At 43.6% G+C, this 111,978-nt stretch overlaps 2 protein-coding genes across 4 annotated transcripts; both read left to right on the top strand.

Annotated features, from left to right (window-relative positions):
- The first annotated feature begins 25,433 nt into the window (after positions 1-25,433).
- Positions 25,434-97,160, top strand: CD2AP (CD2 associated protein). 2 transcript variants are annotated; one of them, XM_069850794.1, is made up of 18 exons: positions 25,434-25,537; positions 49,458-49,618; positions 65,189-65,342; positions 68,634-68,734; positions 70,870-70,990; positions 72,124-72,308; positions 74,437-74,545; positions 76,776-76,867; positions 78,248-78,352; positions 79,281-79,317; positions 79,700-79,762; positions 81,027-81,186; positions 83,092-83,234; positions 90,087-90,202; positions 91,435-91,521; positions 92,188-92,372; positions 93,696-93,759; positions 94,048-97,160. In XM_069850794.1, the coding sequence occupies exons 1-18, from the start codon at positions 25,534-25,536 to the stop codon at positions 94,087-94,089; spliced, it is 1,929 nt and encodes a 642-aa protein (XP_069706895.1). In that variant the 5' UTR covers positions 25,434-25,533; the 3' UTR covers positions 94,090-97,160. The 2 variants fall into 2 exon arrangements, with proteins under 2 accessions (XP_069706895.1, XP_069706896.1); XM_069850795.1 differs by lacking the exon at positions 65,189-65,342.
- Positions 97,161-98,546: 1,386 nt separating this feature from the next.
- ADGRF4 (adhesion G protein-coupled receptor F4) lies at positions 98,547-108,310 on the top strand. 2 transcript variants are annotated; one of them, XM_069850775.1, is made up of 9 exons: positions 98,547-98,707; positions 100,497-100,598; positions 101,485-101,521; positions 101,655-101,815; positions 102,901-103,191; positions 103,938-105,302; positions 106,527-106,568; positions 106,662-106,721; positions 107,902-108,310. In XM_069850775.1, the coding sequence occupies exons 1-9, from the start codon at positions 98,624-98,626 to the stop codon at positions 107,905-107,907; spliced, it is 2,148 nt and encodes a 715-aa protein (XP_069706876.1). In that variant the 5' UTR covers positions 98,547-98,623; the 3' UTR covers positions 107,908-108,310. The 2 variants fall into 2 exon arrangements, with proteins under 2 accessions (XP_069706876.1, XP_069706877.1); XM_069850776.1 differs by lacking the exon at positions 100,497-100,598 and having other exon boundaries at positions 107,902-108,309.
- Positions 108,311-111,978: the final 3,668 nt, after the last annotated feature.

Below are 111,978 nucleotides of genomic sequence, written 5' to 3'. Positions count from 1 at the left end.
TATGGTGGTAATACACAAGACACCAAAGAGGCTTTTTGCTAGAGCACTGGGAGGAAAAGGGTTACAAGGTCCTTTCTCATCTGAGCCTTTGGGAAATCTGCTGGAGTTGCAGAGAAAGCCTCTGTGTCCTTGATGGCCAAGAGCTGAGCTGCCTTCGAGGGACAGGAGGGATTCAGAGAATTGTAGAACGGTTTGGGTTGGAAAAGACCTTTAAAGGTCATCTAATCCAGTCCCCTTGCAGTAAGCAGGGGCAGATTGCCCGTCCGACCTGACCTTGAATGTTTCCAGGGATGGTGCTTCTACCACCTCTCTGGGTAACCTGGTTCAGTGTTTCACCACCCTCATTGTAAAAATGTCTTCTCTATATCTCGTCTAAATCTACTCTCTTTTAGTTTAAAACCATTACTCCTTATGTTACTGCACCAGGCTCTGCTAAAAACTTTGTTCCCATCTTTCTTACAAGCCCCCTTTGAGTACTGGAACACCTTAGTAAGGTCTCCTCAGAGGCTTTTCAGGTACTTGTAAAAGTTGTAAATGGTAGAACCCATTGCACAGCAGAGTAAAACAGGCATTAATACAAACACAGAATCATAGAATCACTAGGTTGGAAGAGACCTCTTAGATCATTGAGTCCAACCATTCACATCTGCCACTAAACCATGTCCCTGGGCACCTTGTCTACCTGTCTTTTAAACACCTCCAGGAATAAGGACTCCACCACTTCCCTGGGCAGCCTCTGCCAGTGCCACATGACCCCTTCTATGAAAAATTTCTTCCTGACATCCAGTCTGAACCTCCTCTGGCACAGCTTGAGGCCATTCTTCCGTGTCCTATCACTTGTCAAACACTCCCCTCAGCTGTCTCTCATATGGCAGATTCATAAATGCAAGCAGTCAGACATAGGGAAAATAAATAGAAAAGTGAAACTAGTGGGAGGAAAGGAAACTTTTCTTTTTTAAAAATAGTGAAATATTGATGACAGCCTTGTAGAATCAGTTTAAAGTGAGGTTGCAGGTGTGGGAATGTTTTGCACAGGCAAAAGAAAGTGGGCAGCTCTGGGAGAGAAGGGCTCTGAAGGAGTTTGCCATGGGAAGGGTGTTATTTTCTGCCCAGATCTAGTGCCATGACCTTGCTCCCCCTTCAGAGACAACCTCCTTCAAGTCAGTTCTACACGTATCAACCCCCTGTGAAAAAACATTCTACACCTCTTCAGTCCATGGCAGGGTAGAAATGGTGCTATCCAATACCTGAGCAACTTAAAGACCTTTTTAAATCACACTCTGTGTGCTAAGGGAGGGGACACAAACCCCTGTTACAGGTGAATCATAGAATAGTTTGGGTTGGAAAGGAAGTTAAAGATCATCCAGTCCCACCCCTGCCATGGGCAGGGACACCTCCCACTGGATCAGGGGCTCCCAGCCCCATCCAGCCTGGCCTTGAACACCTCCAGGGATGGGGCAGCCACAGCTTCCCTGGGCAACTGGGGCCAGGGCCTCCCCACCCTCAGCGTGAAGAAATTCCTCCTTATGTCTAGTCTAAATCTGCCAGAATTTTAGGGAATAAGCCCATCTTTTGATATACCAGGGAAAGCTGCAATCTTTTTTACCCAGCCTGGATTTTACTGTGTAGGTTATGATCTGTTTACACAATTTAAGCTCCCCAGGCTCCCCAGGCTGGGCTCCCATGAGAAATCTTCCTGATATCTCCATAGGAAACTGCTGCCAAAGGCTCCAGCTGGAAGGGATGCACCTTTCCCCTGACTGTTCCAAGCCTGCGCTGTTCAGTTTTCCATAAGTGCTTTTTAAATTGGTTTGCATCCCCAATCTAAACGTATTAAGTATAAAATGCAATTTTTGACTGGGCATGCTCACAGGAGAGAACCCCAGAATCATAGAATCCCTAGGCTGGAAAAGCCCTTTGAGACCATCAAGCCCAACCGTACCTGTCCACTACTAAACCAGATGCCTGAACAACGTGAAAAGAAAGGCCAGTAAAACAGAGCTGCCAGATAGGAAAAAAAATCAAGCAGATTGGACCACTAGAGGCCTCCAGCATCACGAGTGGAGATGATAAAACATTCTGTTCTGCAATGTGTGGAATGGCAGCTGCTGGCTCAGCCTCTTTGGTACCTGACGTGCACCACAGCTGCATCTCCACTGCCCACAGAGATGCGATGGAGCATGTTTTAGTGCATGAGAGGTGGCTTGGGCACTGCAGGCAGGAGGGCAGAGCTGCAGCGTTGCCTACACCAGCTGCAGGAGCTGTCGGAATGAGATGCTCACCCAGCTACTGTCATCTAGCACGACATCGCCGGCCGGTCAAGGGAGGGGATTGTCCCACTCTGCTCCTCACCTGTGCGACCCCACAAGTGCTGGGTGCAGTTTTGGGCACCACAGTATAAAAAGGATCTAAAGCTACTGGAGAGTGTCCAGAGGAGAGCACAAAGTTGGTGAAGGGTCTACAAGAGAAGCTGAGTGAGGAGTGGCTGATGTCACTGGGTCTGTTCAGCCAGGAGAAGAGGAGACTGAGGGGAGACCTCATCCCAGGTCACTGCTTCCTCACAAGGGGAGGAGGAGGAGCAGGCGCTGAGCTCTCCTCTCTGGTGACCAGGGACAGGACCCGAGGGAATGGCAGCAAGATGCACCAGGGCAGGGTTAGGTTGGACATTAGGAGAAGGTTCTTCCCCCAGAGGGTGGTGGAGCCCTGGAGCAGCTCCCAGGGAAGCAGTCACGGTGCTGAGCCTGACAATATTCCAGAAGCGTTTGGCCAACACCCTCAGCCCCACGGTGTGAATGTTGGGGTGTCCTGTGCAGGGACAAGAGCTGGACTTAAATTTCCTCAGACAGGAACCTCACAAGGGCACCCAGCCAGGCTCCACTCACCTTAAGCCTCGGCTGTCTCCACAAGGCAATGGTTAACTGGAACATTTGCCTTACAGAGCCATCTACTGACAAAGAGGTGCAGGACAAGGAATTATGTTTTTCCTCTGATGTGTAGTTTTTATCCAAATCTGTCCCTGCAGCTGAGGGGTTTCTGGCCCCAGTTGCCCAGAGCAGTGGTGGCTGTCCCATCCCTGGAGGGGTTCAAGTCCAGGTTGGATTGGGCTTGGAGCCCCTGATCCAGTGGGAGGTGTCCCTGCCCATGGCAGGGGTGGAACTGGATGGGCTTTGAGGTTCTTTCCATCCCAAACCATTCCCTCCCTTCCATCTCAAACCATTCTATGATTCTATGATTCTATGATTCTATGATTCTATGATTCTATGATTCACGAGGTGAGCTTTATCTGTATTTAACAGCACTCAAAGCTTGGAAAGTGTTAAAATGTGAATGTTCGAGGTCATGTTTGATTCTGAAAAGCACAGGCATTTTATTTCCATCAAACGATGATAATCTGGCTGTTAAAGTGTTAGCATGGACACCTCTAAGATGTTTCATACCAAGCAGGAGGGAAATGATTGCTGGCCATCACTAAATCCTGAGACCAGAGAAGAGGAATGACTTTTCTTGGCTCAGCCCACGTGGAGGTGCTACAAACTCAAGAACTGAGCAGCTTGCCCAGAGCAGAGACAGACTACGCAGTGCTGCAAGTTATTACCAATTATTTTTTAGAAGGATTTTTATGGTGAAACATTAGAATACTTACACTTTTCCCCATATTTACTTTATACTAAGGCATCCAAATAAGAAAAGGAAATATCAGCTGGTGTTCTTTAGCTCAAACAATATACTCCTTGTAAAACTTCACAAGCAATTCATATCTGATTAAAGTTGGGCAAAACAATGTTTTAGCAGACTTCAGACCTGCCTTTCTATTATACTCCTCATAAAGGAAATATTTATTGCGAACAATAAAAGGAAAGTCCCACTTCCCTGTGAATAGCTGTAACATCAAACCTCAGCCTCTAATATAATGGATTCCTATTCCCTCCCTAGACTAAAGGGCAGTTGGAGTGAAACATTCCCAAGAGGAGGTGGGGAAAAAAAAATCTCCTAGAAACAATAAAAAAAAATTCCCAAACAACCAAACACTCAGCCTCTGTCCTGTGCCAAAGCTCTCTGCTTTGCTTTCTACCTGACTGTCTGCCAAGAAATCATCCAGCAGCAAGACACAGGATCCTTTCCCCTGGGTCAGAGCTTTCACAGGGAAAGAAGAGACCAAGCACATGGTCAAAAGAAACAGAATTTCTTTTATGAGAAGCAACAGGAGAAAGATGTGTAACATAGATGAGAAAACAAGAGAGAGATGGGTGACACATTGAGTGAAAGAGAAGATGGAGCCATTTTGACCCTCATGTAAAGATTAATTAAATCATGTTCTGAATGGGGGCACTGACGGTGACTCCCGCTGCGGCTCTTCAACTCTCTAATGCTTTGTCTCGGTTTATTGTCTGCAAGACAGGAGGAAAGAAATCTACCTGCATTGCTGGACTGTGAGAAATCAGTTAACAATCCAAGAACATTTTAAACATCGGAAGTGTGCAGCATTAAAATTGGTTGTGGATAAATATCAAGTGGCTCAAACTTTGCCCTCAGCTCACATAAGCACCAAGCATCTGGGCTTTTTATGTTTCTCTTCATTAGTAAAAATATTTTGGAACAGGTTCCCTTTGTGTTTTGAACCATGCTTAGAGAAATGCTACCAAAATTGCTGTTGAAACTCTCAATTCTGATTAAACATAAATGTTTTAAAAAATAGAAATGCAAAATAGCAGAGAAAAACATCATTAAGGAAACACTTCAGAACTGTCAAATACTGTTTCCTGGTCACTGTGGGAAATAAGCAAACATTTAGAAAAGACTTGGGTTTGGGTTTACTCAGCTTAGCCAGAGAAGCTTTTTGATTATACTGTCAGGTTTCAGGTACTCAAGTAGAGTAGAAGCATGCTTCAAAAGCTAAAATTTCCCTCTCTGGCATGCTTATTAATAATCCTGGAGCAAAATAGTACTTTTCTCATTGGCAATTAGTTTTGAGCTTTGTATTTTCTTTTAACAATAAAAGTTGCCATTGCACCACAGTAGAATCATAGGATGGTTTGAGTTGGAAGGGACCTCAAAGCCCATCCAGTTCCACCCCTGCCATGGGCAGGGACACCTCCCACTGGACCAGAGGCTCCAAGCCCCATCCAACCTGGCCTTGAACCCCTCCAGGGATGGGGCAGCCACAGCTTCCCTGGGCAGCCTGGGCCAGGGGCTCCCCACCATCATCATGCAGAATTTCTTCCTAATGTCTAATCTAAATCTTCCCACTTCCCATTTAAAGCCATTCTCCAAAGAGATGAAATTTGAAAGAGATAGTCCAACATGTGATGGGAAGAGAGAAATAATAATGAGTGACAGGTTTACTGCCTTTTTTCCTTCAATAGTCACTGGGGGCACAAGAGAAGAGCAAGCATGCTGAGTAGTTTCAAATGAGAAGGAAGGGAGGGACGTGGGAATTGTCATGAATCAGACTGCATTTGCTGAAAAGATATTGTAAAAGTGTTTGTAAAGTGCAGAAAGCATCTAATTAATAACAGTCAAGAATCAATTTGTTCAAGCAGTCTGTGTATGGCTTGTAAGACGCTGAAATCATCTTTCCTGTCTAGAAAGCGTTGCTAGGGCTGCAGATGGGATAAGTGTGCTCAGTTTGGGAAAAAGACTCCAGAAAAGAGTAACAATTCACCCATTTCTAGAAACTTCTAGACAATTCTAGAAGAAAAGAAGTGATGGAAAAGATTTTAACAACTGTATATACACAAAGACTTTTGAAAAGAGAAAAAGAACTGTTTTCCAAGTATTCTGCAAAGGGACATAAAATAATCAGCTTGAATTACAGAAATTACACTTGCACAACTGTTTCGAAGTCCCAAATGACCGAACCATTCTGGCTTGTGTTCCATGTAATAAATTCTGTTCTCTCTTTCACTGCCAACTTGACAAAGACCTGCTCTACAACAACTGATTTGTTTACGCTAAATGCTTTCCTCTGTTAAAAGTTGATCTGGCAAAAATCATTCTGTTATACCTCAAAGAGTGAGTCACTGAGCTTCCTCTTTAGGAGGACAAACGAGACACAGTTCACAATAAACTACAAATAATCCCCACAGATTATGAGCTTTGACTGTTGGAAATCTATGCAGACAATGATTTTAAAACTTGCTTCCTCTGTAGAGAGGCTCCTTCCGAATAATAAAAGTGGTACAGAACCAGGGTAACCGTACTGCATTGCTGGTAGAAGAATAGGTTCCTACAAGCATTCCACCATCTGTGGAAAAGCTCTTTTCTTCCAACCTGCACACCAGATTAGAAGATGGCAGAAACAGGGGTAAGATAGTAGTCTACCAGTATCCCAAGAGTCTGAGAAACTAAAGATCCTGGCTTGCTTTCCACAGCATGTTCCTAAGAGAGATCTGCAAACCTGGGTGGCAGCACCTGGCACCTCAGGAGCTGAATTACCAACACACAAATTCTCTGTATGCGAAATAGAGAAGTTTCCAGATCGGTGTTGGGACAGTTGGAGCACCTCTGCTACGAGGACAAGTTGAGAGAGTTGGGATTGTTCAGACTGGAGAAGAGAAGGCTCAGAGAGACCTTATAGCGGCCTTCCAGTACCTGAGTGGGCTCCAGAAAAGCTGAGGAGGGACCTTTTCCAAAGGCCTGGAGTCATAGGGTGAGAGGGAATGGCTTTAAATTGGAAGGGAGAAGATACAGAGTGGACATTGGGAAGAAACTCTTCATAGTGAGGGTGGATTGTGCCTCTGTGAACAGAAAAGTCCTGTTCTGGTGCGGCGTGTGTGCAGTGTAGGTTTGGGGCAGGTGACTGCGGTGGTTTGCTGCCGTATCACAACATTATTATCCCTTGGGAGAGAAACAATGTGGATTTATGACTTGCTTGAGTTCTTTGTTTTGGATATTTTTTCCTGCTAGGTTATTTTTAGCACAAAACTGTTCAAGGTTATGATGAGAACAGAAACGGAGCTGAAGCCGTGATTAGAAATGCTGCTGTGTTTGAGGGATGCTTCTGTAGACAAGAGCCAGCGATGTGTTGTACTGTATGACCCTAAAGAAATCTCTAGAAAGCAATGTGCTACCTCTATTATCTTCAGATGCTCCCCAACCCACCCTGATGTGAAGAAGCAGCTCCACTGGCTGGATCAGATGCTATGAAGTGAAATAAAAACTAAGCCTTGTTTAAGGACACAGGCTAGCTGACACAGTCCCTCCTCTTCCACTGCTTTTGAAGAATATGCAATATTCAAACCCTTAATTCACTTGCAGCTTTGTGTCCTCTGTTCAAGACACTTCACATCTCCCTAAGCCACTGCTTTGCAGAGACAGAACTGTGGTGTTCCAAAGAAATTAATTAACAAATTAAAGGTTATTAAAAATAAAATAAAAGGATGTTGAGGCTCTGGAGTGAGTTCAGAGAAGAGCGACAAAGCTGGTGAAGGGGCTGGAGAACAAGTCTTACGAGGAGCAGCTGAGAGAGCTGGGGGTGTTTAGCCTGGAAAAGAGGAGGCTGAGGGGAGACCTCATTGCTCTCTACAACTACCTGAAAGGAGGTTGTGGAGAGGAGGGAGCTGGGCTCTTCTCCCAAGTGACAGGGGACAGGATGAGAGGGAATGGCCTCAAGCTCCGCCAGGGGAGGTTTAGGCTGGACATTAGGAAAAACTTTTTCACAGAAAGGGTCATTGGGCACTGGCAGAGGCTGCCCAGAGAGGTGGTTGATTCACCTTCCCTGGAGGTGTTTAAGGCATGGGTGGACGAGGTGCTGAGGGACATGGTTTAGTGTTTGATAGGAATGGTTGGACTCGATGATCCCGTGGGTCTCTTCCAACCTGGTTATTCTATGATTCTATGAAATTCACAACCTCTTTCAGGTGGCTTGGAAAACAGCAGCATGGATGAATGCTCCACTGATACGGTTTAAATGTTGAGCTGTCAGAGCTACAGATACCTGACAGTTCCTGAAGCCTAATTATGGAGCACAGCCTTCTCTGTTGCCAACTACCTGCTCCAAAGAGACAGCTGTGTTTCCTTCCCTTTAATGAAAGTGTGCTGTAATAATAGCTTGCAAATATTTTGTCTCTGGAAGCAATTATTGTTTTGTTTTAAAAGCTGAGCTAACACTGGAGACATGTTTATTCTCCAAGCAGAAACCCTATATTTGAGCTATCAAAGTTCTTGTTACTATTTCTAAACCGATGTTGTGCATTGTGAATGCAAGTTGCTTCATCTGCTATAGAAAACACCCTACTTTGTAAACAAATTAAGAAAAGGATATGATTTAGTAGTAGACAGGTATGGCTGGAGTTGATGATCATAGAATCATAGAATGGTTTGGGTTGGAAGGGACCTTAAACATCATCCATTCCACCCCCTGCCATGGGCAGGGACACCTCCCACCGGATCGATCGGGGGCTCCAAGCCCCATCCAACCTGGCCCTGAACACCTCCAGGGATGGAGCAGCCACAGCTTCCCTGGCAACCTGGGCCAGAACCTTCCAACCCTCAGTGTGAAGAATTTCTTCCTAATGTCTAATCTAAATCTTCCCCCTTCCAATTTAAAGTGATTCCACCTTATCCTGTCACCCTGTGCCTTTGTAAAAAGCTCCTTCCCAGCTTTCTTGTAGACCCCTTCAAGTACTGGATGATCTCAAAGGTCTTGTCCAAGCTAACGATTCTATGATTCTATGAAAAGGGGAGAAATTTCATAAGCAAGAATTTGTACTCTAAGTCTTAACTAAAAATGAGCTGTACGGACTAGGGCCATCCTCACTTAGCTTTTGTGAGAAGGCTCAGAAGGATTTTGTCCTTGGTTAATGGTTGCCCCAGGCTCTTACAGCAGCGATTGCTCATTTGGTGGAGGTCACCCTTGCAAGTGGCTGCTGGCAGGAGTCTGAGTCAGAGCCAAATTCAAGGCAAGTTGTTCTTTTCTGAATATCAGAGAGATGAGGAACATATAAGCTGGACAAGGTAGTTCATTTACTTTTTTTTTTCCAGAATGCAGGTTTTTTCTTTTCCTTTCCTAATGTCAAATTCCTTCTCTAGCAATTATGAAATGTAGGTGGCCTGTCACACAATTTGTGTCCATGCCTCTCTGCACAAGAAGTGTTCCCACACCTTTGCAAAGCGGCAGGATCTGTCTGACATCCACAACGGGTGGCGAGTTTTGTTAAGTGATATTTCCTTCCCCAGCAAAAATATTGTGTCGTTACTGCATGCTGAGACACTGTTAAACCCGTGCATCAGTCTGACCTGGTCCTGCATGGGGTTTCTCTCCCTCTTTCACTAACTCTCTGCAGATGACCTTGTCCTATGAAAGGGATGCAGGACTGGACAGGCCAGCAGAGCTCTCATCTCCTTTAGCATTTTGGTAATGAGAGGAAAGACGATAGCAGATGGAAAGTGGGAGTGTAGCTCCCCTCCTGCCCCTGGGCCTGACTGGAGCAGAAAGCCACTGCAAGTAATACACCCTGGTTCTCATTTCTTCCTCCATTCTTGGATTGCAAAACTCCTTTGTTGCTCCAAAAAGCCATGTAAGAATATAAAAGCCAGTTTTTGCACAGTTAAAGTCAAGGAGAGGTCTTCCCACTGAATTCAAAGGCAGCAGGATCAAATCCATACGGATAAAATGGGAGCTCCAACATCAAAGACAGGCAAAGAAAGGGCACAGCATGAGCTCATGGGATTGTTTACTATGTAACATGCTCTCCACATTTTTTATACCTTTTCCTTGGATCTCATTTTCCTTTGAACTCCAGACAACGTGCACTGTTAAGCCCAAACCCATTCCCACTAAGATGAGTGGATGTTTTCTTACTAACTACAATGCAGGTTAGATCAATTCTTTAATTTCATGTTTTCCTCGTGAACACTATAATCAACTATTTTACACATGGCTGGATATAAAACTAACCCATACAAATTAGCTTTATTTCAGAACATTGCGTATTCTAAGTCAGCTAATTTTGCTGGGAATGCGACGGGGTCTTCTCATCCATAACGGTGAATGTAGCCCAGATCTCGATGGGAAAACTGCACAGCTGCTTTACCATGAAAATGGGCCACAAAGATGATGTGAGGGCTGTAGCACCTTTGACGTGAGGACAGGCTGAGAGAGTTGGGGTTGTTCAGCCTGGAAAAGAGAAGGCTACGAGAAAATCTTATAATGACCTTCCAGTACATAGAGGAGCTACACGAGAGCTGGGGAGGGGCTTTTTATAAGGGTCTGGAGTGACAGGATGAGGGGGAATGGCTTTAAATTGGAAAGGAGATGATATACATTGGACATTGGGAAGAAATTCTTCACGCTGAGGGTGGGGAGGCGCTGGCCCAGGTTGCCCAGGGAAGCTGTGGCTGCCCCATCCCTGGAGGGGTTCAAGGCCAGGTTGGATGGGGCTTGGAGCCCCTGATCCAGTGGGAGGTGCCCCTGCCCTTGGCAGGGGGTGGGACTGGATGGGCTTTGAGGTCCCTTCCAACCTGAACCATTCCATGTTTCTATGAAGATATTGGGTGAGGTGGGAGCGTGCACTGTTTTGACAGACACTGGGACCAATCACTGGCATAACACAGGGTGTGCTGGTGAATCTGATTTTCAGGAGAAATGATAGGTAAAAAAAAACCCCAAAATATCTTAAAGATCTGAAAAAAAACCCAATAAAATCACCCTTGACAATGTGAACCATCTACAGTCAGGACTGCGGTTACTCTCTGCCCATTACTCTCGGCCTCAGTCCTCTCCTACGGGCAGTGTTTTCTTTGAGCACATGCATCCCAGATGGTAACAGTCAGAGCTCTTCTGTCTTGTAAAAGAAAGGTCTCTAAAGCAATGGGAAGCTCTGAACAGGCCCTCGTGACACAGGGAGGGAGACGGACACATTATGTAATTTACAGGAAGCACTTTTGGCAGCTTGGAGACTGCATTTTCTATAAATATTTGTTGTAGACAAAAACCACAGGGACACAAAGGGAGCTTTGTCAGAAAAAACAATACACTCTGTCGTAGGGAAGTAATAGTGGTAGACTTTGCAAGAAGAACTACACTCTGAAGCTGTTGGCTTATGTTTTGAAGGAGCCTCCAGCTTCTACTGAGCTAAACTCTGCTTTTCTCATATGTGCCTGTGGCTGGATCTACCTTGCTTCGATAATTCCCTCTGGCTCTCTACCTGGGCTAAATTAGCACTGTTTACTCATTCTGCTGGGAATAAAGTTTGCTCCTGGGTGGAACTGTGGCCCTGTGTCATTTCCCCTAGTTTGGGGTCAAAGGGTTTTGGGGACAGGTGCACAGTGCTTAGCACAGCTGCAGCCTTTTGCCATCAGCCGAGTAAATCATACAAGTCCTATTGGCTTTGCTGCAATACTTCTGGAAGGCCCTGGTCGGAAGCCATAAGTGCTGGCTGTGATTATTTCTGCAGGTGAAGATTGGTTTGAGCCCCTGCCCAGACACGTGGGAAAACAGTCTTTCTCATCACACTAAGGAATCCTAGTGTTTAAAATGATAGCAGCTTATTAAAGGTGGAGAGGAAAAGATAAACTGAAGAGCACATGATGACCAGGTGCGCTTTCCCCAAAGTCAATAAACAATAAACACTGCTGCTGTCACATGCAGCCATGGCACATCCGACTACAGCTTTCTGCAAGGACCTTGTAGAGCAAAACTGCAGAGCTTCCTTCTAGTAGGCACGTCTGGTGTCTGTTTGCTGACTTTGGTGGAGGTGAAATTCAACCCTGTGCATATCGTAGTGCCTTGTAATAATACCCACTCATTCGTTGCCAAAGAGGCATTCTGTTCCCTTCGATGAAGCTTCTTTGGGATTGCAGCTGGGAGATGTGTCACTGGGACTTCCCTTTGTTTCCGCACCACGAACTAGACGCTAGCGACAGATGCTGGATTGGCGGCCCCTCAGAAACAGATACTCCAGGCCACCAACTTGCACAAACAGTGATAGTTCAAGTGTCGAGCTTCTGTACGGCATTTATCACTTTGCTGCTAGGCCACACAAGTTAATCAGCAGCTGTCAAATAGCACTGTTCAAGCATTTCTTCTGGGCTGGGGTGGCAACTCACCAGGTTAATGGCATGGGAGCACAGCCAAAGCCGATACAAGATTTCAGTTCTCTCTTTTGGTCTTTTTTTTCTCTCTCTTTGGGGAAGGAGAGGCAGCTGCGCTCCTCATTGCAGGTCTGTACCTCTCCCTGCCTCTTTAGGGATGCTCTTGTGACAGTCTGAAGACTCTTTCTTGAATAGGAGAGGAATAGAGTGAAACTGGGACCACAACAACCCTCGGGAGCCAGCACAGCTACCTGGGTCATCCTGATCTTCATACCCACTACTGACACCAGTGCTCAGACCTGGAAATGCTAAGCCACCTCTGTGCTATATTGCAATCACTCCTAAATGTTTGGGTGTCACAAGCAAAGTGGTAATAGTGAAGCCTACACTGAACAGAGCATTTTATCAGCCTATAAGTGTACACAGGTGCCTTGTGCCTTCTGTATCCCATGGAATCCAGTGGAAGGTGTCCCTGCTCATGGCAGGGGGTTGGAACTGGATGGGCTTTAAGGTCTCTTCCAACCCAAACCATTCTATGAGTCCATGAATAGTAAGAACTTGACCCTGGTGTACAGACTTCCTGAAAAATAGACATATACACATGCAGGACATGCATGCATACACACAAACACGCACTATGTATATGTATGTGTACATACATGAACATAGGAAATGATGTAACCAAGTCCTTTCCCTATTAGTAAAGCAAATCACATCATAATAATCCATTACATAAAATGTGCAAGCTTCATCCTAAGAACAATTCATGCCACCTCTCTCCAAACTCCTGTGTGAATGTTGTTCCAGAATACCACGGCTGTGCTCTGTGGTAATATTTCCTTTCCAATTTGGACTCTAAGCATACCCACTGCCACATTGTGTCCACTGATTGTGAGCAGAGCTGCTCATAACCTTTACTCACTTCCTCTCCCTCAGATCTGCCTAGGGGTGTATTTACAGAATGCCAATCCCTCCCTTTGCAGCCTTTGTTTTGTGAAACTAAACAACCTCTTTGAGACTGTTCACATCCAATATGGTTCCAACGACCCTTTTCTGTCCTTGATCCAAGCTGAATTTACTCTTCTTGAATGTGGTCTTTGCATTCATTTTTCAAGAGTAGGTTTTTTCTTTATATCATGGAAAAACCTCTCCTGATAAATTCGAGAACGATACTGCCATTGTTGTGGCTGCATCATGTTAGTGGGTTCAGCCAACTACTATGATGATTTTTCTTCTCAACATCTGCCCTTTTGAACAAGTAACTTCTCACTGTTAGCTTAAACACAGGCCCAGAGCAGGACCTCACACTGAACTTCTGTCTTTCACTCCACGAAGCTTAAAAATAGAAGGAACATAGTTGGTTTAGGCCACTATTTTATTACTTTCTTTCCACTCTAAGACTTCCTCTTTAAGCAGCTGTGTCTAGGTCTTGTCTCACTTTAGGGTAGATGAAGCAATCTCCAGAGAAACCTAACTCTAGATTCTCCAAATCACACTGTTGTTCTTGTTTGAAAGGAGATCTTTTTACCAGCAAAAGTTAAAAGCAAAAGTAATAGAGATGCTGCAAGAAGAACACGTATCCATCTACTCTAATGATGGCATGTGCTTCATCAAACTTGAGTCATCAAAGTCTATGTTGGTTGTGTGGCTTCCCTCCCCAACCACCCGGGAGATGCTGGCACCTCTCCAGGGTTTGTAACACTCATGTGCTTAGTTTAGGATCTGATGAATGGTTTCCTATCAATGCCTGCTTCTGCCTTTCCACAGATTGCCAAGTGAATCTGCACCAGGAGAGCAGCTGAAGCACGCAGTTGAAATCAGCTGGAATGAGCCTCTTCTTCACTGTTTATCGTAAAATTCAAAAGAATATTCCAGTCGGTGACTGAAATGGCTGGGTCCGTGAGATGTGCCATGCTGCACTTTGCTAAAAATTATAGGTGGGCATTAGCGCTTTTCTGAACATTGTAATAAGGGTGGATTTCATGCTTGGGTGCTCCTGTGTCCCTTTTGACCACTAGCTCTAAAATAACAAAATGTTCCAGTATTACAGAGGAGTAGGTCTTGCCAGCGAGAATGGAAGATGCTGAGGCTTTGGCACCTTGATGTTTCATGCACTGAGAAGAAAACGGATCACGGAGCAGTCAGCTGGGTTATCAGGGAACTGCTGAAAAGAACTAAACACTCCAAGTCTGGTCATTACTGTCGTGTTGTGAGACAAATATAAACACTGAAAGAAAAACATAGGATGATCGAAACAAGTGTTTTCATTGCAAGACTTGCTGTAATTTTAAACTGGAACAAGAATAAGTTTTAGAATTCTGATTTCCCATGAGAGAGCACTGATTAATTGGTGTGGAAAATGGCTAAGACGGGAAATTGCCTCTGACCAACCCTATGTTACCATCCGTCCTTATATCAGACTGATCCTGGTTTTTAAAGAGTTCACTCTGAAAAAAATACAGTCTTCTAAACAAAACTATTGTTTTCGCTCTTGTTTGTGACAGAAGGTCATGATGAGAGACTGGGAGTTCCCAAGTACAGCAGGAGCTCTGGAACAATTATAAACTGGAATTTCTAAAAAGGAAGGAATTTGATGTGAAGGGCCAAGTCGTAAGGATTAATTAGATTCATGAAGGGATGCTGACTTTCAAGTAGTCTGGGCTGGAAATAATGCAGATGGAGAAGTGAAAAAGAATAGAAAACGTCACATCTGCAAACTGGTCTCTCAGTGGGTCTTTTGGGAGGGTGTCAGCTAAAGCAGTCAGCATTTTGGTAGGAAAAGCAGGAATTATCCATGCCCATACCTAAGGTTAATCAACTCATTCATTAGTTAAATGCTGATTCCTTAGGAGAACACTCATGCTTATGAGTGTATTTGGTGACACATATTTACCGACTCAGACACCCTTTCTGGAGCAGGTTCCCCATCTCTGTCGCAAATCCCCCTCTGCACTTTCCAGTGGGCAAATGCAAGTCCAAACAAGGCAATAAACTATTCCATATGATTAATTTCTGTGTGTGGGGTTTTTTCTCTGACTGCATAGAAAAAATAACTACAATTCTTTGCACCTCAATCAGCAAAAGTAGAAATAATCTCAGTTCACTGCCCCACCTAAAATGGGAACTGAAAATTTGTCAAGACAAATCCAGCCTTCTGTTTGCCTAACTTCATTGTCTCTGAAAGGAGACTAGGAGCTGCTTTACCACTGTTGAAGTGGAAATAGAATGGCAAAATTTCCACTTGTAGCCAGTGACTGAAACAGAAAACTCATTTTCTGCTTTATTTTTTTTTTGTGGGAATATGCTCTGGTAAAATGAATAATCCCCAATATCTTAACTCTTCTTCACTGAAAGGGTTCTCAGGCCCTGGCAGAGGCTGTCCAGGGAGGTGGTGGAGTCCCCATCCCTGGGAGGGTTTAAAAGCTGAGTAGATGAGGTGCTCAGGGACCTGGTTTAGTAGTGGGCAGGTATAGTTGGTGTTCATGATCACAAAGGTCTTTTCCAACCAAGCGATTCTCTGATTCTGTGAAAACAGAAAGCAGCCAGGAGCTTCTGAAGTGCTGTCTGTTGCTAGGCTGAGCTTGAGAATCTCTCTAGAAAACCTGATGTGCATTGTTGGCAGCAGGCACCAGTGCCCCGAGGGAGAGGATATACAAGCCTGCAGGAATGTAGATAAATATCTGAGTTCTTACTCTGCATGACAACAACAAAAAATAATCAGTGAAAGCCTTCAAAGCTCTGCCAAGGGGCCCTCCTTCACAATCACAAGTACCTTATTAAGAGGAGAGCTAACCTTTCTTACTGAAAATATTTCATATTTATTAGATCCAACCACAAATCTGTTTACCAAATAGAACTGATAGGGTTTGATTTGTCTGAGGATGGGCAGGGAAACTGTGTGTCCTTTCTAGATCTGGGCAATGTTTTCTCTGTAGTAATGCCTAATGGTTTTGTCAGCTGTAATTTATTTGATAACTTTCAGAACTGTAAATGCAGGGAACCAACTCTTTTGTAAAATTCAGTAGCTTGCTGAAGATAGTTCTACACCTTACAGGAGGATTTATTGATTATAGCAACACATCCTAGAGCTTAGTTAGCAAAACTTAAGGTGAGGGTGTGTAATAAAATATATTAAAGAATATATTTTATTATAGAATTTTCTAAACAGTGGGTATTTGGTCAACTCTGGCAATTCCACAGCCGTACAGGCTGCCCCTGGGGAATACTATTTATAAACTCAAAAGCAGCTGAACAGCATTCCCCAAAAGGCTGCTGCTTTCAAGAAAATTAGTGACAAGCTTACATTGTTTGAGAATGAAGAGAGAAAAGGCATTGTGATAAGCTTAAAGCACGAACTGATAGACGAGAATGTTTGCGCTCCTTTGTCTTGAACTCTCTATCGAAGACGGTGTTATTGATGAAAACACACTCCCCATTGCATTGCCAGCTTCAAAAAATCAACACAGGAGAACGAAAACACACAAGTAACCTCACATCCCTTTCTCCAAAAGGCATATCACTACAGAGAAAATTCTGTCTTCACAACCTCAAGCTTCCATTAAAAACAGAAAAACACACCAAAACCTAAAAAGACCCAACCACAACAAAACCACAAAGAAAACCCCCAAGCTAATCATACTCAAACCAGTTCCCTGAGTGCCAGTAATACGTGCAAAGTTTCTGCACCTGATCAGTCTTTAATTTAGTGAGTGACTGACTGGTTTTGTTTGGAATTCTAAAGATTGCAGTTGAACATATTTTAATTGCAAGCGCAAACTGCTCTAAGCAATTAACAATTCCCTGCTTTAAGTTTCCTGCTGGATTTGGAAGCTGAACTAAGTAAAAACTTTAGATGAGCACTAAAACTAATACAAGAATGAGAGAGCTGGAACCAGTTCTGTGTCAGAGAGCCACAGTTTCCAGTTGTGGGGGCAGCGACTCAGGTGCTTTTGGCACAAAAGGGCTGTACAGGTATCGATGACTGATGTTTAAATATAAGAGCACTTTCAGTTCACACTATCATCTTACCTGTGACACAGAAATGCACCGCGATACACAATGTGTGCATTTCCAGTGATATGAGTATTTGTGATGATATATCAAATAATTTAATAAAACATTACATTTTCAGCAACCTCCTTCTATTTAGATCGCTGCGATTAGTACATTGATGGAGTGAGGGAAAAGAAGTTGCCTCTGCAGAGAAAAGGCTTCTTATCTCTCTCTCCAAGCATGTGTGAGAACTGTTAAAATAACAAGGAGGTTTTCAGTTACTTTTATTTTGGTAAGACAGAGTGGCTGAAGGCCACAGCTGTTGATTTATTCAGCTGCCGAAGGAAACTGTTAGCCCATTGGACCCTGAAGATGAGATTTCTTTGTGCTAGATGTTAAAAAAAAGGAAATCCCAAACAGTGGCTGCCAAAGGAACTGAATACAAATGCAAAATGCCAAATGTACCTAGAAGGGAAGGAGGAAAGTGGTTATTAGAGAAAAAATACATACACCAGTGAAAAACAGTTCACTTTATTCCTATTTCTTCTTGTTTTAAGCACAGCGTGGTGTACTACAACCAAACTGTGGGGATGAAAACTCTCCAAACAGAATCTCTTTGACACTACAGGTATGGTTACACATATGGTTATACCATTTAGGACTACATGTCCATGTGAAATGCTATTTTATCAGCGTGATTGAGGGAGAGCTACCCCACAAACTCCCTGCTGTTTGCAGCTTTGGATTAATTAGCTGTACTAGCCCAGTATAAACGAATTGAATCCTCTGAAGAGATGTCAAAGAAAACAATGTAATAGCTGCCATCAGCATAGGGAACTACTCTTTCACATTACTGTTATAAGGGCCTCAAGGCAGACACATTATTAATTGTAGCCTATACTTAGCCAGAATTTCAGATGCACCACCCTCTCCCCTAGTTATTTTCTTTCAAGATTTAACAGTTTTGAGTACTTTATTTCATACCTGTGCAACATAAGTGACATTTCTAATGCTTCATCCAGGACTTATTTAGCATTTAGTATTTAGTATTCAGCACTGGGCAAGCTGCCATCTGCAATGATGTTTTAATCGACATTGGGTCATATTTGAAGTACATGTTTCTGTAGAACTCAATGAAGCCACAGAATCGAAACTTGCCCTCGCTGCCTGTTTTCTGCTCAGCTGAGGAAAATGGAGTGAGGCACATGAGCTTTTGGTATGAGGCAAAGGAACAAGGGGAAAAAAAAGCACTTGCTGGTCAACTTATGACAGAAGAGAATGGGACTGACGAAAGACACATTGATAACAACGAAGGAAACAACAGATTAAGAGCAGGTAGACTTGAAACAAAGGACAGAGGTATTTGTTTCCACTGATTGATATTCCACAGCATTTTCGACCAAGAACTTAACCAATAAACAAGAAACCATTTTTTGTGGTGCTGCCACAATAATTTCCAGTTAAAGACAAATAATATTAGGATTAACTTCCAGGATTCATGTGATTTCCCTCATTTTGGTTGCTTGCTTGTTCTATGTATGAGAATGCAAGCGCAGTTGGTTTACAAAGCTATTTTCAGATATCTTGCAGACCAGCTCTTGAGTTCTCATAGATCATCTGTGATCCACATACCACAGTTAGAAAAATATGGCACTAATACACTAGTCTTTCCATAGCCTGAAAAGTGGCACCCCAAATTCCTTAGTGTTACCTAATGACACAGTGTCCTTAGTGTCTGTAATGACACAGGATTTCATAGAATCATAGAATCGCTTGATTGGAAAAGACCTTTGAGATCACTGAGTCCAACCGGACCTGTCCACTATTAAACCAGATCCCTGAGCACCTCACTTACCTCTTTGAAAATCTGCATTTTGATAGTCTTTATTTACAAAACAACTGCTCTGTGGTTTTATGTTTTATCTCGGTTTTTGTTTGTCTTTAGAACATCCTACCTCCTTCTGTGCAATAAACAGATTTACTCTCCACTGAATATGCAGTGATGGAGAAAATACCGTGCGTGCTGAATGGATATTTTCCTCACAGTTTGTACTTTTCAAATGAACTATATCTGCTGCTTCTTCACACCAGCAGGGGGAGGTTTCTCATCTACAAAATTTTTTGACTTCTGAAACACAAACCTGTCGTTTTTAGCAATATTATGTTGCCTAGGAGGAACTGCTACTGAAAGCAAAAGGTGGAATTTTACAATCAAGGCTGCTTAACTCCTTAGTGCTAGAAGCACTATACATCCAGTCAATTTATATGAGTGTTATTGTGAAAAAAGTTACTGTCATGAAAAATGCAATAGAGTACCAAAAGCATGAAAAATTGACTCAGCTGGAATGTTAGGAAACAAACTATCTGGTTAAAGGGGAATGTAAAATTATTGCAGCACACAGACACTCAAATGTGCATGAAACTATAACCTGGTAACAGCTGACACATTTTTATTTGAAAAAACAGTCAGCTCCTTTATTTTTTTTGTACTCAAGGGAGAAGTTTTGAATGTTCTGGGTTTAGGTTTCTTTATTTGGAAGCAGCAGAGTAATTTTAAGAGTGGCAAAAAAAGCTGAAGTGTAGCACTGCTAGGAAAGGAGGCTATCATTATTTCTATTTTTTCTCTTGAGAGAAAAAAAAAAAAAGCATCTCCAGTGGTGACAAATTATCTCATTCTTACTTTATGTTATAAGCCTGCATACCAGGCTCTGCAAAATGATCTCTCTTGTAAAATAAAATGATGGCAGTTGCTGACATTAACAGTGAATACTGTCTTGATTTGTGAACACGCCACAACTCTTCCTCTCTCAAAAGCAAGCAATAAATCCCGATATTCTGTGAAGCTCGGTCATAAAGCATTTAAAACGCTAATCTTTCTTTTTTAAAAATTTTGTTGAACAAATTCCACCTGAGGAAAAATTAATCACAGTAGTTATTTTGGGGAAACGAATTGGATTTGAAAATACACTGAAATAAATAAGCACTCTTATAATCCCATAGAGTCACGATACTGGTGCTCTACATTCTACTTGAACTGAAAGAAATGACTGACAAAAAGCAAGATTCAGTGTTCCCTGTGCATCCATCAGTACAATAGCAAGTCTGTATTTTCAAAGGACTGCATGTGTACCAATCACTGCATAATATCCTAGAGAAAATGGCTAATTAAATGTTTTCAGCTTTTACTAAAGTGGAAATTGAGGTAGGAACTTATTCTAGGTGATGTAGTAGGTAATTATTAGTGATGTAGAAGGTAATTATTAGTAAGTAGCATTTAGAAGACATCAGCCATAAAGCATATAGATAAGAAATGAAGTAGTCACAAGGTTAACAGTTGACCCATAATAGTTAACAGTTAATAGCCTGGCACAGATGTAGTTTCCTTATATGCATTATAATTGCCAACTCCTATAAGAACAGTAAATACAGGTCCCTCTGCTGCTTTCAGTTACACATGAGCAGACTCTTGCATTTTGCAGGACTCGCTGGAGTGAAGCCTTGTCAAACTCAGCAAAGCATGAGGCAGACGCCCCTGTTCAGTTTCACATCATCCACGGACCAAAGCCCCAAAGAAGGACCAGCTCTAGACATGGGCGAACCAGAAACCTGTACTGGGCTGTAGATGATGGACTCAGCAGCATCGCTGCCAGTTGCTCAGAGACAAGAAGACTTTGGGGTCAGCTGCCATGGGTGCTCCCTCAGCCACCATCCCATTTCTGTTTCACAGGTAGTGAAAAGGAGATCATAGAATCATAGAATCACCAGGTAGGAAAAGACCTCTGAGATCATCAAGTCCAACCATACCTATCTGCCACTAAACCATATCCTTAAGTACCTCATCTACCAATCTCTTAAACACCTCAAGGGATGAAGGTCAAAGCAGAGGACTGGCTGGATGTCAGTGCACTATCACCAGAGCAGATGGGTGCTGAGTTTAATCCACTTTTTGTAGTGAGGGTGCTAAGGAGTTTTGAGCCAGTCCTGGGTCCGTTTATAAAGACATGTGAAAATAAAAGAGAAGTTCAAGTCCCCAGTGTCTTGCTAGTCCATGGGGTAAGAACTGAGAATCATGCTTTGCTTTCCAACATGTTCTAGACTGAAATAGAGGGCAAAAGTAGCTTTATGACAGCATGAGTATTCCGAGCTCATCCAAGTAGTAGTGAGGACACTTAAATAAAGTAGAATGAGCTTTTGTCCTCACTGAGACCAGCTTCCTGGAAGAAGGCTACACAGAGCCTCTCCAACTCTCTGTAAAGGTGTACACTATGAATACTTGATTTCTCGCCTCTCAGCCATGCATACTTAGCCTTGTGGCAGGGCTTAAAAAGGTAAAAATTGCTACATTAGATCACATTTATAATTCCTCTTGCCCTTTGTCCTTTTTTTTTTTTTAGCATGTAAGTCTTCAGAGGAAGTGGAAAAAAACAGCATGAAAGACAGATGAGGATAATTCATCCCTGTGGAAGTTATTTGCTGAATTTTTGTTGGGAGTGTCTTTAAACCCTAAGGATGATACTCCCTTTCTGTCCCAAATTTCCTCTTGCTGTCAACTATTGTAAATCTGGGGCAGGGAGAGGTTCTACTTTTATAGAAACAGATCCTTCTGTTAAGGTGAGTTAGATGGGACCATTTATTAGAGCTAAACGCTGTATCTGCTTCAAGGAAATTCTCCCTATCACTTTTACGTTTCCAGTTCTGCTGCCAGGAGAACTGGAAGCACAATCTTCCTCCAAGTACTGTGAAGGAGATGAAATATCATACTACGCTATGCTCATATACACTCTTAAACTTCACCTTTTGCCTTCAGCATTCATTATCTGACTCATTTTCTGTTTATATTCCATGAGAAAGATGCTAAGCAAAAGCTGACTCCTGGAAATACTTGACATTCTTTTTAGGCTAATTTTGTCCTGAGCTTGGCTGAAATGGCTCATTCTGAACTGCTCATAAAAGGATGTCTGCAGCAGGGAAGACAGAATATTTTCATTTCATAGAGCCCTGCTGTGTTATATTGCCTGATTTTCATCAAAACCAGACCATGTTTACTTGTCCTTTTCGTCTCAGGGGTCACTGTTTTTTTCTTTAAGTTGGTTTTGCTCTAAGTAGTTGTTTTCGCTCATTCCTGAGTTTCCCACAAAAAACTAAACAGTGGCAGCCTGATATAGCTTTGACCACTTTTTGAAGTACATCCCTCAGGACAAGAAAGACATTGAGGTGCTGGAGCACGTCCAGAGGAGGGCAATCAGCTGGTGAGGAGGCTGGAAAACAAATCTTAAAAGAGGAGCAGCTGAGGGAACTGGTGTTATTTAGCGTGGAGAAGAGGAGGCTGAGGGGAGACTTCATCACTTTCTACAACTTCCTGAAAGGAGGTGGTAGTGAGGTGGGTGTTGGTTATTTCAAACAAGTAACAAGTGAAAGGGTGAGAGGAAATTGCCTCAAGTTGTGCTGGGGAGGTTTAGATTGGATATTAGGAAAAAATCTTTAGTGAAAGAGTGGTGAAGCACTGAAACAGGCTTCCTAGGGAAGTGGTAAAATCTCCATGCCTGGAGGTGTTCAAACAACATGTAGATGTGGCACTTTGGGACACGGTTTAGTAGGCATAGTGGGGTTGGGCTGGTGGTTGGACTGGACAAGCTGAGAGCTTTTCTCCGATCTTAATGATTCTGTGCGTCTGAAAAGAAAACCAACAAAAAATACTCTGATCCTATAAAATCCCCAAAACCAATGCACAAGCCCACAAAGACACATATGAGATTAGCAGCTTTAAAGGCTAACGGGCCATGCCAGCTGTCCTCCCAAGGCCTCCCTGCACCCACCCGAGCCAGGAGGAACGATATGGCCCCTGCAGCCACAACTGACCCCGAACCTCAGGACTCCCAGTTCTCTGCCAAAAAACGGGTTTCCCAAAACAATCCCACGGCAAGTGGTTTTGGATGAGTGCTAGAGCCAGGATGCTGGGGAAGTCCCTGAGCACTGGGGGCAGCCTGAGGGCAGGGATTTTGCTGTGGGGCTGCAGAGCCACGAGGCAGCTCCATCCCGTGAGGAAGATGTGGGTGCCCAACCCATGTGGGAAGGGGGCACCGCTTCTGGGATGTAGGGTGGGAAGGGAGCATCACTTCTTTGTGGAGAGCTGGAAGGGGAAATTGCTTCTGTCAGGTAGGGTGGGAAAGGGAAAATCGCTTATGTGAGGTGGGATGGGAAGGGGACATTGACTCTATGGGGTGGGGTGAGAAGGGGATATCATTTCTGTGATCTGAGGTGGATCAGGGAAGGGGGCATTGCTTCTGTGAGGAGGGGTGGGAAAGGGAGCATCAATTATTTGAGGAGGGGTGGGAGGGGGGCATTGCTTCTGTAACCTGGGGTGGATTATCATAGAATCCTAGAATGGCTTGGGTTGGAAGGGGCCTTAACGATTATCTAGTTCCAACCTCCCTGCCATGGGCAGGGACACCTCCCTCTGGACCAGGCTGCTCAAGGCCCCATCCAACCTGGCCTTGAACACCTCCAGGGATGGGGCAGCCACAGCTTTTCTCTGGGCAGCCTGGGCCAGGGCCTCCCCACTCTCATTGTGAAGAAATTCTTCCTTATGCCTAGTGTATATCTGCCCCTCTCCAGTTTATACCCATTGCCCCTCGTCCTATCAATATACAAGCCTATGTGAATACTCCCTCCTCAGCTTTCTTGTAGCCCCTTCAGGGACTGGAAGCTCCAGTAAGGTCTCCGTGGAGCCTTCTCTTCTCCAGGCTGAACAACCCCAACTCTCTCAGCCTGTTCTTGTATGAGAGGTGCTCCAGCCCTCTGATCATCTTTATAGCCTCCTCTGGACCCGTTCTAACAGTTCCATCTCCTTCTTACGTTGAGGATTCCAGAACTGGGCACAACACCCCAGATGAGGTCTCACAAGAGAAGTAAAGGAGGAGAATCCCTTCCCTCACCTTGCTGGCCACGCTTCTTTTGATGCAGCCCAGAACACGGTTGGTTTCTGGGCTGTGAGCACACACCACACTGCTGGCTCATGTAGAGCTTCTCATTGACCAGCACCCCCGAGTCCTTCTCCTCAGGGCTGCTCTCAATCACATCATCCCCCATCAACTGTGTTCAGTTCTGGGCCCCTCACCACAAGAAGGATGTTGAGGCTCTGGAACGAGCCCAGAGAAGAGCAACGAAGCTGGTGACGGGGCTGGAGAACAAGTCTTACGAGGAGCGGCTGAGAGAGCTGGGGGTGTTTAGCCTGGAGAAGAGGAGGCTGAGGGGAGACCTCATTGCTCTCTACAACTACCTGAAAGGAGGTTGTGGAGAGGAGGGAGCTGGGCTCTTCTCCCAAGTGACAGGGGACAGGATGAGAGGGAATGGCCTCAAGCTCCGCCAGGGGAGGTTTAGGCTGGACATTAGGAAAAAATTCTTCACAGAAAGGGTCATTGGGCACTGGAACAGGCTGCCCAGGGAGGGGGTTGATTCACCTTCCCTGGAGGGGTTTAAGGCATGGGTGGCCGAGGTGCTAAGGGGCATGGTTTGGTGTTTGATAGGAACGGTTGGACTCGATGATCCGGTGGGTCTCTTCCAACCTGGTTATTCTATGATTCTATGATTCTATGTACTGAAAATGGGGATTGCCCCAACCCAGGTGCAGGACCTTGCACTTGGCCCTGTTGAACCTCATGAGGTTCTCACAGCCCCACTTCTCTAGCCTGTCCTGATCCCTCTGGGTGACATCCCGTCCTTCTGGTGTGACAACTACACCACTCAGCTTGGTGTCATCTGCAGACTGGCTAAGGGTGCACTCGATCTTGCTGTCAGTATCATTGATGAAGATATTAAACATCATCAGTCCCCGTAAAGAACCCTGAGGGACACCACAAGTCACTGATCTCCATCTAGACATCAAGCCATCACCCACCACCCTCTCAATGCGACCCATCCATCAATTCTAATTCAGAGAGGAGGATGCTATGGGGGACTGCATCAAAGGCTTTAGGGAAGAAGAAATGGGGCATCGCTTCTGTGAAGCGCGGTGGGGAGGGGACGCTGCTTCTTTGAGCTGATGTGGGGAGGAGGCCATCAATTCTTTGAGGATGGGGGCGAGGAGGTCTGAACTCTCGCGAGATTTGGCGCTCCGCGGGCTCTGTGGGCGCGAAATCTCGCGAGAGCCGAGAGGGCCAGCGCAGGCCACGCCCCCTCCGACCGCGCCCCCGGATGGGGGCGCGGTCGGAGGGGGCGTGGCCTGCGCTGGCCCCCTCGGCTCTCGCGAGATTTGGCGGCGCCGGTGAGGGGGCGTGGCCGGGGCGTGGCTATAAAGGGGCGTGGCCGTAGGGGGCGTGTCCGCGGGAACCGGAGCGCGCGCCGGCGGGAGGAGGAGGCGGAGGCTGTGGCGGCGCGACCGCGGGTAACTCCGCTCCCGGGGCTGCCGGTGCCTCGGAGCTCAGCCCTTTCTCCTCCTTCCCGCAGCCTCGGGGGACCCCGATGGAGCCGCCGTGCCCGGTTTGAGCGGCGGGACCGGGCGGGCGCAGCATGGGTGAGCGCGGCGGCGGGACCGGTGCCTCTTCCCCCCACCTCACCCCAACCCCGGGGCCGCCCCCGCCGCCCTTTGTCTGAGCGGAGGGAAGGGTCCGGGAGGAGCGGGGAGGCTGCGGTGAGCCCTTACCGGGGCTGCCTGGAGGGAGCCTGGCCGGAGGGGCTCGGGGCGGAGAGAGAGTCCGGAGAAATCCCAGCCTTTCCGAGCCTTTTCCCCCCCAAAGCCAGCCTTTCCGAGCCTTTTTCCCCCCAAAGCCAGCCTTTCCGAGCCTTTTCCCCCCCAAAGCCAGCCTTTCCGAGCCTTTTTCCCCCCAAAGCCAGCCTTTCCGTGCCTTTTTCCCCCCAAAGCCAGCCTTTCCGTGCCTTTTTCCCCCCAAAGCCAGCCTTTCCGAGCCTTTTTCCCCCGCAAAGCCAGCCTTTCCGAGCCTTTTTCCCCCCAAAGCCAGCCTTTCCGAGCCTTTTTCCCCCCCAAAGCCAGCCTTTCCGAGCCTTTTTCCCCCCAAAGCCAGCCTTTCCGAGCCTTTTTCCCCCCAAAGCCAGCCTTTCCGAGCCTTTTTCCCCCCAAAGCCAGCCTTTCCGAGCCTTTCCCCCCCAAAGCCAGCCTTTCCGTGCTGTTTTTCCCCCCAAACCCAGCCTCTTTGCCTTTTTTCCTACCCCAAACCCAGCCTTCTCACCTTTTTTCTACCCTGAAGCCAGCCTTTCCTACCCCAAAATATAACCTTTTTGTCTTTTTCCCCCCAAATCCCATCTTTTTCCCCTTCCACCAAATCCTTTTCATCTTCTTGTCCTACCCCAAGTCCAGCCTCTTTACCTTTTAGTCCTACCCCAAGTCCAGCCTCTTTGCCTTTTTTTCCTACCCCAAGTCCAGCCTCTTTGCCTTTTTTTCCTACCCCAAGTCCAGCCTCTTTGCCTTTTTTTCCTACCCCAAGTCCAGCCTCTTTGCCTTTTTCACCCCAAGTCCAGCCTTTTCACCTTTATTTCATTGGCTTCAGTTTGAGGAGCACCCATTTCTCCACTAAGGTATCGGCTTTAAAAGAACAAGCACGGAGCAGCTCAAAACATTCCCGTTTTCATCATGCGTCAGTTCAGGTTTGCACTTGAAATGATCAGATTTGCTGGGTCTAATTTTTAATGTAAGAGTGCCTGCATAGGGAAGTATGAAAGAGTGATTTAAACACTGCTCTTTGGAGCTCTCTTTCCTCATTCAGCATCACTTCTCTTAGCCTGGAGAAGAGGAGGCTGAGGGGTGACCTCATTGCTCTCTACAACTACCTGAAAGGAGGTTGTGGAGAGGAGGGAGCTGGGCTCTTCTCCCAAGAGACAGGGGACAGGACGAGAGGGAATGACCTCAAGCTCCGCCAGGGGAGGTTTAGGCTGGACATTAGGAAAAAGTATTTCACAGAAGGGGTCATTGCACACTGGGACAGGCTGCTCAGGGAGGTGGTTGAGTCACCTTCCTTGGAGGGGTTTAAGGCACAGGTGGACGAGGTGCTGAGGGACATGGCTTAGTGATTGATGGGAATGATTGGACTCGATGATCCCGTGGGTCTCTTCCAACCTGGTTATTCTATGATTCTATCACCCACTAGTGGTGCTGAGTGGTCCGTTGACCAATTTATCAGTCTGTGTTCTCGCCACTCACATCCCTTTGCTCTGCTCTCCTGCGTAGCATCAGCTCCTTAATTCACGTCTAATGCATGTGGCAGCGGTTTTTATGTGTTGTGGGAGGAGGCAGGTGTGTGGTTTCGCTGCTGTCTGCAACGTGCTGCGTTTCATGAGTGCGATCCAAGCTTTGGGATGCTGATTGTTGAGAAGCTCGGTATGAGCTGGCAACATGCGCTTGCAGCCCAGAAACCAACTGTGTCCTGGGCTGCATCAAAACAGTGCGGCCAGCAGGGCGAGGGAGGGGATTCTGCCCCTCTATTTCTCTCTTGCGAGACCTCATCTGGAGTCCTGGGTCCAGTTCTGGAGTCCTCAACATAAGAAGGAGATGGAGCTGTTGGAACGGGTCCAGAGGAGGCTGCAGGGATGATCAGAGGGCTGGAGAACCTCACATACAAGGACAGGCTGAGAGAGTTGGGGTTGTTCAGCCTGGAGAAGTCTCTGAGGAGACCTTATAGTGACCTTCCAGTACCTGAAGGGGCTACAGGAAAGCTGGGGAGGGACTGTTTACAAAGGGCTGCACTGATAGGACGAGGGGCCATTGGTATAAACTGGGGAGGGGCAGATTTAGACCAGGCACAAGGAGGAATTCCTTCATGCTGAGGGTGGGGAGGCACTGGAGCGCGTTGCCCAGGGAAGTGGTGGATGCCTCCTACCTGGGGGTGTTCAAGGCCAGGTTGGATGGGGCTTTGGGGAGCCTGGTCCAGTGAGAAGTGTCTCTGCCTGTCGCAGGGGAGTTGGAACTCGATGGGCTTAAAGTCCGTTCCAACCCAAACCATTCTATGGTTCTATGGTTTCAGTGTCTTCATCCCAATAAAAGTTTTTAAAGCACACTTAAAATGATGTCTGAAAATATAAAGTGAAATTAGTGTTTTAGTAACCTGCTTGGTGATGCTTTTTGTGATTGTTCACAATAGAGGAGAATTCCTGTCTCTTTTATTGGGCTGCATCATCTTACTTTCAAGTGAAAAAGTGTGTGCCCAAGTCATCACTGTGGTGAGCAATAGTAGTTCCTGTAGCACAAAAGTTTAATGTGCTAATTAAGCACTTTGGACTTGGACTGTGTTGTGCTGAAATGTAAGATATTTGAGGATTTAGATATGACAAGTCTCATAAAATTATTAGCATGCAGTTAGGGATACCGCATCAGACTGTTAGGGGACCGAGTCTAGTTTATGACCAACAATTGCTATATAATGTCATTTTATATATTTTTGTGTGGCTTCTTTTTCTGCCCCAGCTGATTACAGTAGCGAGCATGTTGCTGCTGCTCCAGAGGCAGCTGAATTGAATGGGTGCACACACTCCGTGTCAAGTATTGTTATTGCAGGAGTTGTTATAACCATAACAATTAGTGTGCATGTGCAATTATAGAACTGTTCCTGCCAGAATGCTGGCAAACATCTATAAATGATTGCAGGATGATCCCAGAGCCCTTTTAAAGAGAATTTCTGTGAAGGTGTTGTCTTTAAATCAGAATTTCTGTCCTTAAAACCGGTTTTCAGTTACTCTCCTGTCACCAAAAGTGGAGAGGAGTGTACAGTAAAGCATCTTTAAAAATAAGAGTGAAAAATTGAACTAACTGTAGTTTGCACTGCGCTTGCTATATTTAGTGATGGCCTCACATTTACCTTGAAATCATTGTTTGATTGTTTTATTAATAACGTCATGGTAGAGCTGACTCTTGATAAGAGATTGTTTGTCTTTTATGCCAGCTTATGAAAGGGATTTTGCCTGTAGAAGGTGGCTTTGAGGGGACCGTTGAGGTTTGGCTTTGACAAGCTCAGTGTTTCTAGATGTGTGGAGACAGGGACAGTGACGGATTGGTTCATTGTTCACTGGTATTACCAGAACCAATTAAAACATTACTTCAAGGTTTGTTCTCTGATTTAAGAAAAGCCTGCACCTCAAAATCTGTTTTCAGTTTTTGGGTCCCTCACTCCAAGGAGGACATTGAGGGGCTGGAGTGTGTCTAGAATGGAGCAGGGGAAGGGACTGGAGAACAAAGGTTCTGAGGAGCGGCTGAGGGACCTGAGGGTGTTTAGCCTGGAGAAAAGGAGGCTGAGGGGAGACCTCATCACTGTCTACAACTGCCTGAAAGGAGGTTGTAGCGAGATTGGGGTTGGTATCTTCTCCCAAGTGACAGGTGATAACGTAATAAGAAATGACCTCAAGTTGCACTAGGGCAGGTTCAGATTCGACATCAAGAAAATGTCTTCACCAAAAGGGTGATGGAGGTGGTGGAGTCCCCATCCCTGTAGGGGTTTAAAAGACGGGTAGATGAGTTGCTCAGGGATCTGATTTAGTAGTGGACAGGTATGGTTGGATTCGATCATCTCAAAGGTCTTCTTCAACCTAGTGATTCTATGATTCTATTCTATGATGCTATAAGAAAAGGTCTGCAGAGGAGGAGCGGGAACTTCTGGAGCTCCTTCAAGGAAAGCAACAAAGGTGCAGAAGGGATGGGAAATAAATCTAACTGTAAGCACAGTCTTCTGTCTTATGTGGTCTTTCCCCATGTTCCCTGTCTCCTCAATCGGAAGGTGTCCCTGCCCATGGCAGGGGAGTTGGAACTAGGTGAGCTTTGAGATCCTTTCCAACCAAAACTGTTTGTTTGGTGGCATCATGGAATAGTTTGGGTTGGAAGGGACCTGTTGTCAGGCTGAGAGGTCCCTCTAGATCTCCTTCTCTAGTGTGCCAGCTGTTCTGTGTGCTCATCATCTCTAAAGGATGGTTATTTTAATTCTGATACCGCTTTCATCTTTTTTTGAGGAGTTCAGGACTCTGTGTTATTCAAGACTTAACTCCGTGTAGGGGTATAATTACATTTGCAGTCTTGCTTTCTTTTGTTTTCCTAATGGTTCTTAGAGTTTTATTTCAGCTAGGCAGATCTTCCCTTTGAAGACTTCACCTTCACTGGCCTTCTTCACTCCATTGTCTGCCCGTGTTAGTACTTTTTTCCCCTTAGTGGATTTTTGTTGCGTAAACACAGGAAGCGTGTGGTCAGACACATTGTACTCTCTGGGACTCAGTGAAGCATCTGCCTCACTCTGGCTGTCATCGCTCTGCTCTTCCCATTCATTTGGCTTCCTTGGAGACGCTCTCACATGTCACTGTTGGTCCAGCGTCTCCCTAGCTTCATTTCATAAAAATGATTTGTTAGGGAAAAGGAAGCAATGACGGTGCTTTGAGTGACTTAGGTTGCCTTGATAGATGTGGGTAAATCGATCACATGAAATTCGTGGCTAGTGGTTCTGGAGTGTAGGAATTTCTAGCTGGTAGACCAACCTTTAAATACCACTTGGGCACTTAAAACATGTCTTTGATCCACTACAGGGGACTAGATTTTTCTTCCATGACGCTTTTCCTTTCTGTCAACACTGCTTTTCTCTTCTATTTTGCAGTGTGAATTGGCTGATGATCTAAAATATGCCCTGCTCACTGTGAAGGTGGCACCTGTGCCTTTACACTCCCTTATGTTCCTGAACACGCAGTGATGAGAAGTAGTTTTACATAACTTTGTCACTTTGATGTGAGCATAATCCTGCTTGTGCATCACCCTTGACTGTCCTGTTGCACTGGTTGGTGCCGGGACTGAAGTAGTAAAACTGCCTGTTCAGTGGCCTCTTTCTTTGACTGGTCACTTGTGTTCAATAAAAGCATTCCAAAGATTTAATTTTGATGCTAGCCTTCCTCAGAGCAGGATGTTCACTTGCATGTCTCTGTAGGTTCTCTCGCTCTAAATTGATATAGATTAATATATTGCATAAACTTCGGTTCATATAGGATCATAGAATGGTTTGGGTTGGAAGGGACCTTAAAACCCATCCAGTTCCACCCCCTTACATGAGCAGGGACACCTTCCACTGGACCAGGCTGCTCCAAGCCCCATCCAACCTGGCCTTGAACCCCTCCAGGGATGGGGCAGCTACAACTTTCAGGGCAACCTGGGCCAGGGCCTCCCCACCCTCAATGTGAAGAATTTCTTCCTAATGTCTAATCTAAATCTTCCTCCTTCCAATTTAAAGCCATTCCCCCTTGTCCTGTCACTCCATACCCTTGGAAAAAGTCCCTCCCCAGCTATCTTGGAGCCCCTTCAGATACTGGAAGGCCACTCTAAGGTTTCCTTGGAGTCTTCTCCTCTTCAGGCTGCGAATGATGTTGTGATGCCAACCCTGGTATTTACTTTCTCTGACTAATGCTGAATTTCTAGGCGGGATTATGTTTTATTGCTCTAGCTGTCCGCAGAATTGCCTTTCTTTATATAAAATCAATATGAAATGTTGCTTTTTCAGAAATCTCAAATGAAGAACATGAAGCATTGTAGATGTTTTTGATCAGTGTATCTGCTTCTCCTGAAGGATTTAAGCCCTGACACTGCTAGAATCCTAAATCAGCCTGAAGGCAAACTCACAGCATATCTGTCTGCCAAATGAGTTCAGTCTTTCCACTTCTGGGGTGATAGACACCGGAGAGAATATAACATGAGGTCATTTAGAATATTAAGCTAACTTTTCTTAAAGGAATACATATCGCCTATAACACGCTCAAGGTATTAGGCAGAATTGCTTTCAGTAGAATGAATTAGCATGTAATATTTTCAATTATTAAAGGAAATGACCCATTTTCCTTTAATTTCATCAATTTGGATGGTGCTGACTTGTGATGTTACAGGAGAGGGGGTCACGGAGCTCTTCACTGAGAAGGAAGAGGGGATCTGTGCACCTTAGTGCCAGAGACCTCTGTGATTGTAAACTGTGACTTGAAATTTGACATTATTGTTTAAGATACTCAAATGGAATGTTATGACCTCTGTTGCTTCAACCAGATGAAGTATTATTTTAAATTATATAAATATCTTAAGGTCATGCTTTTTTTTAGTGGTACCTAAATCACCATAAACGTGATGATTTTTGACAGCAGAGGAATATGTAAATGGGTTTGGAATTAAGCAATACTAGGTAATCTCACTGTTTTGCTTCTGCAGCAGCTGAGTCTTGGCTGCTGTGAATAGATTTTTTGCAGGCTGGAGTTAATAATGATCTTTATTTTAGTTTTAAAGAAGGCAGTTTTGCCCGAGTTCCTGGAAACTTGCCTGACTCGCCATTTGAAGAAGACTCTTAGGTCATCAATTTCTACCTCTTGGATAAAATTGCTAAATAGTCAGATGTTTTTGACTGTGTGTGTAGGTTGATCTTTCTAAGCTGGATGCCCCATCCCTGGAGGTGTTCAAAGCCAGATTGGATGGGGCTTCAAGCACCCTGATCCAGTGGGAAACGTCCCTGCCCATAGCAGGGGGTTGGAACTAGATGATGCTTACAGTCCCTTCCAACCCAAACCATTCTATGAATCTCAGCTGACACTGAAATAAATTCTCACCCTTCACTTACCTCTGGCTGATGAGTGTTGCTCACTCATACGAGCTGAATCTTCCAGAACTTCTCTGTGTTCCTGGATTAGCTTTCAGCCAGGCTGGCTGGTTGGGTTTTTTTTTTTTCTTTCTTTCTAGGCTGCTTTGTTTCTTCATTTTTCAGGAGAAATGCAAAAGCAGAACCATAAGCAAACTTCTCAGAATGATTCATGTCATTTCCACTCAGTGCATCTTTGGGACTAGGGGCAGAAAAGTCTCAGTCTTTGCTGCTTGATGAAATGAAACCACAGGTTTTATGAAGTGTTCACTCTCTAGGAAAGGAGAATCACATCGCTCGACTCTGAACTCGTATTTTTAGATTTGAAAGGATTCATTTTAAGGTTGTTCTGCATGTAATCTCGCTTGTCCTGAAGTCATCCTTTGGGTGCAGTTTCCTGCTGTGCTTCTGCATAGATAACTTCAAGCTGCTGACTAGAAGGGGCAGAGCTTTGCGATGCCCTTTCCTGGCTTGCCATGGTTGTGAGTCTGCAGTGTGAGCTGATAAGCTGGCTGGTTTGGAAGAAACTCTTGTGCCAGGTTTGCCAGGGCTTGCTCTGATTCTTGAGTTGCTTCTGAGTGTCCCCATTAATTGCTCTCCCTAATTGTTCACCTTAAAGATTATCTAGTTCCAACCCCTGTGCCTTGGGCAGGGACACCTCCCACTGGACCAGGGGCTCCAAGCCCCATCCAACCTGGCCTTGAACCCCTCCAGGGATGGGGCAGCCACAGCCTCCCTGGGCAACCTGGGCCAGGGCCTCCCCACCCTCATCGTGAAGAATTTCTTCCTAATATCTTGATCTAAATCTTCCTCTTCACAATTTAAAGCCATTATATAACTAACAGCGTATAAGAAATATGCTTCTGTTCTTCTGTATCCTGATTTTCCGCCGTCAGGCTGGACTTTAATGTTCCCATCATTTAAATGCTTTTATGGAGTTTGGCTGATTTAGTGCAGTTATAAATCAGTAGGTGCGAGATGAACTAGAATAAGCCTGTCTGAAACTTAAGGTAAATTATACATCTGCTTGCACTTATTTTAACAACTGAGTGTTTCTGTTGGGGAAGTCATTAACTACAAGAACAAACTGGCAAGGGAAACGGTAGATCCATCATTTTTTCATATAGTCAATCCCTTGGATGATGACCATATCAACGCATTCTTTAATCTTCCCTTTTGGCAGATGTAGGGATCATGTGTCCATGGGATGCTCTAGTTCAAGACACTGACCAGAGCTGAATCCAACTGGAAGAGAACCAGCTGGCTCATTTGGCAGCAAACTGAACCGGCACACCCTGGAGCAGCATAACTGCAAGGCAAGGGAAGAGGCAGCACTATGGGAATGAGTAGGGAGAGAGCAAGCAGGGTCACTCCTTCATCCTCAGGTTGTTGTAAGAATTAGGTGTAAGAAGCTGTATGCTCTGTGAATGACTAAAGCAACTGTTCCTGAAAAACAGAGGCCATCTGTTTGGTTTCTTGAATCTTGAGTTCAGTTTTGGGCCCCTCTCTACAAGAAGAACATCGAGGGGCTGGAACGCATCCAGAGAAGGGAGCAAAGCTGGGGAAGGGGTTGGAGACCTGTGGTTGTTTAGCATGGAAAAACAGAGGCTGAGGAGAGGCCTTATTGCTGTCTACAACTGCCTGAAAGGAGGTTGTGGTGAGGTGGGTGTTGGTCTCTTCTCCCAAGTGACAAGCGATGGGACGAGAGGAAATGGCCTCAAGTTGCACCAGGGCAGGTTCAGATTGGACATCAGGAAAAATGTCTTCATGGAAAGGGTTCTCAGGCCCTGGCAGAGGCTGCCCAGGGAGATGATGGAGTCCCCATCTCTGGAGAGGTTTAAAAGGCAGGCAGATGAGGTGCTCAGGGATGAATTTAATACTGGAACGGTACGGTTGGGTTCAATGATCTCAAAGGTCTTTTCCAATCAAGTGATTCTATGATTCTAAGTGGTTAAGTGGGTAATATTCTTTTGGTCAGTTTTTAGTGCAGGACTTTGCATATTTATCTAGATTTGCCACCTGCCTGGCAGCGTCGGCAGTTTCAGATGACTCTGTAGAATGGGCTACAGGCTGTTTGAAACATCAGCATCCTGAACAACACTTCTTTTTGTGTTCATCTGAGTTAGTGCTGTTCTGAAGGCAGGTAAAAGGAGATGACATTCCAAAATTGGGGCATTAGAAGTGCTGAGGCAGTAAGTCTTTTATGGATGTGAAGATGAAAGCAAATATGTTAATCCCATAATGTCATGCTATGGTAGATAAGGAAACAGCAGAATATATTCCTTTTATTAAGCATAAAGTGTTTTAGACTGCTGTTATGCTCTTGAGAATCAAATATGCTGCTTCCTTTGCCTGACTCAAATATACCTTGTGCTTCAGCACAGGGCATAGAGTTTCAGCAAAGTGGAAGACAGTAGGTAATGTGAAAATGTTAATGTAATGCTTTTATGAGAAGCATGAGTAGAACAGGATCCGCTTTTACTGCGTACCAGTATCTATGTAGGGATGGGATGCAGGGAAACAAGGGCATGGAGCAATAGGACCAGGGGCAATGGCTTTAAATTGGAGGGGGGCAGATTTAGACTAGACACAAGGAGGAATTTCTTCATGCTGAGGGTGGGGAGCCCCCTGGCCCAGGTTGCCCAGGGAAGCTGTGGCTGCCCCATCCCTGGAGGTGTTCAAGGCCAGGTTGGATGGGGCTGGGAGCAGCCTGGTCCAGTGGCAGGTGTCCCTGCCTATGGCATGGGGTGGGACTGGATGGGCTTTGATGTCCCTTCCAACCCAAACAATTGTAGGATTTTATGGAATTGGAAACCATCTCAGATGAAACCATTTGCAGCATGAGGAGAGCTTGGGCTGTACGTGCTACAGGGCTGCTTGTGGGTTAACAGTGCAGTTGCTCTAGAGTAAAAGCACAACCGAGAGTGTGTAGAATTGTTTCCTCTCATTTTCTTATGTTTATCTTTTTACCAGATGCTTATTTTGTAGGAAGAGGATTTGCTCTTTGAACCTTAATCCTGCGTCCTTACTGAGGGAGAATCATAAAGAAAGATACGGATTGTAATGTAAGTGGTTTCTAGTGTGTAAGCAGTAGAAGAAAACCTGCCCTTGTAGAGGACCAGTAACAGGAAGCATCTGGCTTGAGGAATAGCAAATGAAATAAAGCTGTTTATGAAAGATGAGGTGGTGATGTCTCTAGAATAGGACACAGCCTGCCATCATGACGTAGCAAGACGACTGCACTGGTTTCTTCTCAAGACAGAGCTGTAGGGTCTCGCTGTGTGCTGCTGTATCCTGCTTTTGGAGTTCTGAGCAGAGATTGAAGTGCTAAATCCTGTTTTTCACAAAGATGAGTTTATATTTTGGGTTGTTCTCTCCTCTTGACTTCCCTCTTTTGTGTGTAGTTGGGTCACCAGGGTTGCACCTGGTAGTTGTGAAATCCGTGGGGACAGTCAAAAGGATTTCCTTTATGTTTCTGGAATATAAACCAACACATTCAAGCTAAATATGTTGAGATCAGCAGAGGGGTTAGCTTTCTATGAACTTGTGTTTGGGTGTGCTGTCTGCTCAACTGGTACCCCTTGCCCCAGATGGCTTTGCATAACCTCCTGTGATTCTTCTGCTCCCTCCCCAAATTCTTCAAATACCGATCGTTCTGTGTTGCTATCAATTAGCTGTGCAAGACACAGCACATGCTGTAGCAGCATCCAAGCTGCATACTTGGTAATTAGCCATCCATTAGGTTGAAAGAGCCGAGTGGTGGGGCAGTCCTGAAGTCTTGGTTCCTCCAAGAGGACTGGGATTTTGGGTCTTTCAGCGCTTACTCTGCAAAATACACATATAGCACTTCTTGGTTGTTTCAACCAAATGGGTGGAACGGGAAGAATTATTGGCAGTGAAGCAGGAGGGCAGGCCAATAAGGATGATCATGCAAGACTGGTTTCTTCAAGTGCTCAAGATCTCTTACCTAAAAAACTACCCAGGGAATGAGGAGGGAGTGGGTGAGCTGTTGCAGTAATACGGGGGGGAAGTGGGCCAGCAGGAATCTCCTCTGGTTCCAAAAAGACAGACGTATTGTCTAGCATCAATGAGGGGACAACCTCGCTGTCTGCTAGGTGGTATGAACAGAGTAGTAGCCAGCAGGTTCTGGGGAGTGATTGTTCCCACCTAGCTGGGAGTCACAGTGCTGTCTCTAAAATGCCGTGTCCAGTTTTCCTCCTTTTTCACCTCAAATGCATGTGGGATGCCAAAAAAAAAAGAGTTGAGGGTGGTTAGGAGGCTGGAGTGTATAGTGTGCAAGAAGTTTGCTTAAGAAGTTGGCTTTCTCTTTTCCAGGCCAGACCTCCTAGGAGGCACAGTGAAAAAGATGAAAATCAATGCCTGCAAGTTAGAACAAAGGTGATTCCTGTTGAATATAATAGGGAAAAACGACCGTGGCATCACAGAGTGTTTTGGATTGGAAGGGACCTTTAAAGCCCATCCAGTTCCAACCCCCTGCCATGAGGAGAGACACCTTCCAGAGGACCAGGCTGCTCAAGAATCCATCCAACCTAAATCCAAGCTGGAAATGAATGTTTAAAGGACTTTATCTCCTAGCTTTTAGAACGTAATTGAGCTAATGAAGCAATTTTGCCTCCTTTAGAACTCTCTGAGACTCTAGGGTGCCCTCAAGCATTTGTGGGTTTGACTGGCTTTTGTAAAAACCTGTTGGGTAAGGATTTCACTCTGTGCTTTTCAAGTAACAGTTCAATTTTTTTTTATATTGACTAAAATGTCCATACTAAGAAGGAAATTAACTTTATTAATGCTTTATTTACTCTTGACCATCCTGACGGCATGAAGTTGAATAGGAGCACTTGTCCCTGCTTTAATGCTAAGCATATTTTGTGGTTTTTGCAAGATCCCAATCTGGGACGATTCAGACTATTGCATCATGCCTGTTTTTAAAGATGAAGGGAACACTTTGTGCACACTCCGAAGGATGCTTTTAAATTTCCATAAATTTATTTCCAAGCTAGGTTCTTGCCATGTTTGCAGAAATACTAATTGTCAATCTGAGTTAAAGATGTGCCAAGTTTTAGACTATCTATCAAAGCATTTTTGAATTTTTTTAGAGCATGAAAGGGGTTTTCTTGGTTTAAACCCAAAAATGCTTTCAGACATTTTCTTGTTTTCATAACTCATGGGTTTGTAACCTGGAGCTATGATCATTCTTCCCTTTTTGTCTAGAAGAGTCCTGAAAACTGCAGGAGGAGCTGAAGCTTTTGTAGTAGCATGGGGTCCTGATATTGAAAGAGGGAAACATTTATAACTTTCAAATAGAAAGATTGTTGATGTTTTTGCAGGGAGAAGTGACTTTGTGAAAAGAATTCTAGCTAAGATGTGCAACAGTGTCTTCAGCTTCAAACCTATTTTTATGAGCTAATTACCTAATGGAGGCTTTAAGGGAAAAACTATAAATAAGCTGTTGAGTGCGTGGTACTTTTTACTACTTGTTTGCTGCTTTGGATTTGGACTAAATCTAAATGTGGTGTGATCTTTTTGTTCTTCAGAGCTTTTTGGTTTCATTTCAGCAGCTTTTGTAATTTGGTTTTGGACCTTGAATGGTTCAGCAAATAGATGTTATAAAATTAAGGGAAGAGACATAAAACTATATAAGGAACAGCATCTGAGTCATGTTTTAAGAAAACGTGGTGTGCTTTTTTTAAAGTACATTCCCCTGTGCCCTCCATGATCCCTTTTTTTTTGCTGCATATTAAATTAATAGCTGATCTTCACCTTTGCTTGTGAAGACATTTGCCACCTTTGCTAGAGGTGTCACCTCTCATTTCCAGGCTGGTTTTGTGCAGCGAGCTCTGCTCCAAATGAAGAAAATAGCAAGTAGCACAAAACATGACTTTCTGCTTAATGTAATTTCCCAGCATTTTGACCAATTCTGTCCTTACAAAGTGGCATCAATACCTGTAGATAGTACAGATTTTACTCTAAAACTTTCTGCTTCATGTCTTCTCCTGCTGTGACCAGAGGAGTCTGGCAACTCCTGCTCATAGAAGTGAGGGGGTAAATAAAATCCATGACTTCAGCATTTATTAAGCTTGCGACTGAGTTTTAGACAAGTATTTCTGGTGATATTGGAGAGTACATGATTAGATGCTTGAGGGACTTGGCGTTGTTTAGGCTGGAGGAGGAGGCTGAGTGGAGACCTTATCACTCTCTACAACTACCTGAAAGGAGGTTGTGGTGAGGTGGGTGTTGGTCTCTTCTCCCAAGTGACAGGCTGGGGCAAGAGGGAATGGCACCAAGCTGTGTCAGCGGAGGTTCAGTTTGGACATTAGGAAAAATTTCTTCACAGAAGGGGTTTGTGGGCATTGGCAGGGGCTGCCCGGGGAGCTGGTTGTTACCATCCCTGGAGGTGTTTGAAAGGCACGTAGATGAGGTGCTTAGTGATATGATTTAATAATAGACAGGTATGGTTGGAGTCAATGATCTCTGAGATCTTTTCCAACCTAATGACTCTGTGATTCTAGAGCTGGTTTAATGTACCTGCTGTGAGGAATGTATTGCTGAAAGCTTTTTTTTTTTTCCTTTCCCACCTGGCTGGTAATGATGACTTATCTGCAGGATAACCTTGCAGAATTATGAGGGTAAGTGCCTTTTAATGGCTTTAAATTTGAAGGAGGAAGGTTTAAATGAGACATTAAGAAGGAATTCTTCACGCTGAGGGAGGGGAGACCCTGTCCCAGGTTGCCCAGGGAAGCTGTGGCTGCCCCATCCCTGGAGGGGTTCAAGGCCAGGCTGGATGGGGCTTGGAGCCCCTGATCCAGTGGGAGGTGTCCCTGCCCATGGCAGGGGTGGGACTGGGTGGGCTTTAAGGTCCCTTTCAACCCAAACCATTCTATGATTTTATGATTAAGTGTAGAAACAATTTGCTTTAGGGAAGTGAAAACTGGCAGACTTTTAATTTAAGTGTGTTCTGTCATTCACAGAGGGAAACTCCACAATGTGCTCCAGGACGTTATGAGGGCCTGGAGTAGGACAATGAAGCATGCACGGTTTGTTCTTTTAAAGCTTCAGGGCAGGCTGCTGGGCAGGATTTCTACTCTAGTGTTTACTTTTCTTCATAAAGTATCTCGCTAATTGTACCGGATCCTGCTTCAGAAGCTGCTGATTGAGATGATTGCTGTTAAACGGCAATGAGTTTCTCATTGCTTGAAAGAGTTTGGGAAGAAAAGTGTACAGTTTTTACACTTTTAGATAGTTTGTTTTCTTAATTCCTTCAACCATTCTTACTTGGCTGTAAAATTAGACATAATTTTCTACTAAGAATGTGCGGTGAGTCATTTCTTGGAGAGTGCCCCATTGCCTTGCCCTATCTAAAAATGCCAGGCAGATCCAGGGCAGCTTCCAGATGGACCAGTTCTGTGTGGACACAATGCAGGCTCCTGGCTTTCGAATGTCTCATGGGTCGACTGCTATTTTTGTTTGTATTTTCCTTTCTCTAGGCAAGCTATTGCTGTAGAGGGACTGTTGCTCTAAGCAGAAAACGCTTGTGCTAGAATCCCTTCTGCAATCCCCAACCTGAGAAGGATATGGAGCTGTTGGAATGGATCCAGAGGAGGCCATGAAGATGACCCAAGGGCGGGAGCACCTCTGCTCTGAGGACAGACTGAGAGAGTTGGGGTTGTTCAGCCTGCAGAAGGGAAGGCTCTGAAGGGAACTTAGAGCAGCTTCCAGTACCTGAAGGGCCTCCAGGAAAGCTGGGGAGGGACTTCTTCCAAGGGCCTGGAGGGATGGGATGAGGGGGAATGGTTCTATACTGGGTGGAGGAAGATTTGTATTAGATATTAGGAAGAAATTCTTAATGCTGTGGGTTCTGAGCCATGAGGTGTGTGGGAGTGGGTATGAAGGCTGTTGGAGCAAATCCTGTTGGGATGCAAACTGGGTCCCTTCTGGATTATAGCAGGGTGATCATGATAATCTCAGACTTTTGGAGGACACAGCTGAGCTGGTTTTGCTTAGAATCATAGAATCAGTAGGTTTGAAAAGACCTTAGATGTCACCGAGTCCAACCATACCAGCCTACTAGTAAGCTAGATCCATGAGCACCTCATCTGCTGATCCTTTAAGCCCCTCCAGGGATGGGGACTCCACCACCTCCCTGGGCAGCCTCTGCCAGGGCCTGAGAACCCTTTCTGTGAAGAAATATTTTATGATGTCTAATCCGAGCCTGCCCTGTCACAACTTGAGGCCATATCCTCTCCTCCCATCGCCTGTCATGAGGAGACCAGCACCCACCTCTCTACGACCTCCTTTTAGGCAGTTGCAGACAGTGATGAGGTCTCTGCTCAGCCTCTGTTTCTTCAGGCTGAACAACCCCAGGTCCCTCAGCCGCTCCCCATAACCCTTGTTCTTCAGCCCCTTCACTGGCTTTGTTGCCGTTCTCTGGATGTGCTCCAGCCCCTCCGTGTCCTTGTACTGAGGGGCCCAAAGCTGAACCCAGGATTTGAGATGTGGCCCCATCAATGCAGAGTACAGGGAAACAATCCCTTCCTGCTGGCCACGCTGTTTGTGGTGCAGGCCAAGATGCCATTGGCCTTCTTGGCCATCTGGGCCACTGTACAGGATCAGCTTGGGTACACCAGTAAGTTTTTATTCATGTTGAAGGTGTCTTTCTTGCTTGAAAACAGTATTAGTTTGGGCAGCACCTGAGCTAATAAATTCTACAGATTTAGGTTCTGTGTCTTTGAAATAACCCATTACTGTAATTATCAGTTTACAGCAAACTGGGAGTTAATTCTACATGCTTAAAAGAAAACATACATAGAATGGCAATGAAAATCTTTCAGTTCCACTGGCATTATATTATTTTATTATAAATTAATGGAAGAATCCTGCTGGCTCAGGGGGTTTTGCTTAAAGCAAGACCTTAAGTCAATATTTGAACATATGAGGTTAGCATTATCTTAAATTGCAGAGTGTCTCCTCTGCCTCGTGTCCCTTCCTTGTGGGAGTAGAAGTTTGCTTGGCTGGCATACAGGGGAACAAAGCTTGAGGAGCAGAAAGCAGTTTGACAGCTTCGGTACAGAGCTGTTTACTGGAGCTGGAGCTGCCACGAGTGGTATGGCTCACCTGGGAGTGGGCACAGGTAGAAATGGCTCTGCTATGTGTCACTGCTATTTCTCAGCCATACAGGTGTCTCCTGACCTGTTTTTGAGCTACTGTGAAGGTAGAACATCCTCCTTGTGACACTTAATGGTTTTGGTAGTCATAGTATCATAGAATAGTTTGGATTAGAAGGGACCATGAAGGTTTTCCAGTCCAATTGCCCTGCAGTGAGCAGGGATACCTTCATCCACGTCAGGTTTCTCAGCCCCATCCAACCTGGCCTTGAATATTTCCAGGAGCATTCACCATCTCTCTGGGCAACCTGGGCTAGTGCTTCACCACCCTCAGCAAAAGCAATTTCTTCCTAATATCTACTCTAAACCTCTCCTCTTTTAGTTTTTATCCCTTGTCCTATTGCTGCAGGCCCTGATAAAAAGTTTTTTCCCATCATTATCAGCCCTCTTTAAGTATTGAAAAGCCACAATAAGGTCTCCTTGGAGTCTTCTCTTCTCCAAGCTGAACAACCCCAAGTCTCTCAACCTCTCTTCAGAAAGGAGATGTTCCAGGCCTTTGATCATTTGAGTGGTCTCCTCAGGGCCCTCTCCAACAGGTCCGTGTCTTTCCTGTGCTCCAGAACTGGGTGCAGGGCTCCACGTAGGATCTCACCAGAGAAGTGTAGAGGGGTGGAGTCACCTCCCTTGCCCTGTTGGCCATGCTGCTTTTGATACAGCCCAGGACACGGTTGGCCTTCTGGACTGAAGATGCCCATTGCTGTCTCATGTCAAGCTTCTCATCCACCAGGACCCCCAGGTCCTTCTCCACATGCTCTCAGTTATAGTCCTAGTGATGCAAGTGTTTTTCATGTCCTCCATGTGGAGCATGAGCACGATGGCTCTGCATGGCTCAGCTGGGTTAAGTATCTGCTGTTGTGTAAATTGTGATTAAACCGATGGACTTACTGAAGGTTGTGGTGAACTGTACTGTAAAATACATGTAGGCAAGGTGAGTGGATCCATAGTGGGAAACTGCTTCTGTTAGTAACCTGACATCCATGTTGCATGTTTTGAACACTTCTGTGTTATCATAGTTCTAGCCTCATCCCATGGACTTAATGTCTATTAAAGACTAAGAGTGTTCCTGGGCTGCATATCTTCAATTTAGGTTCAGGAAAAGGAAATCCAGATTACTTGCTGTGAGGCTGCTCCAGAGTGTGAGCTGAGGCACAATAAATGAGAGCAGTTCGTGGCTTTGCTGAGAAGTTTCCTCCTGATCTTGGACTGCAGCAGTGATGTAAATGTTGATCTAAGTTGGGTTTGATGCAGTCCTGCCTCTCTGACCCTGCAGTGAGCCACCATCTGAGGGAGATAAACTTGCAGGAAGTTGGCACCGAATAGCTTTCCCTCGGGCTGTTTTCTTTCTCTGATTCACCCACAGTATAAATAATTACTGGTTCAAGTGCAGAGCAGGGGGAAGGGACCGTGTGAACACAGGCAGAAGAGAGGACACAGAAGACAGGATGGAATCGCAGCATCCCTGGGTTAAGATGTCTTTGAGGTACAACTTTGTGGGTTTCCAACTCCTGTTGGTGCTGTCTTGAGTGCTCTTGAGAAGGGAAGAAGGAAATGGGACTGTTTGAGCCTCATGATGTTCAACAAGACTAAGTGCAAGGTCCTACATCGGGGTTGGGGCAATCAATACAGGATGGGGGATGATGCAGGACACCTCCCACTGGACCAGGCTGCTCAAGGCTCCGTCCACCCTGGCCTTGAACACCTCCAGGGATGGGGCAGCCACAACTTCCCTGAGCAACCTGTGCCAGGGCCTCCCCTCCCTCAGTGTGAAGAATTTCTTCCTAAAGTCTATCTAAATCTTCCCCCTTCCAATTTAAAGCCATTGCCCCTTCTCCTATCACTCCGTACCCTTGGTAGAAGTCCCTCCCCAGCTTTCTTGCACACCTCCTACAGGTACTGGCATCTGCCTTAAGGTATGCCTGCAGCTGCCTTTTATCCAAGCTGAAGAATCCCAACTCTCTCAGCCTGTCCTCATAGCAGAGGTGCTCCAGACCTCAGATCATCTTCGTGACCTCCTCTGAACCTGTTCCAACAGTTCCATGTCCTTCTTATGTTGGAGATTCCAGAACTGGATAAAGGACTCCAGGTGGGGTCTCACGAGAGTGGAGTAGAAGGGCAGAATCCCCTCCCCACCGTGCTGGCTGCGCTGGTTTGGATGCAGCCCAGGACATGGTTGTTTTCTGGGCTGTGAGCACACGTTGCTGGCTCGTGTTGAGCTTCTCATCCACCAGCACCCCAAGTATTTCTCTTCATGGCTGCTCTCAATCACATCATCCACCTGACAATTATTTCTGTTGAAGACACAGGCATACTAGAATTTTGGTACATTTTCCACTCTTTTTCTTCATTCATTTATGACTTTTGTGTAGGGCTCCCAGAGGGCCTTAATTACCTGTAATGGAATCATCAAAGCTTCAGAATGAGTTTGAGTAGCTGAAGACTTCCTTTGTTTCAAATCAGGGAAGGTGGGTGTTGTCTGTGCTTACTGGGATGCTTGCCTTGTGTGTTGGCACTGGAATGTGCCTGGCTGAAGAGCAGGTTGTGTAAGTTTTGGAGAAGTGGAGAGTCCACCTGTGCCAGCAGTGACAGAATGCAGGCAGCATTGCTTTTCTTGCTCGCCACGTGAGGTGTTTTGTCAAAGAAGCGGTGTTGTTAGATAGGAGACTTCTCTCCTTGCCGTGGGGAGTAACGCAGTCTGAAGTTGTTGGTAGTGCTCAGTGGCTTTGCCATGTTAGGTCTGTTCTGTTGTTTCATTAGTCATGTTGTCATCTTACTCGAAACCAAGAACTGAACGCACCACTCCCATAAAGTCTGCTAGAACCACCTTTCCCTAAAAATGTCTGGTTGTCATCTTCTACTTTGTGCTGTTGATTTAATTGATCCTCCACCCCTGAAAATGGGTCAAAACCTTCAAAAAGCATCGTCTGGGAAGTTCTGCAAATATGTTGGAAAGCTATCATGGCTGGGGAACAGAAAGATGCCACCTAAGGTGTTTTTTATGTATTTGAGTTCTTGCCAAAACAAGGTTGCCACTTATTTGTTAGAGATCTAGGATAAAGACATCTTCTTTACACACAGAGTGGGAGGTGGTTTGTGATGGCTCGTGCTGTCTATGAAAGCTCAGGAGAATGTTCTCTCTCTCTCAGGTCAGCTTTGGTCTTACCGGATCTGCAATAAAAGCACAATAAAAGTGTTCATGCTTAAGCTTGAGAAAGTTTTTTTTCATCCAGGACTTGGCCATTATGGACTTCTAGGCTACAGATGAGAGAGAAATGGAGAAAGCTGCATAAGAAGCTGAGAGGAGGCAAGATAGGTGGTTTTGGTTGTTTGTGTTGCTGGAGTATTCCTCTGCACCTTCTACCAACTGAAACTTTGAGATTTTGAAAGTTCTGACCAGCTTATATTGCTGCGATCCAACTTACTGTTGACTGATTTTAGTATCACATCTATTCTTGAGAAAAGCTTTAAGGTGAGAGCTTGAAGCATTTAGAACTATAATTCAGAAGCATTCAGAACCACTTCAAGTGTTCAGAAGAATAATTTGTGGACTGATGTGATACCTAATGGCTGTTATTGTAAGGAGTTGTTGCAGGTTGCCCCCTCCACCAGTGCAGGTTAGGGGTTGACTGGCTGGAGAAACACCTGGGAGTCCTGGTAGACAACAATTTGACAATGAGCCAGCAGTGTGCCCTTGTGGCCAAGATGATCAATGGTATCCTAGGAGGCATTAAGGAAAACATGAGGAAAAACTGCTTTCCTGTGGTGATAGAGCATTGGAACAGGCTGCCCAGGGAGGCTGTGGAATCTCCTTTTCTGGACGTATTCAAAATCCACCTGGCCTGGATGTGTTCCTGTGTCACTTGCTGTAGGTGATGCCGCTTTAGTGGGGCGGGTGGACTAGGTGATATCCTGAGGTCCCTTCAACCCCCATCATTCTGTTATTTGGAGCTGTGATTCCTTAAAAACATTTTTGGTCATCACTGGTCATTTTTGCTCATCATTCCTTGGGTAAATATTACACTTGAAGACCTTTCAGAGGCTTATTAACCTGAAATGTTTTATTAGTATAACAGGATGTTTTCTTGCCCATCCGCAGTCCAAATTACCTGGAGGGTTCATACAGTGCTACTTGCTAATATTGAAAAGCAAGAATGGTAAGTGTTCCTCTTAAGGACCGTGTTGTAATGAGATATGTAGGTTCTAACTGTTTCTGTTGTGTCCCGTGAAAAAATGAGGGATGAAACTCTGTTCACATTGCTCGTGACTCCTCCCACGTTACACGTGAGATGATGCAATTTAGATCTGATTTGTATGTGTATCCATGAGTCAGTGATAGTGAACATCACTGACAAATACAAGAGAAAAGCCAGTACCTTAATTTCAAACAAAAAGCTGAAGTTAATTTACTGCTGTTTGCCTTTGGAACGCAGAGACACGTGGATGATGACTGGCAAGTTCTTGAGATCTTCCTTTGGTTGTGGGCATGACTGTGTCTGTTTTTACAGTCTGGAAAGGTGACCAAAATGAACGTGTTTTGTATTTCAAGAGCAAAGACAGAAAAGGTTCCCTAAGGAAATAAAAAAGCTTTCAAAATAATTAGTTCATGTTGACATAGTGTGGGTATGATTGCCTGCTGCTTCTGTGGAAAAAGGACCAAGTGTTTGGCAATGAGAGTTGTAGTCTGCAGTGCTGTAAGCATTTACCATGACTGACACTGTGTCTGATCCATTTTCCGTGTTTAACTTTGTAAAACTGTCCTGTAGCACATATATTGAAATATAATGTCTGCTAATGGGCCTAAAAGCAGAGTGTCATGTGAGAAATGTCTAATATGGATATTTCTTACATTTTTATGCATTGTAGGTTTCCAGAGTGATTGGAAGATGACGTTTTTCGTTTAAGACTGTAGGTGATCGTAGAATCACAGAATGTTTTGGGTTGGAAAGGACCTTAAAACCCATCTAGTTCCAACTGGACCAGGCTGACCAAGGCCCCGTCCACCCTGGCCTTGAACACTTCCAGGGATGGGGTAGCCACAGCTTCCCTGGACACCTGTGTCAGTGCCCCACCTCCCTCAGCTTGAAGGATTTCATCCTAATGTCTAATCTAAATCTTCCCGCTTCCGCTTTAAAGCCATTCTCCTTCCTCCTGTCACTCCATGCCCTTGGACAAAGTCCCTCCCCAGCTTTCTTTTAGCCCCTTCAGGTACTGGGAGCTGCTCTAAGGTCTCCCTGCAACCTTCTCTTCTCCAGGCTGAACAAGCCCAACTCTCTCAGCCTGTCCTCACAGCAGACGTTCTCCAGCTCTCACATCATCTTCATGGCCTCCTCTGGACCTGTCCAACAGTTCCACATGCTCCTTATTTTGGGGATTCCAGAACTGGACACAGGACTCGGAACTGGTCACACTTCTTATGATGCAGCCCAGGACACAGTTGGCCTTCTGGGCTGAGAGTGTATGTTGCTCGCTCATGTCGAGCTTCTCATGAATCAGCACCCCAAGTCCTTCTCCGCAGGGCTGACTGATGGCCATTGTCTTTATGATCTGTGGCTGCCAGAATTTCCTACCTGTCGGGCAATATATCATGTCAGCCACTCAAAAAACAATTCAGTGCAGAAGCAAGACAAAACTACTATGCTTGCTGCAGGCAATAATGGGGAAGTGCAATGCTTTGAAGCAAGCTTAGAGAATATATTTGGCAAAAATAGTTACGTACAGTGCAAAAAGTATGTTAGGAGTTCCCGAATTACCATGAGCAGGTAAGCACGGCATCGTCAGCCAGTCAAGGGAGAGGATTGTCCCACTGTGCTACACACTGGTGTAGCCACACCTTGAGTATTGTGTGCAGTTTTGGCCACCACAGTATAAAAAAGGATTTGAAGCTACTGGAGAGCATCCAGAGGAGACCACAAAAGTAGTGAATGATTTAGAGGAGAAATCGTATGAGGAGGGGCTGAAGTCACTTGGTCTGTTCAGCCTGGAGAAGAGGAGAACGAGGGGAGACCTCATCCCAGGTCACTGCTTCCTCACACGGGGAGGAGGAGGAGCAGGCGCTGAGCTCTTCTCTTTCCTGACCAAGGACAGGACCCAAAGGAATGGCAGGATGATGCCAGGGCAGGGTTAGGTTGAACATTAGGAGAAGGTTCTTCCCCCAGAGGGTGGTGGAGCCCTGGAACAGCTCCCAGGGGAGCAGTCACGGTGCTGAGCCTGACAATATTCCAGAAGCCTTTGGCCAACGCCCTCAGCCCCACGGTGTGAATGTTGGGGTGTCCTGTGCCGGGACAGGAGCTGGACTCAGTGGTCCTTGTGGGTCCATTTCTAGTAACTAAAGTCGTACTGTGATTGTGTGATAACTCTGGTGATAAATTCTGTTTGTAATGAAGAAAACAAATTGCCTTTCTTAAAGGAAAAAAGCAAAACTGTGCCTTCATGTTTGTGTTTGAGTGGCTCCTTTGTTAATGTGTGTATTCAGAAAATAGTTTGCTGGGGGGATCTGTCTGGCTTCTCTTGTGTTTGTGGCACCACCATATAGTTCAGTTTTTGACCAAGGGTTTTCTGACTTGCTCTCCAGGCAGCGGAGGGATAAAGGGATAAAGAATTATACATTGACTTAATGGAACTGAAATTTTCATACCAGGGAGAAATACTTTCTCTCATTTTATTCCTTGATCTGTGAATTAATTATTTGATATCATCATGCACTGATAATAACCTTGGACAAAACCCATTTGAGATTTTTGTCTTTTAACCCCATTGTACTCTCTATGTGCATGTTTCTTGTGAACAGAGGAGGGGGAGGTGTTGGTGAGAACAGCATTACATGTGGTCGTGCCTGGGTGTCCTGACTGGATTGGAGGGGAAGGGGAGATTAGTTGATTGCTGCAGATTTGTGGAACTGTCTGACATAAACAGAACTTGATGAACAAATAAGAACTTGTTATTGCTAAACAAGCCTTAAGCTGTCAGCAAGCAACTCTCATGGATCTTGTGCAAGAGATGGACAAGTATGTAAATACATTGCTGCACTCCTCTGAGTAAACTTAATTACATCCAAATTAAAGCTCACTTCTTCATACAAAGCCAGATGAGTCTGAAGGAGGATAACTTCTACATGCCTGTGCCAATTAAGTTGTATGATGTTGTCAGTTGTATCGCTTCCGGCTGTATTACAGTTTTTGGCTCAAACCTGCTAAAATATTGGGTGTACAGTCAGGTTTTTGCAGATAGAAATGCAGATGCAAGTATGTGAATTAGCAAAGCGCTCTGTGTACATACCATACACGTACAGTTTGAACCCTCCTCCCTCCTCAGCCTCAAAATACACTTTGAGTAACAAACGCTTCCCCTGTGGGCAGTGATTCATAGTTGGTAAATCTTGAACTGAGACTTGGCAGGCTGCGGAAACCTACTGCCCACAATCCCTTTCATCACACGTGCTCAAAATCCTCCTCACCACCACCAAAATGTGACCTAATGTCGGAGTCCTAGATTTACTTTCTTCCCCTAGGTGACTGTCCTGGTTTTTCCTCCCTCCAAAATGACTGGGAAAACTACAGCTCACAACTGAACGTTGCAACATGAGTCCTCAGAGACTGTTGTTCAATCTGCCCTTTTATACATATAGAGCTTTCACGTTGCAGTTCAACGTCTGAGCTCCATTCTCTTCTTTTCTTAGTGGACTATATCGTGGAATATGACTATGATGCAGTGCACGATGATGAATTAACGATCCGAGTTGGGGAAATCATCAGGAATGTGAAAAAGCTGGAAGAAGAAGGATGGTTGGAAGGGGAGCTGAATGGCAAACGGGGCATGTTCCCCGACAACTTTGTGAAGGTGAGTTTTCTGCATTGACTTGGTTTCACTTTGATTGTGCACCAGGGCAGTTATTACTGAAATAGTTTGAATACACCAGGTGTATTGGTAACAAGTTGATATTTTTAACTGGAAACCTTTTAGATAATTCTTAGATGATTCAGTGTTGTTTAGTCTTTTCATTGGTGACGTAGCATCATAGAATCATAGAATGGTTTGGGTTGGAAGGGATCTTAAAGCCCATCCAGTTCCAACATCGGGTGCACCAGCAGCAGATTTGCAGGTGACACCAAGCTGAGTGGTGTAGTTGTCACACCAGAAGGATGGGATGTCATCCAGAGGGACCTGGACAATCTGGAGAAGCAGCCCTGTTTGAAACTCATGAGGTTTGACAAGGCTAAGTACAAGGTTCTGCACCTGGGTTGGTTCAATCCTTGGTTTCAGTCAAGGCTGGGGGACGGTGTGATTGAAAGCAACCCTAAGGAGAAGGACTCAGGATGCTGATTGATGAGAAACTTAATGTGAGCCAGCAATGTGCACTTGCAGCCCAGACTGCCAACTGTATCCTGGGCTGCATCAAAAGAAACGTGGCCAGCAGGTCGAGGGAGGGATTCTCCCTTTCTCCTCCGCTATGCAGTGTTGAGATGGCAGGAAAGCATTAACTGTTCAGGAGGTGAAAGTCGTGGTTTTCTTTATGGCTAATATGATTATCGTTTCTTAAAAATACATTTACAGGTAGTGAAAGTTTGAGATACTATTTATGGCAAAGCTGTTTCAGAAATGTGGCAGGGACACCTCCCACTGGACCAGGCTGCTCCAAGCCCCATCCAACCTGGCCTTGAACCCCTCCAGCCATAGCTTCCCTGGGCAACCTGGGCCAGGGCCTCCCCACACTTACCATGAAGAATTTCTTCCTAAAGTCTAATCTAAATCTTACCCCTTCCAATTTAAACCCACCACCCTTGCCCTATCACTCCATGCCCTTTTAAAAAGTCCATCCTTGGCTTTTCTGTAGCCCCTTAAGGTACTGGAAGGACTCCAGAAGTTCTCCCTGGAGCCCTCTCCTCTCCAGGCTGAAGAACCCCAACTCTCTCAGCCTGTCCTCAGAGTAGAGGTGCTCCAGCTCTCGGGATCATCTTTGAGCCCTCCTCTGGACCTGTTCCAATGGAAATTGAATTTCCTTCAATTCACCTTTCAGCACTAGGCCTCTTGAGAGATTTTTCTGGCTGTATCACAATTTTGGAGGACATAAATTTCCAGTCTTATTAACAAAGCCTGGTTTGCAATTCCTGTGTGGACTGTGTGCATGTCCACTTCTAGTAGGGTTGAAATGTTTGAATTTGAGTCCCTGTTCCTGACATTGTTATTGCCATTTTCCTCCCTCTTCCTGTAGGGGCAGATTAAAATAAACAACTTCATAAATTCCTGAAACGATTTAGCTGTGGAAACCTAGCAGGCTTTTATGGTTTTCTTTGAATCACTTCTCCTTTCTAAAATCCACCAGTGTGAAATGTGCATGCAGATGTTACTCTCCAGTGTGGGTCAGAGCAGTGCAGTAACACTACTACATTGAATGTGAGAGGTGTTTATGGAGGTGTTGTGGTGTGTGGTATGTTTTGGGTCATTTCTGTTGTTTGTTTGTTTATTTATTTATTTGGAGTAGCTCTATTCAGTGTTTAGCCACCTTCTCTGTTGATAGGCTGAAAGTGATGATTTGGTGTTCATCCTTCTGCTCACTTCTGAAGGTTTTTATCCACGCATAGCTGAGAAGCACTGAAGTTAATTGTTTTATTTCATTTTATTGCTATTTTAATGTAACTAGCTGTGTTGTGAGCAGTGCACATTGCAAATTATGTGGCCAGCAGGAGCAGGGAAATGATTGTACCACTGGTGTGGCCGCACCTCGAATCCTGGGTTCAGTTTTGGGCCCTTCACTACGAGAAGGATATTGGGGGGCTGGAGCACGTCCAGAGAAGGGGAACGGAGCTGGGGAAGGGTCTGGAGAACAAGGGTTATGAGAGGCACCTGAGGGACCTGGGGCTATTTAGTCTGGAGAAAAGGAGGCTGATGGGAGACCTTATCACTGTCTACAATTGCTTGAAAGGAGATTGTGGTGAGGTAGGTGCTGGTCTCTTGTTGCAAGTGACAAGGGATAAGATTAGAGGAAATGGCCTCGAGTTGCACCAGGGGAGGTTTAGATGGCATACTGAGAAAATTTTTTCACTGAAAGGATTTTCAAGAACATGCAGAGGCTGCACAGAGAGGTGGTGGAGTCTCCATCCCTAGAGGGGTTTAAAAAATGTGTAAATGTGGCACTTGGGGATGTGGTTTATCAGCCACGGTGTTGTGGAGCTGATGGTTGGACCCAATGATCATAGAGGTCTTTTCCAACCTTTATGATTCTATGATATGATTCATTACGACTTTGCATGGTAGTAAAACCAGTTCGATCATAAGCTCAAGGCAGCAACTCGAATAAGGGAGGAGCAGCGAATAGATTAATTAGTAGCTTTCTTGAGTTAAGGTAGCAGAGTTTCCTGGTAGGTATTGGGGACATTGTGGTGAGCAAGCTGTGTGCTTCTTTAAGCGTGTTAGGGATACGTGGTGCTTCAGCTGCCCGCTCAGCAGAGGATGAGCCTGCGATAGAGCTAGTTCAGAGAAAACTTCTTGACTGCGCAGGTGTGTGCAGCTGCTCCTGCTCAGCTTAGAGCTGAGCTTGGATCCTTTTCAGGTTAACACGTGAACTTTGCTCACTGGGAGATTTTTCTTCCTCCCCCTAAATAAAAAAAAAAAACAAAACGCAATACTGGGTGTGTTTGAGCAAATATGTCCTTGGAAGAGGTAAGCTCACGTTATTTTCTTTCTGTTGTTAACATCAAGTAATGTAAGCAGACTTTGTGTTTTGGGGTAATGAATGTGACCAGCAGCACAAATCTAAAATTTGTGATTGCAGTGTAATTTGTAGATTTTAGTTAATCTGTAGTGTAACTTCTTGGCTTTAGAGTTGTTTGTGTAATAAGATTACAGGCGTTTGGTTTAGCTTATCAACCCTTCCGTAGTGTAAGAGATACTTGGGAACTGCAGGGAACTGTGGTGCTTGCGTGAAAAATTTCTTTCAGAAAGGGTCATTTGGTTTTGGGAGTTCAACTCATTCAGCTGGAGCACCTCTGCTATAAGGACAGGCTGACAGAGGTAGGGTTGTTTACCCTGGAGAAGGCTCCATAGAGACCTTCTAGTGGTCTTCCAGTACCTGAAAGGGCTCCAGGAAAGCTGGGGAGGGGCTTTTTCTAAGGGCTTGGAGGGATAGGAGGAAGGGGAAGATTTAGATTAGACATTAGGAAGAAATTCTTCGTGATGAAGCTTTGTGGTGAAGCACTGACCCAGGTTGCTGTGGCTGCCCCATCCCTGGAGGTGTTCAAGGCCAGGTTGGATGGGGCTTGGAGCAGCCTGGTCCAGAGGGAGGTGTCTCTGCCCATGGCAGGGGTGGGACTTTGATGGGCTTTGAGGTCCCTTTCCACCCAAACCATTCTATCATTCTATATGATTCAGCTTCATAGCTTATATATTTGTCCATGTAAACAAAACCAATCCCAAGCACTTTCACTTGTCTTAAAAGCCCCGCTGAGAGTTTTAGCACAGTTTATCTACCTTCTTGAGCCTTTGTCTTTGCTGCTTGCTTCCTGTGTTGTTGCTAGTTGATGCTGTTTAATACTGAGCATGCTGTGAACCAGTGAGAAAAGCTTGGTTGAAAACTCCTTCAAGCTTAGAGTTTTCCCTAATCCCTTTTCAAAAATAGAAAATTGACCTCACCCAGGAACATGAACTGTGGAGTTGGGAGGGATCACGGGTGAAAGTGTCTCTGTCTCCTGGGTCATTCCTAACTCTAACCTGGGCATAATTAAATAGTGCAGTAATATTAATTAAAAAACAGATTGATAACTGGATGTTGTATATTAATAACTTTGTATTTGGCATGATGGGTATAGGATAATTCGTGTGCGTCTGTTTTGAAGTAATCATGATGTTTTTATGGAATGTACTAAACTATGTATCTTTTTCCTGAATGTGAGGAGTTGCTTCTCTGTTCGATGTTATGCCAGACGCCTCTTCTGTCCAGGTTCTTTGCATCCAAATATGTTGTGGAGAAAATTAGATATGTGATACTTTACCAATCCTGTGATGAGATGAGGGGAACAGCTTTAAATTGGAAGGGCAGAAGAATCAGATTGGACATTAGGAAGAAATTCTTCATGCTGAGGGTGGGGAGGCCCTGGCCCAGGTTGCCCAGGGAAGCTGCGGCTGCCCCATCCCTGGAGGTGTTCAAGGCCAGGTTGGATGGGGCTTGGAGCCCCTGATCCAGTGGGAGGTGTCCCTGCCCATGGCAGGGGTGGAACTGGATGGGCTTTGAGGTACCTTCCAACCCAAACCGTTCTATGATTGTAGGACTTGATCAGTGAATTGCTATTTCTGTTTATACAACTTTTTTGCTTTGCTTTATTTTGTTTTGAGGAAACTGTCATTGCAGTGGGTTGTGTGGTGAGGTGAGACCAAGCATCTCGGAGGTGTTGGTAGCTTCCCAGGGAGAGGTAGGCAGCCCTGCTGGTAAGAAGGTGATGTTTGCTTTGAAGCTGGCAGTTCTTGTTTTTCAGAAACGAAGATAACATGCAAGATTGAAAGTCCTATTAAGTAATTTCAGTTTCAGTGCTGAGTATGTGAGAGAAATGATGGGTGTAAGCTGGCTTCATTCCTGGCAAAGATTGAAGCTGAGAGGTCAGGGCGGTGCTTATAAGACCTGTTGATGACACGATGGTACCATCCTTTGTTCCTGCTAATTTTTCTTCTTTTTTTTTTTTTTTTGGAGAAAATAGTGCCATTTGTGGGCACCTGTGTGCCAGGTTCTCTGTTCTCCAGTGCATCTGCACTGGGTGTTTAGTGTTTATTGCTGTCTTGGTGGTGGCTAGGGATGTGGGTATTGTTTCATATTCCAAGGCAGTACAGGTATGTTGATTTTAAAGATAAGCAATGAGATACAATGCCTGTATCTTGATGGTCTCCGAGATCTGAAATATCACAAATGTTTTCCTCAGAAGCTAACTATTTAAGTCCAGAAAATTAAGACCAGCAATGGCATCTTGGCCTCTATCAGGACCAGCATGACCAGTGGGAGCAGGGAGGTAATTGTGCCCCTGGACTCGGTATCAGTGAGACTGCATCTTGACTCCTGGATTCGCTTTTGGGTTCGTTACTCCAAGAAGGACACTGAGGGGCTCGAGTGTGTCCAGAGAAGGGAACGGAGCTGGGGAAGGGTCTGGAGAACAAGGTTTATGAGGAACAGCTGAGGGATCTGGGGTTGTTTAGCCTGGAGAAAAGGAGGCTGAGGGGAGACCTCATTGCTCTCTACAACTACCTGAAAGGAGGTTGTGGAGAGGTGGGTGTTTGTCTCTTCTCCCAAGTGACAGGTGATGGGACGAGAGGAAACGGCCTCAAGTTGCACCAGGGCAGGTTCAGATTGGACATCAGGAAAAGTATCTTCACTGAAAGGGTTCTCAGGCCCTGGCAGAGGCTGCCCAGGGAGGTGCTGGAGTCCTCGTCCCTGGAGGTGTTTAAAAGCCGGGCAGATAAGGTGCTCAAGGATCTGATTTAGTAGTGGACAGGTACGGTTGGACTCGATGATCTCAACAGTGTTTTCCAATCAAGTGATTCTGTGTTTATCTGTAAAGATGTGGCCCTTTCCCTGTTTTAGATAAGCCTCCATGCGTTAAAATGTTTTATAAAATCTTCTGTCAAGAAATTTTCAGTTTGCATTTGAAAATCAATTTCACTGTAAGAGTAAAATATCTGTAGGATCGTGGTATCTTCTGTGGTTGAATGTGAACAAAGAAAGAAGAAAACACTGGTGTGTCTTTTATATTTAGTAGTTTAAAATATATTTATATATTCTGTGTTTTAAAATATTTTGTTGCCAAGAGCTTAGAGAAATGAAAGGGGCTCCTAAATGTTGCCTCAAGTGGCAGTACTGGTATGGAGGGGAACTTGAGGTGCTGTTTCAAAAGATGAGTGGGGTAAAATACAGTTAATGACTGGTGTGAGTCCTGCTTAGTGTAGTAATTCTTCTCTCTCATTTGAGTTATCCAAGCATTTGGATTGTACACGTGCCTCTTGCTTTCCTAAATGACTTTGCTTGGTTCAAACCACACACTGCATTGCAGCTCAGTTTGGGTGCAGTGGTCTGCGGCACAAGCTAGTCTGGAAGGGGCAACAGGAGCATACAAGTAGTTATCATAGAATGGTTTGGGTTGGAAGGGACCTTAAAGCCCATCCAGTCCCACCCTCTGCCACGGGCAGGGACACTTCCCACTGGATCAGGGGCTCCAAGCCCCATCCAACCTGGCCTTGAACCCCTCCAGGGATGGGGCAGCCACAGCTTCCCTGGGCAACCTGGGTCAGTGCTTCACTGTCCTTATCACAAAGAATTTCTTCCTAATGTCTAATCTAACCCTTCCCCCTTCTAATTTAAAGCCATTCTTCCTCATCCTATCACTCCATGCCCCCATAAAAAGTCCCTCCCCAGCTTTCCTGGAGCCCCTTTCAGTACTGGAACCTGCTCTAAGGTCTTCTGACAACCTTCTGCTCTCCAGGCTGAACAAGCCCAACTCTCTCAGCCTGTCCACATAGCAGACATGCTCCAGCCCTTGGATCATCTTTGTGGCCTCTTCTGGACCCGTCCCAACAGTTCCTTATCCCTCTAGCGATAAGAATTCCAAAACTGGACACAGGGCTCCAGGTGGGGTCTCACAGGAGTGGAGCAGAGGGGCAGAATCCCCTCCCTCGCCCTGCTGGCCACTCTGCTTTTGATCGTACCTTTAAAACCTTTTTCAAGTTCTACCTTTAACCACATGAAAGTCTGCTCTTTTGCCCTTCCTTATTTAGTTTTTGCACTCGATTTGTGTGTGAGTTTAGAACTTCCTCCCCGAGCACCAGGGAAGGCTGCTGGAATCCTCTGGCTGGAAGCTTGCAAACGGGGTGTGTTCAGTCAGACGTCGTTTACAACTATCGTTAAGTAAACTCCGCAGAGCATTGCCAGCATCTTGGATCAGCAATAATTGACTGGACGTGTGCAGAAAACTTACATTTGCGTTGAAACCTTTCCTGTGTGCAGAAGTCTAACATGCAGAAATATGTATTCTCTAATTAGCATTTCTAATAACACTGAACGGGTCAGGTGTGCAGTGTTTGTAAAATGTAATGTTCGTTACGTCCTGGGAAGCCGTGGGCGTGCGTTCCAGCGCTGTATTTTTAGTACTCTGCTGTATGTCTCATCAGTCAACATGAGTGAACACCCGACACAGTTAATATTAAATCAGTTCTTTTGCTTTTTTTTTTTTTTATGAGAGTGAATGAAGTCATCTACTTGTGAACCTGAAACTTTAACTCACCTGAGGCTGGCTCGTCGGGGCTGTCATCTTGTAACGCTGGCACCGCTGGTGGAGTTTTAGTTTTTGAATGGGTCATTGTTATCACAGAATCTCGCTAGGTTGGGAAAGACCTTTGAGATCATTGAGAGCAACCAAACTTGCCCACTACTAGCCAGATCCCTGAGTACCTCATCTACTCAGCTTTTAAACCCCTCCAGGGATGGGGACTCCACCACCTCCCTGGGCAGCCTCTGCCAGAGCCTGAGAACCCTTTCAGTTAATGTCCAAGTCTATGATAAAAGTGTATTTTTAAACCTCTCCACTGAGATAGAGATGTGTATTTTTAGCCCTTATTTGGCAGATCTCAAGTATTAGTTTTTGTGTCTTAGTCTAAGAGTTGGGATGGGATGTAGATGTAGCAATGTCCTTACCTGCTTTAGCCTTTGTGCAGCGGTGGCCACGAGTGAAGTGCTGGAGGCTTTACAGGAGATGGAAAAAGCTGAGTGCTTGGTGTAAAGGGAGGCAGAGAAGATGATGCCTGAGTACGAAGGTGGAGACAGGAAGCCAGGGATGATGGCAAGAAGGAACAAGGGATGTTTGGAGTTAACCACTACAGGTCCACTGATGCTTAATGAATGCCACGTTTCTCTGGACCAGCAATAGAGGCATTTACCTGCGAGAGGGTAAGAAATGTGCCTTCCTGCTTTTCCTCGTGGGGCCGGCTTGATAAAACGCCACTTGTTGCAGGAGCTGGATCTCTACCTCACACCCTCTGCCACGTGTGATTCTTGATTTCATTGATCTAAAGCCCTTTTTTGTGTCTGGTGGTTGACAGGACATTAACTGTTGGTCTGTAGAACAATTACAAGAAATATAATCAGATTTTCATATGTATAAACAAGTAGAATAGAAAAGAAATGCAATTAATGTTTTAAGATATTTTTATCTGGCTGTGAATGTGGCAGCACCATAAAATATTGTTTAGGTATTATTTTTATAAGTATTTTAAGAATAACTTTTTTTTTATTAATTAAATGGTTGGGAAACATTGATTTGAACATCCATCTTTCTTTAGTTCCTTGTGTTTGTTTAGGATTCTTGGCTCTACTGAGAGACCTGGTGAACTGACTGCTGTGCTGCTCTGCGTCTGGGTTTTGGTCTTCGCTGAAAGCAGATGGAAAGAGTCTTTTTAGCAGTGGGAAAAGCTTCTTGGGATGTTGAGGCATTACATGGGTTTAGGTGTCTTGTATTTTGCAGATATTTGAATCCTAGAACCATACACAAGACCTTGGATCAGAATCTGGATTGACATTTGTTTAAAACAAGCTTCATAGGTATGCAGTTCTCCACCAAAAAATAATTATTTATATATATAATAAATATGTGTATAATACATGTATAATAATAATACATATATAATCTATATCAACATCTGAAATTCCAAGCCTGCGTCTACACTCGTCTGTAGACAAGAATTTTCCTTATTTGGGAAAGTCCATTTTTTTAACCTGTTCTTCACCTTCAAATATTACATTTATTTGGTGGCTCAAGTTTTAGTCTAAGTCTGAAGTGTCTCAGTAATATTTAATGCTTCCCAGAGATCCTGCTTATTTCACGTGTTATGAATTGTGAGAAAGGAGTGATACCTTGCCTGACTGATGATGCTTTTCTTCCCAAGAGGGAGGCATTATATCATCTATATTTAGCATAGTTTATAACACGTGAAAATACTGGTAAGTTGCTGATTGATGTGGGTGTGATTTAGGAAGGAAAGGCTGGGGTTCTGTCTGCAGACTGGAGAACTGTGAGCCTGGCTTGACTCACTTCTCTAGCTAATTATATTTTAGCCTTGGTGGTGGGGGAAGCTAGAAATTATGATTTGAATTGGCAGCAGGTGCAGATATTAATAAATCAACTTTCTGAAAGTATTTCTCCAGCCATTTATGAAACTCTGCTGTACGCAGAGGTTTTCTGACATAGCTTGATGGTGGAGAGGTTTATCTACCAAGACTTCGCGTCCTTGCTTTCTGTACTTTTGTTTGTACCATGTGAAAACTTTAGATGGAAAGGGATAGCTTTGCATAAAACTCTTATCAGAAACGCTGAGGGGAGTTTCCAAAACCAAGCTCAGCAGATAATGGCCTTTGAGCAAGTGCTCTGCTGTCTTAAGGAACTGGAGCAGCAGTCGCTGCCTTAGCAGAATGTGTCTGTAGCTTATCCAGTTCTGGAATCCCCAACAGAAGAATGATGTGGAACTGTTGGAACGGGTCCAGGGGAGGCCATGGAGATGGTCAGAGGGCTGGAGCACCTTTGCTATGAGGACAGGCTGAGAGAGTTGGGCTTGTTCAGCCTGGAGAAGAGAAGGCTCTGGGAAGACCTTAGAGCAGCTTCCAGAACCTGAAGGGGCTCCAGGAACCCTGGGGAGGGACTTTTTCCCAAGGGCATGGAGTGACAGGATGAGGAAGAATGGCTTTAAATTGGAAACGGGAAGGTTTAGATTGGACGTTAGGAAGAAATTCTTTGTGATAAGGATGGTGAGGCCCTGGCCCAGGTTGCCCAGGGAAGCTGTGGCTGCCCCATCCCTGGAGGTGTCCAAGGCCAGGTTGGATGGGGCTGGGAGCCCCTGGTCCAGTGGGAGGTGTCCCTGCACATGGCAGGGGTGTGGAACTGGATGGGCTTTAAAGTCCTTTCCAACCCAAACCATTCTAAGATTCTATGAAAACTGGAGATTAATGTCTACTGGAAACTCTTTCCTGTCCTTAGTCTTGAGCAGAATTTGCTTTGACTTGGATGTAGAGAAGTCAGAATATGAAGCAATTCCATCTTCGGAAGAGGTAAAGAGGACTGATAGTGCCTTACTGTTGGCTCAGCCTGATCACAGGTCAGCACTTTAAAAAACAAACCCTGCGATTCACTGTTAAACAGCTCCTACTTCGGCCATAAATTAGGCCAAAAAAATCAGTCTGTAACACATGCTTAATTGCCCAGGAGGTTATTTATCTTGCAAAGCAAAGGTTATCAAGTTTGTCTGTTCTTTAAATGGTGACTACTTTCATCTTTGAAGTGATTTGTTTCCAGTGTCAAGAGGAACGTTTAATCCTCTGGGGAGTCAGGGGCAGCTGTCTCCCAGCCAAGCTCCTCTGTCAAGCGGTGGAACCAGCTCTGACCTCCCAAATGCTCCAGGGAAGAGCTCTGGAGCCTCTTGGCTATTTTGGTCCATCAATTGTCTGTGACTGTCCCCTTACTTCTTGACAAGAGTGACAAAGCAGTGGTGCAGGTCAGGAAGCTGCAGATTGGAATTAGATGATCTTTAAGGTCCTTACCAAATCAAACCGTTCTATGATTCTGTGAAATTGTTAATCTTTGTTTCTTTGCTTCTATTAAATATTTCACCTCTGTGAGCACCAGCAATGAGGATGAGAAAAGTCTTGATATTTATGCTTGAAGAGTCTAACAAAAGATTTAATTTTGCTGGAAAATGAATTTCTCAGAGCCCCGTAATTCAGAAGTAGGCTCAATATTTACAGCCATCTGTTCCTTATGTCCTTTCAGATGATCTGACCTGCTTTCTCTCTTTCCAGTGCCCCAGTAATTTCAGTGCTCTTCGCTTCTGGCGAGGGAAGCGGGGAGGATCCTGCTGTCCCCGCTGGAGCCAAGCGTAGGCAAGCGGCTGATGGTGGGAAGGCTGCTTGCTCACTTGCTAAAAAGTAGGTCAGGACCGCCTGCTTATTTGTTTATTTTAGTAAGCATCGTGAAGCTATAGGTGAATTTTTGTCTGTGTATAAAGAAGAATAATTCTTGTTTCACTTATTGCTGAACCCGTGTGACTCGGAGATTTTATATATAGAATCATAGAATGGCTTGAATTGGAAGGGACCTCAAAGCCCATCCAGTTCCACCCTGGCCATGGGCAGGGACATCTCCCACTGGACCAGGCTGCTCAAGGCTCCATCCATTTCCCTAAGGAGTTCTTAAACTGTTATGGGTGCAATTAAAACAAAATCCTCTAAGAGCACCTCAATTTTTTTTTCACTATTGAGTTGGTTTTACACACATTTTTTACATACCAGCTTGTAGTGATTCTGGCGAATTTTTTAATTGTTGTGAAATACGCCTTTAGTGGAGATCATAGAAAACATAAACCCTTTATGACTAGTGCTGTAGGTCGCAACAGAAAGAGTGGGTGGTTTCTTCTGAGTTGAGTGTGTTTTATGCCAAGAGACAGTCAGTATTGACCTTCTCCTGCCAAGTCATAAATGCATAAAATCTGTGTTGCTAATGGAAATGCTGACAAGCCCTGTACTGCAGCAGACTGGCATCATAACAATATGAAAATTTCCAGCTGCAGTTTAATGTCAGATTTTCATTTTGGTTTTGCTGGCTGGCAGCTGGTGGGGGCCTCGTCTCAAAACAAGCTCAAGTGTCCAGGAGGTTCTTTGGCATTGTCACAGCACAGACACTCTCTGTTAGCCTGGATACAGGAGGCTGACTTAAGCAACAAAAACAGAGAAAGAAAAATGCGTTACTTGTTGTGAAACCCATAAATAGCTCATATCCTGGGCTGCGTCAAAAGCAGTGTGGCCGGCAGGGTGAGGGAGGGGATTCTGCCCCTCTGCTCTGCTTGTGTGGTATCCCACCTGGAGTCCTGCGCCCAGTTCTGGAATCCCCAACATAAGAAGGACATGGAACTGTTGGAATGGGTCCAGAGGAGGCCACAAAGGTGATGGTGAGTGCTGGAGCACCTCTGCTATGAGAACAGGCTGAGAGAGTTGGAGAAGAGAAGGCTCTGGGGGGAACTCCTAGTACCTGAAGGGCTCTGGGAGAGCTGGGGAGGTACTTTTTCCAAGGGCATGGAGTGATAGGATGAGGAAGAATGGCTTTAAGTTGGAAAGGAGAAGTATTTAGATTAGACATTAGGAAGAAATTCTTTGTGATGAAGCTCTGGCCCAGGCTGCCCAGGGAAGCGGTGGCTGCCCCATCCCTGGAGGGGTTCAAGACTGGGTTGGATGGGGCTTGGAGCAGCCTGGTCCAGTGGGAGGTGTCCCTGCCCATGGCAGAGGTGACACTGGATGGTCCCTTCCATCCCAAACCATTCCATGAATCTATGAAATGGGATTCTTGGGCATGTTCAGGTTGGATGTTGTGGTTCCTGGGGCATTTAATCTTTTGTTTGAATGCAGAGATGAGAGCTGTGGGCAATGTTGTTTTCCAATGACTGGAAGTCAGACCAGATGTTTGGGCAGACATATAAAAATTGCAGACTCTTATTAACTGGGCATTTATGAACGCTTGAATTGATCAGTGTCCGTTTTCAGAGATCCAAACAGTTGTGTCTTGTTTAGAAGTGACTGCTTTGGCAAAGCCTTAGCATATATGAAAGGTCAGAGAGTCATAGCAATGGTGCTTGGATGAAATTGCTGCTGACGGGTACGTATCTCGCAGCATCCTGACGTCTGCTTTTGAAAATGAACCTCAGGGCAGAACTGTGCTGTTAGAGAACTGATGTGAAATACAGGTTTGTGGTGTGGTGGACTGCGTGTGGGCATGAAGACCAAGGATTCCTGAATTTGCCGTAACTTGATTTGGTTTTAATGTGGTTTTTAATGCCCCGAGGAAGGATAGTTAATGCTGCAGCCTTTCTTTAACAAGAAGGGGAAAGAATAGGGCTTGTTTATGATGATCTAAAGGGTAGTAGGTTAAATATGGAAATAGCAGTTGCTGGCTCATTCATGCACTGCTTACTAATGCTTCTTCTGTAGTTTTGTTGAAGCTATGTTTATCACCGGCTGCTCTAGCAGTAGGCTTTTCATAGAATCATAGAATTGTTTGGTTGGAAAAGACCTTTGAGATCATCGAGTCCAGCTGTACCTGTCCACTACAAAACCAGATCCCTGAGCACCTCATCTCCCTGTCATTTTAATTCCTCCAGGGGCTGGGACTCCACCACCTCCCTGGGTAACCTCTGCCAGCACCCAAGAACCCTCTTTGTGAAGAAATATTTCCTGATGTCTAACCTGAACCTGCCCTGGTGCAGCTTTAGGCTACTTTCCCTGGGTCCCATTGCCTGTCACTTGGGAGAAGAGGGGTTATTGGTGTGGTTATTTCTCCTCTCCCTGTTGCAGAGCACTTTCATGAGATCACTGTGTGCTTCCTGATACACAAAGTAAAATGCCCCTGATGCTGCTTCAGGCGTGGCTGGTACCAGTCCTTTACCCACGTGTGTTCATTGCAAATCTTTTCTGGTTGACTTGCAGCTCTCTATTCCTGCTCTGTCCCATATTCATCTTAATTTCATGGCATCCTTTTTCCTTGTATACAGCTTAGATTAGGAAGGTTTCTTTTAACTGTGTGTTGATGTATTCAACTTTTCATATCTGAGCTGTGTTAGGAAGCTCTGATGGTACCGTTCTCTCCCAGGGACTGATGATTCTGTTTACTGCTGATGAAATTCTTCATCAATAAATCTTCAACTTTTTGAATCTGTCTGCAAAGTTTTCTTCTCTTAACTGTTGCTCATAGAATTATTTGTAGATCTCTTGGTTTTCAATCTAATTCCGCTGGTTTTTCATAGAAAATCATACTAGCACAGAATGCTTTCGGTTGGAAGGGCCCTCAAAGCCCATCCAGTTCCAATCCCTCTGCCCTGGGCAGGGACACCTCTCACTGGACCAGGCTGCACTTGTGCTTTTATAAAATCTTTGAAGTTTTCCATCCAGTTATTGAAGGAATAAAGATGCTCCAAGACTGGAGGAAAAGATCTTTTATGTATAGGAAGAATAAAAAGCAAAGGACTTAAATAATGAGTTGACAGGATAGAGAAGAGTGTGCTGTGGGATCCTCGAGTGCTGGTTGTGGTACCGGCTTTGTTCAGCATCTCTGGTTATCTAGAGAAGGCATTTAGCAGTGGATGCTCCCATTTTGTGATTGCTGTTAAACTCTTAACTAGTCTAATGCCAGGCTGATGGCCAGGGGCTGACAGATGAGCTGGAAGGTAGGTAAATGCCAAGTAATGCGTATAAGAAAATGTAATCCACGTCATGCCTACGTGGAACTGCCAGTTCAGTTGAGCATCAGCTCATGAATACCTGGTGTTGCACTTTCAGTTCTCCAAAATCCTTGGCTCCTGGCACAGTGATTCACTAGCTTAAAGCAGATGAGGGAGAGGAGCTTCTCAGTGTAACAGAGAGTGAATATCTGGTGTCTGTCTCCAAGGGAGCTGTGGAGGCAGACAGGATTATGGGTGCAAAAAGGGAGTAGACGGCTTCATCTGTGGATGTGAAAGGGAAAGGGGAGGGGATGCATCTCCCTAATGAAACCCTTATGGGTGCTCTGGGAATACAGGAGCCTCTGGGTTGCCAGAGTGAGCTGCCTTCTGCACTAGATGGGCCATTGATCTGACTTAATGGCTTTCTTCTTGTGCAAAGTGATAATTTCCTTCTTTCAGAGTATTTGTTCTCCAGTGGAGTCTCATTTAATGAGCTGGTGCAGTAGACTAACTGCTGAGTACATGGCTTTTTCTGTCAAGAACAGATGCTTGTTTATAGGCTTCTTGTCTTGTTTGGCGTGGTCAATAATTCCAGTCCTAACACTTTATTTTAGAAAGATAAGAACGTGGGAGACAATTATCAGAAAAATGTCTCTGTTGCTCGTCTCCTAAACCTTTCCTCTCGCTTCCTCCCACTCTTTCTTGTCTCTCACTTTCTTTTCCAGTTGTCTTTCAGCAGTGCGATTGCATCTTGCCTGTAACCAACCTTGGAGCTTTCTGAGGCAGAGACGATCACTAATACAGCTTTATACACTGAAATCTTTTGTTTAGTGCCCTGCCATATGGGGCTGTCATCGAAGTAATATTTGAAACTGTTTTAAAAGGACAAATAACGAGCTGTGACTTATGAGTTGTAAGTTGGGACTTGTGGGCTCAAAGCTGCTTTGCTTGGGTTTGGAGTAGATGGCTGAAATACTGCTCCTCTTTCTCAGCACATCAGCTTACCTGTTTACTACCATGATTGTATGGAAGGGTCAAGTTGCTCAAGACCTTTAGCATGTTTAGGTGCAGGATGCCATGGGTTTTGAGTGTCACTGTTACACACCAGGTGGTAAGTACCTGAAATCTGTTAGTCTATGGAGCTCCTGTTGAAAAAAATGGCCTCTCAGTCTTTTAAATCTCTTGTTTCAGGAAGTTAAGAAGGATGTAGAGCCCAAGGATGATGCCGTACCAGTCAGGAGGGAGAAATCTGGCAATGTAGCCAGCCTTGTGCAGCGTATGAGCAGCTATGGGCTTCCAGCAGGAGGATTTCAGCCTCATCCCCCATCCAAAAGCTTCAAGAAGAGTATGTAGTCTTTCCAATTCCTTCCATTGCATAAGCTGCTGATGTGCTTTTGTTTTAATAAACATGTATTATTTAATGTCTGACTTAGTTTCAAGGTTGTATGGAAAACTAGAGACCTAGGAAGAACTTTGATTCTAAGCCAAAGTTTGCTCCTGGATGCTTATGTTGTTCTTAACAGCAGCAACAGGGGTAAATTTTCCTGGGAACAGGTTTTAGACCCTTCCCAGATTGCAGAGAGTCACTCTGTAACCTCATGTGAGCTTTGCTTGTGTAGTCAGGGACCTGAACGAGAGCTGCAGGCCCATTCATAATAATCTTCCTGTGGTCATTTCTTCTAAACGTGAACCTTTTGCTCCAAATTCAGAGCTTTCTGGTGAGGAAAGGCTCTATTTCACATTCCTTTTGTTTGGTGGGCTTGCTTCTTACGCGAAACAAAGTGGAGTTGGTGGTGTCTAGGAAAAAGTAGTGGCCTTCCTTTGACTGTAACTGCAGCCCCGGGATGGTCAGGCATGCAGACTTGGTGCCTTCATATCTGTGGCTTTGTTGTTTTAATGCCAATGTTTAAATCAGGGTCACAAAACCCTAGAGCAGAAAACTCATCGTTCCTTGCCTCCAGAAAATGTCCTTGTGATTTGTAGTGGGACACCTCAGTCTTACAAGAGGTACTGCTGTAAATTGCTCTGGCTTCCTCTCTCTTATAAGACATTGCAGGCTTTTATGATTAAGGATTGCTTTTTTGAAAGAAAGAATTCAGAACTTACTGTTTCTAGGATGTTTATCCTTTGAGGTTTTGCCTATAAAAGGAGAAGAGCCACCTGTTGTCTTTTAAAGCCTTGAAACAGGACTATCAGACTTATAAATTTGTTGAAAGCTTCTAGGCAACTAAGGATGTTACCTTCAGAATTGCTTTTTAGTGAGTCTGATCCATTTGCGTATGTTGACAACAGCCCAGATGTGCAGCCTGAAAAACAAGTGCTGTTCCCAGATTAATGCAGCCAGGGTCTGAAAGGGAATCACAGCATCATAGAATGGTTTGGGTTGGAAGGGACCTGAAAAATCATCCATTTCCAACTCCAATGCTTCTATAAGGTCTTCCCAGAGCCTTCTTCAGGCTGAACAACCCCAGCTCTCAGCCTGTCCTCAGAGCAGAGGTGCTCCAGTCCTCGCATCATCTTCGTGGCCTTCTCTGGACCTGTTCCAACAGTTCCATATCCTTCTTCTGTTGGGGATTCCAAAACTGGACACAGGACTCCAGGTAGGGTCTCACTAGAGCGGAGTAGAGGGGCAGAATCCCCTCCCTTGCCCTGTTGGCTGTGCTGCTTTGGATGCAGCCCAGGATATGGTTGGTGATCTTGATGGGTACTTCCAACTCAAGATAATCTGGAGTTCTAGGAATGTGTTCTGATATAAGTTCTGGTGTTGGCTACTCATTCTGGTCTCCCTGACCCTGAGGTGATCCCACATTCAGCACATCTGATCCTCATGCTAGTGGCGGTGTGGCCATGGCAGTAGGTACAACTTGCTCTCAAACTCTGCAGTGCTCTGGCTGGTCTCATTCTCCTAGAAGAAAATGATGTTCAAGCACCTGCCTTTAGGCACGCAATTCCTTCACCACCTTTGTTGCCTCCTCTGGTCACTCTCCAGTTGCTTTAGATCCTTTTTACGCTGCGGTGCCCAAAACTGCATCCACTATTCGAGGTGGGGTTGTGCATGTGAAGAGCAGAGCGGGGCAATCCCCTCCCTTGCCCGGCTGTCGATGTTGTGCTGGATGCACCCCAGGACTCAGGTGCCCTCTTGACTGCCAGGGTGCTGCTGGCTCATGTTCAGCTTGCTGTTCTGGCTCCTAACCTGGTAAAATGAGGTTTACAACATTAAAAACAAAGTTAAGTTTCTTTAATTGCAGGTTTCAATGTGCGGTGAGGTAGGTTGTCTCTGCCTGGGAAGTCTTTTGTTGTTCACCTGTGCAGCTCTCTGATTTCAGGTATTTTATATAGTGGGAAGTGTCCCTCCTCGTGTCAGGGGGTTGGGAACTGGATGGGCTTTAAGGTCCCATCCAACCCAAACCATTCTATGCTTGTATATCAGGTCAGCAGTAAGTTGCAGGCATTATTCCTGTGGGTTAGATGGCTGCCTTTATTCAGGACAAGGAAAATACAGGAGGCATGCAAAGTTATGGCAACAGAGGGCTAAATTTGGTTTATCCTCTACAAAACAAATACAAGCTGAAGCCACACACTTTGTTTTGGAAACGGGCAGTATTGCCAGTCCAGCAGCACCAAATGAAGCTGGTGTGTTGTTTTCTAAGCAGATCGGTGTTAGCTTCCTGGGTTAATCTGGGGATTTTCCAGCTGGAATGCCATCCTTCCGAAACTGGGTGTCACTGAGAGCAGACCTCGAGTGAGAGAGGGGTCTGGATGTGAAACGCATCTGTGGGTTTGCTTTCTCCCCCTCTGTTCCCCATTTAGGTAGAATTGCAATATCAAAAGGAATGCTGGGATTAGATTTATACCAAATGGCCGTGACTCTTTAATTTGCCTTTTTTTTTTGGTATCAGTTAATCTTATACAAAGGAGGAGCCTTAAAAGCACTGTAGGAGGTAGTAAAGGCCAGTGAACCGTTTATTGTAATTACTGTTAACCTAACAATCCCTCTTGGCAGATGGATGCTTTTCAGTGGAGTTAAAAGAAGGGTGGGCAATTACACATTATTAAAATAACCCATAGAGCTTAACATTTTTGGTTTGTTTATTTCCTACCCCTTTTAAGCTCTTCAGGGCACAGGCAGTAGAGCAGCATGTAGGAAGTCCTTCGTTTGGTGAGCCTGCTCAGAAACTGTAGATGCTGAATGTGACTTGGCTGCCCAGTGTGTTCTGTGCTGAGGCTCCTGGGAGTGGCATCTTCTGAATATCTGACTTTGGGCTTTTGATGCTGCTCTAATAATATGAGGCTTAATCTTAGAGGTGATACCTGCTGCCAGTTGCAATGTTAGCACTTGCTTAAAAGAAAACATCCAAGTTTGAGCCTCCAGTTTCTAAGTAACCCAAAAAGATAAAAAACCAAAAAAGTTTTGTTCTGCACAACACTGAAGTATCAATAGCCTTGGAGAATTAGAACTGGATGGGCTTTAAGGTCCCTTCCAACCCAAGCCATTCTATGATTGTATGAAAAGCTGTGTAGCTTTTTGGGGTGGTTTATGGGTGTTGTGGTCAGATTTGATCCTCAGGAGCAGAGTGCATCGTAAACGAGTTTTCCTTTGTGAGCTTTCTTATTTTTGCCATTTCCCTTGAACCAGGGTCCAAGAAGCGGCAGTGCAAAGTGCTTTTCGAATACATTCCGCAGAATGAGGATGAGCTGGAACTCAAGCTGGGGGATGTGATCGACATCAATGAAGAGGTAAGCTCTAATACAGAGCTGCTCAGCTCTTTGTGGCTGGAAGCTGGTTTTTTTTTCATCTACTTACTTGAATTGCAGGGATGTTGGAAAAATTGCATGCGAAGTAGAGTTTCTGAAGCTAAAGCTAGCAGTTTAGGAGTTCTTTCTTTTGGCATCTAATCCTAAATCAGTGAATGCTAGATGTTGAGGGGAAATATTTAGTCATCCCAGCAATAAGTTGTGATTAGTTATATGGATTCCTTTTCAAAGTCGAAGACTTCTCAAAGTTCTGTCTCTAGTTCTGGCATCCCCAACAGGAGAAGTACACGGAACTGTGAGAACATGTCCAGAGGAGGCTACAAAGATGATTTGAGGGCTGGAGCACCTCTGCTATGAGGACAGGCCGAGAGAGTTGGGCTTGTTCAGCCTGGAAAAGTGAAGGCTGCAGGGAGATGTTAGAGCAGCTTCCAGTATCTGAAGAGGCTCCAGGAAAGATGGGGAGGAACGTTCTCTGAGGGTGTGTAGCGATGGGAGGAGGGGGAATGGCTTTAAATTGGAAGGGGGAAGACTTAGATTAGACATTAGGAAGAAATTCCTCATGCTGAGGGTGGGGAGGCTCTGGCCCAGGTTGCCCAGGGAAGCTGTGGCTGCCCCATATCTGGAGGTGTTCAAGGCCAGGCTGGATGGGGCTTGGAGCCCCTGATCCAGTGGGAGGTGTCCCTGCCCATGGCAGGGGTGGAACTGGATGGGCTTTAAAATCCCTTTCAACCCAAACCATTCTGTCGTTCATTAGTTGTTCTCATTGACTGGCTACAACTGACACGACTGATGGTGGAAATCCAAAGGGGAGGCAGAGAGGTTCAGAAGTTAAGTGTCTAATATTGAAGAGAGCAGACAACAAGGATCAGAAGTAGCTTTTAGAGAAGAGAGCCCTTGTGCTCCGTGCTGTCTGAATCTGCAGGGTTTTTTGTTTGCAGAACATGTGGGCTTTCCATGCAAGAATAGGCACAAAGTTCATGGGGTGACTGTATCATTGCTTTAGAACTTCTGTTCCCCTTTCATCTCTTCTCAGACACTGGACTAAGTGGCAGATTTATTTTTGTAGTGTTGTATTTGTCGTGTTTGCATGCTGTGTTATCAAGCATGGTGTAACGTCATGGTGCAAAGTCATAATCAGATGGGCTAAAATGCTTGCTTCAGCCTTTCCCCTTTCTCCCTTTTTTTAGAAGTCTGAGTTTTCATCATCTTTTAGGAATAAATTGATAGAGTTCCCACCCAAAAAAGCAGTGCTGAGGTGCCTAGCAGAGCTGTAACTCCCTCTTGTGGAAATTGTATCATGTTGTGAGAGTTTGAAATGGAACATCAAGTTATTAAATTGTTCATCTGTGTTGCTAGTGCCCAGAGATGCACAGATGTTCTTTACCAAAGCATGCAGAGCTTTTTTATCTCTCTTTTAATGTCAATTCAAGGTAGCTCTTCTGGTTATATAGTTTGTAAGTAGTCAGGGTTTTTAAAGACAGCGTGGTGAGGAGGCTCAGGCAAGTACCAGTGTGTTTAATATTTTCATCAATGATATTGACAGCGAGATCGAGGGCACCCTCAGCAAGTTTGCAGATGACACCAAGCTGAGTGGTGCAGTTGTCATGCCAGGAGGACAGGATGTCATCTGAAGGGACCAGGACAAACTGGTAAAGTGGGACTGTGAGAACCTCATGAGGTTCAACAGAGCCAAATGCAAAGTCATGCACCTGGGTCGAGGCAATCCTCGGTTTCAATACAGGCTGCCCTTCTACTCTGCTCTCATGAGACCCCACCTGGGGTCCTGTCTCCAGTTCTGGAATCCCCAGCACAAGAAGGATATGGAACTATTGAGAAAGCTGGTATGAACATTCTGCTGCTCTTCTGGATTAGCTGTTCTAGGGCAAGTCTTGATGTTTCAGAATCATCACTGTAGTGATAGAAGTGACAGTAAATTATTTTCTTGCTGCTCTTTTTGCCTAATCTTTCTGTGCCTTTCATAGATTTCTTTAAGGAAAAATCATGGTCATGTGAACTTCCCCAAAGCCGTTTGTAGAGTTTTATAAGTGATGTGTGGATGGAATTGATAGGGATTTCATTTTGCCTTATTGGTAATGTTTCAAAATATTTCACTACAGGTAGAAGAAGGCTGGTGGAGTGGAACCCTGAATGGCAAGGCAGGATTGTTTCCTTCAAACTTTGTGAAAGAATTGGAATTGACAGATGATGGAGAAGCACAGGACTCTCTGGATGACACAGGTGGTTATTCTGTTTTTTGTAAACCCTTAGCAAAGTCAGTGTGGCCTTTCAAGACCAGGTTGGATGGAGCTTTGAGCAGCCCTGTTCAGTGGGAGGTGTCCCTGCCCATGGCAGGGGGTTGGGACTAGATGGGCTTTGAGGTCCCTTCCAACCCACTGGAAAGACCTTAACTGGAAGGCTAAAAATTGACGAGACTATTTGTTTATAAAGCTTTCTGGTGCTCACATGACTATATCCTGGAATTGTGCACATGGAAATAGTTGGTAAGTTTTGACAGGTTTGACTGTAACTTAAAAAGTACAAAGGAAAGAAAGTAGGAGGGAGTAAGGGAGGAGGGGAGGGAGGGAGGAAGGAAGGAAGAGAGAAAGACTGACTTATAAAAGTTCCTAGCACCTAACTGAAGCTTTTTCTCTGAACTGCACTTTTTTTGTGTGAATAAGTGTTGTCCCTTAAAACTCAAAGTTTAAAAGTTACCTAAACACTTGTGTTATCTGACAGTGCTTAATCTCAAGCCACTGTATCTGATTTGAATGCTTAACTCATTTAAAATAGGTTTGAAGTGTTATAAAGTTAAAAATCTATTTAAATAAATTTGCAAGAAGCTCTTTTCAGGTATGTTTGCTTCTGAGCAATAGGAAAATGTCACTTTGGTGCTTTGAGAGACATCATTCTACTACTGAAACAATATTTTTTCCTGTGGTTGTTGAAACTTGGTAAGACTTCTTAAGGACCTTAATTGCTTCTCCCTTTCAGCAGTGCAAATGATGGGCTTTTAAATTTTGAGCTACAACCACGGCTTCAGAGAACGCATCAGAGATGTTTCATAAAACTAATGGAACATATTGACGTTAACAGACTGTGGAGCCTGAGCAATAATTGAAATAGCAAGAAGTATTAGTGATCTTGTGACTTAGTTGCCAGAGTATTCTGTGTGGCATGGGTGTCGTTCCGAGTGGTCTCATGTTAAAAATACAGCTGGAACAAATGTGAGGTGTTACAGCTATTGTAGCATTCCTAGAAAAGCTGTTTAACAAAAGCAGTGCACGTGCAGCCATGTTATTTCCACTTTTTCCGCCCCCCCCAAGAAGAGCAAATAAATAACTTCTGGTATTCAAACATTTTCCTTCTTTCAGAGTCTGTTTTCAGTGGTCCTACCTCACCTGTGGCCTCTCCAGGAAATGGGAGTGAACCTGGCTCTGGACCAGCACAGCCAAAGAAAATCCGAGGTGTTGGGTTTGGAGATATCTTTAAAGAAGGCTCAGTGAAACTTAAGACAAGGTTATCCAGTAATGAATCAGAAGATAAAAAGCAAGATAAGGTTTGTAGCGGTTCACATTGTTATTTTTATTTTTCTTTAAAAATAGACATGGAATCATAGGATAGTTTGGGTTGGAAAGGACCTTAAAGATCATCCAGTTCCAACCTCCTGCCATGGGCAGGGACACCTCCCACTGGACCAGGCTTAAGGACAATGAAATAAACAGTTGAGTTTAGCACTTAATATTCCAATTACGCTTGTTGCCAACGTTATCCCAAAGGCAGAGGGGACAACAGAGAGCCCTAAGGAGATCATTCTCATGAAGATCTTGCAGAAATGGATGGCTGCTTTGTATTTGTGCTTAACTCATTTCTGAGTTGGAGGGATGATGGAAGGATGTTCTCAGTCTTGAATCCAGTCTGAAAAAAAGCTGTCATTGGGAAGCTGGTGTAGAAGGGGCTTTTTTTCCTTGGGGTATTCAGAGACTGTTCAACACAGGAAGGCTGATCACTGATGTATCTGAAGTGCTCAAGAGCATACGTGATGTGACACAAAAAAAATGGGACTGTGCCTGTAATTCTTCTTATTTAACAAATGAAGAATATCAGCCACAATCACCTTCAAAACAGTTCCCTTGTGAGCTGGCACACAGCTTGTTTAAAGCAATTCCATAGGTCATTTTCTGAAGGGCTATTGAGGATCTCCATCGTTTTTGCTTTCCCATCTTCCACCAACAAAAAATGGGTTCCTTTGAGCATTGACTTGATCTTTAGGAAGAAGTAGAAATGTCTGGGAGCCGGGTCTGGTGAGTAGGGTGGGTGCTCAAGCACAGGGATGTTATTGACTAAAATCTGCTTCACAAAGCATTTTGGGCTGGCACGTGGACTTAACGTTAACTGGCTGTTTACTCTGACACATAAACATTTTCTGACCATGGGTGAGAAAATGTCTCTGTGTGAACACGCGTCCACTCGTCCTGAGTGAAGTGATCGAGATGAGCCTTGTCTTACTGTGACAGGTTAGAATGTGGTCTATAAGCATCTCTGTCTCTCCTCTCCCACCCTTGGTTCCTGAGAATGAGATAGGAGATGATGTTCCAGGAGACAATGAGATAGGTTTCAGCTGGTCCTAGCATCCTGCCTGCCTGCAGGCTATTTATTCCCTGTCTACTTAAACTTCCTCTCGGTCTTATAATTGTGTCTCGTTTTGGAAGGGGGAAATGTAGAGAACTATTTTCATGTTGGACTTGTTTAATCTCATAGGTGGGTTATTTTAGTGCTTCCTTCGTATAACGTTCTGAAGGGAGTTAAATTGCATATGTACTCCAAGAACTTCCCAAGTGACTGTGGCTTCCCCTGTGGTGTGTGTTGGACGTACTGAACACCAGCCCACAGGCATCACTTGGTTTTAAGGAGAGTAAATCTGGTTTCCTTGACAGTAGAGAGTCTGCAGAGTTTAACTGTAAATGAAAACGAACGGAGTAACTAAAGGCAATGGGATGTTTCACATCATTGTTAGGGCTGCTAAGGTGAGTACTGACTGAGAGATCATATTCTGTGCTTGTGGCTTCTAGGACTGTGAAGAAGTAGATGCAGCTGAAGCTGTCTGAGTCTTCCTGGCAGCACAGTAAATCTCCTGGGGGGTAGAAAAACATCGGAACAATTGTTTCTGTTAGATATTAACTCTGAAACTTGTTACCGGTTGCAATGCCTTTGTGGTTTTTTTGGTTCAGGAGAAATCTCTAGTGACATTTACCTGTTCTGGTTCTGTTCTGTACAAATCGCTAAGGGTGGAAACCTGATTGCCTCTTCTGCCGAGGTGGTACATGGCTACTGAATATTCCGGTGCACTGTAAGTGCGGTCAGTGAGTTCTTTCAGCGGAGCTGGAGGAGGCAATTTTCAGGATAATGGAACAGTAGCACTTAGAACTGCTGGAATATGATTGCAGAAGTGTAGCTGTCAGCGTCCTGGGACTGGCTTCAGTTTAAAAGCTGTGCTGTCTTTAGTTGGTAGACAAACTTCTAATTGCAGTGGCTGGAATGGGGAAATACAATAATTTAAGTACTTAATGGGAAAGCTCGTTGAATCTCTTGGAGACGGTTGTTCTCATCATCTCAACCATGTTCTGTAGCCTGAGCAAAAGGAAAACTCACTTTTGTTAACAAAGGGGGTTTTTTCATTCCTACAGCCATCACCCACCCATCTCCCTGGGACAAAGCTCATTCATTTCCCCACTACAGCAAAAACTGAAAACTCAGCAGAAGTAATAAAATCAGAAGCTGAAAGTAAACCAAAAGGTAAGGCTGGTGAAAGTCTACGTGTATAATTTGATAGTTCTCTGTAGTGAAGTATTTGCTCGTCAAATTATGTTGTGTGTACTGTGGTTTTGTGCAGTGTTCTGTATCTTTGAGGAGTTCTGCAAAGTCAAAAGGGTCTGAAGGAGTTTTTGCTTGCATTTCTGTGGAAAATTAATCAAAATCATTTGTAGGGAACAAAATAAGGCTAGGGTACGAAGTTTTTATTGCACCGGCCCCCTTCTAATAATTTACTATGTTGAAATTCTCAACCCGACTGTCTTGCTGCCTAGAGTGTAGTGTTCAGCTGTGATGCTGGAGATCTGCACCCGTGGAACAAACCCCTAACTCCATTTTTGTCCCCTAACTCTAAAAGTAACTGTCCGGGCCGAGGATTTCCAGTGCTGATGCAACTGTGCTGTCATGACTACATGCTAAGTTTCTTGGATCAGAAAGTTGGTGCTTGTGTTCTGTTCCCTGGATAACATTGTGTAGCCATGTGGAGTCAGAGACGAGCGCATCAGAAAGGAACTTAAATCTAGCACTGATAGATGTTTTAAGATAACATCGGTAGATAATACCCATAGACACCGCTGAAGAGCATCTTCTAACCTTTAGAAGAAGGCTCAGTTTTCTTCCTCTGTGCTTGTATTTTAATATAGACCATATTATGGTTCATGTTCGTCGTCCTCAGTTTTGAGAGGATGAGTTTAAAATAAACTGTACTCAATACGTTAGCAAATAAACTGAGATCTCTCCAATGTTTAGACTAGCGTGGCTTATTTTGTGGTGCAACTCTGCTATTTCTGGAAGCTTGTTCTGGCTTCTGGAGCAAGAATGTAAAAATATTTTGTTTCAAAAATAAAATAATCACAATCTGACTCTTCTTTACCCCTGTTACCTTTGAATACATCATCTGTGAATGCTGCTACTGTATTGTTTGTCCTGAGTCTGTGGCAAAGTTTCAATTTTAAATAACTTCTATTAAAAATATTCACTAATTCTCAAATTGAATGTTTTGTAAATACCATTTTAGGCTTAAATACTGGGAAGCTAAACTAGACTCTTTCTTCATCTTAACTGAATATCTGGCTTGCAAAATAAGATGCTGAAGTGGCAAATTGAGCATACTCTTTCTGTCCGTGGTTGGTTTCTCGGGCGGTGCTGATGGCTGGGGCTGGCAGCCTGGCACACACAAGGACCTTGGGGGTGTAGGATGCAGAACTCCCTGTCTCCAGCCTTCCTGGCAGCTGGAGCAGAGGGAAAAGTTCCCTTTCTGGCACAGTTTTCTGGCTGTTGTGGGATTTGGTGTAGTGAGAAGGGGAGAAATGCTTGGAGAAGAAGAGGAGCAGCAGTTCAGCTGTACTGGCCAAGTCCCCAGGCAGTAAGGAGATGTGTGTGTGTTGACAGTATTAGGACATAAAATCCTAGAATGGTTTGGGTTGAAAGGGACCTGAAGCCCATCCAGCTCCCCTCCCTTGCCATGGGCAGGGACACCTCCCACTGGACCAGGCTGCTCCCAGCCCCATCCAACCTGGCCTTGAACCCCTCCAGGGATGGGGCAGCCACAGCTTCCCTGGGCAACCTGGGCCAGAGCCTCCCCACCCTCAGTGTGAAGAATTTCTTCCTAATGTCTAATCTAAATCTTCTCACTTCCAGTTTAAAGCCATTCTCCCTCATCCTCACTCCGTGCCCTTGGACAAAGTCCCACCCCAGCTTTCCTAGAGCCCCTATAGGTACTGGAAGGCTGTGATAAGGTCTCCCTTGAGCCTTCTCTTCTCCAGGCTGAACAAGCCCAACTCTTTCAGCCTGTTCTCACAGGAGAGTTGCTCCACCCTGTAACCAACCTAACCCTCCCCTGACATCTTCCTGCCATTCCCTCGGGTCCTGTCCCTGGTCACCAGAGAGAAGGGCTCAGTGCCTGCTCCTTCTCCTCCCCTTGTGAGGATGCAGTGACCTGCAATGAGGTCCCTCCTCAGTCTGCTCCAGGCTGAAAAGAGGGCAAGTGACTTCAGCTGCTTCTCATACAGCTTCCCCTCTACTCCCTTCACCAACTTTGTGGCCCTCCTCCTAGTGTCATGCGAGCATCTGTAAAGCCATCTCAGAGGGCTGGTCCAGAAGGGCAGTATGATAATCTCGGGGTTCTCATTTCAAGACATCACAAGTGAGCTGGTGTTGCGTATGTTACTGCCCCTCATATGCAAATGTAGTTAATTGTGCTGCTTTGTTTCAGCCAAGGAATATTGCAGGACGATATTTTCCTATGAAGGCTCAAATGATGAACTTAGCTTTAAAGAAGGCGAGATCATTCAAATACTCAGTAAGGTAAGATGTTCAGTCTGCTTTAACCATTTATAGAGCTTTTGTGGACTTTGTAGAGGTAGGTGATTTGTGAAATGTGAAAGCAGGAGAGTCTGTTGGAGCAGATGTTCCTGCAGACAGACTGATTTATCTCATGTAAGGGCCAACTCTTTGCTTCAGCACTCACTGGGAATATAGAAATCCATAGAGATCATGCCAGAGTGGGATGTTATCTTGCATTCTGTGATTCCTTGAAGGCCAGTCAGATCAATATACACCTAATACAAAAAGCCTTTTCAGTGAGGAGATGGAAAAGCTTTCTAAACAGCCCTTTAACCTTCAGAACTGCTTTTTCTCTGGGGATGTATCATGCAGGCCTAAGAAGAAGTGGTTGGAAAGTGCTGTTGTGTCAAAAGATGACAAATTAATGTCTGTCCTTACTGATTTTGACCTAGGTACTTTGAAAAAAAACCTGAGGAGATATTTTCAATAGGAGAATGAAGTCCAGGTGTTGGAGATACCTGGTATTTCAGAATAACCATACAGAACTTAAGAGTACTGTTGGCTATTTAGCAAAACATGTTTTAGTTGACTGTTCTTATTTGTACTTGATATTGAAAATACTTTTTAGGAAGGTCATCTTGTTGCAGAGATGATTTTAAGCAAGAAATGAGCTTGGTCATACTTCATTTACCTGTGGTACTCTGCAGTCTTTCATTAATTTATATGATGCTATGTTAAGGAATAAAGACTTGCCTTAAAAAAAGTGGAAAGGAAGCTGTTACTTATGCTGCTAAAATATTCGAATAACGTCATATTTTCTGTTATGGGCAAACTGAGGCCTCAGTCCAGTAAGATCATGTAATGGGTTTCTGTGCCACTGAATTCTCCATTGTATTTCTTTCCTTATGTCCTAATGGGGTTATTTTTTCTCTCAGTAGGGTACTTTTTCATTTCCTCGCACTTTTCAGACCAGTGGACCTGACCAATCACATCAGAATCACTTTTATTTAGTAGAATCATGTGTTCTTCCAATGACACTTGAGGTGTTTACTGGATAAGTTACTACTCAAGGAAATTGAGAGTATTAAATATTGTGCTTTGGGTCAGAACTGGGTTTATGTACTTCCCTTCCCTTTGCAGATCTTATTCTTATTCCCTTATCTTACATGTGATGTAATATCATTTCATCCTGCTTTTTAGAGAACAAACAATAAGTGACCAAACCTGATCTGATCTGTAGCTGTTTATCCTTGTTAAGGTGGCCAAAGTATTCCTTTTATAAATGTGATATTTAGAATGAACAATTATATTGTGGGTAAAAGCAAAAACGTTGTTCCTGTAACTGTATCTCTTCTGGGGAAGAAGTAAATATTGATCAGAATGTCCTGTTGTTTATTTTAGGACACTGGAGAGCCGGGCTGGTGGAAAGGAGAACTCAATGGTAAAGAAGGAGTCTTCCCAGATAATTTTGCTGTTCAAATACAAGAATCTGATAAAGACTTCCCTGTAAGTTCTTGTGTGTTGTTTAGTATCAGAAAGAAGCACTGGTGGAAGTGCAAGGAATAAATGACCCCATGGCACTTCATGCTGCTTGAAATGTTATTGCGGTTGTGGCAGTTTTAAACTTTTTCGTTAATTAGCTGGAAAAAGGGAGAAAGACTTGGAGGTTAATATTGATGCCTAATATCCAAGGAGAAGTTTAATCTCAGCATGGTTTTTCAGATTAACTGTAGTTAATGAGGATGATCAGATCATATAGAATCGCTTGGTTGGAAAAGACCCTTTTGATCATTGAGTCCAACTATACCTTCCCACTACTAAATCAGATCCCTGAGCACCTCATCTTCCCATCTTTTAAACCCCTCCAGGGATGGGGACTCCACCATCTCCTTGGGCAGCTTCTGCCGGGGTCTGAGAACCCTTTCAGTTTTCAAGCAGTTAACTTTCAGAAAATGAAGTTACTTAGACAAAACTGAACTGAAATAAGAAAACAGACTCTGCTTTAGCTCAAACCACAACGTTCAATGACCATTTTTGTTTTAGAAATTTACCTGATTACTCTATCTAACTTGCCTTGTACTAACCAAGGTTGAGGTTTACATATTGAAATGGTAGTGGTGAGAGCAATTCTTTGGACTAGAAAAGATGTAATTCTTAGTTTTTAGTTCTTTGCACGTTGCTGAAGCACCGATGTGATTTGAAGAAGGCTGCGTTTTGTTCCTGTCTTCGCAACTGGTTGTCTAGGAAATACCAGAGGAATGACTCCAGTTCTTTGTGTTTCCTGTGTGTGCATTGATTGCTTCCTTTGTGAAATACTTTGAAATCAGCTAGTAAACAAACTAGACATTACAGTATGCAAGACAAAACGCAAGCAAGTCTGTCTTAGATAATATCTGTGTGATCATTTGTCTTTTTTTCCCCCTTCATTTTACAGAAGCCAAAGAAACCCCCACCTCCAGTTAAAAGTCCAGGTATGTAGTATATGCACGGTGCTGCATGTACCCATAAATATTAAATTTAAGCAGCAGTGCCTGACTTCAAGAGGAAATTCAGAAATAGCTTTGTCTTTCTTAGTAATGCAGACACCCATAGCCACAGGTTGACGGTACCTTTTATGATTTATGTATTTTGCTGCTGCTATATATTTCTCAAAATTATGATGGAGCCTACTTCGGGAACATTTTAATACAGGCCTGCTGTTTTCTGGGGTTAAATGAATGTTTATAAATGGTATTGCACTCTTGCAAAGGAGAAAATGTAAACACAAATGGGTGTATGTCATATTTTTAGATAGTGACGAAGATAATGAAAGCTCTCTGAGTGAAGTCTGTGTTTTGGTTTTTTTGCATTCAGCTCCAAAGCCTGAATTGCCAGCTGGAGAAAAGAAATTCCCATCTTTGAGGATTGAAGAAAAAGGTGAGACTGGTTTTCTTGGTAGTGAGTTTCAGACTATTCTCTTTTACAAATGAGTTACAATTGTTTAGCTTGGCCACTCTGTGCAATAGGTACCTGTTTGGAAGACATCAAGATTCTCTTAGAATCATAGAATTGCTTGGTTGTAGAGAGCTTTGAGATCATTGGGCCCAACCATACCTGCCCCACTCCCTCAGATCCCTGAGCACCTCACCTCCCTGTCTTTTAAACCCCTCCAGGGATGGCGACTCCACCACCTCCCTGGGCAGCCTCTGCCAGGGCCTGAGAACCCCTTCAGTGAAGACATTTTTCCTGATGTCATTCTATGATTCTAAGAATGCTTGTTATAAAGAAACTGTTTCTCTGTGTGTGAGCAAACAAATTATTTTTATCCGTTGCGGTAGTATCTTCAGGTGTGAATTGAGATCAACTGTATGATTCTAGATATTTTGATCACTTGGCTCTTTATACATTTAGGTTAAACTGAAGTAAGTTTCATTTTAGATGGGCAGCACCACCATGTGGCAAAATCCTTCCACTCCTTCAGTATTTTATTTTTTTAACTCAATGTGGGAAGTGGATGCCAACCAGCTTAGGTTTTTTTGGTTCCTATCTCCTCCTAACATTCAAATGTCCCAAAGGGGGAAGACAATTCTGCCCTGGAGGGTGCTTTTTTTTCAGAAGCGTCTCTATGATCTGTTTATTTCCAAGTATTCCTGTGAAAGGAAATCAGTATGTCTGCAACTACCTGAAAGGATGGGCTTTAAGGTCCCTTCCAATCCAAACCATTCTATGATAAAATTAATTCAGTTATTCAGATAAATATTCATTTTTTCCCCCTTTTTCCGTAGATAAACTATACTGCTTGTGTGTATGGAAGAAGTGTGGTTACAACACAATAAAGAAGCAAGCGCTACATTTTTAGGAGGCGATAAGCTGAGTTCATAGAAAAGAGAAAGTAACAATACGAAGGGATTCTTCATTATTAGCTGTTATTTGTAGTGCAATTATGTGAATCTACTGATTTCTTTCTGTTGTTTCATGTCATTAGAAAGACATTTGGGTTTCTTTAATGTTATGTTTTCTAAAGTCAGGCAAGTAGTTTGTGTGTTTTGATAAGATATCATTCAAGACACTTGCATATCTGTTTTTCTTTTTGATCTTCCAAGAAACTTTTTCTGACAATAGCTGCTTTCTAATTGATTAGTGCTGTGATAATTATAGACAACAAGGGGTTTTAAAATGTTATGTGACTTTTTTTTATCAGATGAAAAAGGAGCTTTGGATCAGAAGCCTTTGAAGCCACAAGCTCCTCAAGTACCACCCAAGAAGCCTATTCCTCCAAGCAAGACTAACAGCTTACTGAGAGCAGGGCTTCTGCACCCAAAACGTCCAGATAAACCTGTTTTGCCATCATCTGTATCCAAGTCAGTATAACTTTAATCGTATGCACTAGATGTCTTTTACTTGTTTATTGTTGGATCTTTCTTCATGGATAAGGTGGGGAAAAAACATGTATTTTAAGGGTGAAAAGGATGTGAGGATAAGTTTTGCCCTACACCTACCAGTGTCTTGGTTCTCCAAGTCTTTATCAATATGAACTTAAAAAATTCTAATTCTTTGAGGCATCAAACCCGTCTCAGAGTAAATATGACAGCATAACTATAACCACAGGGCCAATGAAGTTACAAATCTGTGAGCTGCTTTGCTTTAATCCTTCCCCAAAAATGAGAACTGGTAGCTACAGTAGCAGGATGGTGGAAAAGAATCTGTGGACATGGCATTTGAGAATTAAACAGTACTTAAAGGGGGTACAGAAAGGCTGGGGAGGGGCTTTATATCAGGGAGTTCAGTGATAGGATGAGGAGTAGCGGTTTTAAGCTGAAAGACAGGAGATGTAGATTAGATGTTAGGAAGACATGTTTTCCTTTGAGGCCCTGGCACAGGCTGCCCAGGGAAATCACGGCTGTCCACCCCGTGGAGGTCTTCAAGACCAGGTTGGATGGGGCTTTGAGCAACCTGATCCCGTGGGAGGTGTCCCTGACCATAGGAGGAGGTTGGAACTGGAGGATCTTTAAGGTCTTGTCCAACCCAAACCATTCAATGATTATTGTGTTAGGAAAAAAATCTTGAAGATTTGAGCCGCAGCAATGTTCAATGTTTCAGCGTTTTATATAAAATAAGTTAGAAGGAAAGGAAGAGTTGAGCACTGTTAGTACCTGTGCTGAAGGTACTCAGTGTTGCACATGTGTTCTTCTAGGGGAGAAAGCACTTATTGCAGAACAACATCTGGATTCTGTACTGTCTTGAGCCTTCTCAGTCGAGTTACTGGACAAATAGGGAGGTCAATAGTGAGGAATTGCGCACTACTTCTCAAGTAAAGGTTTCTTGTTGTTAAACCACAAGTCATGTTCTTTTCCTCCATTTCAGAAAATCATAATAGCTACTAAAAGCATAAGTGGTTAAATAGAAGTTTGTAGTAAACTGTGGTCCTTAAATAATTGAGAACTTTAAATCTTAGGGCTATATAAATATTTCTAAATGTCTGAAAGTTTAATGTTGTTCTAGGGAGATAAGGCTGATATTTTTTTTTTTTATCTGCTGCAATAAAACTTCCAAATAAAGGATTTGGGAGATGAGTAAAAGACAAGGACACATTGAAGCTGACAACTGGTTCTCAAGAGTCAGTCTTGGGGACAGTTAAATATCGTCATTGATAGTCTGAAGGAAGGAATCAGGGAATTAGTGGAATCACCATCCCTGGAGGCATTTAAATGAAGTATAGATGTGGCACTTGGGGACATGGCTTAGTGGTGAATGTGGCAGTGGTGAGTTTACAGTTGGACTTGATGTTCTTAAACATCTTCCCCAACATCAATGGTTCTAGAATAAAACCTCTGTATAGAAAGTACTTTATTCCATACCCAGAAAGAAATTACTTGTTCTTGGCAGGTTTTTTTTCTTCACAGGAAGATTTTGAGGTCAAGGAGTCTGAGTGTGTTTCTGAATATTTCAGCAGATATTAATCGAGGTGCTTTTCAGCTCTTTTGTTTGCTGTTGTCGTGAAGTGTAATATTTTAGACTTAAGTACCAAAATATGCCCTGTAGTAAGAGTTTTGGATTATTTCTGCATGGGGATTGTGCACGTTTTATAAATCTGCAAGAGCTGGAACAGAAGTGGCCTTTATAGGACTAGAATTGCTCTTCACTTACACTTTTACTTCCTAAAGCCTTGCTTAAAATGATAAAATCTACTGAAGTGTCTCACTTCTTCTGATTCTAGATATGTTTCTGTGGTAAATATGTCTTGTCTGGTTTTTTTCTTGCTACAGATCTAATGGAGAAGTTGTTTCTCTTCGACTGAAATCTGAAGTTGAGCCAGTAGCAAAACCAAAGTTAGACTCTGAACCATTGCCACTTCGACCAAAATCAGTAGAGGTAGATTCCCTCATGATAAAAAGCTCTAAAGAAGCAGGTAAGAAAAGAATTCTGCATTCTTTTGGGTCTGTCTTGTTGGATTGCAGTATTTTATGAGCTTATTTTAAGCTTTTAATGTAACTTAAAATGCCATGGAGAGTAACTATGCCTGTTCAGTAGAAAGCATGAGTTTGGGAACTGCTGCTAGCTGAAGGTAAGAGCGATGAACAGCTGCCAGTAGGCTATGTGGAGGTCATTGATGAGCTCTAATAGAAGACAGGAAGGGAGAAACATAGGTAATGGCTTGTTCTTCTAGTTTGAAGGAATGGTTTTTTTGCTGCCACTTTTATCTTGCATTTTTATGAGATTGTTTTCCTTACTGACTGGTTCTGTTTGTTCTGCTCTTGCATTTTAGGTAACTTTCGCTTTTCTAGCTAACTTGGTTAGCTAACTAATTTTCAGTAGTGCCATTATGCATTCTGTTATTAAATTCATAGCTTTTTGAGATCATGACTTGATTATACCTTAAGTTTGGGCCAGCATGGAGCATTGTACCATTTGAATTCCATACTTATGGCTTTGTTTAATGCACCTTGAGCCAAACCTGGCATCTCTGTAAATATCAATTTATCCAGTAAAAACTTTGATGCTGGTTAGAACCCACGCTGATGATCTGGCTCTCTGAACTGATATATTTGCTTTTTTCCCTTTACTGACGGTGCAACTGATTTCAGTCCTCTGTGTGCTTCTTAGGCAGAGATCATCTGCTGTGGGCATATTTTTCTTTTAAAAACCTCAATTATTTTTATTGTATGATTAACGACTGCAGAAAAAGATTAGTGAATTGTACCTGCAGTGTTTGGCTTGCATATCTCAAATGCAACCTTTCACCTCAGAAAACATTTTAGTAAGAATACATTTTGAAATAGTACAACTGGATTTATGTTTTTTTCAGGCCAGTTATAATATTCAGGTTGTAAAATGCTTGTTCATCAAGTGTAATAAATTCACCTGGGAGCATTGAAAAACTGAAGCAGGTTATGAATAAAAAAGAGTATTTCTAATTTTTCCATTAGCATTTTAAAATGTCCTTCCAAGCTTAAATGCTTTGTAAGAAGAAAAAATAGTTCATGTATGTTTTTGATATGGAAGTTTTTTTGAGCCACAAAAAGCTGGACTTCAGCAGGTATTAAAATACCTTGGAAATACTACAAATAGTGTCACCCAAAAGTCTTTATATGTTCTTTTTTTATTTACCAGTGGAACATATGGATATGCTGTAATAAACCTTGTTTTCAGGGTTTTGAGTTGGCAGTTTAACTGTTGGTTCATTTTAAAGATGAGTCTGAGCAAGGATACAGGAGAAACACTTTCTGGCCAAAGGAAGCAGAGAAATGAAAGAAAAATGCGCAATCTAGCCTTAAAAATGTAAGCCTTAGCCTGCTACTTGGGTGTTCATTTCTAGGATTGTGCTGATTGTGTTACTGTAAAACCTAGTATCATTTATCCCCAGGAAAAAGCTCCCCCTTAAAAACAGAGAAAATGTCTTTTTTATTCTTTAAGTGCAATTATCTTGACATCTTTAAGCAGAGTGGCAACATGGTAGCTGTGATAATGGATATTCATATATATAAACCCCCTAATTTCATACAGATTTATTTAGGAAAAAAACCACCCAAAATCTATGTATGGCAATTTTCATACAATAGATTTTAAGAGTTCATGGAGAATTTAAGAAGTTGGGGTTGTTCAGCCTGGAGAAGAGAAGGCTCTGAGGAGACCTTATAGTGACCTTCCAGTACCTGAAGGGGCTACAAGAAAGTTGGGGAGGGACTTCTGACAAGGGCTTGTAGAGACAGGACGAGGGGGAATGGCTTTAAATTGGAGACGGGAAGATTGAGGCTAGACATACAGAGGAAATTTTTCCTGATAAGAGTGGGGAGGCCCTGACCCAGGTTGCCCTCTCCATGGAGGTGTTCAAGGCCAGGCTGGATGAGGCTTTGAGCAGCTTGGTCCAGTGGGAGGTGTCCTTGCCATCGTGAGGGCTTGGAATTAGATGATCTTTAAGGTCCCTTCCAACCCAAACCATTCTATGATTTAATGATTTTAATATCTAGATAGGGCAGGGGACAGGTGAGCAAGTGGAAGAGGCTCAGGCAGTCGCGTGGGGCTGCAGCACTGACGGTGCCAGAGAGCTGCTGCTTGAGGAAAGCTTCAGAAGTCGTCCGTTGTGTGGAACTGCACTTGGTTAAAACAATCTGCACAAGTCACTTGTACCTTTACAAGAACAAACGGCTTCAAGTTGCACCAGGGCAGGTTCAGATTGGACATCAGGATAAATGTCTTCACAGAAAGAGTTCTCAGGCCCTGGCAGAGGCTGCCCAGGGAGGTGGTGGAGTCCCCATCCTTGGGGGGGTTTAAAGGGCAGGTAGATGAGGTGCTCAGGGATCTGGTTTAGTAGTGGGCAGGTACAGTTGGACTTGGTGATCTCAAAGGTCTTTTCCAACCAAGCCATTCTATGATTTACCAGTCCTGTGAAAAGAGACTAGTCCAGACTCCTGCCAATAACGTGTAAGGAATCCCGTGCTTGATGTCTCTGCTGCTGAAGACCCAACACTCTGAGCAGCCGCTAAGTCTATGCAAATCTCCAAAGATGCTGGGTCCTTGTATAAAGTCGAATATATTTAATCTTACATGAACTAGAATAGATTCTAATGGCTGGGACTGGCAGCCAGAGTCTCTTCCCCTCCATGCTCCTCCTCACCTTTTAGACTGAGATCCCAAAGGAAATGAATTGCAAGAAAACCAGTTTCTTTAAGTATGTTTGGTTTTTTGTCGTTTTTTTTTTTTTCAGCTCAGTTTGACCGTGAAGTGTAGTGTAGTTTGAGCTGCTTTCAATTTAGCCTAAGGAGAAGCTGTAAATATTCTGTATCTCTAGGAAAAAAACAACCCACAACATACCCCCAGCCATCAGATAAGGACAAATACTCAAAAGCATGTGGATATACCTCCTCTTGAAGCTTTATTTGAAAAACTGCTGTTTCTGTGTTCAGTTAGAGTTAAAGTACTGTAAGAGACTAAAGCTGTAATACAAGCATGCTGAACATGTAAAGCGATTCTGTTTCTTCTACGAATGTTTCTTTTTCCTGCTTTGTGAAATAATTTTTTTGTTCAGAATCTTTTTCTAGACATTCCTCTCCTTGACTTTTCTTTCCAGATTTTGTTTCCTATCCTGTTTGCCATGTTTCCCTTCTTACGTGTCAGGAAATTACCCTACCCTTCTCCATTTTGGTAAGATAACAATCTATAAGGAAATCCAAATGCTTTATGCCATACACGTAGCCTCTTCTTAACGTCGTAAGCGTAATTTTCAGTTGCAGTTATTGATACTAACGTTTTTGGGTTTCAATTTAAAATGCTTTTTTGTTTGTTTGAATGCCTGTTTTCTTTAGCTGTTAAACCAGAAATTTAGTATACCTTTCAGCTAGAAACTTGTAGAGGTAAAACAAAGAGAAAAAAATCACAGTCCAGGTATTGATAAGCTAAGCCTATAGTGAAATATGTTCAATATCTCTAGGATTTCTGGTCTATTTAGGTTTAATGGCTTTGTCTTTCTCTAGCACAAATTAGCCAAAGGCTTCACAGTTGCCTGTTACTCTTGTAGAATAGTGTTCGTGCAAGTTCTGTGTTAGGCATATTCTTAATTGCAGCAAATGCCTTACTATTGCTTGACTGCAAATTTAGGTATTCTAAAGCTTGTATCTGTCCCCTAAACTTTTGGGTGTGATCTCAGGAAGATCAGTAATAGGAAAAAGTGGATACTATTTCCTTTTACTCTGCAAATTAATGTGAGGTCTCATCTTCTAAAATATTGGCTACATTTCACTTCTATCATGGATTTTTAAACCCTAGCCACATGAGATATTGGAACTATAATTTTTTTAGACACCCCCTCAGCTTTGCTTCTTTTTTTCAAAGGCTTTTTGAAACAAATGGGTATGAATACACTCAAAGTGTTCACAAACTTTAACAAACCGTCTCACTTAATTGTATCTGTGAAAGCTCCTAACAGTTCTGTGACGTACGGATCCATGCTGAGCTTGGGGAACAGATGTTTCTAATAGTCTATCCTAAAAAACTGTTTAAGCGTAGCTTTTCTGTAAAGAAAGTTGCTCTTGCTCAGCCTTAAAATCACTTTTTTGACTTGGATTATCCCCTGATGTATGGTATTGTTCTTTTGGCACTAAGATGGGATTTCCTCTAACTCACAGGCTGGCTGTAAGAAAGTTAGTTGATAAATCACTTTCTTGATTGAAATGGGTGTAAATTGTGAACTTTCAATGGCTTTAGCCATTATCTCTGTTGGATTCAGTGGGGCCAAGCTTTTCCCTAAAATGAAGAATGCTGTTAGAAAAGAAAAACAAACAAAACCCTCCCACCCACTGTTAAACAAACAAAACCATCGACACCAAACCCACACACCCTCATTCCCACCAGCCTGTGTTTTAATGTCTTCCCTATACTAAAGCAACAAAATAGAAAGGTAAATGGAAAATGCAAGTACAGTCAGAATTCCCTCTGTCTGTAATGTGCTGGTAATATTTTAATGCTGAGCAATTGTCTCAGGTGTGGCAATTTCCTTTAGAAGCTCTTACAAACAGGGAGAAAAAGCTTGGCTTTAGTGTCATCCCACCATCTGTATTTAAATCATATCCAATTGAAGACTGTAGAAGTCTTCATTGTCAAGCCTTGTCAAAAAATGTGGGCTTTGTCAGAAGTACATGTCATTATTAACATGTTCTTAATATGCTTGATGTTTATTCCTGGAGACAGGGCTGGCATTACAATCATATACAATCATAACAAGAACTTAATTTACAATTCTTATTTAAATTTACTGCCAAATGATTTGTCATTTCTGCAGAATCACAAAAAGAAGATAATTTAAAGGCAAAAAACTAATGAGAGAGGGGAAAAGGCATCTGGTTTTTTTTTTCCTGCCTTCTCGTTACCTTTTTAGTAATGTCTGAGTAATGTAAATCCTGATTTACATTTTGGCATGGATTAGTGCTCTGGTATTACTGACGACTGAGTAAAGGACATGACGATATACCCCTTGGTCACTGTTGCTTGCCTTCTCTAGTATGTTAAGTATTTTATTAGTAGAATTTGCCTTCATAGTTATTTATTTCTCCCTCATCTCTTTTTCTGTCAGCTGCTTGCCATTCACCACTCTTCTGTTTCTCCCTACTTTGTTTTTCTTCCCCGCTATTTTTTAATTGCAAATATGATTACATGTTTACAAAACACTTGTTACATTCTTTTCAATAACATTTAAAAGCAGCAAATCTGACTAGTAACGGGTAGTGTTATAAAAACTTGCATTTCAACGAGGCAACAGATGATGAAGTAGATGGTGGAGTAGGTAAGTTCAGGGGTGTCTCAAATATGTCAATATTTTAAGGACTTCAAGGATAGTAATGCAGAGTGGAAGGGTTTCTAAATCAGTTTAAACATTCACTAGAAAACTGAGTTCCTACAGGTGTAAATTAGTTTTGATCAAGCACAAGTAAAACTTGGAGTAGGTGACTTTAATCCATCCAAACACTGAAGTGGCATAAATGGCCCAGTGTTCTTAGGCGTTTTTTTTTTTATCTGGCCTCTTGAATGAGAAAATAGGGAAAGAAAATGTCATAGTTCCTACCTGATAAATTAGTGTCATGTAAAAATCAGTGGTTGCAAAAAGACCCTGGCCCCAACACCACCACCCACCACCCTCATAAACCCCAAACTGCAAACCTTGAATGTCACTTTTGGTGCCTGTAGTTAATGCTGTGTGGTGTCTCAGTTAAACATCTAGAGTTCTAGAATTAGTCTAATGAATTTGTGTCGTAAAATCATATATGATATCCGTAATCTTATGCTTAATTCAAAAACCTCTCTTTGCACCTCTGTTGGCAGGTAAGTAGTAGTATTTTTGTGGAGAAGCGATCAAGAATTCCAGCTGTTAATGTGAGCTGAACTGCTTGTGTTATTAGATGGTCCATCCCTGGAGGTGTTCAAGACCAGGTTGGATGAGGCTTTGAGCAACCTGATCCAGTGACATGTGTCCCTGCCCATGGTTGGAACTGGATGGACTTTAAGGTCCTTTCCAACTCAAACCATTCTATGATGATTCTATGATTACATAAGTTCTTCCTATTAATAGGTTTTTTCCTAAGGTTGCCTCTTCACATACGATGTGAAGGATTCCTACTGATCCAAGAGTTGACTTAGAGCTATGAACATAAAGCTACTGTTTGGCAGAGATCTATGTGATTTAATAAAATACAAGAACAGAGTTTTGAAATCTGTCAGTACAGACTTCATGAAGTCGCGTATTTTCTTTAGACAAAGTACTGCCTATAAAAACCTGCTCTGCACAGAATATTTGCAGTTCATGTCTTAACTTACTTTCACAAACCAGTAGACATGCACATCACTTCTGTTTCTATCTTAGTCACTAAATAGGATTTTAATGCTTTTCCTGTGAGCTGAGATGACAAGAAAATACGCTCTCCTGAATAGTTGAATATGCCACCTCTCAAAAAACCAGTCATAGGTCAGTTTTTCTCCAGATACATGTTACATCTGTTTCACACAGCTCTTCTGCTGCTGCTGAGAGCTTGAATTGAAATGCTAGCTGAATTAGTGTAATGTTTTTCAAGGAGGAAAATGTGGCTTCCCAGCTATGCCAAAGTCAGGGAGTTGTTTCCTATGGGTCATGTCTAATGTGTGCTGAAGATCTTTGAAAGAGTGAGAATTCTGATAAATTTTCTCCTTTTTTGTCTTGAGGAAAAAAAGTGGTAAAAAAGAACACAGCAAAACCTTCTGGTCTTAATGGTGGTCTGTGTTTTCATCTTTTTTCTAGATCTCTTAAGCTTTGATGATGTAATAGCTACCTCAGAGAATCTCTCGCATCCTACTGCAAACAGACCCAAGATGCCTGGCAGGAGGCTGCCTTCACGTTTCAATAGCAGCAGTCCTGTGAGTATATTGGGGGTGTTTTCCTAGGAGTGAACTAAGTGCCCCAAGAAACGCAACTGAGCTGGGAAGCAGCCTTATGATCCATTTACCTAACAGTGAAATGCAAAATGACGCAGAAGTTCAGTTCCTATAGACTTTGTCTACAGGAATATCCGATCCCAGGAGGGAAGCACGTGTGGCAGAGACAGTGTGGCTGAGTTGCAGCCTAAGGAGTCTTTATTGTGTGGGGTGATGCTGCACTAAATTCTCTGCATCAGTGATGATGAAATAGATGTTGTGCATAGACAACTCTGAAAGCATCTTCAGTGCCTTAGAAGCCCAACAATGTGTAGTCTTTGATAAAGCAAATATATAATTTAAAGTTGCTCTAATGTGGGATCTTTTATGCCAAGATGTGAAGTTGTCAGACCGTGAGCAGCACATGGTGCGGAGTCCTCGAAATCCACGTGTGTCATCGGATGTTGTGTAGTTCAGTCATGCCAGTTACAATGTGCAGCTACTGCCTGTTGATGCCTGTGTTTTATGGAAGCACCTACAGGGTCCCCAAAGTGTCATCAACTTAAGTAATGCAGATGTGCTTGAAAATCCTGCCCAGGGTTCCTGTGTTTCATTTAAGCTCAGATGAATGAGTCCAGAGAAGAGCAATGAAGCTGGTGAAGGGGCTGGAGAACAAGCAGAACGGCTGAGAGAGCTGGGGGTGTTTATCCTGGAGAAGAGGAGGCTGAGGGGAGACCTCATTGCTCTCTACAACTACCTGAAAGGAGGTTGTGGAGAGGAGGGAGCTGGCCTCTTCTCCCAAGTGACAGGGGACAGGACGAGAGGGAATGGCCTCAAGCTCCGCCAGGGGAGGTTCAGGCTGGACATTAGGAAAAACTTTTTCACAGAAAGGGTCATTGGTCCCTGGCAGAGGCTGCCGAGGGAGGGGGTTGCGTCACCTTCCCTGGAGGGCTTTAAGGCACGGGTGGATGAGGTGCTGAGGGACACAATTTAGTGATTGATGGGAAAGGTTGGACTTGATGATCTGGTGGGTCTCTTCCAACCTGGTGATTCTGTGATTCTATGAGTATTGCACAAAAGAGAAGTTCTGACTGGCAGGGAATAAAACCCATGATAGCCTGGCAATTTAAGTTTGGTTTGCTGGTTTTTTTTTTCTATTGTCTTTTTTTTTAATTTACTTATAACTTTTTTTAATTCTGAAAGCCTTTTCATTTTTTTTATGAACAATTTACCAGGGAAATCCAAATGTGAGTCCAGAAAAAAATTTGAAGGTGCAGAAAGAAGAAGAAAGTGCCAAACCAAAGCCAGTCGAAACAAAAAAGGTAAGATGCCTAGGAACTAGAGAAGTGCCAGGCAGCTTGGTGTTGCTTGTGTTTTCAGTTTAGATTGATGCAGCCACCTAAATGCAGATGATTGTATTTACACGCTGAGAGAATTGGGGTTGTTCAGCCTGGAGAAGAGAAGGCTCTGGGGTCCCCTTAGATCAGCTTCCAGTACCTGAAGGGGCTCCAGAAAAGGTGGGGTGGGACTTCATACAAGGGCATGAAGAGACAGGATGAGGGGGAATGGTTTTAAATTGGAAGAGAGGAGATTTAGATTAGACATAAGGAAGAAATTCTTCATTCTGAGAGTGGGGAGGCCCTGGCCCAGGCTGCCCAGGGAAGCTGTGGCTGCCCCATCCCTGGAGGGGTTCAAGGCCAGGCTGGATGGGGCTTGGAGCCCCTGATCCAGTGGGAGGTGTCCCTGCCCATGGCAGGGGTGGAACTGGGTGGGCTTTGAGGTCCCTTCCAGCCCAAACCATTCCATGATTCTGTGAACCGTATCGCATAGACCATAACAGTCCTTTTGGACTGAACATTGTTTTTTAACTTTTGGGCAAAAAATTAAGGAAATTTGTGCAGATGTAGCTCCCATCACAGTACAATGTGTATGCTGCATGTGGTCAGTATGATTTCATTTCTTGGCTTTCTACTGACGTATTTTTTCAGCCATCTGCATTCAGTCCACCAGTTCCATCTTCATCTCAGAGACCAAGTTCTGTTATACTCAACTTTCTTCCTGGAGACGTCCTGCTTAAAGGAGAAACGGATGATGAAAAAATTTCTGTGGAAGAGCTCAGGACTCAGATTAATGATTTGATGGGTTTAGTAGATGCGCTGAAGAAAGAACATGGGTAAATATTTTCTTTTTCAGTCTTCAAAGGGATGCATAGACATCTTCCAAATGTCTTTAATGTCAAATTATTTTTAAAAAATTATTTATTAATGATAATTTAGAGCTTCTTTCTTTAGAAGTTCATTCCACTGGATGTCCTAAATACATATAAGTTTGATTGCAGATGTTTTTTAGAAGTTGTACACCTTTTACTCTTGCTACTTTGCACTTCTCCATTCATTACAGCTTTCTGAGAACATTTCTTAAACGCTTAGAACTGTCAGTGTGAGGAGAAGTAGATAATTTTTGTGATTTTTATCATAAGTAAATACTGGCAGTTTGGCACTGCACGAGTAATTGCAGTATTGACCTGGCTGTTACTAGGAAAAAATACTATCAAGCTTTTCAGATTGGTGATCATGATGGTCCCATCATCTGTGTGCATGTGGGTAAGGTTTTATTTGGAGATAGTTTGGTTAAAATTCAACTCTTCAAGTAAAATAATGGTGCACATTTTAAGTAGCCTACTTAAAATTGTGATTATCCATTAGGGAGAGGTGTGTGTAGTGGTTGGTAAGAAGTGTTGAGAATTGATGTAAGCTTGTGGTTCACTGCAGCTGAGTACTATCTCACCAGTGGGTGTGTAGTCATATGTATCTTTTATTTATAAGATGTAGCAGCAGACAGTTATGTCTTGGGCTGCATAAAAAGAAGCATGGCCAGCAGGTCGAGGGAGGTGATTCTTACCCTCCACTCCTTTCTTGTGAGACCCCACCTGGATTCCTATCTCCAGTTCTGGAATCTCCAGCATAAGAAGGATACGGAGCTGTTGGAACAGGTCCAGAGGAGACCACACAGATGGTGTGAAGGCTGGAGCACCTCTGCTATGAGGCCAGGCTGGAGAAGAGAAGGCTTCCGGGAGATCTTTTAGCAGCTTCCAGTATGTGTAGGGCCTCCAGGAAAGCTGGGGAGGGGCTTTTTGCAAGGACATGGAGTGACAGAACGAGGTGGAATGGCTTTAAATTGGAAGGGGGAAGATTTAGATTGGACATTAGGAAGAAATTCTTCATGCTGAGGGTGGGGAGGCCCTGGCCCAGGTTGCCCAGGGAAGCTGTAGCTGCCCCATCTCTGGAGGGGTTCAAGGCCAGGTTGGATGGGGCTTGGAGAAGCCTGTTCGTGTTGGAACTGGATGATCTGTAAGGTCACTTCCAACCCAAACCATTCTATGATTCTGTGTGAATTCCTTTTGTAAAATTTAAGCAAGACCTGTGCTTCATTTTCTCAGTAATGGGATTTTTTTCACCCCTCTAACTTGTGTTTCTGATATCTTCACTATTGTTAGGAGAGAACTGGAAAAACTAAAGAAGGATTTGGAAGAAGAAAAGCTGTTGCGAAGTAATCTGGAGGTAATACTAGCAATTTGAGGGGGTTTGAAGTTTAGAAGTATAAAGGCAGTGTTCTAGAACTTGTTGCCACAGGAAAGTCTTAATGAACCTGCTCAACCTTTTTTTGTTTTGCTGTGTTAGTGTGAGGTTAGCGTTCTGTTACTGAGCTGTCAAATGTATCTGTGTCAGTTTTATTTGCTTAAGTGTCTTTGAAATAGAAAGGTTATGATTGTAGTGAAAGCTCTGAAGACTTTAGATTATTCCTGCTTTAATACTGACTCTTTTTCTCTCAAAATGTCCATTTTCCAGCTTGAAATAGAAAAATTGAAGAAAGCAGTGACGTCTACATGAGACAGCTATGGACTCAGTTTTTTTAACTCGCCGGGAATTCCAAGCTGAACACAAGGAGAACTGACTCTAATTTCATAATCATGGATGCTGGTGTTCTACAGTTTTAAAGAAAAAATATAGTAAAAAAAGGAATATAGTCTTTTATTCAGAGAGAAGAAAACAGAAAAGAATAATGGTGTAATTTTTTTGCCAATATAAAAGAGGCCTTATTTCTTACTGTGCTGGAATTGCAGACCTTATTTTTTGGTTTGCTTGAAAATACTACTGAATCTGTATAGAAAGGAGAGGGAATTCATAATAGATTTTTATTGAATACCTGTAGCTTAATTTTTAAAGAGATCTATGCTATAAATAGGGTGATCTATCTTTGCAACTAATCTGTAAAATAGTCTTTTGGGAGGGATGGAATAACTATATCGTAATTATAGTCACTACTTTTTCCCCCTACACGCAAAAGGGAATATATGATATTTGTATCATCTTGGCATTCTTACCCAGGGTTCTGTTGTGCCTGTCTGCAGCGAGAATATTAATCATGTGCTGTTTGTACGTTGAGTAACGAGATAGGAATTTGTTGATGCAATGAAGCAGGTGAAACTCCTGTGCATTGTGGTAAGAACAAATGATTCAATCCAAGTAGTTCAGCAGAACGTTTCATCACTTGCACTATGGGATTAAAAAGGGATTTAGGGCTGAATCGTGAAGTTAGGATAAAATCAGTTTTTAAAACCCCAAAATGCAAGAAATAAAGAAGGCTAGAATCCAGTCTTAACCTGTTGTGCCTAGAACATTGCAGCATGGAAAAGTAAACCTGAAGTCACGTGTCTGTGCTTCTGCTTATCTAAACTGAAGGCATCAGTCTTTCTAGTGGTTAAATCTGCATCTTGATGTGTTTTAACAACAGGCAGTTTCTGTTCATAGTATGTCTCCAAATAAATCCCTTCGGAACTTCGATGCTCTCAAAAGGTCTCAATATTTATATATTTATGCCATAAACTTTGAGTACATTGTGTACCTCTAAACTTAACATCTTTTTATTTTAATGTGTGATTGGAGCAGTTGTTTTGACTGCATTGTGCTGGTGTCCAAAACAGTCTTCCACATTCTATGGAAAAAGAGTTGAAACCTTGTGGATTGCCGTTATCTTGAAGCCCTGAGCTCAACACAGCGCACCACAGTAATATAAAAATAGCGTGCAGAGTGATTGGAGACGATGATCTTTATTGCTTTGTCCATTTGATTAAAGAATTATAATTTAGAAAGCCAGACAAATGCATTACTTCCCATAGTAACAACCTTATTTCCTTTTGGTCTCCTAAATGTCAAAAAAAGGCCATGTGATTTGGCAGTTTCACCAGTAAGAAAAGTAATTAATGGGGAAAAATCACAAATATAGTAATTATTTAGTATGTCACTTAAGCAAGTGACATGGGAGTGTTATTTCTTGAGAATATTCGTTTTCCACTGTTGCTGCACTGTAAAATGCGATTATCCAAAAGTCAATTGGAGGATGTTTTTCAGGTGTGGATTTAAATTGTTCATCAAATTTGATTAATGTGCTGGGCAGATTTGCTGGTAATATTTGCTGGTCACATTGCTAATAAGCTGATTCAATATTAATGCTTTTAACTTTTAATTGCCTCAATGCATCAGACTGGAGCCAGGTCTTTATATGGAGGAATCGCGTGCAGCGGGAATGCCTCTCCTCAGACACTAAACTCTTGCTTAGAATTCATTCCTCTAAGTCAGATGATGAAAAGCAAGAATTGAACCTAATGGAATAGCCAATTTTATTATAGCAACCTCTTTGCTGTGATGAGAGCAAGAAACAGATCTTGGCATGGCTTGCTCTGCAGAAATCGTGTCTGCGCGTAAGCGTGTAGCAGATGAATGGAACAAGACAATCAGTTAAAACCACAAATAAAAGATGTTCATTATTTAATGGCCTTTGTTCACTGTAGCAATAAATGACCCAAGTGCAATGATTTGATTTAGTAAAACCCTCTCTTAAAAGTCGCTGCTATGTGTACTTTAGCCATAAGGGAGTTGCCCTGGTGCACATCTGTCTTGTCTTCAGTGAGTGTTCTGTCCTAGAGTGGAAGGGGGAGAGGGTAATGGTTTTGAAGACATTCCACAGTACAATCCTGACAGCAGGATGCTTCACTGACTTGTTTACTGGTGCTGTAAAATGATGCATGCTATCCAAATGCTGCAAATAAAATGAGTTTAAAAACCTACTGAAATGTCTGCTGGGTCCTGTTCAGCAATGTTTGATAAAATCTTTGCAGCAGGACTTCGAGGATGGGAGGAGTGTGCATTATTATTCATATAGGCTCCCCCTGAGGCTTTCAGATTCTAATTCACTCACTGGGATGCTTTGGTTCCTGACTGTCGGGATGACATAGGACTCAAATGATTGGAAAATTTGTTGATTTTCACTGCAAGTGTGACTGGGAGGCTTATCTTCTCATTATCTTTCTAGTCCTTTGTTTTCTTAATATTCTGTTGGTCCATATTCCACTGACATTTCCGTGCATCTTCAGAGCCTTGGTTTAGATCCCTGTTGCCACTCGGGAATACGGATAAATGCCTGTTTGAGTCATTTCTTAAATACATGGTGAAGGATTGAAGACTTGAGAGCGTGGTGAGTTTAAGAGGGGCATGAAGGGGGAAAAGGCAGGTGAGGAACAGAATAACAGAAGGGCAATTTAACGTGCAAGGATTTTATTCAGTCTTTATCCCATTCTCTGAAAAACTTTTGTTTGCATACAGGGTACAGGTTTCAAAGAAAATAATTGCTGGCCTACTTACTTTTTTTAAGTTTATTTAAGTAATCAACATGAAGATAACATTTTTCATTAATGTTGCTTCAGGGAAATGAAGTTTGTGATGAAACTCTGTAATATATTGTCAGGTTTGACTTTGAGTTATGTAGCAAAGTACGTGTTGAAGTTTTAAACAAATACCTTGTATTCATTGAAGTCATAAATTGGCAGAAGTCTCTAAGAGAAATGGTGAAGACAGTTGTTCACAGCTGCCTTTTGGCTGCTATTAAAGTTCTGTTGCTATAAGATGTTCCTGATTGCTGACTGTTTGCTTTCTCGGAGCGGTGTCAAAGCAGCTGGTCGTACATCTTGGGTAACTGGATTTTGCAAGAGCTGAGAAGATGAACCACTCCCTTTCAGGTGCCCAGGCACATCCCTCCCAGCCTGAAGAATGCAAACAGCCTCGACCAGCCTGTAAAGTATGAGAGAGATGGTGCTGCCTTCAGGGTTTGGAGTACTCTCCTTGCTTGTTGGAAGTTGTGATCTGAATATCTTTCTAAGCCTAGCAGCACAGATTCACCCCTTTTCCTTCTGGGAGAAGCATGTGTGCGTGTCTGAGTGTCAAAGTATTCCAGCCTTTGTGTCCTTCACAGCACAACTGCTTATTTGAGATGTTTGGGAATCGAGGAGTATTCAGTCTCGTCGTCGTAGCAGAGGTTTGAGGGGCAAGGGTGTGTGGAGAAGCACAACTCCAGGTGTGTAGGGGGAAAAGTCTTTCTGTCCATACCTTGCCACGACCTGCTCTTTGGCCCTTTTCTTCTTACTTAAAGGGTTGCTGATGTGCCACCTTTCAGTTCATCTCTACTCGGACCTGTCTTGAGAGCAAGTCATTTAACCTTAGGTAGGTTGTGTTGGCTGTGTCTAATTCTGCTTGGTTTAATTCCTACTCGATACCAGTGTGAGACGCAAGGTTGTATCAAAACAGAACAGTAGATAATCCTACCTTCAGGCTAGAGCTTGGGACCTACCTGGTGGCTGAGGAATGACTGAAGTTGTGGTAGCAAACAAAATGCATTCCTTTAGGAAACCCTGTAAGCTCATGGCAAACATGTTACAGGACTATGGAAAAAAAACTAGTGACCCAAGTTCTTCCAAAGCAGCCCTGTGAGTAGAAAGAGCGTTAGGAATTGCTCTTCTGTTATGATAGTCTCCTTGCTGTAAATGACTGGCTTTTTGCTGTCAAGGAGAGGTGGAGTTGAGTCAATATTAAGAGGGCGAACACTGAATATTGCACAAGATCAGACAACTCCCATCTCTCACTGTGGATGCAGCCCATGCAGGAAATGCTGTTGCTTGTCCATTGAGCATTTTAGCTGCCAAGGTGTTGTCGGTAGTGTCATCTTTGCTTGGTGAAGGGTGATGCTTTAACTCAAACAGGTTTTGATCGTGACCTTTTTATGGTCTTTAGTCTAGAAGATCTGTTAAATATGGAAGAGGAGAAGATGCCTCCTCCACCAGGAGGAGTGCGAACCACGGGGGTGTGATTCATCCACGTGGACTCCTAGCAAAGGTGGCGATCTGGCAGTTCTGGGTGTGTTTGTAACCCGTCATTTTGCAGTGCAATGCCTTTATGATCGTCTGCAGGTGCCTCAGTGTTAATCCAGTCTGACAAGAAAAGAAGCCACCTGGTGCCCAAGGTTCTTTCTTCAGAGCACCCAAGCAGCGCTGGGTAAGACCGTAAGAGTGAGACCGGGGCACGATGGCAGCAGATGAATGGCAAGACGCTCGCCTGTGATATCTCAAGGATCTCTCTGTTAATTTTGTGTAGGACAGAACCCAAGCTTCTGAAAACAGTAAGTACTATCACAAAATGACAGTTTTCTGCGTGGAAATTATTGGTGATCAGTGATGTGGAATCAAGTCATTCACTATCTAAAAGGCGTTGACTGCTTAGGCTGTATTTACTTTGCACTTATTTTCTCAGGTTTGTATTCTTATATCCATGGAAATAAATAGGTATCTTAATTATTCCATGGTCTTTTTCTTGTGGTTTTATAATTGGGCTCCAATCAGTGTTGTCACTTTTAAGAAAATCTGAAATTTTCTGATGGTTCAAGTTATAGATCACTCTCCTCTTGGAACCTGCTTTACTTAAATTCACATTTTCCTGGTGTGATCCCTCTGAAAATACAACTGGTATCATTCTGTATAAGACATTTAACTTTTCTCCTTGGATGACTTATGTTGAAGATCCTGAAGTCTCCTGTTGCAGCCTATTTAATCGCTAGGTAACCATGGCAAGTGAAGGTGTCCTTCATCCAGGGGATGATTTCAAGAGGTGTCAGATTTCTAATTGTGGTGTCTTGCATGAACAGCTGAGTTGCCCTTCATGGACCTTTCTCCAAAAAGGACTGCATTGCCTGAGTTTCATAGAACACGTTAAGGTTGGGAAAAGACCTCTGAGATCTTCAAGTCCAACCGTCAGGCCAACACCACTGTGCCTGCTAAGTGACTGGGACCAGGGCACCTCTGTCTGATGCATTCGTGTTGTGTGTTCCTGTCAATAGCAATAGATTATAATTAGATATATATTATGGTGTATCTAAAGTGCTGTAATTGGATGCTTTAGAGGGTGAGGAACAGCTCTATATGCTTTTATATGTGCTTATGTCAGTGTATCCCTGTTGTTTTATTGAAGTGGCAGGGAGTTGCTGCTGAATTGCTTGTTTTGCTCGGTTTCCATTGTTGCACAGGTCGTTGTCTTGGCGCATTCTTGCAGTGGTGAGACTGGGTGGTTTCCATGATGAGTCAAGTGAGATCAGTGTTTGGCTGGTTACATGGGCCAGTATCTCAGTGAGCCTGAGATACCTGGCACTGTCCCAGATTTCTACCTCACTTGAAGGTAACAGCCCTAGGTGGAGTTGCAGCGATGGTTAAATGCAAACTGACTGTGAACTTTTTAGTGATCAAACATGAGCTCAAGGATTCCCAGGTGTGAAATGGAATTACGACTATGAACATAGAAAACATTTAATGATTGCAGAGATGGGAAAAGAATTCAATACAATCCTTTGCCTCAAACCTGTAGGTGTTTCCTGACCACCTCCCTTTCTTAATATTGGCCCGAGTCTTTCGGTTCACTTTTCTTTATCCATTTTAATTCCTCAGAAGAGCTAATCGTTACTAGCTTTAAACCCAGAAATGCTTTTACTGATATCAGTTCAGTTCAAGAGTCTGGCACGAGGCTCTTCTTTAGAGCTAATGTAGAAATTCGTGCATAAACCTAGCTCTTCCTTTTATGATCTTTTCATAATTAACCAATAAACCTGCAGATCATGGGCTGAACTGCTTTAATAAGCTCACCCCCTCAGATTACAGTAGATTATTAATGCAGTAACTTCCACAGCTGAACAGGTTTTTTTGTGTATGTGGAGTTTTGTTTTGCTTATTTTTTTTTCCGGAAAAAGTTCACAGATCATTCTTAGTTGAAAGTCAATAAGTGGTAAATGTCTGAAAATTACCTTGCAAGACCAGTAAACACAATCGTTGCTATGGGTTTAGCTGCTCTCCTACTAGCAACTGGACCATGTTCAAAAGTGAAGAGAGAGATGTCTAAACTTCTTTAACATGCCTTTCTTCCAGGGGGAAAGCAGCCGGTGCGAGGCAATGGGTGTGAGGGTTGCTCACTGCCTGCTTCTTTTGGCTCTGCACTTTTTCCCAGCCTCACCACGCACTGCTCTCAGGGTAAGTTTCACTGGATTAGGTTGCTCAAAGCCCCATCCTGCCTGACCTTGGACAGTTTCAGGGATTAGGCATCTACAGCTTCTCTGGGCAACCTCTTCAGGTGTCTCACTACCTCTTTGAGTGTCTCACCACCCTAATTGTAAAGAATTTCTTCCTCATATCCAGTCTAAATCTACCTTCTTTCAGTTTTAAACCATTGCCCCTTGTCCTGTTGCTGTGAGAGAAAATACTTTGAAGCATTTGATATGTTCAATGTGCGGAGTGACCTTCAACTCAACTTTTGGAGTGTTCAAACATCTGCTATTCAGCCTGCACTACCCAGCAATAATGTGTGATTTCCCAGGCATCGTGAACCAAGCTTTGCTTCCTAGCTGACAGGGGTTGGCTGGCTGTAGATAGACCATTTGACCATGTTCTGGGTTGGGCCTGGCTGTATGACACTCCTAGCAAGTGGTTCTACCTGCGGGAGCCTGGGACACCTGCTTCAAAAACAGGAGAGGAGCAAAGTAGCTACTGGTATTTGTACAACTGTAGCTTTATCCTCTAGCAAAAGTCATGCAGATCGCATATTCTCATTAGCATGAGAAATATTGGAGAGCTTGAGCCCGCTACAGGCTTTTAGCTGAGGAATAACTGCTGGAGGCACGTGTGATCCTGTCCACCATCTCTGCATATCCCTTCAGCAGCAGCGTGCAGCTGAAGGCTTCATATAGAGAAAGAAATGGTTGGTAAAGAGTTTTTCAGTTGTTCTGCATGACCCCTGCATTCTGGACCTCAAGAAGACTGTTTTGGCCTTGAAGTCACCTTTCAAGTTTGTGCCAAGTAGTTCTCTTTTACTTCTGTATTTTAACATTCAATCTACATTCCACTTTTCCTTATTTTTCAGGTTCTCAGTAAGGAATCAAGGACTGCTACTCGGCAAGGTACAGTGAATAGCTGTGTGTCTTTTAATTCTTTGTGAAATGTTATTAGTTATCAATACTTTACACCCCTGATACTGACCTCATTGACCATGCGGTACTGTCTTACACCTTATCTGTTTGACTTGTTTTCTAGATGAGTGCAGAAACCTCATTCCCTGCAAAGATAACGGAGCTGTTTGTATTCACCCTTGTTCTCCCCCCTTCCATGGGGAGACAAGCTTTGTCTGCAAAGACAGAAAGTGGCAAATGTTCACAGACACCTGTACGAGCCTGGATGTTCAGACCCTTTTTGAGGTGAAGTAACTGTTCTGCATCTACCTTGGCCTGTGCTCATTATTTCTTGCAAACCATGGAATCATTAGGGTTGAAGAAGACCTCTTAAGATCAAGTCCCACTGTAAGCTCAGCACCACCGTACCTACTAAACTAGGTTCCAAAGTCCCATGTCTACAAGCTTTTTGAACATCTCCATGGATTGTGCCTCCACCAGCTCCCCGGGAAGCCTGTTGCAGTGCTTCACCACTCTTTTATTAAAGAATTTTCTTCTAATATCCAGCTTAAACCTCCCCTAGTGCAACTTAAGGCCATTCCTTCACGTCCCATTGCTGGTTGCTTGGGAGAAGAGACCAATGCCCATCTCGCTACAACCTCCTTTCAGGTAGTGATAGAGAGTGATGAGGTCTCCCCTCAGCCTTCTTTTCTTCAGACTAAACAACCCCAGGTCCCTCAGCTGCTCCTAAGAGCCCTTGCTCTCCAGCCCGTTCACCAGCTTCATTGCTTTTCTCTGGACACTCTCCAGCAACTCAATGTCCTCCTTGTACTGAGGGGCCCAAGGATTCAAAGTGCAGCCTCACCAGCACAAAGACATCCCCTTCCTCCATACTTTATAAATCTTGGCAAAGGGAAGAAGATGGGATCCTGAAACATTGATTACTTTGGTAACAATTTTGTATTTCATTTTAAATTAAGTGATGGGAAATGAATTTGGGAAATGCCTGTTTGGAAACCTAACTCAGAAATGAATTTGCCTTGTGCACTTGACTAACGTTCTTTATGTAAACCAAGGCAAGGAGTCTGAGATAAGTGCAACACAATTGTCTGTAATAAACAGATGACTCGCTGTAAATTCTCCTCAACGTTATAAAAAAAGAAAGTTATGCAAGCCACTTCAAGAATAAAGCGCTGAATTTAGTTCTTGCCCCTTCCTTCACGTGTGTTGTACAAGCAAGACATTCTTCTCGGGTGAGCTTCAGTCTTGAATTTCAGGCCATCCAGCACGTTCGTTACACATCCCTCCCCTGTACCACTTGCCTGGTTGTAGCTATAGCCTCATTTTCACTCTGTTCATTCCTTTTATCAAGTTTATTTTCCTCTCCTCAGAGAATTTCTCCACGTGAACCCCTTCCAAGCTCTGAAGGACACGTTAGCGTTGCTGGAGGACGCCTTCCTTTTGTAAGGGAAGGAAAGCCAGGGAATGGGAAGCCTGGAGATGGAGCTCAGTATTTTGGTGCTGATAACCGTGGGAATCCTAACTGCCAAGCTGATTTTTCATGCATCGTCCCAGAGATCCTGTCTTCACCAGCCATTCCAGGAAATATTGCTGATATAGTGGAACTGCTAAAGAAAATCTCCCTCCTGTTATCAGAGAATGTCAGTAGAGGAAAAATGCAGGTATTTACTTTCATGGGCTTCGAGAATTTGTTTCTGAGTTTGGCAGAGCATCCATACAGTGTTTCCTCCTTATATGCTCTACTCAACAAAGTGGTGGCTGCAAAGCACGTGGAGGTCACCTGGAAAGAGTTTCCAGAGAGGCCCATGCTTTGTTGTCAGAGAAACAACTTAATCTATCCATACGTGGTGGAAATACTCTGTTTTGCACAAGAGTGGAATTTGGTTTTTTTAAAAGCTAAAGTTTGGAGGAACTGCTATTGCAGACATGGGAGAGCAGTGCAAGGAAGAATTTATTTTTACAGGATGACTTTGTAGGGAAGGCAGCCGTGGGGATGCTGATCCACAATTTGTTGCCATGTGTTACACTATGGAAGCTGAAATCTTTCCCTGATGAGCTTGGAAATCGGAGAGATGGGGGAAAAACTGTACGGAGAGTGATGTGAGCAAACCTGCATAGTGGATCAGCATCTGGAATGGAACTTAGATGTCCTGGTTTTTTTCTCTATATTTGCCTCTCCAAGAATCTTTAGAGCTATGATATGAAGAGGATAGGCCAATTCTGTTAGTGACCGTGGCAATGAGATGTTTGGATTTGGCTGGGATGGATCATGGGAATTTGTTCATTGTCAAAGAAAAATATTCCCTTTATAGAAATCACTCTACCATCAAATAGACCTTTCTGAAGGCTCTACTAAGGGGATAATATCAACATAAAATATAACTTATGTTTTTCATCTTCATTTCAGAGTTACAGCAGGATAGCAAACCATATTCTGAACAGCTCCATCATTTCCAGCTGGGCTTTTATAAAGGACAGAAATGCCAGTTCGATATTACTAGACTCGGTGAATTTATTTGCTGGGAAACTACTTCTAAGAAATGGTTCGGAGAGCATACAGGAACGCTTCATCTCTACAAAAGGCTACAGCATAAATAAAAATATTTCAGAAAAGAGCTTTGATTTTTCTGTGGAGTTCAATAAAACAAGGAATATCACTGGGCGTGTGGTCATTCCAGAAGAAGAGCTTTTGAAGTTACCCAAGACTTCCAAAGCCATCAGCGTTGCACTTCCAACACTTGGAGCAATTATAGAAACCAGCCGGCTGGACCCTGGTTTTGTGAATGGAATGGTTTTATCGGTGTCTCTGCCAGAAGAGCTTCACCGTGTCTTTCTCACTTTTGAAAAGGTGAATAAGCTGGAGAACCTCAAGGCTCAGTGCGTTGGGTGGCACTCTGCCAAGAGGAGGTGGGACAGCAGAGCGTGCGCAGTGAAGTCGGACAACGTCAGCAGCATTGTGTGCATCTGCAAGCACCACCATCGGACCTTCAAATCCTTCTCCATCCTCATGTCCCCCACCGTGCTGCGAAACGCAGTGCTGGATTACATGACGCGCGTAGGGTTAGGCCTTTCCATTTTCAGCCTGGTTCTCTGCCTAATCATCGAGACTGTTGTCTGGCGTCACGTTACGAAGACTGAAATAACCTACATGCGCCACTTCTGTTTGGTCAACATTGCTGCATCGCTTCTCGTTGCTGATGTTTTGTTCATCTTGGCGGCTCTTGTGCACAATACAGCCCTAAACCACCAGTTATGTGTAGCAGCCACTTTTTTCCTTCACTTTTTCTATCTTGCCTTGTTTTTTTGGATGTTTACCCTGGGCCTCTTGATTCTCTATGGATTATTATTAATTTTTTTTAAGTTAAAAATATCTGTATTCATAGCTACAGCATTTTCTATTGGATATGGATGTCCCTTGGTCATATCTATCCTCACTGTTGCTATTACTGAACCGAAAAATGGATATCTAAGGCGTGGAGCCTGCTGGCTCAATTGGTATGAGACGAAAGCGCTTTTGGCCTTTGTTGTACCTGCTCTGAGCATCATTGTTGTGAATGTGATCGTGGTGGTAGTGGTTGTGGTGAAGACAGGAAGATCCTCTGTCGGAGAAGGCTGCAAGTCACAAGATTTGAGCAACATGATCCGAATTAGCAAAAATGTTGCCCTTCTGACACCTCTTCTCGGTCTCACCTGGGGGTTTGGATTAGCAACGATTATTGATAGTCGCTCGCTGGGATTCCATGTTACGTTTGCGCTACTGAACGCCTTCCAGGTAAATTCTGCAAGACTGGGAAGAGTATGTGCTCAGACTTTGAGCCTGGGGAAAAGTAGCAGATCAAAGAGGGGATGGCTGCGTGTGTCGTGCATGAAAAACAGGCTCCAAGCTTTGCTTTTGACTCAATTATTTTACATGACACGTGCACTAGACACCCTGCATTGACAAGGTAGGTGCGGATGAGTAGTGGACCAAAGTAATTAGTGCAAAGTGTGGTGAATTAAGATGACGGATGTAGGCTAAACATAAAATAGACTGGTTCATGTCCAGTAATTGGAAAGATGTCTTATCCTTATCATTTAACAAGGAAAATTCACACTTGTCATTGAAAGTGGTTTTGACTTATCAGTATAAATCATAGAATCATAGAATAACCAGGTTGGAAGAGACCCACCGGATCGAGTCCAGCCATTCATAAACACCCAGTGTTACCTGAAATATTGTTACATACTCAGTTTACCATAGCTTTTCTTGGCTAATATTGCGACTGAGTTGGCTGAGAAAGTCCTGGTTTGTAACCCATCAATCCAGATCGTACTGAGAATTAGCATGGGTTATAAATCCATTCTTGACATACCCGGAGAGCACGTGTGACCTGGGTGGATAAACTCATTTTGCGCTTTGCTGTTATCTGAGTCATAGGTGCTGAGGTCTGTTACACTGACAACCCCCTTTATTTTATTTATCCTTAATGAAATTCTGCTCCTCTACTCTGCTCTCATAAGACCCCTCCTGGACGTCTGTCTCCAGTTCTGTAATCCCCAACATAAAGAGATGGAGCTGTTGGAATGGATCCAGAAGAGGCCACAAAGATGATCCGAGGGTTGGAGCGCTGTGAGGACAGGCTGAGAGAGTTGGGGATGTTCAGCCTGGAGAAGAGAAGGCTGCGGAGAGAACTTAGAGCAGCCTCCAGTACCTGATGGGGCTCCAGGAAAGCTGTGGAGGGACTTTCTCTGAGGGCATGGAGTGGTAGGATGAGAGGGAATGGCCCAGGGAAGCTGTGGCTGCCCCATCCCTGGAGAGGTTCAAGGCCAGGTTGGATGGGGCTTGGAGCCCCTGGTCCAGTGGGAGGTGTCCCTGCCCATGGCAGGGGTGGAACTGGATGGGCTTTGAGGTCCCTTCCAACCCAAACTATTCTATGATTCTAAATAGAATCTAGAAGCATTTAAGAATCATCATGTAATTATGCTGGTTTTGTTAACTATTTTTGCAATTTTTCAGGGATTCTTCATCCTGTTGTTTGGGACACTTCTGGACAGAAAGGTACTTGGGTCACTTCATGACTTATTCTGGATTACATAAATGTTGTCTACACTTTGAGAAACCATTCTCTTTTAATTTTTTTTTTAACTACAGACAAGAGAAGCCTTAAGGATGAGCTACCTTTCTTCTAAGCGGAAGTGCAGCCTAGCAAAGGTAAAGACTTCCTTTTATTCCCCCTAAATAGCTTAATTTAAAATTTATCCCAACTTACCTCATTTGTGCATGGAGAAAATAGAACTATGCACTTCATTCCTGGTTTAACATTCTTCTCAGGTAGGTGCTGAAGGAAATACAATTATCTCTAGAATAAGTTTAGGTTATTAACCTTATAAATATTTGAAGTGGCAATCTGTAGAGTTTTATGAACTTCACATAATCTGCTGCGGTTACAAACTTAAAATTGATACATAACAGCTTTGCTGTTATGTGCTAAGTTTAAATGTGGTGCAGGAGGTCTCTTAAGCCAAACCAACCCCCCCCAAAATACCCTAAAAGAACCAAACAAAACACCAACAAAACAAAAAAAACCCAAACCAAACAAAAAGACCAGCCCCAAACCTCTGCTAAAATTAACTTTTCCTTCCTAATGGAGGAAAAAGAGAAGGGAAGCACTTGAGATTGCTCCATATTTAATAAACAGAGATTACAATTCCTGCTTTTAAAGATCCAGGATCCAAATAACAATGAAGACGTGAAATATCTCACTAGGTTTTAAGTCAGATTTGAAAGTTAACATTCTTTCAAGCCACCACCAACATAAAACTTTGGCAATAAAAGATGAAATATCAGTAATACCATGACTCAGCAACATTTACTGAAAGCCCTGAGTGATCTCGCTGAGCAAAACCTGGTGTGGAAACCACAGCTGGGAACTTGGGTCGACGTTGTCACTCCCCTGGGTGGAGGAGACCACATGTAGGTGTTCACCGTTGCATAACAGAGAGGGGGAAACATTAGTCATCTGCTTGTAAACTTGAGTGTGAATCAGGAACTTGTAGGAGCTGGAAAAGTTCATCACACCTGAAATGCGCAGTATGATTGTTCAAACAAAAAAAAAAGTGTAACCATCTTGTTGCAGAGAGCTTCAGGATACGACTGTGTATCTAGGGTTTAGTGGTGAGTACCTAAAACAGCTGGAAGGGTTATGGAGATTGTTGTTTCATGTCTTCTAGTTTCTCGAGACTCGTAAGAGCCTTTCTTCTGGGTCAGATTTTAAGACAACCATCTACTGTGGTGTTTCTTGCAGGACTTTGAGGCACCTCCTGTTTGAAACGGAGGCTCCACCTACAGGGATGATCTGTCTAACCTAACCTGTGAATTTCTTTTCTCCTAGTCCTAGCAGCGGATGGTTGTCTTCAGTGGATCTGACCAGTGAGAGGAAAAGGAGCGCTTCTTGCACAGAAAACCTGGTTTGAGATGAACCAAAGTGGCTGACCAGCTCGCGGCAGACAGCGATGTCTTGGAGCACAACCAAGGGAAGCATCATAAAAAGCAGAAGAGAAAAGGCCCCGAATCTGCTGTCAGGAGCAGGAAGCCATCAGTGTTGCTGCAGCCCTTGGAGGATACACGTGGATACGTGAAAGTATTTTTCTTACCTTTGTGAAAACTGCTGTGAGGAGGGTTTGTCCTCATTTGCCATTTCAGTGCTTCTATTTCTTTCTTTTTTTTTCATCTCAGTGCAATAAGGAACTGTACAGCATGGGGACTGTTCTAAAGTTATTTAATTTTTAATGATGTACAAATATCGAGCACTATCCAGCTGGTTTTGCCTGTCCTTGATCATGAGTGATTCTTTTAGGTGACATTCACCATTTCCATCTGTCCCCCCAGGACTGATGGACAATGTAACTCTGTTTTTGCATTATAGCTGTTCTTCCCATCTCAGTATTTGCATGTCAGAGGAATAGTGCAAAACCCTTTTTTGGTCTGGCAGGACTGAATTTTCATTCTTTTTCCAGTCCTGCAAGAAGATGACACAGATAAAAAAGACAGAGCACTCTGCAAATAATTAGTTTCCCTCTTTATATGTGAGAAAGCAAGCTTTGAATACACTTCAGAGCTGAATCAGCTGGATGGAGAGAGATCTCCTATTTTCTGTGCAGTGGGAAAACCAAGGAAGTGGTTCATCCGTGTTAGATGGTGTGTCTGGTTTTACTAGAAAATCAGTCTGTGGTTTGAGAAACCCTTTCTAATGAAAGCTTTGAAAATGTTACGGTCTCTTGTCAGGTCAAATAGATACTTATGAATGGAAATAAAGTTGACATTTTGTCATTGTTTCTAGTAAGTGGTGTCATCCACCTCTACCAAAAAATATAGATAAATGCCCTTTAAAACTGGCTGATATTGCTCTAGTTAGAAATAATTCATCCCCTTGTGGCTTCACATACATTCAAAATATAGAAGATTTAATCAAAATAATATTGTTTTATGTCATCGTTGCCCCGTTACTGAAGAGGGAGAAAAATACCCTGGCAGATGAACTATGGGGCATGTGATATGCACTAGGGAAAAACCCACAGCCTGGTGTCTTGTGGGGAAAAGCTGATGCTCTGGAGGACAGAGCTCTGGCCTGGGACATGACAGTTCTTATTCCCAGGACTCTGTTGCTTCCTCTCCTATCTTCTTTCCTCATGAACTCTAGTCTTGGTACAAGAAACTGTCCCTGCTCCTTTCATAAAGCATATTTGCATGTTGGAGAACTTTGATCAGAGACAAAACTGAGCTGATGTGCTGCTGTAACATAAATTTTAAAGGACCATTACCTCAAAGTCTGCTTCGTAGTTTCAAGCAGCATCTTCTGTGCTTTGCCTTCTTCCTCTTCTTGAAGCAGTTCAGGGCTTTTTTTTTAACCTCCCTTCCCTCTGTGCTTAAATTTCCTATATCTCGGAGTAGTCTCAGTTAAACCTTTTTCAGCCTCAGTAGCATCTCCTCCAAGTTCCTGCACGACTTCTCCAGCCCTCCTGATCGTCTTTGTGGCCTCCTCTGGACTTGCTCCAACAGCTCCATGTCCTTCCTGTGCTGAGGACTCCAGAACTGAACATGTTACTCCTCTCTCCCTCAGACACTCTGCCCTTGGTGTTCCTTCACCTGCAGCTCTCCTCCTTGGAGTCCAGTTCCAGGTTTAGATTGTTGCTTGTAGAATGTGTTCCCAGGTCTGGGATGAGTATGTGTTGTATATTTTTTTGTGTATTAATTTAGATATTAATATCAATATTATTTTTATTGTTTTATTAAAAAGCTGTTCATAATTTGAACATTTCTGGTACCTGTAATCAATTTTTTTCCCATGGTTTTGCTTTGAAAACTAATTAGAGGTGTTTTTTATGGAATGGCTTCCATCTGGATGTAACAGAGAAACCATTCTTATGGTGTAAAGTGTGTAAACTCCTTTGCATGCAATCTACAATTCAGATCAATTTGGTTGGACAATGTGTTCCTTCAGGCCCCTGAGGCTCCCATTGTATCTGAAACCCAGCCTGACTTTACTGACACCTTGAGGCTAGTTCAGGCTTTGGAAGAGGTGCATGTCTCCTTGGATTTAGCAAAAATAGCTCATCTGTCACTAATTACTGCAGCCACGTGTAAAGGTCGTTCTTTTTCACAATTGGATGAAGTCATCTTAGGTCAATTTATTTACTTAACTGGGACCAATAGATGGTATTGCAATTTTATTTGCTCAGCAGGGCTAAACTTGAAAAGCCCAGTGCTCTCTTGGTTGCTTAAACATCAGTGTTTAATTATAGCTTGTCATCCCACATGGAAGATGTACATGTATCCTTGGGGTGCTTTTGTTTCAGACTGAGAGTTTGGGTTGAAGAGTGTTGAAGAGCTGATTGATTAGAAAGATCATTCTGACCCTTGGGGAGTGCAAGTCAAGTTTTATAAATTACTTCTTATTTATGCTGGAACGTCTCTAGTCGGGGAGGGGAGAGACTGTAACATTTACTGGGCTATTGAAAGGTCGAACTATGTTTAGCCTGAATAGGTCCAGCTTCAGATATACTTCTTAGAATCATAGAATAACCAGGTTGGAAGAGACCCACCGGATCATCGAGTCCAACCATTCCTATCAAACACTAAACCATGCCCCTTAGCACCTCGTCCACCCGTGCCTTCTTCTTGCTATAAGAAAGATATTCAGGTCCTGGAGTGCGTCCAGAGAAGAGTAATGAAACTGGTGAAAGGGCTGGACAACAAGTCTTATGAGGAGCAGCTGAGGGACCTGGGGTTGTTTAGCCTGGAGAAGAGGAGGCTGAAGGGAGACCTCATTGCTCTCTGCAGCTGCCTGAAAGGAGGTTGTAGAGGTGGGTGTTGGTCTCTTCTCCCAAGTGACAGGTGATGGGAGAAGAGGGAGCGGCCTCAAGCTCAGTCAGAGGAAGTTTGCATTGGACATTAGGAAAAACTTTTTCACCAAAAGGGTTGTCAGGCCCTGGCAGAGGCTGCCCAGGGAGGTAGTGGAGTCCCCATCCCTGGAGGGGTTTAAAAGGTGGGTAGATGAGGTCACTGGGGACGTGATTTAATAGTGTACAGGTACGGTTGGAGTCAATGATCTCTAAGGTCTTTTCCAACCTAATGATTCTATGATTCATTAAGATGGATTAGTTAGTTGTAGAACCAGGTATTTTAAGAAGTAGAGGTTTTTCTTTTCTCTAGTGTTGCTAAATCAGGCTTTCAGTAAACATTAATTAGTGGGATCTGTACAGTGGTGTGAAAGCAGTTCTGCAGCCTGTGAAACAGTCCCTTCTGGCCTTAACGCCTTTCTTTCCATTGCAGTATTGTTATCAACAGCCAAATGTGAATTTCTAGTATTATGGGTGGCCGCCTCCAGGCAAAGTTCTCTGCTTGGGATGGGTCTTTGATGTAAATTGTAAAGAAAAATAAGGTGGGATAGCTGCATTAAAATAGAATCCTGGAATCATTAAGGTTGGAAAAGAGCTCTATGATCATCAAGTCTGACTGTCAGCTGAACACCACTGTGCCTACCAAACCATGTCCTGAAATGACATGTCTACGTGTTTTTTGAACACCTCCAGGGATGGCAGCTCTACCACTTCCCTGTTCCAATGCTTCACCACTTTTCAGAAAAGAAATTTTTCCTAATGTCCAATCTAAACCTCCCCTGGCACAACTTGAGGCCATCTCCTATCGCCTTATGACTTGTCATTTGGAAGAAGAAACCAACACACAGCTCACCACAACCCCCTTTCAGGGAGCTGCAGAGTGATGAGATCTTTCTTCAGCCTTCTGTTTTCCAGGCTTAACAGCCCCAGTTCCCTCAGCTGCCTCTCATAAGTATGCTTACATCCATACCAACCTTTTCAGTAAACCCTGATATTCATTAGGGGTATCTTCAGCCCCCTTTAGAAGAGTGTTTTCTTTTAGAAACACTCCATTGACGTCAGTAGTTAAT

This window comes from Phaenicophaeus curvirostris, chromosome 2, assembly GCF_032191515.1.
Source record: "Phaenicophaeus curvirostris isolate KB17595 chromosome 2, BPBGC_Pcur_1.0, whole genome shotgun sequence".
In the NCBI taxonomy this organism is placed as follows: Eukaryota; Metazoa; Chordata; class Aves; order Cuculiformes; family Cuculidae; genus Phaenicophaeus; species Phaenicophaeus curvirostris.
Note: the sequence above shows the minus strand (reverse complement) of the source record. Positions and strands in the feature narration are given on the sequence as shown.

Coding starts and splice junctions, on each gene's coding strand:
- CD2AP (XM_069850794.1), top strand. Junction 70,991..72,123: donor GGACTCTCTGGATGACACAG/GTGGTTATTCTG, acceptor TCCTTCTTTCAG/AGTCTGTTTTCAGTGGTCCT. Junction 91,522..92,187: donor AGCCAGTCGAAACAAAAAAG/GTAAGATGCCTA, acceptor GTATTTTTTCAG/CCATCTGCATTCAGTCCACC.
- ADGRF4 (XM_069850775.1), top strand. CDS start 98,624: ATGAATGGCAAGACGCTCGCCTGTGATATCTCAAGGATCTCTCTGTTA. Junction 105,303..106,526: donor CGCTACTGAACGCCTTCCAG/GTAAATTCTGCA, acceptor GCAATTTTTCAG/GGATTCTTCATCCTGTTGTT. Junction 106,569..106,661: donor GGACACTTCTGGACAGAAAG/GTACTTGGGTCA, acceptor TTTTAACTACAG/ACAAGAGAAGCCTTAAGGAT.